At 43.2% G+C, this 102826-nt stretch overlaps 4 protein-coding genes and 1 pseudogene across 16 annotated transcripts; 2 read left to right on the top strand and 3 right to left on the bottom strand.

Annotated features, from left to right (window-relative positions):
- Positions 1 to 214: 214 nt before the first annotated feature.
- On the top strand, positions 215 to 3877 carry ATF5 (activating transcription factor 5). The gene is made up of 3 exons (XM_061588271.1): positions 215 to 376; positions 1520 to 1798; positions 2764 to 3877. Exons 2-3 carry the CDS (start codon positions 1621 to 1623, stop codon positions 3405 to 3407), a joined length of 822 nt encoding a protein of 273 aa, XP_061444255.1. The 5' UTR covers positions 215 to 376; positions 1520 to 1620; the 3' UTR covers positions 3408 to 3877.
- A 45-nt stretch (positions 3878 to 3922) lies between these two features.
- Positions 3923 to 27886, bottom strand: LIG1 (DNA ligase 1). Of its 2 annotated transcripts, none has more exons than XM_061588243.1 (27): positions 27754 to 27886; positions 25731 to 25887; positions 24723 to 24809; positions 23087 to 23243; positions 22659 to 22770; positions 21219 to 21329; positions 20379 to 20534; positions 19735 to 19852; positions 18130 to 18228; positions 17225 to 17281; positions 16958 to 17130; positions 16600 to 16766; positions 15783 to 15859; positions 15472 to 15563; positions 12678 to 12777; positions 11954 to 12039; positions 10269 to 10384; positions 10085 to 10180; positions 9843 to 9953; positions 9409 to 9480; positions 9107 to 9251; positions 8683 to 8765; positions 8154 to 8306; positions 7829 to 7882; positions 7334 to 7477; positions 4620 to 4712; positions 3923 to 4245 (listed from the first exon to the last, which is right to left on the bottom strand). In XM_061588243.1, exons 2-27 carry the CDS (start codon positions 25745 to 25747, stop codon positions 4171 to 4173), a joined length of 2751 nt encoding a protein of 916 aa, XP_061444227.1. In that variant the 5' UTR covers positions 25748 to 25887; positions 27754 to 27886; the 3' UTR covers positions 3923 to 4170. The 2 variants fall into 2 exon arrangements, with proteins under 2 accessions (XP_061444227.1, XP_061444228.1); XM_061588244.1 differs by lacking the exon at positions 27754 to 27886 and adding an exon at positions 27273 to 27639.
- A 2856-nt stretch (positions 27887 to 30742) lies between these two features.
- On the bottom strand, positions 30743 to 44045 carry ZSWIM9 (zinc finger SWIM-type containing 9). 3 transcript variants are annotated; one of them, XM_061588247.1, is made up of 5 exons: positions 43613 to 44045; positions 42433 to 42701; positions 41133 to 41330; positions 35662 to 35914; positions 30743 to 33179 (listed from the first exon to the last, which is right to left on the bottom strand). In XM_061588247.1, exons 4-5 carry the CDS (start codon positions 35907 to 35909, stop codon positions 31811 to 31813), a joined length of 1617 nt encoding a protein of 538 aa, XP_061444231.1. In that variant the 5' UTR covers positions 35910 to 35914; positions 41133 to 41330; positions 42433 to 42701; positions 43613 to 44045; the 3' UTR covers positions 30743 to 31810. The 3 variants fall into 3 exon arrangements, with proteins under 3 accessions (XP_061444231.1, XP_061444230.1, XP_061444229.1); XM_061588246.1 differs by having other exon boundaries at positions 30743 to 33182; positions 42466 to 42701; positions 43613 to 44044; XM_061588245.1 differs by having other exon boundaries at positions 30743 to 33182; positions 43613 to 44044.
- Positions 44046 to 61373: 17328 nt separating this feature from the next.
- Positions 61374 to 87672, bottom strand: LOC133365874 (zinc finger protein with KRAB and SCAN domains 4-like). Of its 10 annotated transcripts, none has more exons than XM_061588266.1 (5): positions 87470 to 87672; positions 84450 to 84565; positions 67141 to 68084; positions 65280 to 65409; positions 61374 to 63603 (listed from the first exon to the last, which is right to left on the bottom strand). In XM_061588266.1, the coding sequence occupies exons 3-5, from the start codon at positions 67969 to 67971 to the stop codon at positions 63128 to 63130; spliced, it is 1437 nt and encodes a 478-aa protein (XP_061444250.1). In that variant the 5' UTR covers positions 67972 to 68084; positions 84450 to 84565; positions 87470 to 87672; the 3' UTR covers positions 61374 to 63127. The 10 variants fall into 10 exon arrangements, with proteins under 10 accessions (XP_061444250.1, XP_061444251.1, XP_061444247.1 ...); XM_061588267.1 differs by having other exon boundaries at positions 84450 to 84568; XM_061588263.1 differs by lacking the exon at positions 87470 to 87672 and adding an exon at positions 87234 to 87462.
- Positions 87673 to 90127: 2455 nt separating this feature from the next.
- Positions 90128 to 97611, top strand: LOC133367665 (zinc finger protein 397-like; annotated as a pseudogene).
- Positions 97612 to 102826: the final 5215 nt, after the last annotated feature.

Below are 102826 nucleotides of genomic sequence, written 5' to 3' on the forward strand. Positions count from 1 at the left end.
TCTGGAAAAGTGGAGCCAAAGCACCTTTATTTTTAAGAATCAACTCAGCCTTTTCTAGTACGAGGAAGAGAAGGGGGGTTAGGGAGAAATAAGGAGACTCCAATCACGTTCCCCTCAGGAGCATGCGTAATGGAGAGGAACCAGGACTGGTGGATGGATACGCGACGTGCCTGCGCTGCGGCTTAGAAGGCTAGTTCAATATAAGGGAGACTCCACCCAACTATGACTCATTCCTTTCTCGACACAGGCGCCGGTGAACGTTTAGACAGAGGGAGGCGACGCGTGGGCGAGATCGAGGAGATGGCTTTCTAGAGCTGCGCGGATCTTGAAGCGAACGAGCGTGTGTTGCACGCTGCAACAAAACCAGCAAAATGGAGTGAGTAGATTCTTGGGGTGTTTCAGCGGGTAGCTCCCACCTTTTACCTCCCTGCCTTCTCCGATCTTGGGAAATGGGTCAGTCGACCTGCCTCTTTCTACGGCCGAGGCCTATTTCTTTTCTTTTCTTGTGGTCCGGGGCTTGAGGATACAGAGTGAAAGGCAATGAATGGGGGCGTGTTTCTTCTACATACCGAGGTTTTCCTAACGACCAATCCTCCTCTGTATTAGTCTACTGTGTAGATTGAACACCAGCAACACCCCCATCCCAAAGCACACAGAAAGCTGCCCCCCATCTCCTTTTTGGGTTGGAGATCGTTGTTCTTCTGGGTTCTCTAGAGAAGGGAGCAGGTGCGTCATGCCAAACCCCAGTGGGAGAAGCAGGTGGTGTGCGAGTGTGTCTGGGCAGTGACATCTCCCCGCCTCCTTCTCCTCCCTGCTCATAATGTAGAAGGTGGTGGTGTTGGGGGAGATTTAATCTGCCTTTGCTCACGCCAAACCTCCTGGGAGATTTTCCACTGTTTGAAGGGCATCGTGCTTGTACAGGGCTGGCCCAAGATGGTTTGCTGCCTGAGGTGGAGCGGCCAGTAGCACCCCAGAAATGCCACTGGTACCTCTTCTGTCTCTGGCAGTAAAATACAATGACAACAAAAGGGATCAACAATATGCACCCTTTCATGGGACCCAAAATCAACTATCTATGTAGGTGGCTGGCCCTGAGTTTGTACTATGGATGCAGCATAGCAAAGACTATCCACATCATGGAACACTTCTCCCAATGGCGATGCTTGCAAGGAGCATGCAACCCCATCCCCCCCAGCCCTCTGGCCATCCTGAGGGGGACAGCTGGGATGGGAAGACCTAGAAGGTCTGTGGTGTAAGGGAGACCTACCCAGGCCACCTTCTAACACCATATGAAGGCCCGGTTTGCAGGTCCTGTCATCCACAGATTGCCTGCTCCGAAATCAGCTAATTCCTCTTGCTCTAACGGAACAAAAGGTTCCAGTATCTTTGACATGGGTAAGCTACAGCTGGCTTATAGGAGAAAGGCATCTGTCCCTTGTATTAGGTTCAGCACTGGCCTTGCCGAGATGGTAAACCGCATGTATTCCTGACTTGGCTCTGTGTTTGCCTCCTGCTTCAGGTCCCCTTTTGCCACCACCGCTATCCCTGCCTGCAGGAGCCGAGCCACTCCCTGCCTGCTGCATCCCAATCCTGCATCAACCCTGAGCAATCACCACTACGATGTCCCTGCTGGCGGCACTGACCCTGGACCTGGACCTGACCATGCTCCCAGCTAGCGCCATGTCCTGCAGGCCGGAGCTGCTCAAGCACCGGCTGCCCCACGCCGGTCATTGTGAGCTGCTAGCCGGACCTGTCGGTGAGGGCTTTGCCCTCACTGTGGAGCGCCCTATGCTGACAGGTGAGTAAGTTGAATGGGAGAAGAGAATACAAACTGGAATCCTAGGGCAGGGGAGAATGGAGGAATCTTTCACTAAGGATCATTGAGAAACTAGCACTGGCATGGATGTAGTTCCTGTTAAGCGTTGCTCATTAATGAAACTGCGGCAGCAGCATTATGAACAACCAAAGTATCAGCAAATCAAATATATTTGGGAGTGGGCAAAGCAATCCTGACTCCTGATCCTCTGAGCTGGAGAGCGTTGGGATAGGCAGAGGTGTCTCCCCTGGCAGGGAAACCCCATTGGCAAAGAGTACCCCAGTGCACCTGCCCATATAGCAGATACGTGGAAGCTACCACTGGGGTGTTTCAGGGAGGGGGTGGGGCTAGACATACTCATCTTGCTCCCATTCCATGACAGTAACAGGCTCAGTCTGGGCCGCTTTGCTGCACCAGGCTTAGAACTGGCAACAGTGAACAGGCATTCTTCCCCACCCCCTTCCCACCTTTAGCAGTGGGGAGGCAACAGTAGCTACATCACTTCATGAGACATTGACCCCAAGTTTCATAACATTCTTCTTCTTGACTGTTATCCCCATGATACCCCCACAGTGTATCAAGTGATTTCTTTTTAAAAAACATGAGTCGCGTGATTCTACAGGACAACTTGAAATCTGTAGGAATAGCTTCTGTTGTTTCAAAACCAATAAGCGAGAACTGGATAAAGCTTCCATTAGAGTGTCTTTCACTTGTCTTTTATTCTCCCCCCACTCCCCCACAACATAGTTTCTGGTTACCCCACATTTTGACTTTGTTTCTGTACTTATTCTGACACATGAACTTCATCAAAATATTCCATGTGTACTATTGAAAGAGTTCTGTCTACTCTCTGTTGTAAGAGAAAGCGATGTGGTCGGCTTTCTAGTCAAGTCTTGTAGATTCTTCTTTGCCTGTCTACTGCTGACTTTCTTCCTGCTTATCTATAGGCGATGGCTTCTCAGACTGGATGACGGAGCGCACAGACCTGGCCACGCTCCTGAGTGTGTCAGGGGAGCCCTTGCCGCTCTCACTACCCTCTCCTCCTGCTCCGGACCTGGAGGCCATGGCCTCACTGCTCAAGAAAGAGCTGGAGCAGATGGAGGATTATTTCTTGGAAGAGTCACTCTCACCAGACCAGGTAGCACCCAGCACCCCTCCCTCTGATGGGAATTTCCATTTTCCCTTTGGTGATGGCTTCCAGCCTCTGAACCACCACAGTACACCTGCTCCCCTGCAGACCTTGGATTCAAGCTGCTTGGAGTTGCTGGAGCTCTATGGCAGAGAAGGGCCTGCTGAGCTGCCCTTGCAGGGCAGCGAAGTACACATCCCAGTACAACGGCCACCTGTCCTAGCACCCAAGGGGGACCGGCGCCAAAAGAAGCGAGATCAGAACAAGACAGCAGCCTTGCGGTACCGTCAGCGCAAACGGGCTGAACATGAGGCGCTGGGAGATGAATGCCAGACGCTGGAGGCACGCAACCGTGAGCTGCGTGAGAAAGCAGAATCCATCGAGAGAGAAATCCAGTATGTCAAGGACCTTCTCATTGAGGTCTACAAGGCAAGAAGTCAGCGCCTGCGCACCACCCCCTAAGATGCACCTGAACCTCCCCTCCCCCCCAAAAACCCAAGAAGCAGCCAAGGGGATACCGGAAGTAGAGAAGAACAGATTGAGCATGTAGGAATAAAGTTTGGGAAGCATTGGGAATTAGGAGCCTCCATGACACTTCAGTAGTTAGGGCCTAGTAGATCAACTACAAGACAGATTCAGAGTTGTGGGGCTACTGAACTCTGCACAGGTCAGGGGGTAGAGTGGATTCCATTTGAAGGAAATGGGGACTGCTGTGGTAGGAAAGATTAGCCAGTTTTGGCAATAGTCTCAGGTTTTGGGGGGTAGGGTGTGACAGGGTAGTACCTCTTTTCTCTTTTCCCCTCAAAAAAATCAGGAAACAGAACAGTCTCAAGGCTGTGAGATGGCTTTTTTGTATGTACACTTCATAGCACTTATTCCTTGCACTATTTTTTTCTCAACTATGCGCTAATAAACATTTGCTTTAAACACTTGCCATGGGTCATGTGCGTGGAAGTCCAAAAAAGCAGCTCAAACCATACAGGCAGTAACCCCAAAATACCAAGATTTATTAACAGAGAGTCATCAACTCAAAACTTGCCTACAACTTGACAGGCAAAGGGAAGGCAGCAGGGCATTATCAGTACAAGCCTCAGCATATTCTCTACCCAAGTTCCGTAGGTGGGGTAGATTCATAAGACAAAAGTCTGAAGAGGGCATAGAGGCTCTAGCCTCAGTTCAAGATAGGTTGAGGAAAAATATTTTCACAATAAGATGAACAGGACCGTTAGTAGAAATCATCGCTTTTTTCAACCGACTGCTGATTCTGGATCTGCTGTTGCTTCCGGTACAACTCAGCCACCTGCAGCCAGAAATATATAAAATGGGAAGTTGTCCACATCCCATTGTATGGTTACTATGGTGAGCAGCAATCTGCTGCCTAGCCCTATCTACAGGTTACAATGTTCCTAAACCTATAGATCTCTGGAGAGAGTTGGTTCCTTAATGCCCTAAATTCAAAAGAAACAAGGCCAATCTCTTGCAGTTCTCAAATCTGCCAAGATGAACTGAAAAGGATCCCTTCAGTCCCTGCACCTCCCCTTTTAGCAAGTCTGCAAACAGTAAATATTAGAGCAGTATAGGAAGTGAGAGAACTGTACAGTCTGCAAACAGACCATGAATATTAGGCTCCTCAGCCCAATAATGCTATACATATGTATCCTGCCATCTCTGTACCTGGGTACTTGCAGTGGCCTCCTCTGGTTTCTTATCGTCCCTGATGTGTAGGAATCTGGGGAAGCGGAGAGAGATGCCCTTTTCTTCATCCACCTGCAGTAGAAGGACATGCTGGTCACAAAGCTGGGGTAGGATGTTGCAGTGCCCCATTTGCACAAGGCAATTTTTCCTGCCTAATGCTCGCTCCCACATGAACCTGATATCTGGAGCTGGAGCCAATTACAGAACTTTGTGATTTGGCTAGCAAGGGAAAAGTGACAGGTATAGGATGTATCCTTCATGCTTCCCCCGTTACTTTACTTTTCAATTTATTCATTTATTTATTGCAATGCAAGACATTTTTTAATTCTGAAGAGGAGAATTTGAATACATAGATCACTATAAGCACTATATTTCCCTGCCCAGAACTAGACCATGGTCTCTTGGGGCCAATCCAGACACTACAGTTCTGCAGATGTGGGGTGCTTTCTATCCATGTCCGCACTGCAGATAAAACACCTGAGGAAGACCATGCATAAAATGCTCCAGTAATACAGAACTGAAAAAATTGCTCAGGATTTCCAATTACAAGTTCTCTCTAAAGGTCATTGTCATGACCGATCTGATACATTGAAGCAACGGTAGTGTTCCAGTAACTAGTACAGTAGGGCCGTGCTTATACAGTGGGTTCTGTTCCGGACCCCCACTGTAAAGCAGAAATTGTTGTAAAGCAGAACCACATTGACTTTAATGTGGCGCATTGCGCCAAAATGCTGCAAAATTGGCCTTAAAAGAGGGGAGGAAAGCCGCCGCATTAGCGGAATGCCAGGAAGCGGAGTGCCGGGAAGTGGGGCCCTACTGTAGATGTCTCAGACATGTTGAAAAAATGTTTGCTTTTGTTAATCCATGGGGCATAATAAAATTTGCACCTTTTACATAACAAATAATTACATATTTACATATCATTACTGTATATTATATAATATGCAGTAGTATACAAACTGCATTTATACCATCATTTTTGCAGCACATACTGATTTGTTATGAATAAAACTTGCCATAAATTAAAACAGTCGTTGCAAATAGGCCAACCTTGTAAATAACTGCCAAACTTTTTTCAACAGCAATTCTCTGTTCTAAGCAGTAGATCTCAGAGGAGTTTAGCTAAGATGAATGCCAGTCTCCTGTAGGAGACTAACAAAGACAATGAGGGGGGTTCACCAGCAGCAATCCTAACTGTAGAAAACCAGCATAATTTACACTGATATGATTTATGCTGGCATATTCCAAACTCCGTTCAGAAAGAATTTGACTTCCACCACCTTTTGCTGGCTAAGTTCCACCTGGCTATTAGGTCATATGACCAAGCTGAACGGGATTTGACATGAGTCCTTGCCCCATCCCACCCTTGCCATAACCCCACCATGCCTTTTTAGGGGGACTTACACCAGCATAAATTACAGTAGCTTAAATTCTGTCAGCTGAGATGGAGTGAACGACTTAACACGGGCATATATAAAGCTCAGCTAAGGTGAGGGACTCAACATCAGCTTAGCACTTGCTCAGTGATAAAAGGCCAAGATATGTCAAATTCAAAATCATCCTGGCAGATCTTAGGTTTGGTTTGCGCTGCAAGCATGCTCCAGAAATCAGAATTTGGGTGGGACTTGGCATTGATGGCACCGGAAACAGCACTGAAGGTCTTTCAAGGTCAGCAGAGTTAAATACATTAAGTAATATTCCAGGCAACAGTAACTACCTTTAAATTCTCAAAACCATAGGGAAAATTTAAAGTGCTGAATTTCAGCCAGATCTCACTGTAATCCTCCTCTGGATAACCTACCTTTTTTCTAACCTGCACTTCTGCTGCCACAGAAACACATTAGTTTTTCACATAAGGCGATAAATGCACAAAGTAATTAACAATACATTCTGTACCTTAAATATATAACAAGTAAAATATACAAGCTGCTAATGCTATCGCATGTGTTTATTGTTTTAAATTTTTAAATTGTGTTTTAAATTGTTTTTTTAAAAGATGTATTTTAAATTGTATTTGTTTTTAGTTACTGTAAACTGCCCAGAGAGCTTCGGCTATGGGGCAGTATACAAGTATAATAAATAAATAAATAAATATTGCCAACAATACCACAAATACATAAAATAGGTATAGGAATATTTTTAAAATACAACATTTGTTACTTATTAACAATTGGTTCAAAATCCTAAGAGGAAATTCTTGTTTATACATAATCTGTGAAACAAGAGCCTGTGATCAAAATTAGTTGGCGTTTGATCACGTCTGGACAATAATGTTGTTTTTCACTAGTACATTTTTAGTTTGATACTATGCTTTACACAACTGTTTTCTTACGATTCTTTTTCCAGTGACAAAATCTAAATACTGCCTTTATAGCATGCTAAGTTTGTGTTTTCAAAGAACCTTGTACTCAAACTATTTCCTGAACAGTTGCAACCTATTTAGAACTCAATGTGTGTCTGTAATTAAGATGATATAGTATGAACAAACAAAAAAGATTCACCATTTCATTGATTTTATTTAAGGTATTTGTGCACTGCCCTTCATACAAAAATATCCCAGGTTGGGACTGTGCTCAAACTAAAGCAGGTAAGTGAAGTACATCCACCTAAGCCTGTCCTGCAGACAGCTTTGAGAATTTTAGTGTATGGCTCTCACACATACATCCCTCACCAATGGCCCATCATTCACTCACCAAACCACTTGCTGCTTTGTGGACAGGAGAAATGGATAAGTCAGCACACTTCACCTCCCAGACGTGCTGGGCCTCTAGCCAGTGGTCAGGCTCTGCTGTCCCACCCCAGCGGTAGTATGGCCGTGGCTGTGGAATCACATGGTCCTGCAACAGAGAGACAAGGATAAGTAGTATTTGTATGACAGACTAGTCCAGAGGAGTTAGCACAATGAGTGTCGCAACATGACACAATTTACCTCTGAGCCCTATTTACCGCTAACTAGATATCTCCTGGGCCTAGGAGCCAGAACACTGGCATTTCCCCCCATACAAATCAATAAGTAGTTGTCTAGAGCAGAAATTCAGATCCAAGGAGGTTGGACCCTTCTTTGCCACTCCTTACTCCACATACACAGATATTACTTGGAAAGGTATACTGGGATAATGTGCATTCTTCTGTTCCCAAAACATCAGGAAGACACCAAGGATACAGAAAGAGCAGAAAGAAGTTCCTACCTTGAGAGAGGTGTGGAGTTTTTCTAGGTCCTCATCTGTGAATCCAGTGCCAATCTGAGAACAGAAGCGGGTATGACTGTTTGAAATCAAATAGCAGTTTGGGAAGTATTACATTGCAGGGCTGGCCAGCACCTAAGTTGGACATGGTGTGGAAAGTGCAACACCCACCCGGTTTATTCCTCAGAAGTTAACCCTTGGTGGGAAAATCCATCAAGCCTACTTTTATGGGTCCTTATCAGGCCAGGAGCACTTGATGCCACATAGGCACCAATAAGACATGAGCCAAATGTTCTTAACAGTTGGGGTAACCCTGAGGATACCCTACCTTGCAAATGCTCTGGAACTCCTCGCTTTCCTCGTCATAGCAGGCCAGGAGGAAACCACCATATATGCCTGCACGTTTGCCCTTGCCCAGATAGGCACCAATCACCACCAGGTCCAGGGTGTCCCCAACACCTTCCAGATAATCTTTTTTAAGCTGGTATGGGAAACAGTTATTAAGTTGAGCAATTTATCTCCAGGCACGTGGGCTGAACCTGTACCTAAGGAGGAAATATTTGTCTGGGACTTTAAAGTTATGCAAATACTGATCTTGGATACGAGATATATAATGCTGCTTTTATCGCTTTTTTGTTTATGTTATAATATTGTTACCATCTAATATGGATATTATTCAAATTAAGAAGCAAGGAAGAAATCAAATAAATAAAATGCCCTCCTCTCTCCAACAAGAGCACAGCCAATTTGAGAAAGGAAGGGGCAGTAACTCAAATTTTGCCTCAGGTCAGTAGAGTTAAAGCAACACTTTCTTCTGTCAGGTAGCACTGCAAGCTGGACAGGGATTCTGTTCTCACCTTCAACCAGTTGTGGGATCTTTTTGCAATTTCGTATGTGGCATCCACTTCCAGTGTTTTCACCATTAGCCCCTCGCACGAGTCTGGGGGAGACAAACTATCCTTATTATCCCATCCTCCATGGCACATTTATTCATCCAGCTCCTTCAGGTAAGGAGCTTCAGGTAATGTACACGGTTCACCCTTTCTATCCTCACAATTTTGTGAAATAGGTTAGGCTGAAAGAGTGACGTGCCTAAGGTCACCCAGAGAGCTTCATAGCAGAACATGGAATTGAGCTTGGGTCTCTCAAATCTTAGGCCAATGCTCTGCCTTTGATTACACACTGGCTTTCATTCTGGGGCTCAGCAAGAGCCTGAGGTTTATAAGAAACAATACAGAATAGAGGAGAAATACAAGTGAGCTGCCACTGTTCCTGCAATACCTTTGATGGAGTGTTCCAGGAAGTCTGCTATCTCATCAGTGTTACTAGTGTCCATGGAGGTGGCAAAGAGGAACTGTCCTTCAGCCTCATTGAAGGAATCATGCAGTAAAGCCCGGCGCTGAGATAGGGGTTTCTGGACTAGAGACTGGAAAGATACATAGCTACATGTTTAAAAAGGCAGATACAGAATAGGTACTTCAAGGGGGAGAGGAAGGTTCAAAGTACGGAAGCAAGAAAACAAGCAATGTGGGTTGACTAAAAGCACCAAAGATTCATTCGCAGGAAAGAACTGACTGACTTACCTGTCCATTAAGGTAGAGCATGTCGAATGCATACACACAAACCTGCACTCGGATCTCTGTAGCATCTACATCCTGGAGAACAACAGTGGAGTCAGAGAAAAGGGAAAGTACATATTCCCACAGCAAAATTTTGCTTTGTTTTTTGATACATTTTTGCTTATTGGTTATGATCTTCCTCACATCTTTTGCACATCCCAACTAACAGCTGCTAGAAGAGTAACGTCCTTCCACATGTCCAACAATTTATTCATAGAAGGTACTCTTATTCCCAAAGCCACAACTCCCATCATGCATATCCCCCTTCCCCAGTCCAAAAGTAATCCATCTCATTCTTATTGCAGTGTGCACTAAGTGAAAGACAAGAGCAAACAAAGGTAATCCTATTAATAGCTTTCTACTAATAGTTTTCTAACAATCCAGCAGTGGCAACTTACCTTGCGCTTGCGGGTGGTCAGTACCTGGAATGGCTGGATCTGTTTGGAATCAGGATCCCAGGCTACGGCCTCCGCATCCAAGATGCACGACTGCACAGTGCTCTTTTTTACCTGAACAAGGGAGTGTATTTAGCTTAGCTTCTCCTTGTAGCCCCATTAGCTACAGAGATGTTCTTGTGTCAGCAAGGCAACACCACTTTTTCTTCCCTCCCTTCCCTCAACAGTTCTAAATGCTGCCTCACCTTGGGGATACGACTGACAATGTCAGGGTACTTGGTTGTGTTGTTCTCTTGATTCCGGCTGTAGATGTGCACTTCTCCATTCTCCAGAATGTGGATCTGTGAGAAAAGAAAGAGTCGAGCTTGAGCTCCAAGTTGAAAAGGGAACGGGGATCCCCCTTTTTGGCCTTACATAACACATCCTTACCTGTGCTCGCTCTCCATCATACTTGTATTCACAGGTGAAAGCTGCCTCTTCAAAGCGCTTTAACACCTCCCCAATTCCCTTGGTTGGGTGAGCCAGCATGGGCTTCAGGGGAATTCCTGTGGGGAAAAGTACACAAGGCTGAGACTTGCAGCAACAGCCAAATCACCAAGTCATTGGAAGGTAAAGTGATAGAGCTCCCAGTATGGAAAACTACAGGGTTCTGAACACACATGATGTTGATGCAAAACAAATAGGCAGGGAAGTTCAACATTTCCTTTCCAATTATTATATATTCTTTCTAATTTCAGCAGTTTGAGTTTTCTTGGTACAAAAGCTATTAATATGCTAATCTATAAATATATGTAGAATTGGTCATTAAGCATAACCATGTTATATCTGCATGCTTTACCCTGAAGCATGCACTTTCCTGTTTGCACAGTTTTGGCAAGGTGATGAGAGGAAGAATAAGTTAGATAAAGAAAGGATAGCCAATGTGTACAGTTAGAGGAAAGTGATTCCAAAACACTTGGTCATGCATGGCATGGAAGATTAATCTTTTACTTTAACCTTTAATAGGCAACACCTGTGCTTTAAAATATACACCAACAACCATCAGTGCTAGAAACTGGTTCATTTGTTTTCTTTAAATGAAAGTACATTATTTTTAGAAATCCATATTCTGCACTGATGACAGTTTTCAAGAGAAAACTGAGAGGACAAAAAATTCCAGTCAGAATGAACAAAAAAGGCTGAGCTAGCCAGAGAAGTGGCTATCAGAGTTGACGCAGGCTATCAGACTGGAACTGGGAAGGGCTTTCCCCCTTGCAGTGAATCACATCTCAGCTAAACAGAATAGCCCTGCCTAGCAGAGTGAGAGGAAGGAGCAACCCATCTGAGGATCCGCTTGTGATGCGTCCTTCCCTGGCTCTCCCTGTCAGGTTCCTACCTGCGCGTGGCTACTGCCTGTCACTAGGCACCACCAGGGACTCCACCAGTCCGGACCGCTCTCTCTTATGGTTTCCCTATCTGCTCTAGCACAGATCTCAACAGATCCCCCTGCTAAGCAACCACCAGTAACGTCCCAATACTAGTATTCCCAGAGACTCTGAATACTGGTATTGTTACTCTCTTCACCGCTGCCACCATTTGTTACAGTTCCCCTTCAGCCTTGGTCATTACCTTACCCTCCCTTCTGGTCTGTGAAACCCCAGCCAAGGATCAGGCCTTTGGTAAACCAAATTAAGTATTTATTAAAGATAACAAAGCTAACAAGATTAACAAGATTTCTTCTTAAGGCACAAAAGCATATGGTTTTACTCAATACTAATCTGAACTCCACCCCCCTCCTTCTTCACTCTCTCCTGGCAAACAACTCTCTCAAACCCCACCAAGCAATCCACTCTTTCTCTTCTCCCCACCTATTCCACTCTCACTCTTCCTTTTATACATTCAGCCATTTTAAACACTCAGCCAATCATCTCGCATTCTACTGCCCATTCACTCCCCCTCTTTCACTCCACTTACCATGTATCTTCTAAAACAACAACACTTACCATATATACATTAATATAGGAACATCACACCCCTCTCCACTGAAAAGAGAATAAATTAATTCTGGAAAAGAGGCATTAACTCTGCTTAAGCAATTCATTCAGTTTCCTCCACACAGAAAAATCTCTAGATACCTGGTGTGATCTTGCAGTGCTGAGGCAGATTCTCCACACCATGCTCCAGAAGGACAGGCACAATGGTATCGTAATTTGGCAGCTCACTGAAAACAAAATAAACCAGAAAGACTTAACACCCACCTCTGCTGAGGCCTTGAACTGCGAGTGGTTGGAAGACAGAGTTCCAAGCCCAACTCTTAGAGAAGTCTGAAACTGCTTGTAGCCCTAGACTACTGATTCAGAAGCCAGCACTATTTACATAGTGCTCCCCACGGCTACATCTGTCCTCTCTGGCACATATTTGCCCTTGCAGGAAGTTCTACTAGGATCCATGTTATGGGAAAGAAAGGCTAATCTGAGAAAACCCCAACAGTGCTTACCATACAAGAAGAGCAAAACAACACCTAAGGGAGACGTTTAGGCATCAGGTGAGGTGGGCTGAGTTTGAAATATTATTGTTGTGAGTGAACAAGCGGGAGGTAATGTCCGTGTCAGTGCCCAATCTTCCTTTCTTATTACACATGGCTATCCTCCCAATCACAGAAGTAATACCTTTTTTTTTTAATCTCAGAGGTTTAATTTGTCTGGGAAGGCCCACACAGACATGGCTGAGGACAAAAAGAACTGATACCTTTTGAGGCACCCATTTGCTGTCTGGGACTTTCATTTATTGCAGCCTCTGAAGAGACAGAGCTGGGGACAGATGGGAAAAAATGACCAGATCATTAAGCAGGTTACTCACCAGAAGGCCTGCTTAACAATCAAGGCTCTCTCATCCAACCAGGCTTTGCGCACTTCTGCAGACTTGCCCTTTCCAGCATCCAGAACTTCTGGTGGAAATTCTATAGAGGGGGAAAATAAATGAATGCCTAGTGACTTACATATAAACCATTAGGGTTCCTGTGGCTGGGATATGTATATTTTGTATGTTCATTTCACTGTGAAAAATACAGACTGTGGTAATAGACTCAGTGCTCTCTTAAAAGAAAAAAGCAAGTTCCTAGTAAGTTTGCTACATAGTAAGGAAATTCCAACGAATGGGCAGTATCTGGAAAGAGATCGGGAACCAAAGGGAGGCTGAGCAGGGCTCAAAGGTCCATATCATTCTGTCATGGCTACCACCAACCATTTCCCTTGTCTTCCTCCTATTCCTTTTGTGACTCAAGGCTTCAAATTTTGCATTCTTTAAAAATCTTAACTTTAGAAATAAGATTATACATATTTATTTGTATTTAATTCTGTCTAGTTGGAGAATACACAATACTCTGTGGATGGCATCAAATTTCTCACACACCCCTACATGAAACATCTAAGCTCCTTAAGCTAGGCTGCTATCCCAGGCATTCCCAACTACTGCACAGCTTGATCCCTGAAGCCTCCTCCAGCTGCATCCTAAACTCCAGCTGCATCCTAAACATCATAAAGTTTGATGAGAATGATAGTGAGATTGAACATATCAGTGACAAGAAAAGGAAAGCCTTCCAAATATGGCAAAAAGACGTTAACTGTGCTGCTAAGAAACAAATTATGCCAGTGCAAAGGCTGAGGTCCAAAGAAGAACTAGAGAACTTAAGAACGCCTGGTGGATAAAGAAAGCTCAAGAAATCCAGCATTTTCCAGATGCTCATGATGCACGGGGCTTTTTTAATGCCACAAAGGCCATCTACGGACCAACAAATTATGGTACAAATCCCTTACGTTCAATAGATGGTATCAAACTTCTAAAGGACAAAGAGTCTATTGCACTGCGTTGGAAAGAGCATTACCACAACCTCCTTAATCGTAACTCTATTGTGGCTGATGAGGTCTTCTCGCAAATCCCGCAACAACAAATTAGAGATGAGCTTGCAGTATCCCCTAATTTGGATGAAGTCAGTAAAGCCATTAAACAAATGAAGAATAACAAAGCTAGTGGACCTGATGGGATTCCTGCTGAAGTCTTTAAAGAAGGTGGGCCTGAACTTACACAACTTCATAAGCTCATCGAAAAAATCTAGATGAGGGAGGAGATCCTGGAAGATTTTAGGGATGCCCTCTTTTCAAGAAGGGTGATAGAACAGATTGTGGGAACTACCGAGGCATCTCTTTTCTAGCTACCACAGGTAAAATCCTTGCAAGGATCCTCACAAATCGCCTCCTACCTATCTCAGAAGACATCCTCCCTGAATCCCAAAATGGTTTCTGCCCTTCCAGGGGGACAGTGGACATGATCTTCACTGCACGACAGCGCCCTAATAAATTTGTGAATATTTTGCGACTCCTCCATGACAACATGACAGCAACAATTTTGGATAACAATGGCTCTCAAAGTGATCCATTCAAAGTGGGATCAGGCGTCAAAACAGGGATGTGTCATTGCTCCAACCTTATTTGCTATTTTCATCGCCATGATTCTACACCTTGTTGAGGGGAAACTTCCCACTGGTGTGGAAATCACGTATCGAACAGATGGAAAGCTTTTTAATCTCAGCAGGCTGAAAGCAAAAAGTAAGGTAATTACAACCTGTCATAGAACTTCAATATGCCGATGATAATGTAGTCTCTGCACATTCAGAGGAAGATCTTCAAACTATCCTAAATGTCTTTCCAGAAGCATATGAAAAGCTTGGCCTCTCGCTTAACATAAAAAAACCCCAAAGTGCTTCATCAGCAAGTGCAAACCAATCCCTCTGTAGCACCATCAATCCAGCTTAATGGTGCGACGCTGGAGAATGTCGATCATTTGTCTTATCTTGGCAGCAATCTCTCTGTAAAAGCTGACATCGATGCTGAAATTCAGCATCGTCTGCGCTCTGCGAGTGCCGTATTCTCCCGAATGAAGTGTAGAGTGTTCGAGGATCGGGATATTTGCAGGGAGACCAAAATGATTATTTACAAAGCCATTGTACTACCGACCTTACTGTACGCCTGTGAAACATGGACCATCTATAAACGTTACTCCCAACTTCTTGAAAGACTCCACCAACGCTGCCTCCGGAAAATTTTGCAAATTACTTGGGAAAATAGGCGGACTAATGTTAGCGTATTGGAGGAAGCAAAGACCACCAGTGTTGAAACAATGATCCTCCAACATCAACTTCGCAGGACCAGCCATGTTGTTCAAATGCCTGATCACTGTCTTCCAAAGCAGCTACTTTACTCCCAACTTAAGGATGGAAAACGGAATATCGGTGGACAGCAAAAGAGGTTTAAAGATGTTCTCAAAGCTAATCTAAAAAAATGTAACATAAGCATCGAAAACTGGGAAGCCTTGGCCCATGAGTGTCCCAGTTGGAGGTCAGCCATTATCAAAGGTGCTATGCACTTTGAAGAAGCACAAGTACAAGAAGAAAGGGACAATCAAGCTAAGCAAAAGGCACGTCAAGCAAATCCTCATCGTGCCCATCTTCCATCTGGAAACCTATGTCCTCACTGTGGGAGGCTGTGTGGATCCCGAAGGCCTCCACAGTCACTTACGGACCCACCGTTAAAGACCTTACCCTGGAAGACAATCTTACTTGGCCATGAGTGATCGCCAATGAATGAATGAAACTCACTTTGTCCTGGAGGAGTGAGTGATGCTGACTGGGCTAATGCTGACAGGACAGACTGCTCTGCTAACCCAATCCGCAGTTTTCCTTCCAGTGACCTGCAATGCAAAAAAAAAAAAAAAAGTGTGTGGATTGGAAAACAAAAGTGTTGTGCGTCAGCAATAAACCAATGGGCAAGGTAGGAGTGGGGGAAATAACTATTAAAGTATGGTTTTAGGAAGGTTTTGGGTAATGGACTGATACAGGGATGCTGTGTGGAGATGCTGATGTAAGTGTATAGAGAGGAGCCACGCCACAGGGTGGCATATCACACTCACCGAGCAACATAGCGAGCCTCTGAGTGGCGACAAGCAACAAACAAAGCCTTGATAATGTCAATCTTCTTGTTCATGGACTGAAAGGGACAGAAATGGGAGTGGGTGCTGAGATTCACCCAGAGGGAACAGCAGCCTAGCACATGATTCAGAAACTCTTTGTAGTGCTATATAATGGAATACAGTGGAATCCCCCTCCCTCTCCAGTATTGGAAGCATCAGCTGTTACTTGCTTTAGATGTACTGTGAGGACTTATATTTTTGCCCAGGCTTTCGGTGACCTGTAAGGTTAGACCCTGTTATTTCTAAAGACTATACTTTCTTGGAAAATATCACATCAGACATGTTGACCAAGTACACACTAACACTGTCTGTCATCAGAGGATAAACTGTTTAGGCCAGGCCTAGGGAACTAGATCTGGCCAGTCAGCCAGATCGTTACTTCCCCCACCCCATGGGCCAAATTTGACAGGTTCGTGGTCAATCACCTGACATCACAATGTTGTCAGCTGAGCCTTTTTTCCCTGCACACTTTGAACTCAAACTATGTGGGGAAATGCACAGCCCACAAAGCTCCTTTCAAAGTGCACCACAAGACCTGTCAATCAGCATAGCCCACCAACATGCCATTGCAAACCTCTTTGGGCTGAGGTATGGCTTGGCCAAAATGGCCTGGCAGGCGTGATTAAACCCGTGGCCCAGAAGTTCGCAACCCCTCCTTTGGGCTTACCTGACCTCAGCCTTGCCATATCCCCAGACAGCCCAATGCCACTCTTAACTCTGTTCCCTGACCATCCATGCCCACTCACCCATTACTTACAGAGCTTCCCATCATGCGCCCAATTGCTTGAAGTTTGCCAAACACAGTAGCAGCACCAAGCTTGGGTGGGGCAAACATGGTGCCCTGTGTGGTGCGGCTACTCTCAGCAACCAAACCCAGGTCTCCTTTCTCTGCCGCTTCTACCTTGATCTGGTCCAACTGACGACCTACAGAGCAAGGAAGGATCAAGTGGTCATGAACTTAATGATTTATCTCAATCACTAATCTCCTATGAATTCCTGACAGTCTCATCTTTCAGGTAAGGCTTATTATACAAGTGTGAGCAGCTTGCTGTCCTTTTGGTGGTGAATGCCTGGTGGTATCTTAATTAGTAATAACTGTAATCAGACAAACCCACCTGTAGCCTGAGCTAGAGCTTTCATGAGGATGGTTTTGCCGATACCCAGCTCAAGGCCCTCGTATGCTGGGCCTAACCGATTGAGACAGAGGTAGACACAGGGCAGCAAATCTTCTGGAGAGAGGGCAATCACGGAGCGGAACAGATTGCTCAGGGTTTCTATAATTTTCAGTCTGGAAAAAAGAGATCAGAAGAGCGTAAGAGGAACTTGAGGTCAGATTAAATGCTATCCCCATCCATTCCATGGATTCTAGTAAGTGACCTTACCGGGCAGACTCCTCCTCAATCCGCTCAAAGGTACGGGCCACAGCCAGGTATGGTACTCTGTCAGAATAAGGACATGACAATGATTCAGAGCCATGAAGCTAAACCATAAAGATCTGCTAACAGAGCCATCTGCCACTTCCTTGTTTTTCTTACATTACCTGGTTCTGGGAAATGAGTGTGATCATAGAGTAAGGATGTTGGAAAGTTTTAAAAGGCCAACCTTTTAACTCACACACCCCAGAGCATGGAGCGCCAAAAGAAATGCTTAGGTGGCCAGTGATTCAAACAAGTGAACCAAGATGCATTGTAGAAGAAAGCCACTTCCTTCCTCCATCCAAAGCGAAGCACCTGAACATGGAGCAACTAACCAATAACACAGTGCAAAGCCTCAAGTGGTAGATTTTTTAAATATAGTTTTAGTAGTGCCTATGATAGATCATTGTGAATTCTAAACAAGAATGCAGCTTATAATAAACAAGATCAGGGTTTCAACAGGGCAGGGGGCGGGGCGAGAGATGTCCACATGCTGGAAGTAACACAGACCTGAAATGAGGAATCTTAGAGCAGGAATTGCACTCAGTAGTTAATTCAGTAATTTTCAACATAGGATTCTATGATCAAGCATAATTGAGGTTGACATGAAAACAGGCAATACAAACAGGATGATAAATCTTTGGTCCTCCAGATGTTGCTGGACTACAACTCCCATAATCTTTGACTATAGGCCATGCTGGCTGGGGTTGATGGGGGTTGGGAGACTAACAACAGCTGGATCGTCTTATCACTTCTGATCTATGCCTTTTGGTTCTTGGATGATAAAGGGTGTGTGAAGGTAGACTATAAAAGCAAGGGTTGAGTGCAACAACCTTCTGTCACAAAAAATCTTCCACCCCAGCAGCACTTACCTATGGCCAGGGCCCCAACAAGCATCGTTTAAAGGATGATAGTTATCCTTTGCAGGGTTGTAATCTGCAGGGTCAAGTGTAAGAGATGGCTTGGCAGAACTATAAAAGCGGGAAAGAGGCATGTAGTTAGACTGCAACTGTTATGTATATTATGTTTGTAAGTTCGTTTGAGTTCATTTTTGAAAAAACAGCTTTTCATATACATTCAGGCAGCCTGGCAAAAAAAAAAAATTACAAGTCTATAACTTTTTTAAAAATTAGACCACCTGCACACACATACCCACATAGGTTATTTGCAGCAAATGTACAGTTGAGGGGTGGTGATGGAAAGAATCCAGTTACCTTGTTTACAAGAACTTCCCAACTTTTCACCTGGAGCGGTAATTTTTTGTTCAACACATGCAAGTGGCTATTTATAAGCCTCTCCTAGGGACAGACTGAGAGGGTTATATCCAATGCTAGCCCTGTTCAGAACAGACCCATTGAAAATAATGGACATGACTAACTTAGGTTCATTAGTTGGATATAATCCATAGGCTACAAAAGGGTTCAAAGAAGATAACCCTTATTTAGACACATTAGTAGATAAAAAAACAATATAATCAGAACCATTCTAGATCCCGCATGTGGTTTGAAACCAGAGGGTGTGAAATCCACTAAAGCCTTGAGGAATACTGGTGATCCCAACTGCCACCAGAAAGGCAGCAAATCTATGGGACTGGGTAGCCCCCTTTGGCCTATATTAACACATACTATTGCACTCCTATTCTCTAACTGATTTCAGAAATAGAAGTAGCATGGCTCTTCTCTCTTTACTCTCTACCTAGTCTGGGTTTGGAGTTACTAGCTTTTTCTTATAGCCAGCATTGAACTAGTCACGGCTCTAGGGACAGCCTTCATAGCCGTGGAAGCGAACAAAGATGATGACTAAGGCTGCAATCCAGTACATGTCTAAGAAGTAAGCTCCACTGTGCTCAATGGGACTTACTCCTAGGTCAGTGTGTATTAGATTGCAGCCTAAGTTAATTTAGTGAGTGAATGAATGAACCAACAGTGACCACAACCAGTAATTCAGTTTCCTAGGACAAGGAGACTCTGAAGGCAGATGGCTGTGCCAATAATGCTTTGTTCATGCAGGAGAGAAGATGGCTAAACATGAAGAGTAATGGTGATAGGACTGCTTAATTGGGAATAAGCAGAACCTAGGGCAATTTGTCTACACAAACAGTAGAGAAATTGTCTACCAGCCCTAAACTTCCTATCACCAATGTTACAGCTGTTGCACTAGAAACAAGATGTGTGGTTGTGGGGCTTCCAGACAGCCCAAAGCAGCAGTATTTGAATTTATCATATCTACAGCTTCCGTCTGTGGACAAAATACTTTACAGTTCTTTCTCTCCCATTGGGCCGCTATCACTACCTTTGGTTTTCCCTTCAAACTCTCCTGATTGGGCAAAAACTAGCTTGCACCCAGAGTGATTGGCAATTGTCTGGATCCCTTGCATGCTACTTGCTTTCAAGAAAATTCTGCAGTCCTAACCTGGTGGTAACATAACAGAAACATGGAACACCCCCCACCTCCCTTAAATGGCAGCAATCATTTACCAGCCAGCTGTGGTAATAGCATGGCTATTAGCTTCTTTATGGCTCTTTGGTGCAGGCATGTTTTCTCCCATCACAGGTGCTTGTTTTTTCTCTATCTTTACAGAGGCCTTCCGAGGAGCTATAAGGGGTGAAAGAGACAAAAGTGGCACTTTCTCGATAAGGATAAAACTACAACTACTTTGGAATACTGATAAATGTATTTATTATTTGATTTATATCCTGCCCTTCCTTCCAGTAGCAGCCCAGGAATTTATGGAAATACTACAAATTCAAAGACATTGGGAGCAAATCTAAGACTCTGAAAGTATTCTGGAGTAAACCAGACTCCTAGACCCTGTTTCAGGTATCAATGGTGGGGTTTCAGGATCATCTCTTGGGCCCATAGGACTCAACCACACCGTGAACAAGCCTCCTGGCACTTGTTCTCTTGACATAGAAGGCATCCTTCCTTCCACACAGCAAAGTCATTTGCCAATCCTTTTCAAATATCCTTTTGCAACCATTCTGACTAAAAATATTTTTTAAAATTCCTTTATCAGGAATCCAAAACTCTCATAGACATGTTCCCATACAACATTTTCGGGAAGGATCTTTTGAATGCACACATTCATGCACAAATGGCAGTGCATTTATCACATGCTTACCAAAAAAATTAGAGATGGGCTTGCTGGATGGTTTAGAGGGTGCTAGTGCTATCTCTTCCCTTGCATCTCTCTTTGTTTTTTTCTCTACCAGTTTTGAATTCTCATCTTTCACTTCTTCTGCCTCCATGGGCTTCTCATCTGGCTCCCCTTCTGAGCCTACAAGAGAAGGAGAAGAAAAGGTCTAACATAATTCAAAGAAAATTCAGCCTGGATCTCTTTTACACAAGACAGTCCCAATCACACCAGTTTTGCTTTTGACTCCTCCAGACACAGCCAATAAAGAAATATGCAGGGACTCATCTGATGAAAGAAGTATATAGGGAACAATGTTTGAGCCTGCAAGGTCCAAAGAACTGGAGGCAGTCTATAAAAGGTTTGATGAAGAGGAGCAGCCTTATATATATATATGGTGTATAGACAGCTTCATACATTACATTTTTAGCAGTTATATATTACAAACCGAATCTGTGTACTTATAAAAATGGTAAGGTGTGAAATGGTACAATGAATAGTGTACAAGACAGACATATGCTTGAGACTCTTTGTATGTTTACTCAGAAGTAAGTCCCATTTAATTCAGTTGGGCTTACTCCCAAATAAATGTGCACAGGATTGAAGCTTAAAATCAATTTCTCATAGACCGATCACACACCTTATCCTGGCTCTCAGGACTGCCTTTCTAGAAAGGCAGCACACATTTACTTCAGAAGAAAGGCATTTCCACCCACCTCTACCAATTCTCTCACATTTCCAGCTCACACTCATCATGCCATTACTCTCTCACCACTGAGCACTTCAGCCTTTCTTCATCCTTACAAGAAGAAATCAGAAAGCACTCACCCTCTCCATCCTTGTCATCTCCCTTCCATTTTTTGGTACAAGGGTCCTCCTGCAAGGTATCGTGGCTGTTGTCTTCTTCCTCTGCTTTACGTTTAGGGAGCTGCTTGCGGGCTGAAGGCAGAGAGAAATCTTACTGACTGAAAAACTGGTACCATATTTTTTTAAAACATTAGGAGACTTTTGCTTGCACCAGCAGGGAATTAAAAGGTCAGGGAAACAACATCCGCTGTATTTAATAAAGTTCAGGACCTATGGATTCTTTCTATGCCACTGTCTAGTGATAATGCTACACAGTGGACTGTACGCATCAGGAGGAAATGTTTCCAAAAGGGTTAAGATGGTAGGCTGCTGCATGGGAACAAGGGAAGAGCTAGTGCAACATTTTAGAGAACACTGTGATAGAAGCCTTGCTTCTAGTTTTTCTTGGCCTGGATTCACAATCTAAAAATTATTTGCATTTCCCTACAGGCTAGCAGTGAAAACTACTTCTCCAGGTTCTGGAGCCCAACCAATCCACTATGTGTATTCTGAACTCCAAGTTGTCTTTCTGTTCACAGTCAAATCTGTCCAGTAATTCCAATTAATGGATATCTGTGTTGATGATTAAGCTATTATATTACTTTAAAGCATGTGTGGGGAATCGTTGGCCCTCCAGGTGTTGAACCAAAACTGCCATCAGCCTCAAGAAGTATAGCTGATGGGATGATGGAAGTTGTAGCTCAGCAACATCTGGAGGCCCAAAGATTCCCCACACCCACTTTAAAGCAAAGTGTGCAAGAATCTTTTCAACACATTGTGATTTTGACGTGCTCTGCTGCATCAGAAGAAACTAATGCAGGTTGTGGCCCAATTACCATTGCTGCTTTAACTTTTCAAATGTACAAGACATGGGGGAAATGAGGAAATTTAAATATGGGATGGACATGGAGGCCAATTGTCTTTTCAACACAATGAAAAGAACAAGCAATGATGTCAGTTATTAAGATAATACCCTAAATAGTGAAATCCCAAGCATGTTTATTTAGAAGCAAGTCTCTCTAACTTCAAAGGGACTTAATCCCCCATAAGTGTGTTTAGGATTGCAGCACTACCCACATACCCAGCTTAATTGCACTTAACAAGAGTGTGTTTCTTTATTGGTTTTCCTCCCTTCTGCCTGCTCTACTACCTTTCTGTAAAAAGAAAAAGGAAAAAAAGTGCACCTCCTGGCACAGAGGGATGCTTCATGGATCCTGTGTGTATGTGTGTCTCCACATTCACACCATGCACTTGTTCAAAATAGTGGAACAAAATAATTTCAAAACAAAAGCCACTACAGGTGTCTATAGCAGATATGTCAAAGACAGAAGTCAGGCCAATATTCCACTGTCAGGTGTAGGAAAAGACAAAGTTACAAATTTTTCTGGCTGCTCTTGATGACCAAGTGGTTGGGTAACTTACCAGTTCTGCGCCGGGGCATGCTGGTGGGTGAGGGCAAATTAGTTGCAGCTGGGCTGGTGCTTGAGGAGATGATCTCTGCAGGGATATTTTCCTCAGGAGTGCAATCAGATGCCTAAAAAGGCAGAGTTACAAAGTGAAAAAGGTGTAGATTCAAGGAAAAACACCAAATCAAAGTGTTGAGTTCTTGGGGCTGGACAGGACAAGAAAACTATATGAGAGTCAGCTTAATGTTGAAATGAAAGCAGCACTACAATCTTTTATGCATAGTCCCGAACCACAGCACTTAATTACAATAAGTTGCTGAGAAGCGAAATTACATCAGAGATGCAAGAAGAAAACCTGTACTGTAAATTTCAAAGATGGGTTGATGTCCACATGAACCATCTGCATGTTATTCAAAAATTTGAACATGACTGGAAAAAACCTACCTGCTTGTTATCATCTGCCTCTGTATCCTGTCCTCTTGGTTTCCCAAAATCCTTTTCATTGTTAAGGACCTGGGTGGCTTTTGGGGCTTCAGAATTCACTGGTGAATCTGCACGGAGTGGTGTACCATTTACCAGTGGTTCCGAATCTAATAGTTTCCTGAAAAGAGACAGATCGCTTAGCAACAGAGCAATTGGACCATTATCTTCCTTATTTTTATTACATTTATATTCCACCTTTTCTCCAAAGAGCTGGATGTGCCAAACATGGCTCTTCCCTGTTTTATGCTCACAACAGCCCTATAAGATAGTTTAGGCTGAGAGACAATGACTGGTCCAAGATCATCAAGTGGGTATTTGGCTGAGTGGGTATTTGAATCTGGGTCTCCCCAGTCCTACTCCCTACACCACTACACCACATTGTTTTTTCTGTGTATACACAAGACCATCACCCATCTCTAATGTAGACTTTTTGGGCTGGATTGAATCTAAAGTCTAATCTAGTCTATGTGCCATCAACAGGCAGCAGGAGCAAATGTCAAGTCCCAGCACAGAGATGTAGGTAGTAATTCCAGTTCAGGCACAGACAATTTTTTCCAAGGAATTAGTAAATAAATCAGTGAAAAAGTAAACAGTCAACAGGCATTTGATCTTATTGCTCAATAATCTCTGAAACATGTTAATAATAACAATAAATCCTTATACTATAAACAACTATAAAGCCTCTCTTTCCATATTCTCCTTTTCTCTTCCACACTACTTGGACTAACCTGTCTTACCTAACTGAGAGTGCAATCCTATGTATGTCTACTCAGAGAAGTAAGCCTTATGAGTGGCCACATGTTTACAGGAGTGAAGGTTGATTCTCCTAACTGACAGATTCTAACTGCCATGGAATGCTCCTGCCCATCTCATGATACAGTTCCTTACCAATATTCTAAACTAGGTTATTACATTTCTCCTCAGTGTCAAAATGATGTATGTCTCCACTTTTTAACATATCTGTACAACTCATGGCATATTTCAAACAATTCTTTTTCTTCTTTAACTAGATAATTGTGATTCTGGATTGCTAACCAGTACATTTAGTTTTTCCTCACGCTTCATTTTAGCTGTTAAAAGTCTGTTATCCTGAGTTCTGCTCAGTGCTTTGGATGAGTTTTTTTTGTATGTATTCAATTTCTTCTGAAATATCTTTGTGACACTGGAGATATTTTTCTTATTCCAACTGTTTCCTGATACCATCAATTGCTCTGATTGGAAAACACAATATAATGTGTTGTGTGTTCATGCTCACAACTGAACATCTGCCCACCATGTCTTTCACAGAGAAAGCTTTCTAGCATGGAGCTACCTCAATCAGTGTTGTGTCTCCAATAGCAGCTCTCTGATGCTTTTAGTAGAGAAAAAGATAAAATAAAAATTCCTTAAAAGGGGATCAGAGAGTGATTCTGACCACAGTAGGCAGAGGGCATGGGTATTCCATTCATCACATCAGCAGATGTCATTTTGCATATGCAGAATATGGTATCCTGTGAAGAGTTAGCATCCTGAGTTTCAGCCTGCATTAAAAAAAGCAAGGACAGAATAGCATTCACAGTTTTGTAAGTACACCAGTACACACTCCAAGGTCACTTACCTTTTGGGGGTAAGTTCCTCTTGCAGGTGATTCTTCTCTGTCGTCTCTTTTCCAGGCTTCATTCGTGCCAGGGGCTGGAAGAATGATCTGCCCACATACAAATAAACGTGGTTATACGTGTTCTCTTCCTTTATTCATGGCTGCAGATTTCACTGCAGTTCTAGGAAGAACAGGCCTGAAAATATCAATGCTTCTAGCAGTTCAAAAAGCTACTGGTTCCTCCAATACCCCAAAGAGTTACAAGTTATTACATCTTAGACAGAAAGAGTCAGTATGGCAATAGTACTGCAGCTTCTCCGCTCGAGAGATGAACATGCTGCAGAATTGAAAAGAACTGCTTGGAAGCATAAAATTGTTTTACAAGAACACTTTTTGTATTTATCATATCAAGTAGAAACAGTGTTCTTGTAAAACAATTTTATGCTTCCAAGCAGTTCTTTTCAATTCTGCAGCATGTTCATCTCTCAAGAGCGTTATTTAATATTGTAAATATTAACATCCTCCATGGTGCAGAGAGGTAAGCGGCGGTAACGCAGCCGAAGCTCTGCTCACGGCCAGAATTCGATTCCAATGGAAGGAGGAAGTCAAATCTCCGGTAAAAGGGGGCGAGGTCCACTCAGCCTTCCATCCATGAGTACCGGGCATATGCTGGGGGGTAAAGAAAGGCCGGGAAAGGAACTGGCAATCCCACCCCATATAAACGGTCTGCCTAGTAAATGTCGCAAGACGTCACCCTGAGAGTCGGAAACGACTCGAACTATAAGTGCGGGGACACCTTTACCTTTTACCTTTATTGTAAATATTTAATAAGGTACCTTCATTTAAAATATTTTTAGAAAATATTGTAATGGTAAAACTAAAAGCCCTTTGTTCTAAATAACTGTAACACCATTACATAAGCACACATTTTCCCAGCTTGTCAATGTCCATGTTTTGGGAATCAGAAAAAAAAAATCTTCCAAAGTTCCATACCTATTAAGACCTTCCAAATCTCATGTGGATGCTTACCTTATCGTGCTTTGCATTGTGAAGCTTTGGAAAAGGGTAGTACTTAACCTACTGTCAGTGTAACAGCTCAGCTAGCCACTTCCACAAAGCAAAGAGAGCACAAGTGGGGTTCATGGAATACAGTACCGGTTAGATCCTAGTCTCTCACAGGCCACAGCTGATGGAAAATGAAAAGGAAGCAGGTGAGCAATCAAGTCATGTAACAGTTGAGCCTGAACTACTTCCAGAAGCACTGCAAGACCTCATATGGGTTAATTTTAAAGTTCAGACAAATACAAGGTAATTTTAATCCATCAAGATACAGTACTTTATATTTCTTGAAGTGTTGATAACCATTTCAAGTCCTTGAGATATGAGTTAGAAATTGAAATAAATAAACAAGGCATGATAGTGCAGCATAGTAAGGAGAGACACAAGACAGACAGACATGGATTCACAAATATTCACAGATAATATCCTTGTGCTGAGAAGGAAATTGAAAACCTAAATATGAATAGCTAGTTTCAATACACAACTGTCTGGTTCACAAGCCAGTCTCTCCTCAGTAGCAATATCTACCTGGACCACATATCAATGCATAGGGAAAGGTGTTTATTTCTAACAAAAAATATAATTGCCACTTATACATCCACCCTTCCCAACATACACATGATCTTATAAGCGTATGCTGCATTAAATCAGGAATGACTACTGGCAGATTATTTTATATCCACAATCACTAACATGGATGAGAACCATTTCACAAAACTCTGCATGAAGCACCCACCATTTTTTTCTTTTGTGCAATCCGTCTGTAAATTCCTCATAGTTCTATATATACCATAGCACAAGATACAAGGGGATGGCACCTTACAGATATTTGTGGGTGAAATTAATAATGCTTTTAAAATGTTGAAATGTGTGCTGTAGCACTGGATAGTGGGAGAATGCAACCTTCTGAAGTCAGCCTTTTTTTCTTTTTAAAGAAAAGATATGTGAAGTGACAGGGACAGTGAGGAAGGTGGGTTAGCGGCACTACTTTTTCAGGATCTAGATAAGCATCCTTGCATGTAAGTTGCATAGCAGGGAAGTGGTCAATCTCTTAAGACTAAACAACATACAAAACAAGCTATGTATAATGTCATGTGCAAGGGGGAGGACTTAGGATGCTCATCATTACAGATGTCACCTGATAGAAAAGGGGACAGAGTTCCTGTGCCTTTAATGAATATGGAAAAGCAGGAGCAGCTTTTTCTCATCAATGCATGTCAAACTGCATCTGCCCAAATTGCCTTTTCTTCCTAACTTTTTAAGGGGCAGGAACCTCAGCTTTCTTTGCAACTCAGCACCCAAGTCATCACTACCCAAACAGTGTCCACAACACTCATGTACCCATAGTCTTACCTAGTTTCCACTGTTATCTTCTAAAAGACCAGAAAAACAGAATTCAGGATGTGGCTATGCAAGGACAGCTTTGTTTCTCACTGTCTAGGATGCCTCGAACTACCAGGAACAGGTTGGGACCTCGTCATAATAGTATCCTGGCTGCACCCCTTTACTTACCTATATGTAAACAAATGTTGCCACTCGCTCGTTTTTGGCGTGGCGTGGCGAGTAAAGCGCTGCTCTTGGAGACGCTACTGCGCTTGTAGTGGTGAACAGACAGATAACAAACCGTTTGACTATTAAAAAAACACACCATCAACTGAGAGGAGGAGGTTAAAAATAAAGGCCGTTCGTCTTATTAGCCAATTCCAACTTGGAAAGGGGAGGCGGACAGGAGAAGGCCAAAAGCAATAACATTCGAGAGCCTCTTGTTTGTGTGAGAAGAAGGGGCAGGTGAACCATCAAGAACAGGTGAGGTTGGAAGGAAGGATTGCTACGTTCCCGCCATTCACCTCTTCCTCCGCCTACTGAGAAGGGCAGAGGGTTCTTTGCCTCGCGCTCCATACTGGATGGGATTGTTCCCGCCATAATTGTTCCCCTCACCCACTCCCTCCCGCGTCGCGAAGGTTCCTTTCAGCAGTCCCTGCCCGAGAATTACCTGCACAAGCCTCAAATGTCTCTTCCCTTTTTGCAACCCTTTTCTTTTTCGCGCGAAAACCCAACCCAGGTTTCTGACAGAGCGAACGACGAGTCCTTGACGTCACACACTCGACAACTACAAGCACGCTGGGAAATGTAGTTCATCGGGGAGGGGGAAATCATTTTTTCTCCCTATCTGCACCCCTCATTCCACGCGGGCATGCTGGGAATTGAAGTCCGATTTTTAGACAGCCACGCCTCTTTGCACAAGTACTGGGTGGGCTGCGGCATCCTGAGAAATGGATTTTATTTTATATGCCAGTTTTCAACCACGGGCTTTCTGGATTACTTAGTGGAGTGCGCGTTGGGAAATGTCGTCCAACTGGTTGTGAGATAGGGCAAGGGTTGCTGTATGGAAGGCACCATTCATGATTAATCTCAATTTCCAGTATTGGTTTTATAGGTCTGAGGATGTCACTCTTCCTAGTAGGAGAAAACCGCCATTACTCATTTACATGTGTTTATATCAATATAAAGTATTGACATGCAACATTAATACAACTTTAAAACTGAACCAAACAAAACCTCTAGTGTTTCTGTGCTTTATCTTGAAAGTAAGAAGGCTTAAGGTCGTTTGACTTTGAAGTCTTTATATTCTTAATCAGACATTTTGGCACTGAGCTCTGATATTGAAAATAAAAACAAAATGGTTCAAAACTCTGGCCTAGCCACTACTGGTATGCAAACAGTCCTGCCTTGCAACATGTCATTTGACTAAATCAGGCCCCTCAAATTGTTTTAGGTCAGGAGGCATATTTGGAATGCTAAGAAACTGTTGTGGGCACCATGAAATATCCATTCCACAGTAGAAAAAATGACAATGCAGACTCACACACCCCCAGACCAAAAACTACACCACAAAAAACAGACAAAAGCCCAGCAGCCCCCTGCCTTCCGGCCAAACAGCAGGCAACTCCTTCAAAATAGCCACCTAATTAAAAAAATTGTAGAGGGGCTGGGCCTTGGTAGGCACCAAGGGGTAGTAGTGCCTGAGGATAGGTACTACACAGGGTCTAAATGGTCTCTTACAGTGCATTTCTATGCCTGTCTACTTCTCAGAAGTAATAGAGCAATTCAGCACCATATCTGAAGCCCTGTTGGCTCCTGCTGGCCAGCATGCAAAGTGTGATAGTGGTGGATTTCTTGTCTTTTTTGCTGCATCAGCTCCAGGCTGCAGAGGATCCAAAGCCTCCAGTGCTCTTCTCCATTTCAGGTGCTTGTTTTCACCGCCGCTTGTGGGAGAACTGCCAGTGGAGGCTGGTGGAAAAGTGACTATACACTACCTTAACCCCCCCCCAACCCAGTGTGGCATAGCTCTTAGTGTTGAACTATGACCTAGGAGACCAGGGTTGGAATCCCCACACAGCCATGAAGCTCACTGGGTGACCTTGGGCCAGTCACGGCCTCTCAGCCTCAGAGGAAGGCAATGGTAAGCCACCTCTGAATACCGCTTACCATGAAAACCTTATTCATAGGGTTGCCAAGTCAGGATCGACTTGAAGGCAGTCCATTTCCATTTTACCCCTCCCCCCAAACATCGAGGATGGTTAGCATTCAGATTTTAGTCCTATTGAGTTCAATGGTGCTTACTCTCAGACTGCATTCCTGTATTCACTTATCAGGGAATAAATCAGCAGGGCTTACTTCTAAGTACACAGATAGGACTGCAGTGCACTCCTATGTAGGTATACTCAGAAATAAAACCTGCTCTGTTCATTGAGATTTACTCCCTGCTGAACATATACAGAATTGCCGCTCAGTCACTTCCAAGTACTCAAAACTGTTCTGTCACGTCACCACTGGACCCCAACCAAAGACCAAAACAGAAATAATGTCTTAGTTTTGTTTCAAGGCCAGAATGACAAAATTACTTTTTTACAGTTAAGAATATTTCCAATTTATATTTGATAATATCCACACTATAGCCATGTATTTATTATGGTATTAGCACTGATTAAGGACAGGCTATACATATTTTAATAAATAATAATAAAAATGTATACAGGTTATCTTTATCTTAAAGAGCTTTCACTTTAGCCTTGAGTGTGAAAATTCCACAGCTACTTTTTTGAGTGAAACATTGAACAAAACTTGTATTCACAGTAAAGTAAGTCCAAATTAGAATTCAGGTAAGGTGGCGACACTGTGGGTTGGGAAAGGTGTTGATCTTGATGGAGGTTTGCATCTGGTTGTACAGCCCCTCTGAAGGGCCAAGTATGCAGTCTGGGAGTGCTCCTGGAAATGATGTTATCTATGGTGGTGTCAGCTACCAGGAGTTCTTTACACCAGCTTAGGCTGATTTGACAGCTGCAGTCCTGCCTAGAGAAGGCTGACCTATCCTCTTTAACACACTTTAGTTATATCTAGGCTAGAGTACTGCAGAGCTGCCCTTGAAAATGATTCAGAAACTGCAGCTGGTACAGTGGGATGCTTGTGGAAGCTAAATGTTCAGGTCATATTACACCTATTCTGTACTGGTTACATTGGCTGTCTATTTGTTTCCGTGTCCAATTCAAGGTGCTGGTTTTAGCTTTTAAAGCACTAATGGTTTGGGACCAGGTTACCTTAAGGACCGCTTGCATTCATGAGACTGCTTGAGCATTAAGTTCTTGTTCTCTCGACAGCTGATAGCAGCTGTTACATTGGCAGGTACCAGAGATAGTCTTCTCAGTCTCTGTTGGTATGAAGACGTTTTCATTCCAGTGTGGCTTTAATTAATTAACGGCCATGCTTGAAGAATTTTAGTTGCTGCTGACTTCAAATATTTTTAAAAGATTAATATTTAAATTGTAATTGCTGGTATTTTTATGTTTTAAAATTGTCCATAAACTTCTTCATGTCCCGAGAGGCAATTGATTTTGTTGTATTTTATCTTCTCAAGTTACTTTGCAACTTTTTCTTGTATAAAGTGAGTGATAAATGTAATTAATAATAATAATACATCTGAATGAATAAATAAACCAATTATTTATTGAATCAGATAATCAAACAGCATGGTATAACCTTTGTCAAGGTACATTGCTTATTCATAGGGTTCTGTGAATTTCAAAACTGGGAAAACTGATATGGGGCATAAAATCCAGTATCTGGAGTGTGGACATTTCCTGGAGGAAAACTCAGAAGCCTTGAAGCGTTGAGGATTGTCATTGGTTGGAGGCTGGGCTGTCAGTGACTTCCACAGTTCTTTGCCTCTTCCCATAACTAGCAAAATCAGAATAAGCAAGTAAATATGCTCAACACTCCGATCCAAACAGAACTAGACGCATCTTAAGTTCATTAAGGTTCTATGGTCACCTAACTCTGCACAGGATTGTGCCACATTTTGCACAATGTATATAGAGTCCAGCATCTTTTACAAAAGAATTTGAGCTACTTTGGTGATGGTGAAGAATCTTTACCTTTTTTTAAGGCAGAACGTACACCAATCTCCTATTCTGCTTGCTGAAAATTGTCAGAACTTGGCTTTCTTAGTTACAGAATTTTGTGCTTTGACTTGCAAAATATATTTGCATCATACCGAAACATACCTAGCTCAGTACTGTCATCACTGATTGGCAGTGGCTCTTCATGGTTTCAGGCAGGAGCCTTTTCCAGCTCTACCTCAACTCCACTGCAGCTACCTGGAGGCTTCTGGCTCAACTTCTACGTGGGGCTTCGAAACTGTTCTTCAAACTGCACCTGTTTTCTGTTCCTTTTTCTCTGGAATATCTGTAGAAGTTTATTTTTATTTATGACTCGATTTTATTTATTTATTAAGTTCACAGTACCCCTATCCTAGAATATGGCAGTACTCATGAGATATTTCTTAGTACCCACCAATCCTACAATGACTGATTAGCAGTCATTCTGTCTAGTGCCCCAGACTGGATCATTCACACCCAAAGATGTGTGGCAGTGATGATGAGGACAGCATCTTCCCTGTGTTAGAGTGGCAAATATTGAGGTGGTCACCAGGCCTCTGTACTGCCACTAAATGCCTATAAATGGACTGGCACTTGGCCCAATGGGTATCGTGGCTAGCATTCTTCCTGCCCTATGCTGTCTTGATGCCTGTCTGGTGAGGTGGGCAGCAGACTGGGGTCAAAGAGAAGCTCTCCAACCCAAAGGCGTGCGGCAAATATGTGTCGGCAGGGCAGCTGGTGAGCCATGTAGATGGAGCAGCTGCAACTGGCCAGGTCCTGGCTCACCAGAAAAGAGCAGGTGTTTCCCTCCAGTAGGTACCCATCGGGTGTGTCCTTGAGTTCATAGTGTGCATGGGGCACCAGATCCAGTTCCTCAGCCACCAGATCAGCACTGTCAGGCAAGCAGGTGGTGTGGTAGAGCTCGACCACAGGTGCCACATTGAGCATTGAGGTCTCCACATGCAGAGCCTGGAGATCTAGCAGGCCCTGGACACAGGCGGCCAACGCCATAGGAGGGCTGAGTGCTGTCAGAAGCTTACGGCGATGAGTGCTAAGGTGGTCAAGGAAGGAGCATTCTCTGTTCTTCTCAAAGGCCCAACACTCTACCCACATACCTTTGTGAGGATGCCAACACTCCAGGAAGTACTGCAAAAAAGAGAGTGGAGCTACATCTTCCAGGTCACTCAGGTACTGGCTGTAGACCCGTGGCGAGTTGGCATTAGCCAAGTTGAGCAACAGATTGCGAATCTGGTCCTCCTTTGGCAGAGAAAGTTCACAAGCTTTGCAGTAGAGGGCCTCCAAGACCTGCAGGCGGCAGATCTGGACACGGGCACATGGCAGAACCTCCTCCACCACATCCAACCCTGTCACCCCAGCCCCCACTGTGACCACCTTCACCTGCAATTTGATGTCTGGGGCGCTCTGCACCAGTGAAGCCACAATGAATATAAGGAGGTCAGGCAGACCCTGGCGTGCCAAGCAGTAGGCTACCTCACGTCCACGCCCATTGGCATCTTGGCATAACACTGTGTAGAGCTCAAAGTCTGCATCAAGGTAGGCGGCACGCTCCAGGAAGAGGCGGGCTGGAAAGTGTTGCACCAGTGTGCGCATGTGTGAGGTGGCCAGGAAGATGCTATTGAGGACAGCCACATCCTCCTGGAACACAAGTTTCACTTTGGCCCCTGGATCTGCCTTGAAGAGCCCATCCAGAACAGCCAGGAGGTCGCACATGCCCTTGTCTTTGGCTTTGCTGTAGTCCTCCAGGTTCCAGATAAGATCAGGTGCCAGAAAGCGCTTGGAAATACTGTTCGTGATGCGGATGGGCAGCCCCAGGCTGGCCCTCAGCTGGTGCCGTTTGAAGTGGTGGGTAAACTCCAGCTCCGACAGGCAGTGGTTATGCTCCAGGTTGGCCTCAATCACCACCAAGCGGTCCTTCTTGGGGCCTAGGCGCAATGTGATGGAGGCTGGGCAGTCAATCTTCTCACTGCTGCAAGAAGGAATATGGAAGAGATCAGTTCATTTAGTAACAGAATGAGGAAAGAAGTGATAGCAGCAGTGACACACTGCAACAAGGCAGAGATAGAAACTCTGGTTGCTGCCACTCCCTGTCTCTGGGGTGCCCTCCCATGGAAGAAATATTTCCCATGAGGGGGGAAAAATTGAAAATATCTGAAATATCTTGTAGGTCTTTCAAAAGCAAATTTCCCTGACTTTATTATTGGGGATGGAAAGATCTGTCAGTTTTGGTTCTCTCAGGTTCTCATTTTTCCAGTCCTAAACTCAGTTTTCTACATTTCTGCAGCAAACTGTGGTGTTGTTTTTTTAAAAATCCTCATGAAAATTCTCCAGCATTTTAGGGCAAATTTCTTCTAATAAACACATTTTTGTAGGCAGCTTTGAGTAATGTACACATTTTTGCAAGCCATTTCTCATCATATAACACGTTTTGTAGGCTATTTTCACTTATATTCATTTTCATGCATATTTCCCCCTAACATATACATTGTAAACACTGGTTGGTGAACTGCACCACAAAAGTCAATTAAGTGCGAATTTTGAAGGATGGCTGTGTTTCAGTTCTCATATTGTTTCAGAAAGTGTGGATTTGATAGATTCTGCTTGAAATGTGAACTGAATCAAAATTCTCACCCATCCCTCTTTATTATACTAGATGAATATGTTATAGCTTAGGATGTGCCCATGTCAAAAAAGGCAAACAGGGCCAACCAGTTCTGTAGTTTTTACTCAGAAGAGCATGCCTTAATTCTGCACTGTTCATTCAGGAGTAATTACCTATTAAATCAGCACAAGGAAGATGATCTACTATGAGACCACATGAAGAAATCCTAGGGTTTTGCTTTCTGTAGAACAGGGATGGGAAACCTGTGGTCCTCCCGATATTGCTGGCCATGCTGACTGGGGCTGATGGAGTCTACTATCATTTAGAGGGCCACAGGTTTCCCATCTCAGCTACAGAGGGAATTATCAGTGTTATCTATGAAAGTTTCAACAATGCTGCACAAAAACCAAATCTTAGCTCCTGTTCTTGAACCTTGCCCATGGAATTTTGCTACATTTTTCTTTTTCATTATATTTCCCCCTATTTCTGACCAAGTTTTGAAGGATGTTTTGCCTCCACTGAATATGCATATATTTTTCTGAGAAATAATCTATTCCTAATTCTATAAAGGCTGGTTTAGAAGCCAACAAAAGTGTTTTGGTTATTCTTCAAGAAGAAAATATACTTTTTTTTCAGAATTAAAGTATATAGAATGCCTTGCATAAATCTGCAGCGAAATGACCAAATTAAAATAGCTGATACGTTGGAAAGATCAACTAATAGAAAAGCCTTCATCCCAGGCTGAAAAGTCATAAAGGCGAGCCTCTAAAGAGAATCGTATTCCAGATAAAAGGCACCACAACTGAAAAGGCCATTTCTGCAGTTATCACCCAACTCACTACAGAGGGTAGGGGGACCTGATGTAGGACCTCTGATGATGAATGTAATGCTTTGGTCAGGTTCATGTGAAAGATGATCCTTTAGATATCTGGGTCCCAAGCTCGTTGGGCCTTTAAGCATAAGCACTGGCAGTTTGAATTGTGCCTGGAACAAGACCAGCACCCAGCAGAGTCATTTAAGCACTGTCAAGATATGGTCTCCATAGCTAGCCCCACTTAGCTATCTAGCAGCTGTATTCTGCACTAACCCAAGTTTCCAAACAGTCTCCAATGGCAGCCCCACATACAATGCATTGTGGCAATCTAATCTGAATATATGAAGCCATAGACATGACATTTATTAATCCACCTAGTTCAGTTCTGAGCTGCTCCTGCCAACTGAAGCTCTTCAAATTCTCTAATTATCTTACCCAGTCTTGTTACTTGAAATCGTTTCCACTGGAGATACCAGAGATAGAAGTAGGGACCCTTCTGCATACCTAACATGTGATTTAACCCTGGGCTGCGACCCCTTTAAAGAGCTTACAGCTGAGGTTAGATTAGATCTAGGGCAACCTGGCTCTAATTCTTTTTGCTCCATGTGAAACTTGTCAGGGTGGGGTACTTGGGTTTTCTACCTGTCCCCAAACAGAATGCTTCTGTTCCCTCAAAAGACTCCAACCTTGCTGCCCCATATGCTTGTAACTGCCTCCTAGAAGACCTATGTAACACCAACTCTCTTGCTTCCTTCAAGTCCCTCTTTAAAATCCATCTTTCTGTAAGCAATTAGCACAACCCCTTAATTCCAATGCCCTACCGTAGCTCCACCTGCAACTCAACCTAAACATATGCAAGAGAATCAAACACACATTGCTTCTCTGTTTACCCCTGCTTCCACTTCCACTATTGTTTCTCCTGTGTTGAATGTTAGATTGTAACCTTCTCGGGGCAAGGACCTACCCTCTTGTACTCTGAAAAGTGGCAAGCATGCTGATGGCGCGATATAATCAAACACACAACAAACTTACAGGCGGTTGCGCTGCACTGTGCTCTGCCCCACGTAGGTCCCACTGTGCTTGCAGATGAGACGCACAAAACGGAAACGGAGCGTCTCGGCCAGGCTGGGCTGATAGTGGGGTGGGTTCTGGCGCAGTGAGATCAGTGGCTTCAGGCTGGCAATAATGAACAGCACTTTATGCTTTTCACACCAGTCGTCGAAGAATGTGCTGAACTGGTGCCAGGTGTGGAACTCCCGGCCCAGGCCCAAGTCCCCCATGGCATCTGTGAGCAGATCAGCACATGTCGAAAGAAGAAGGAGAAGAGGATGGTAATGAGATGAGTAATTCAAGTGATAAAATTTGTAGCCAGTGAAGGGCTGTGGTCCTCTGGAAGTTCCCCACCCCTTTCCAAAGATACAAAGTTTACAAATTGCTGCAATCTGAGGGTAAATTCACCATAAAACAGGTGTGGGGAACTTTTGGCCCTGCAGATGTTGCTGAACTACAACTCCCATCAGCCCTACCAAGCATGGCCAATGGCCAGAGGTGATGGAAGTTGCAGTTCAGCAAATACTTGGAGAGCCAAAGATTCCCCACATCTGCCATCAAATGTCACCCAAAACAATGAAATGAAGGGGGAACCCTATGTCACTGCTAGGTGATATAAAACAACTGTTTATTTATAAAAAATATTTATTCCCCACTTTTTTGGCACAAAATGGGACCCTCAAGATGACCAGCAACCGTTATTTAAAACACGAATAAAACATTTTAAAAAAAATTGAACAAGTGACACCCAGATCAGCCATAGCAGGGATGGGGAACCTGTGACCCACCAGACGTTGATAGAGGGCAACTCTCATCATCTCAGGCTGTTGGCCATGCTAGCTGAGGCTGATGGGAGTTGGAGTCCAACAACACCTGGAGGGCCACATGTTCCCTATCCTTAAGTAACAATACTGTAACAGCAAAGGAGAAAAACGACAGGCTAGGAGGATTTCATGTTATTTCAAATGAGCACTGTTTTGCCTTGCAACCTAAAGGCAGACAAAGAGGTGGATAGCTAAGTCTTCTGTGGTAAGCCTGGACATTGCCACTGAGAAGACTTCACCCTACTCACTGCACTTCAGATGGTGGTGGGACCATGAGGGCCACCCTCAATGTGTGGTCTGTGTACGTGTGTGAATACAGCTGGTGGTCCTTCACTGGGTGCTCAGCAATTAGGTGCTCTAGCTACTCACTGTGGTTCTCTCTGTGTGTCCTCCTTGCTCTCCACAGGCCGTTGCCCCCCAAAGGACAGGATCCACCCCACACCTCTGTTCCGTTCATAAGGGGAAGTGCCATAGCCCAATGGATGAGCATCCGCTTTGCATGCTGAAAGCCCCACGTTCAGTTCCCAACTTCTCCAGGTAGGACTGGGAAAGACCTTTGCCGGGGACAGATTCTGGAGAGCCACAGCAAGTCGGTGTAGACAGTCCTGAGCTAGGTGGCTCAGTATAAGGCAGCTTCCTACGTGGGCTGTGAGGGAGGCCCACCCCATGATCAGCAGCGGTGACCAGGATGGCCCCAGAGTGTTCCGGGCTGCTACAAGGGTTGGCCGGCAATTCCAAATGTGCCTTTTCCATTCCATCCCAAATGTTGATAATAAAGGCTTTGATGTTGCCGCATGTATCATTTATTTGTTGCTAGGTTGTAACAGAGAACTCTATTCCTTACCCTAGTATGATCTGGATTCAGTTGGCCTCAAGATGGGATGGGGCGGGCGGGATGGGAGTTTGATGGGCTCAGAGACAGTGGCCCCTCCACTCTCTGCTCACTCAGATTCCCTAAACTGTGAGGGGTGGGCAGGCCTCTCAAGGTGCACAAGCGTGATGGATGGGTGCTGTTGTCAAGGTGTATGACACAACAGTGGTGGGGGGGGAATGATGCAGGAAGGGGCATTTAGGCCTGGTAGGATGCAACTTGGCACGGCCAGCCTATCAGGCAAAAAAATGGGGTGTGGGTGGGAAAGAGATTGAATTGGTCACATAGGTTGCCAGAGGGTGGGCCGGGCCAAAGGGGCTCATTGGCCTATGCAGTGATCAGGCTATTGGTCTATGAAGCATTCATCCTGATTAGGTTCAAGCATGCCTGGGTTAGGGATTCTCCTCTTCTTTCCTACCGTGGAGTTATACCCTGAATTTGAACCAGGAATCTCCTCTAACATGTAAAATATTCACTAATAGGAAAAAAAAAACCTTGCAGTTTAAGAACATACCTATAGCCAACAGATATTTCTATCAAACTTTAAAAAGCAGGGAAATTGGGCAGCTGTAGTGAATGTACCAGGGGAGCAGGAGACCTGACCTCTTCTCTGGGATATTGAACTGCCCTACAAATTTGTAAAAATTAAAACACCATTTGGGTTGGTCTTTTACAGTCCATCTTCCTGTGTAGCTTGGAAGAATTTGGTTAACATGTGTCTCTGGGCATATGGTGAGTGATGGCAACACCTGCCATCTCCAAAGATAGAGAATTATATTTTTGTATGTTTGTTGGTGTCCTTCTTACTTTGCTTCTTTCCTGTGTTACTACTGCTCCTACAGAGAATCTAACCTAGAAAATTATATTTCTCTCATTATTCATCCTAGAAATCTGTGTCAAATTTATTTTTATTAATTTCAAAGCCTTGTTATTGGTCAATGTCATATGATGGTGAAAACAGTCCTTTGTGTTTCAAACGGAAGGTTATGTTTCTATTTTGGGTGCATTAACAGTTGAATCTGAAACTGCAGTTTGATATAAAATCAGACTTGATTGCAATATGTTGCTACTTAAGCAATGAGTCTAGCTGTTGGAAAAAACAAATGTGGCCTGCCTAAGATGCATGTGTTCAGCCTGCTATGCTTAAATCAGTCCACTTAGGGAAAGGTAGGTTTGGTACAATCATGTTTAGGATAGGTGAAACTGACCATGGGGGAGAAGAGGGAGGGAGGAAGGGAGGGAGGGCTGAAGTGGGCAGGGGCGGAGGAAGAAGGGGAGAGGGAGAAGGAGGGAAAGGCAGGTCTGATCATTTGCATGCTTATTGAGTTCAATGGGATTTACTCCTGTGCAATCATGCTTAGGAAAGGTGAAACTGACCTGGGGGAGGGACAGGGAGGAGGGAGGTGGAAGAGAGAAGATTGGGTGGGTGGGCACTGAGCAGAGGGAAAGCCCCTTTCTTTTCCAAAAGAAAACACTGTGGATAGTATCATTGTTCTTCAGCATTTCCCCCACCTCTTTATTCTACAGCAGGCACATGTAATCTCCCACTCAAATTTAAACCAAAGCTGTACCTAGCCACATCCACACCAGACTGTTATTTCACTTTAGACTGTAATGGCTTCCCCCCCCCAAATCCTGGGAAGTGTAGTTACTGAAGGGTGCTAAGAGTTGCTAGGAGACGCCCTGTTCACCTCACAGAGCTTCAATCAGAGCAGCTGACTGTTAAACCACTCTGGCCACAGGAGCTCTGTCAGGGGAATAGGAGTCTCCTAACAACTCTCACCACCCTTCACAAACTACACTTCCAAGGATTCTTTGGGGGAAGCCATGACTGTCTAAAGTGAAAAAATGTCTGGCATGGGTATGGCCACCTGATTAGCCAAGCCAAGCAGTTGTGAGTCTGGCTTTTAGAACACTGACAGTTGGTTCTTACTACGAATGTCTGTTATCATTGACTCCAATGCTAAATTTCTTAAATTAATTAAAAATCAGCCAAGCATTTTTTTTAACTTTTAAACTGCACATGATGATGGTCAGAGTATGGGGCAAGGTCAGTAATAGGATTACAGTTACACTCTGAACATGGCTGATTTTTAATTAATTTCAACAAATTAGGGGAACTCTGACAGAACAAAAGTTTGCATTTCCCCCCTCTCTTTTTACACTTTGAACTCTCAATTCTCTCCGACTGTCCTGTGTATCATCATGAAAATTTAGAGGGTTGTTAAACAAGCATTTCTGAGTTCAGGACTATAAGTTGTGTAAGGTTTTGTTTTGAAATAAGCTTATGGGAAGCAGCAGTATGGCATGGAGGGTATTTTCAATTTAACATTGCGGAATGTGAAAAATTCATGCTGGCTATAGTATACACCCACTCTTGTGGCTGTATGATAAACTGTTCCTGAAGACCATGGCTTCGTCTGTACTCCGTATGCTCCTGGTGTCTATTAACTGTGGGATGGTGGGGAAACAAATGTCCACAACGTTTCTGATTGCTGTGTCTGGGTGGTTAGGGAACTCTTCTGTGGAGTTTGCAATGTGGAGTCCTGGGAGATTCCTCTCTTTTTTTCCCCTTCACATGACTGGTTTCACCACCCATTCCCATCCATGCAAAAGGTGAGCAGGGCCACATCCTCATCTCCATGGTGGGGCTTACATTCCCATCTCTGCAGCCCAACCCCATGCAAGGATGAAGAAGTTGTAGCCCTCCAGATGTTGCTAGACCACAACTCCCCGTCAGCATGACTAATTGTTAGAGATGATGAGAGTTGTAGCTCAACAATGTCCTCTGGAAGGCCACCGGTTCCCCCTCCCTGTCCTACGGAAGGAGCCACTGGAAATGGCTGATGACTGTGGCTGCCCTTGCTGTGTACCCTGGCCCCTCCCTGTAGCTGCTTTGTGATTCTTTTTCCCCTGGGTGAGTCTTGAGTTCTCATCCCAGAAGGGTGGTCTGTTCTTTGTACACATCCTCCCCAAGTAAGGATGGGTGCTATGTTATGGGTCTTCCTTGTTCCTCCCCTTTGCATGTCGTGCTCATAAAAGAAGGTATGCATGAGTAGCATAAGGGGATCTGAAGCCCAGATTCCTGGGGTCTGGCAGTAGCAGAGTCACTGTTGGATGAGCTACAGCTTCTGATGCAGTTGGGATCGCAGTTCCTTGGCTTCTTCCATGTGTGGGCAGAATGTTGACATTGCCTCTGATGCAATCCTTGATTGGTTGCCACTGGCAATGCCACTTTCCCACAACTTTTGTGTTTTCTAGTTGTATTTTCACCCTCAACTTGGAATGAGCATGCACTGGATACGGTGGCTGTTCCACTGGCATACAACAGGCATATCTCTCATCCCAGCATAATCTTAGCAGGATTCTTAACTCTCTCACTGAAATCCATAGGACTTATAGCACAGTCCTTTGAACACTTACTTGGGATGAAGCCCACTTGATCACAGTGGGATTTACTTCTGAGTAAAGATGCATAGCACTGCTCTGTTAAAAATGCTTGCCTGGGTTATTTCCAAAATGTAATGTGTCTGTTATGACATTTTCCTTTGATCTAGCCCTTCCTGCAAGTTGAATATCTCTGTATCAAAATGCATGTTTTTGCATTTTGTTTTGGACATTTAGATATGCTATTTAAAATACTAATTAGTATTCACACATCTGGGGCATTTTTTTAATATTGTTCGAAATCAGAATTTCAGCATGCAGGATATTCTTGCAAAGCAGCTGAGGGGAAATCCTCAACTACACACACTTACCAGGCAGTAAGTCGTGTATGGAATTGTTCTGTAAATCTGGTACTCAATTAAGGAGGTTGGTACAGTATTTGCCAAATTGATTATATCTATATTCTATGCCCCAGGATTACAGAGATTCAGTGTTCACCAACAATCACTCCATGAAGCCTTTTCTGTGAATTGTGATGCCTTATTGCTGCGCTTCGAAGTAAAAGTAACCTGAGGAAGAAAAAGAGATTTATAAAAGTACCAAATATGGGAATATTTTGATGTGTGTGTATATGTGGAGTTGGAGAAACCCAGAAAACTACCAGTAAGCACTGTGCCCTTGTGAGGCTGCTGGTGCCTCTAACTTAGGACTGTAAGTAGCGTGTGATGCAGCTTTGGGTGTGCACATTACAAAGCTGGAGCTAGGGGATGCGCTGAAATGGCCAGATCCAAGCGATGAGAGAGTATTCATGTACTACAAGTATAATCTGTCTGTATATATGTACAAGAATTGAAAAGTGAATGGCACCTGTCACTTGGGCTCCTCCAAATGGGATGCAGCTCACAGGCACCTAAAAACTTAAAATAGTTCCTCCTGGGATGGCATATATAAATGGATGGTGATGGCTTTCACAAATCTGATCCCCCTTTCTATCCTGGTTATGAACGAACACACACACATACACACCAGGGTTGCCAGGTTCATGGCCTGATCCTGATCCTATATCTTTAGGAGAAGAGAAAGTCAGCCAAGTGCAGGTGTTCTTGCAACACCGTAATGAGAAACACCACAAGGTGGAATTCTCCCTTCCCTCTGCACAACTTTTAAAGATACAGAAGACCTCTTGGAGGCCAGGCCTGGCAACCAAGAGGTCTTCTGTATCTTTAAAAGGTGTGCAGGGGGAAGGGAGAATTCCACCTTGTGGTTTTCCCCATTACAATGTTGCAATAACACCTGCACTTGGCTGAGTTTCTCTTCTCCTAAACATACAGGATGTCTCAGGCCATGAATCTGGCAACTCTAATACACACGCATGCAAACACAACAACAACATACATCTTATATGCAAGAGACATAAGTGTGTGCATTTAATTCATATTGCAGTAACTGCAAAAATATGTGTTGCTGTGTGACGAGAGGGATGGGGCCATACTGCAAGGAAAGTGCATATATTTATGCATGCGTTTAGTAGGCTTGGCCAATTCAGAGATGTGTGACCTGGGGCTCGACTCCAACCTTTCCAGCTGCAGAGATCGCCCCCCAGCTGTCTCCCTGGACCCCGATCCCTTATTCCCCTCTCTCCCCAAAAAGGACCCCGGATCGGACCCATACCTGGCCGCCTGTCTCTCTACCCCCTCCAGTCACCTTGGATCTTTGCCTGTCCGGGATGCAGCCTGCAAGCCAGGCCCGCGCCAGGCGAAACAAACCCGGGCGCTCCGTCTCCCGCTTGCTGATTCCGGCTAGGCTACAGAGGCGAGCCGCGAGCTCCACCTGCTGGAGCTTCCAGCAAGGCAATCTACTTGGTTGACAGCAGCATTGCACGACCGCGGAATAAAAATAAACAAGCGAGGGCTCTGGCGGAGCAGACGAGAAAATTTCACCTAGGGAAAGAATCGCGAGGAGAGGTTAGCCCTTGAACTTGATTAGAATGTCAGAAGTAAAATACGGGAAGCAGATGGTGCTTCTGGGCATGTACAGAGTGAGTTCCCTTCATTGCTGACCAGCACAAAATCGCGCATCTGAGATTAGCGGCTAAACTTGGCTTTCAGTTCAGAAGACAGGAAATCCCGGCACCTCAGATTAGAGACATGTTCTATTATCATAGGGAAAGTTGTGCTCGCACTCAAACATGAAGCTCACCTAGTTACTTTCTCTCACTGTCTCACAGAGTTGGTATGATGATAAAGGGGGAACCCATTGCGCCACCCTGCGCTCCCTGAGGGAAATACAGTACTGTACAAATATGTCATGGATCAGTAACACGCACCCCGGCTTCCTCCCAGAGGTGACGTTGTTAAATGACATTAATATTTTTTATTTGAAGGGAGATAGGAGGGGAGGCCGGTGATGTTACTCAGGGGTGAGGGAAATTGACTTTGCTCATGCTGAGGAGGCCCTCTTTATTCTTATTGGTTTGGGAGCTAAGCCTTGGCTTTAAGTCCATCCTTTACAACCAAACAGGAAGTGCTACACTTGTTGAACTTCTGCCTGCGATGCAGCTGCTAAAAGTACAGGAGGCGTGCCGATATGGGTGTGTTAGTGTGGCCATGCTAATTTACTGAGGACATTCCTCAATTTGAAGGCGTCCTTCGCCCACGTCCAGTTAAAAGACAAAGAATCGTAAGAAGGGAGAACAGAGGCCTTGAAGATGCCCATCAGCACCTGGACTGTAGGCTGGGCGGGTACACATATCACAATCTCCCCATCCCCACCCCTTTGAGACGCATTACATTTCCATTTCAATTTTAGAATTTCATTTCTAAATGTACATTAGACACAAAAATAAGCATACGCAATATTTATGCAGCTCTGTGGTCACTAGCGGGTGTATGTGGCTGGAGAAAGTGTCAGCTATAAGTGGACGGGGCGCTTTGCACATGTTCAGAAGCGTTATCATCTTCACATGGTAAAGGGCAGTTCAGACAGGCATCCAAGACAGACGCCGGCGCGTATCTAGTGAGCGAGGGGGAAATGTCTTAACTGAAATGGATGGAGTTGCTGCCGCTGGCGAAAAACAGACAGACACCTGACCTGCCACAGAGAGAGAAAGGGATCGAAAGGTTAGCCTCGTCTCCCTCGCTCCCCAGCTGATTGACAAGCATCTTGGCCACTCGCGAGGGTGCATGCGGGAGGAGGCGGATTAACCCCACTCTCGCCGGGGGGCAGCCCCTCTTTGTCTCGTTCCTGCCCTAGAGCTCCTGAAGGGTGGTGGTTGCGAGGTTGGGACATGCAGCCTTAGGACGTCAGGAGGGTGTGAGTGGACAAATCCGTGCATGGCTGGCAAGGGTTAAGCCGTGCAAGGGTGGGTTCAGAGAGGTTAGTTTAGGTGCTTGGGTAGAGAAGGTGCTCTTTTGTGCCGGAGACGAGGGAGTTGTGGTTCCTGGGGGATTGTAGGGTTTGTGCAGAGGGTCTGCGGGTGCGTCAGAACGGCTGTGTGTATGGGCAGAATTACAACTGTTAGATGTGGGGAGAGGAGGCCTGTAAGTAAAGCATTATTTATTGTTATAAATCACTTATACAATACTTTTTTAAATGTGCAGAGAGGAATAGGGTTTTCCTTCATGTAATGTGAGTAGGAACTCAAGTGAATTAGATCTAGTTGTATAGGGGAATCAGTTGGGAGAGGGACCAGTAGGAAAACAAAAGCAGAGCTCTTGGTTATGCTGCAACAGACTGTTCAATAAAGTTTGTTCCTTCTACACAGTGTTTGGAGTTCATTTCCACACTTGCAAATATTACATGGTGTGACACTGAATTCTGTTTGTTTGACTGTTTAAATTAATAACATATTTTGTTCAATTAAGCTTTCTTTGCATAGTCAAAGTAAAAAGGAGTATTAGGCTTGTTTTGCTGTTTTGGATTCATAGTAGAAATGTATTGAGAATCACATTGCTTATGCTATAATGCTGATAGTTAATTTACTTGTGTGTGTGTAAAGAGAAATGCTAATTTGCTGAATTGTAGAATCATTGTTTGTTTAAAGCTGTGTCTGCAAAATAGATAATTGTATTCTCACAGGCTTTTAGTTGCAAATGCACCTGTGCCCAGACTATGTTGCAAACTATGTTGCACATGTACAAGGTCAATATGAACATAACAAGTGTGGAAAAACAATCTCCTAATATGGTTACCAGGAGGAAATGGGCATGGATTAATGATGCAGTTATGATGTAGTTATGATGATATTGATGCATGAATAATTAGTAAAACAAAGCTTATAAAAAGGCCAGCACAGCAGAGTTTGTCAGAACTGGCTTGGCCCTTCTCCACGTGCACGTGTTAGAAATAAATATACTCTATCCTCCATCTTGTTTCGTTCGTTCTTGAACTCTATTGGGTGAGTATTTGGGAGCGAATCCTCAGCCACTAGGACCCTAAAAGGGACTAGGGCGTATTGTTTATAACAATGGTGTCAGAAGACTACCTAAAAACATAAGGCAGTGAAAAATGGACCAGCTGAAGCCTCCAGGAACGTTGGTGTTTGAAGGAAATGCAGCAGAGAACTGGAGAAGATGGAAGCAAGGGTTTGAATTGTACTGCATTGCAAGTGGAGCAGATAAGAAAGATGAGAGACTCCAGTCAGCATTATTTCTGCATGTGGCAGGTGAAGACACAAGAGAGGTATTTAATATTTTCCAGTTTGATGATGCAGATAAATATAAAATTCAAGTTTTGATGAATAAATTTGAAGCTTATTGTGTGCCCAGAAGAAATGTTACTTATGAAGGGCACAGGTTCTTCACTAGAATACAGAGTGAAGGAGAAAGGATAGACCAATATGTGACTGAGTTGAAGCTTTTGGCTCAGACCTGTGAATTTGGGGAGCTGTGTGATTCTCTCATTAAGGATCGCATAGTGTGTGGCATTCAGACAGACAGATTGAGAGCCAAGTTACTGAGAGAGAGTGATTTAACCCTTGAGTGTGCAGTGAATATATGCAGGGCAGAAGAAGTGGCTGCAAAACAGATGAAAGATTTTGGGGCAACAGAAAAACAAATGGATGCCTTACAGGGCAAAAGTACCTTTGAAAAGCCAAAAGTAAGCCAGCCTCAATGCAAATGGAGCCTTGGCACTACTACCAGCCCCCAAGAAAAGGAAATGCCACAGAGGCCTGTAGAAGCAGCAAAGGCCTGCTACAAGTGTGGTATAAGTCATCATGACATAAATGCTTGTCCTGCAAATGGGAAGGAATGCAGAAAATAGAGATAGAAAACGTCAGCGCAGACAAATGTTCTCAGTAGCTAAAAATGCTCATGATTTCTTCATTGGCACATTGAATTCTATAGCTCTAGAATATGAATGGTGTGTGGATCTTCTCATAAATGATCACAAGTATGTGACCTTTAAGATTGACACAGGAGCACAGCTAATACAATGACTTTAAAAACATACAAAGCCTTGCAAGCTGAACCACTTCAGCATTCAAATACCAGATTAATAACCTACTCTGGAGAAAGACTACATGTGTCTGGTAAATGTAAACTGGATTGCAAATATAAAGATCAAAGAGCTGAGTTGGAATTTCACATAGTAGACTTTGATGCACAAGCTGTACTCGGTCGCCAGGCTGTGACTAATTTAAATTTGGTGCAAAGAGTTAATTCAATGAAAAGAGCTCCAGTAGATCAGTGGGATGTTGCAGTTGAATACAAAGATGTATTTGAAGGCTTAGGTTGCTTACCAGAGAAATACGCCATCAAAATCAACCCACAGGTTCCACCTGTAATTCATGCACCTCGGAAGGTTCCAGTGGCACTAAGGGATAAAGTCCAAACAGAACTGACTCGTATGGAGCAATTAAAAGTCATAGTTAAGGTAGAAGAACCTACAGAGTGGGTGAATTCAATTGTGGTTGTAGACAAGCCTGGCCGGGACCAGATAAGAATATGTTTAGATCCAAGAGATATGAACAGAGCAATTTTAAGAGAACATTTTCAATTGCTGTAGAAGAAATTACCAGTAAGCTAGCAGAAGCAGAATTGTTTACTGTTCTTGATGCCAGTAGTGGATTCTGGCAAATTCAGCTAGATGACAACAGTTCCAGGCTATGCACATTTAATACACCTTTTGGCAGGTACCGATTTGCAAGAATGCCATTTGGTATCTCTTCAGCTCCTGAGGTCTATCAGAGGATGATCCAACAGACATTTGAGGGTATTGATGGGGTCACATGTTACATAGATGATATCCTGGTTTGGGGGAAGACCAAACAGGAACATGATGAGAGACTGAAGAGAGTTCTGGACAGGTGCCGAGAGAGGGATCTGAAACTGAACAAAGTGAAATGCAAATTTGCCATGACTGAAATAAAGTATCTAGGACACATCTTAACCAAAGAAGGACTAGAACCTGATTCATCTAAAATAGAGACCATCACTGATATGCCCAGTCCAAGTAACAAAGCTGATCTTCAAAGATTTCTAGGAATGGTGACTTACCTAGCAAAGTTTATCCCAAAGTTGTCAACAGTAACAACCCCTTTAAGACAACTGTTGGCCCAAGATGTTGAATTTTGCTGGATGTCAGTTCATGAAACAGCATTCACACAGTTGAAAGAACTATTTAAAAAAACTCCTGTTTTGAAATATAATGTGAAAGAACCTGTAACTCTGTCAGTGGACATAAGAACATAAGAAGAGCCTGCTGGATCAGGCCAGTGGCCCATCTAGTCCAGCATCCTGTTCTCACAGTGGCCAACCAGGTGCCTGGGGGAAGCCCGCAAGCAGGACCCGAGTGCAAGAACACTCTTCCCTCCTGAGGCTTCCGGCAACTGGTTTTCAGAAGCATGCTAGTTCTACAGGCTTAGGTGCTGTACTGTTGCAAAGAGGTGCACCTGTTGCATATGCTTCTAAAGCAATGACTGTGGCCCAACAGAACTATGTCCAAATAGAAAAGGAAATGTTGGCAATAGTGTTTGGATGCACAAGATTCCATCAATTTCTCTATGGCAAAAAAGTGACTGTGGAAACGGACCACAAACCATTGGAGGCAATTTTCAGAAAACCTTTGCATACTGCACCTCCAAGAATCCAAAGATGGCAGTTAACACTGCAGAAATATCAATTACAAGTGCACTATAGACCAGGCAAAGAATTAATCATTGCTGATATCCTGTCCAGGGCATATCTTGAACAGGGTGAAGGAATAAGTTCTGAAGAAGCCGAGGTTGCTGTTAACCTCATGTTATCTTATTTACCAATCTCTGAATCAAAACTGAAAGAATTTCAGGTGGCTACTGAAAATGATAGCATTTTGCAAATCCTGAAAAATGCCATTTTGCAGGGGTGGCCAGACAGAAGAGTAGAAGTTCCAGAGTGTATACGTGTTTATTGGAATTACAGAGCGGAATTAAGTGTTAATGATGGATTCAATTTTAAAAGTGACAGAATCGTAGTACCACAAGTTCTGAGGAAAGAGATATTGAATATTATACATGAGTCATCTGGGTGTTGAATTATGTAAAAAGCGGGCACGAGAAGCTGTATATTGGCCAGGTATGTGTGCCCAAATTGAAGAATTGGTACTGTCATTTACCACATGTCACACCTTCAGAAATAAAAACCAAAAAGAACCAATGTTACCTCATGAAATTCCAAGAAGACCTTGGCAGAAGCTAGGAATGGACTTGTTTGAATTTGAAAGAAAGGACTATCTACGTTTGGTTGATTATTATTCAAAATATGTGGAAATATGTTTGCTTGAAGACACTACAAGTAGATCAGTAATTTTACACTGCAAATCTATATTTGCAAGACATGGTATACCTGAAGAGGTTGTCAGTGATAATGGCCCTCAGTTTTGCTCTAGAGACTTTAACATGTTTGCCAAAGATTGGGACTTTGTTCACACAACATCCAGTCCACTATTTCCTCAATCAAATGGAATGGCAGAAAGGGCGATCCAAACAGTAAAGAGGATTCTTAAGAAATCTAGTCTGAATAACACAGATCCTTATATTAGTTATTGGATTACAGAAATACGCCTACAGTAGATACAGCCTCGCCTGCACAACTTTTAATGGGCAGATGTTTAAGAACCAGGTTGCCTACCTCAGCACCATTGTTACTACCTCAGCAGGTAAAAGGTGACATACAGACTCATCTGAAGAGAAGACAAGAAAAACAGAAGCTTTACTTTGACAAAGGTTCAAAGCCTTTACCACCTTTGCAGGTTGGTGATTCTGTTAATGTTCGGCAAGATGGAGTGTGGAAACCAGCGAGAGTGACTGGACAAAACATGACTCCAAAATCATATTTGGGTCAGACTGATGATTTAGCTGTCTACAGAAGGAACAGAAGAGATCTTCAAAACACTCCAAGTTGTGAACCAAAAATGGATGAGACTACTGAGACTGCAACTGCACCTCCATCAGAGGTAGACCTATCAGAGTCTCAAGACAACAAAAGTGGAACAGCAGAGGCAGAGTGATCAGAAAACCAATTCGATATAGACAGTAGTTCTATCTTTTTCTTTTTTTTAAAAAAAAGGGAGATGTAATGTGAGTAGGAACTCAAGTGAATTAGATCTAGTTGTATGGGGGAATCAGTTGGGAGAGGGACCAGTAGGAAAACAAAAGCAGAGCTCTTGGTTATGCTGCAACAGACTGTTCAATAAAGTTTGTTCCTTCTACACAGTGTTTGGAGTTCATTTCAACACTTGCAAATATTACACTTCATGTATCTTCTAGCTTTGAAAACGTTATTGTTATTTAATTTGAATACGATTTAGGACTTCCGGGAAGGGTGACTTAGCCTGTGCCTGCTTTTGAGACGGGCTCCTGCCTCAAAAGAAGCTTATTCAGATATATCAGTCAGATTTTTTTTTTTTGACTGATTAAACTTCTCCCGGGTAGGGAGAAACGAAGAGATTAACCTCAAAGCCTATTTTTGTTGGGACGACCAGATCTCATTAATTTATGGGACGAGGTCCAGCCGACGAAGGTGGGACGGATTTTCAACAACAAGCTCTATCTGATAAAGCGAACGTTCATCTTATCTTCTAAGAGAGAACGCACTAACAGGCAAGCACCCTTCTTTCTATATTTTTCTTTTACTTGACTTAAATTGTTGCTGTTTAAAAGAGATTTGCCAGATTGATCGGTTTTTGACATCTCACTGGGGAGCCATAACTTCTCTCTGCTACTCACTAATTAATAGCTTATCTCTGTTTTTGTTGCAAAAAGCTGTCCTGGATTTGCATTCTAAAGATATACACAGAAGAGGGATTTCTATTCCAGATTTTTATTTTGAAGAATATTATATTGTCTGAGACTACTCTCTTTTTGGTCTATTTTATTTTGACGAATCTGTTTCCTGACGACCGCCATTAATTGTTTCGATCCTGGGAACTGCATTTTGTTTACTTAAGCATGGAGAGATAAGGCTGTCTGCTCTGTTTATACTGTGATGTCACCAAGTTTGGAGTATTAACCCAATTGTTGCTGAAATAAGAAGTGGTTTTCCTATATTTTTCTTTTAAAATGGCAATTAAGAAAGTGGCTGAGAATCTGGAAATAACTATGTTTCAGAAAATAATGGATGAGATTGAGATAACGAAACAAAACCTGCGACAGGGTTGTAAGGAGCTGAAAATTGAATTGAGTAAAATGAAGCAGGAGATTAAAGATATAGGGGTCCCTGTGAGAGAGGTGACCCTGGAAGGGGTCCCTGTGAGAGAGGAGACCCCGGAGATTGGAACAAACGTGGAACAGGAAAAAGATTTGGAGTCTATGGACTTTAGAAACAAAATCTATTGTTTGGAGACACAGGAGATTAAAGACATAGGGGTCCTTGTGAGAGAGGAGACCCTGGAGACTGGAACAGGGGTCCCTGTGAGAGAGGAGACCCTGGAGACTGGAACAGGGGTCCCTGTGAGAGAGGAGATCCCGGAGATTGGAACAAACGTGGAACAGGAACAAGATTTGGAGTCTATGGACTTTAGAAATAAAATCAATTGTTTGGAACTCAATGTTATCTCTGAAGAAATTAATGAAGATTCTAGAGATAAAGTTATCAATGGCATGGATAATCTTCTGGACTGGAATGATGTGATGGAGCCCAATATAGAGAAAATCTATGGAATTAACTGCAGCCATGTGACAATGGAAAAACTTTCAAGAGATGACCCAGTGTATTTTGAAAAAAAGAACAGAGATATGATTTTACAGCAGTATTTCAGCAACCTATTCAGAATGGATGGCAAGAAAATATTTGGGATAGAGGTAATTCCCATCAGACTCTTACTATATGACTATGGCTTTGACAGCAAGATTATTATGGAATACTGATAATGGAAGATTGGATACTGAAATTACTGGACTTAACAAGACTACTGAAGATGGAAGATGGAAAATGGAACTAATAGGGATAATAGAACAATGGCTACTGAAATTACTGAACCTAACAGATTCTGATGTGATGGATTAATTGAAATGTTTATTTTGACTATGGTTATGACAATAAGATTATCATAATTAGTAATGAGATGGATTAATCGATATGCTTATCTGGAAAAAAAAAATTGATAGATATATTTCTTAAAGAATTGAAACCTCTCTTTGACTTTTTGTGGAAAGAATAAAGTAATGTTTATGAGATTTGATGATTAAGTAAGATAACTACTGGAGGAAAGTGATTTTATAATATGACTTAAGAGACAGGATTGTTATATATTATAGACTTATAACTGATTTGATCTTTGACAAATGGGAAGTCAATATTTTACTCTTTATTTTTTATTTTTGTTTTTTTTTTCTTTTTTTCTTTTTGTTTAACTATTTTTGATTTTGTTTTTTGTCTTTGAATGTTTTATGATTTCGTCTTGTATGTTTTATGAAAATCTGAATAAAAATTATTGAAAAAAAAAATTTGAATACGATTTAAAGAATAAAATTATTAACTTTTCTTGCCACAAGATCTAGTGCAATATTTGTCTCCAGTTTCTTACAGTGCATTCCTAGACCTATCTACTCAGACACAGGGCTGTTGATTTCAGTGCTGGCTTAAGCTGCAATCCAATACACACTTACCTGGGAGTATGTCCCATTGAACCCAATGGAGCTTACATCTGAGTAGACATGTATTGGATTGCAGCTTTCATATCAAGTAAGTGTGCATCCTTCTTGTTATGTGCCTTCAAGTCGACTACGACTTATGGTGACCCTATGAATCAGTGACCTCCAATAACATCTGTCGTGAACCACCCTGTTCAGATCTTGTAAGTTCAGTTCTGTGGCTTCCTTTATAGAATCAATCCATCTCTTGTTTGGCCTTCCTCTTTTTCTACTCCCTTCTGTTTTTCCCAGCATTATTGTATTTTCTAATGAATCATGTCTTATCATTATGTGTCCAAAGTAGTGATAACCTCAGTTTCATTATTTTAACTTCTTGGTTTAATTTGTTTAACACCCATTTATTTGTCTTTTTCGTAGTCCATGGTATCCGCAAAGCTCTCCTCCAACACCACATTGCAAATGAGTGACATTTTATTAGATGAATGAAAATTGCATTTTAAAAATCTTTGCCTTGTATGAGCTATTACAACTTTGTGTCGAAGCTGATTTTAAAATAGTTCTGTTTTCTTTCTAATTTAAATAAAAATGAAAGCTGCTTTAATTTTTTTAATAAAGCCTTAAGGCAGCAGTCCTATATGCACTTAGCTGGTAGTAAGCCTCAATGAACTGTGTTACTTTTGAGTATTATTTATTAAATTTCTATCCCGTCCTTCCTCCCAAAGGAGTTGTGTACCAAGAAAATAGATGTTTCATGGCTTCAAATGATATACATGAAGCAAGATCTGTTTTTGGATCATTTATTATGCTTTTGTTGTCGCAAAGAGCAGTAAGGTCCCACCCCTTAACCACAGGATTTCCTCCTTGGAATCCTCTCTGGGTTTCACAAGGCATTGTCTTTGTGTTTACAAGCCTATCCTCAAAGGCATAAGGACTAGAAACTTGCTTTAAGAAAATGGCTTCAGGGATTTTCTAGATGTGAGTGCCCAATAACAACTCCTGAGCTTCTGTATTTCCACAGTTGCTCAGCACAATACATACGTGGTCATTGGCCTAGACTCTGCTCTTTTTTAAAAAATTGTGATTGTTGATCTGTGTTTGTTTTTATGGTTGTTAGCCTCCTTGGGCATGTTTTTATGGAAAAGTAGGATATATATATATTAGTAAAAGAAATTCTTTAGTGCAAGCCCCATTGATCTGAACGGCAGCTGGGCAAGGGCGCTTTTGTTTCTTTTACCTGTTTTAGCTGTGAGTTTTGTAAGGACAATGTCTGCATTCTGATTTGATAGGAAGCTTCCTTGCATTGACATAGTGCTGTCTCCTCTGACTGGTAGCAGCCAGAGATTTTTCTCACACTGATTTTTTTCTTTTTTAAAAACTGAAGGGATTGAACTGAAGACGTTATGTATGCAAAGCCTGCACTCTTAGTACCAAGCTAGGGCTTGAAAAGCATTTTCCTCACAACATGCCTAACACACCTCTCCTTATTTATTCTTTTTGCCCTGAAACAGCATGGCGAGTTCCAGGCCTCTCCTTGGATCATCATCCTACGTCTGACAGTGGGCAACCGTGGATGCCCTATGGCTATGGCAAGAGGTCTCTGGAAAAAACCTTCCAGGAACCTATGGTGGAGACAAAGCGACGTGTGGTCCTATGAGTGGGTTCCAGAAGGGGGCCAGGCTTGGAGGAGTTAATATAGTTTCTTGGTGGCAGGAGAGGAACAGGTAAAGCGATGAGTTCTGGAGGATAGAGTTGAGAGTCTTGAATAGCTTACAGGGCTTCTTGATAAGAAGCGGAAGCAAGCCTGTGCAAAAGGGACATTTATAAGCAGAATTGTGTATACACCCCACCAAATCAAAATTCCACACCAATAATTCCAGTTCTACAGTAGAAAAAACCCACTGAATTCTGTAACTATAAATTACAAAAAGCACAATTTGCACAAATTCTCTTTACTTTGTGTAATTTATTCTTTTCAATGTTTTGCATGATTTATTTTGCTTGAACTGTGAGCAAAGGCAAGGAGCAATGCAGGGCACTGAAGAAAACCCTGCCTTCTGACCACTGGAAGCCTTATTGGATAAGTCCTCTGGCATCTAAAAGTTTCCCCAGGCATTCATGACCATTAACTGGCTAGAAACTTGTTTTAAAACAAAAAATGCTCCTTTGGCAGCTGAATTGTAGGGTCAGGACATTCTGTGGCAGAATCATACAGCCCTGATTATATGAAGAATTGTCTGTGTTAAATCACTCCTCTTGGTCCTTTTGGATTTTTCTTTGCCAACAGTTTTTTGTGTCCCGGCTACCTCTTTGTCAATCGCTCACTCTTGCTGCTTTGTAAGTCCTGTTTCAGGGCTGTATTTAAGCTGTGTCAGCTTTCTGGAGCTAATCCTTTGAGGATATTTCAGAACATTCTTGTTTTGGTCATTCAGAGACTTTTTTTGTATCAAATAATTAATTTTATTGTTAAAAAATTAAAAGATTGGTGCAGTTCATATTTCAATCTTGCACAAGCAAAGTTTCCTAGTCTGTCAGTGAATTTCTTTCCAGGGTTGTGCTATTAGCATTTGCTCTTAGCAAGAGTAGAAAGTTTCAGGACCAAGGCAGGTTGTAATATTGTTTGTTCATCAGGAGGTGCCCAGGGCCAAGGAGGGTGTACTAAATGGTATCTTGGGCAGGGCTGGCACCAGACTGTAGCAGGCCCTTGAAAGCAGTGGCTGTACCACTGCTGGGTCCTTAAACAGGCAAGCCGTGTCAGTGTATTAACATGCTGTGCATGCATGCCTGCCATCTTGGGTGATGGCATACATGAGCACTGATGCAGTAAATGGCATGGCAGCACATGCCAGCAACAGGGTGCATGTGTTGCTTGGGAGGGTGGTTCCTGCTCCATGATCCCCACCAGCTACATCCACCCAGGCCCAGGGGCCCATCTCAGGATCAGGGCTCCTTAGCCCGTGCCCAACCTGGCCACCTGGTGGTGCTGGGCCTGCCACCAAATGTTGTTGAACTCCAACTCCCATCACCCCTGACCATATAGGCTGGGGCTGATGGGAGTCCAACAACATCTAGAAGGCCATAGATTCCCCATCCTGCTTTACGTTCTTAAAGTATGTGTAGCATATTGTCCCGCACGTTATGACACAACTGCCATATACACTTAGGCTGTATTATTTACTTCAGCATGCAACCCCATAGGCTGAGAGTACGTGATAAGCCACTTAGGAAAACCCAGAAAACAAACATTTGAATCTAAAAACTACAGATGTACTGAAAAGCAATTGCCTCTGACACTCAGGTCTTCAGGATCCAGAAAGGTTTTGGCTATGAGGTGGTATATAAATGCAATAAAATAAATAAATACTATCCAGTTTGGATGCCAACACTTTACCAGAGCTCTGTGTCACTTTCTTTTTTTGCAGAGGTCCCCAAAGTGGCTATAATTGCATGTGTTTGCAATGGCAGAAGGGTCAAGCATGGATGTGAGATCTGCAGCTCACCAAGGCTTAGAGATTTTCTCCCAGCTGTCACATGTACTGTTACCAAGATGTAGTTTTGTGTCATTTGGCTGCGTGTATTTTTAAAAAAATGCAGGTACAGAAACGAAATGTCATAAGGGGGACCTCTAGAGTGATACTCTGCTGCAAAATATTTCTGCTCAGGAGTTCTTTGGGTACCGGTGACGACTTTGGTTTGAGCATAAATTGTAATAACTCCCTTCCAAGTTTAAAACAAAATTCAGCTAAGTCACAGAATATGGTGATTGGGAAACTGGGATTTAAACTCTGCATCTAAATCAGAAAGGAGTCTAGATTAGACCCCAGCTTATCTTTCTTACCTAGTGATTTGGGGAAGGAAATGGGAGCATTTAGCCATCCTTTCCCCCTTTTGGCTAAGGCCTGGTTTATACTTGGAGCAGGTTGAGATGACAGAGTGAAATGAATGTACCAGTTCAGACTGTAGGGTGGAAGATGTCTTTTTAAAAAAACTTCTCAAATTCTCTGCAAATAAAAACAGCGCACAAAGGAAGCCTAGCCCATTCCCTGTTGTGCTGGTTTTCTACCACTAGGGAAGGTTCTCAGATATCTGGTTGAAACTTTTCCCACACTCAGGGCAGGGATACAGCCGGTCCTTGTCATGTGCTTGCCTGTGGGCCATCAGCTCCTGCTTCTCCCAGCTCTCCCCACAGTCCCTGCATTTGTGGGGCTTATCCCTCACAAAAATGGAGCACCCATTCTTTCTCACGTCACCTGTCTTGGATCCCCCCTTGGGCCATCATTGCATGTTTGTGCCTGAATTTCTCTGCTTTCTGATTTCTTCCTCTTCGGCTTTCTGGATGGACCTCTCTCTCAGAGGCCCTTGTAAGCCCCTTTAAAGAATGAGGTTCTCTGGCGGCTCATTGATTGGTGACCTTGCAGTTCCAGGCACAACTCTCTCTCCTAGATAGAAAAGGTGGTTTTATGCACTGGATTTTTCTATTAGGGTAGGGATGGGGATTCTCAGGCCTGTGGGCCAAATGTGCCCCCTAGGGCTCTCTATCTGGCCCGTGGGACTCTTCCCAGGCCACACACGTATTCCCCAGACCACATCCTGCACCAGCCCTGCTTTGCACTCTCCTTGAACTCTGAAACTCTTGCGTGCCTGGATGGAGAATACAGAGAGGTGTGTGACTGTATGTAGAAACTAGCCTACTGTACAAAGGTAATGTTCACATTCAGTGGTCTGCCCACTGTTGTCAATGGTGATTGGGGCCAAAGACATTTGGCCCTCAGAGGGTTGCCCAGAAGTTTCCCCATCCCTGCCTCAGGGAGCATGATTCACTTCTGACACAGAGCGAGACTTTCCTCTGGATGAAGAATACTATAACAAGTGGGAACTGCAACAAAATGTTGCAGTGTGGAGTGCTTCAGTTCAAGATTCCAGATGCTCCATTCCATTCACCTCCCCTGATATTCCACCCTCAAGAATCAGTCAGCATTCTGTGGCCAGAGCCAGCAACATTAGGAGAGTCATAGGTTCCCCATCCCGGCCTTGGAACCCAGAACTTAGTGGGACTGATGAAACCTTTCCTGATTAGGCTGAGTGTTATGTTTTGGGGGGTGGGTTGTCCCTGTAAGCCTGCTGATGCTTCTTTCTTGTGCACAGGTGGTGCTATTTTGGCATTTGGAGAAGTAAGATCACTAGCAGTATATATGATCTTTTATGGATCTCACACTCTCAAGCAATTCAAGGTTTACAGACCAAGGCCTTCCTGTTTCTCTACAATTTGCAGGAGCCTTGCTAAAAAGCTCAGAAAAGTTATTAGGTCACAACTGTCTTTGTTTAGTTTTTTCTGGCCTAGGAAAAAAGAGCATATTTTCTTTAAAATTTCAAGGACTGGAGGCAGGCAACCTGCCTGAAGAAGAGTGTTTTGCCAAGGCCTCAGTAACTCTCTGTCATAGTCTCCTATGTCCTGTAGTATCCAGGAATTCTTTTCAGAGTTTATTGGCCTCTTGTGTTTATTCTTCTGTGGCGTGGCCTGAGACATGTGTCAAGGAGGCGGCAGTGACCCAGACAATGCTTCAATAGTCTCCATCTCTGCCAAGGTCGTATCTTCAACTTTGACACTGACTGTAACCTTCCAGGTTTACCTTCCAGGCAGCTGTCTGCTGGGTTGTATAATCATCATAACAATTTCTTTAGCACTTTCAGAGTATTAAAACTGCTTGACAAAATTATCTCAGCAATCCTTACAAGAACTCTGGAAGACAGATCAGTACAGTACTATTATTCCCATATTGCAGATAGGAGGCTTGCAGAGTGATCCTGTCTGAATCAGAAGCAAACCCTGCTCACTTCAGTGGGACTTACTCCCCAATAAGCGTGTACAACACCTGGGAATAAGTCCCACTGAACTCAGTGCAGGCCTACTTCTGAGGAGGCAGGCATAGGCTTGCAGAACAGGAGAAAACAAGGGCTTGCTTAGTGAGTTTAGTATGCCAGGATAAAGATAGGAACTGGGAGACTTCCTAGTAGGAGGGAGATTAACTTTTGGGGTCACTGCTCAGTCTCTTAACACACTACACACTAGCTCTCTATCTAACACACTGAAACCTGAAACGGAGGCATTTGGGGCTTCTTTTTAAGGCCTATAATGACCATTTGGCACTAGCAATCTCCTTTCCCATTCTGTATTTAAAGAACTTAAAATAACGTGAGCAGATATACCCATGATCATGGCAAGCCCCTTGATGTCATTTCCCACCCTACTGACATGGTCAATAGGTGGCATTACCAGCTGAAAAGGTAGCAACTCAGTTGACTCACCTATTCTCCATTGGATGCAAGGTGGTGTGGATGAAGTTAAGGGACTGAGTTGGGTAGCTGGTGTAAACTGGGAGAGCACTACCAGCAACATCTCCTGGGGGTAGACAACAAAGAAGCGTAGCCTCACGTTCTGTCCTGGAGACATAGGAACCAGCGTGCACAGGGCTAATCCCCCCTTTATGCCACTGGCATTGGCTGGAATCCTTGTCAAGTCATGAGGATGAGGGCTGCTTAACCCTTTGCAGGATTTCACCTCCAATTCTATTGGCAAAACAAATACATACCTTTATACGTTTGGTATAAAACACAAGGTGTGTTAGTGCTTTCAGCTCTCCCCCCTTCCCGTGCCTCTAACATCTGAGCAGAGTGCTAACCCCCCCTCATGGTAAAGAAGGAGGCCCTGCGTATCATGCGGCATTAAAGGCATGGTAGCTTTGTGGGGAAAGACCCTCCGTGGCACAGAGTGGTAAGCAGCGGTAACACAGCCGAAGCTCTGCTTACGGCCGGAGTTCGATTCCAACGGAAGGAGGAAGTCGAATCTCCGGTAAAAGAGGTCGAGGTCCACTCAGCCTTCCATCCATCCATGGTCGGTAAAATGAGTACCTGGCTTATGCTGGGGGGTAAAGAAAGGCCGGGGAAGGAACTGGCAATCCCACCCCATATATACAGTCTGCCTAGTATACGTCGCAAGAAGTCACCCTAAGAGTCGGAAACAACTCGCACTACAAGTGCGGGGACACCTTTACCTTTTTTTAGCTTTGCGGGGGAGGGGAGTTGGCAGCTTTATCTAGCACAGCAGTGGAATCCCTGTGCATTACTTCTAGGGCATCAGCTTAATTATGGTTGAGTTACCAGATGCCTTGGAAGGCTACTGGGTCTTTCAGATTTGCATAGACGGGAGAATGTCACCAGGTACTACTTTACCTATTGGAGGGGTATAACAGGAGAGGCTGCACACTGTGAAAGTCTCCCTCTTCTGTACCACTCATTAAAGCACAGTGGCACTCTCAGGTCAGGATCTGTCTAGCAATTTCCAATGGCTTTTCCTTTATACTTTAACCATTTAACAATACTGATGTTTATATTATACGATTACGATGATGATGATGTTACTACTACTACTATTACTACATATTAAAATAGTGCTTTAAGAGAACATTCAAAAATATTTCATATATATTATCTCAATAACCCTTAATAAAGGGAGGTTTCAATTGTTATTCTTTCTAATACAGATAAGGGGCCCATGGAGAGTTTCAGGCAGGACCATTATTCACTGTCCATTATTTTAGCCACTACACAATACATCCGTACACCAGACTAAAGAGAGAAACAAAGAGAGCACATATGGCAAAGTTCATGGTCCATTTGTAATCCAGAGAAAATTAAAAACAAAGCAAAATTTAAAGAATAAAACTGTGCTGCTTTAAAAAATCTTAAACAGCAAACTTCACAGCTTACTGTGGCATGTCACAGATATCAAAGGGTTAAATTCCCCCCCATATATATATATATATACATACACACACACACACACACTCTCTTTCTGTTTCTAGAGAGCCAGTGTGGTGTACTGGTTAAGGTGTTGAACTATGACAGGGTTCGAATCCCCACACAGCCATGGAACTCACTGGGTGACCTTGGGCCAGTCACTGCCTCTCAGCCTCAGAGGAAGGCAATGGTAAATCACCTCTGAATATCGTATACCATGAAAACCCTATTCATAGGGTTGCCATAATTTGGAATCAACTTGAAGGCAGTCCATTTCCATTTCATTTTCTCTGTTTCTATGCTGTAAGAATTGGCCAGGGCCCCGTCACTCAGACTCTAGGGTAGTGCTTCCTTAGCATAGAATGTAGTGTGCACCATGCACAGATGTCCCCTTGCAGCGGACAGCAAACAGTCTGGGCCCTTTCCTGCCAATCCCACCCCACGTCATTAAAAAAAAATGTTTTTTTTAAGCAAAAGTCGCAACACCCCTTCTTTGAATCCAGAAATGTAGCAAACACATTTTTTAAAAAATAAAACATTGTTTCTATAGTACTTCCCAATATATGAACAAAATGCTTTACAAACCTTACCCTTATATGCAGTGCAATCGTATGGATGTTTACTCAGAAAAAAAAGCCCTATTGCACACAGTGAGGTTTATTCTGGTCCATAGGATTGTGGCCTTTCTCTCCCAATATGGAAGCTCCTGTTGTTCAGTTTGGCAGAGGAACAATTTGGATCAGATCTAACTGGTGATGAACATTTACGGAATTGCAGCATTCAGGGCTGGCTCAAACATCCCAAGGCAGCACCACTCAGTTCAAGAGCCACTCCACAGGCTCCTCTACAATGTTTTACCTGGATCCTACCAGAGATATTCGAGTGCAACTTAAAGGGTGCACACATTTGCACTGGTACCTCACCAGTATTCCTAAAAGCATTGCTATCCCATATGACTTGTTTGGATTGTTTATATGATCTGTGTGGGACGGATTGCATAATGGCTTTGGCAACATCTTTGTAAGAATTTGTAGCAAGGAATGAAATCCACACCTTACAACATAAGGCAGAAAACAGCAGCAAGATTCCACTCCTGTGTGTTGGTTTTGTCACAAGAAATAATATGCAAAGTGGGCCATAGTTCCTCAGAAGCGACTCCTATCTTTACAGGCTACCTCCAAGCTTCAGACCTAGGGGGTTGTAGTTTGGTTTTTTCAATACCTGTAGTGAGTGCCAAGCCTCTGAATTGGATCCCACTTCAAAAACTGCAAGTAGAATAGGATAGGCTGCCAAATACTTCAGCATTACACATGGAGAAGGACCCTTAAGCATGACTGGAACACAGCAGCTTATCCCTTATTGGGAATAAGGTACCAAAAATCTGTTGAGACCTGTGTATTAAGACAACTGCACAGGATATTCCTTGGACTCTGAGGTCAACCCAAACACTGTTTTTACCTTTGAAACCCTAAGCAGGCTAGGTCTGGTTGACAGCAAGTACCTCTACTCCCATGAGTCTCTATTCCCTTTGGGATGAGCAGGAGAAAAGATGTTACATCTTTTTGCCCCATCAGAGCCAGCAAAGCACAACCTTCTCAGCTGTAGAGAATTTTAAGGAATTTCTTCACCAGAGAACCCACCCTTTGCTAGTAGTATTTTTGGAGGCAAATAAAAGCAAGCTTTTAGTGATCTCTCTCAATGAAGTGTAATTTCATCAAAATTATTAAAGAGTATTTTTGTACTTCTGTTTGACATGCAGGAAATCTTCGTTCGATTTTAAAAGAAAGCTTCTGTCGCAGAATTTAAAATAAAACAGACCATATTAAGGAGAATGACTTTGGAATCATCTCAGTATCTCTATTCTTAAACACTTTGGCACCTATAAAGCACATTGCTGCATGCATCTCAACTCTGCAGGAAATCCCAGTGGGTTAAGCAGAATTTAGATAAGTGCATATAGTATTGAAAACATAATTCAGCTTTGTTAGCCCTTTTCATGACCACAATTATGTAATATGAAGTGGCTGTATCCATTGTCTGTGGGCTATAAAGTAACAGTTAACAACAAACTGAAAGATGGTTGACCCTAGGTTAAGCAGAATATGAAAAATTAAAAATTGTTATTACAACATTAAATTGTTTTAATGTGCAAACTACACAAAAATAAAGCTTTAATAAAAAATTTACAAAACAATTATTTTTTTCTTTAAAAAAAAACAACCTAAAATTTACATATGCAGCTGTTGCAAGATTCCAAACATGCAATTTTGGTATATCAACAGTGTTACAGGGATTAAAAAGTGGTAGTGTTAGAAGGCCTTGGAATACTGAAATGTGTTTGACAGGCATGTACAAATAAACAGAGGCAGAGATCCAAAAAGCTTCTTTAAGCATACTCAGTGGGTTTTTTGAATTTTTACCCCTTTTGAATAGCAGACCTACCATTTCTTATCACAAACTACTTTTGAAATGCCCATGTGGCATGGAGAGCTGCTATTTGACGAACAGAAGCCCAAAGTTTCTGTGTGAAACTATCAAGAATTAAAGTTCTTAAAAAAAGAAAAGAAAAAATAAGAACATTTACTGATGGGAGGGAGGGGAGAGAACCAGTGGAAGTGGCAGGCCTCCTGCCACAACCAGCTATAAATGGAGAAGTTCAAGTGGACAACAAATATTCTTCTAAATTGTTCCACCTTATTAAGGAACTTTTAAAAAAATGGAAATAAAAGTTGAATGTCAATATAACAGACCTCCTCTGCATCACAATGCTGAACATGTCATGTTAAAGATCACCACAAAGGAAGCAGTAGTTTGAAGGCCTTTGAGGTGACATATTACCTGCAGGTTTGCCCCAAACTAGCAGAATTCTGACGACATCTTTAATAGCCAAAAAAGGATTGGACAGCATTCACCCACATGGTTTTCCAGGACATCTAATAAAGATATTTTTAGCTTGCATTCATATTTATGATATAATCCTGAAGGTGAAGCTTAAATTTTCACTGTTCAGATTTCAACAGTTGGCATTCCAATATTCCTGAAGGAAATTCGTGCTTTGCAATTCATGGCCACTGCTATTCTGTCAGTCAAGAAGTGTATGAGTAGATACCATTCAATCAGTGTGTGTTTGCCTATAGGTCCTGCACAACTGACACATCAGGGATCTTTGCCCATCTGTGTGCTCTTTCACAATGACATCTGGAGGAACAGATGTTTCATATGATATATGTAGGCCAGAACCTCCTTGTGTTCTCTCCCATTCTTCCCCATATGCTTTTACAGACAAGCAAAGGAAAAACAAACAAACAAATAACCCAGCTGAGCTGCCGAAGGCATTCTTACTTTGATCACGTTTAAGGTAACCACCTCATTATCAGAAGGCAGTTCCTACTTCTAGAAAGTTCCAGGGCGGGGAAAAAAAATTCTCTAATTTTACAGTATTTCCTAAAACTCCTTCCCTACATTCAAGTCAGCTACATTTTCCTTCCTTACACATTCAAGTCAGCTGGAGGGCTCTTCTCTCTCCTGCATGATCTGCTCTGCGCTGAACTGCAGCCCAAAACTTTCTGTGCATTCGCAACACCCAGCCTTTCTCTCTTGGCCCCCCTGGCCTGAATTCCGCTTTGCGTTTTTCCCACACAATGAACAACGGCTCGCTTCCTCTCGCACGTGGGTTCTCATGTGGTTCACCAGGTTGAATTTGTGCAAGAATCTTTTCCCGCATTCAGTACACTGGTGGGGTTTGACCCCTGTGTGCACCCTCCGGTGCCTGGTGAGGGTGGATTTGCGAGAGAAGTTCTTCCCACATTCAGGGCAGGGGAAAAGTGCTTCTTGCTTGTTCACAGGCAGCTGCCCATCAGTGTTCTGGCAGGCAAACTGGTCTGGCTGCAGAGCGGGGAGGAGACGACTTCTTTGCCTCTTTGTACTTTCCTTTATTAGAAACTCTCCGTCATTTTTGGTCTGGATCTCCTCACCTGCTGGATTGAAAGAAAAGTTCCATTTTTATGTAACCAATCACACTACTAGAGGGGCTTGATAATTTTGCTGCTGGAAAGGAGGCAAGAGAGGTACCAAGGGATGAAGGTTTGCTGGAAGGCATGCATTCTAACCCATAACCTGTCGCTTCCTCCTGCCTTCCACAGTAGGTGGGCACTGGCTGAGATTGTACAATGGCAAGGGGGCAGAGGCTTATTTATTACATTTATATCCCACCCTTCCTCCAAAGAATTCAGGGGTTGTATACACAGTCCTCCCCTATTCATTGTAACCTCACGATTAAGCACAGCAACTGAGTTTCAGGGTTTTTAAAAATATGAATATTATAGATTTGACTGCTTTATACTGTATTTAAATATTTTGGTTTTTTGCTTTGTGAGCCACCCAGAGAACTCCTGTTATGGGGTAGCTATATAAATGCAGCAAGTGAAATAATCAATAAATAATATTATACAGTATGTTAGGTTGAGAGATGATTTCATAATGACCCAATGAGCTTCATGGTCGAGTGGGGATTTGGTTCTCCCACGTCCAATACTCTAATCACTCTACCGCACCGACTCTAAACTCTACACATACTCAGGAACTATCCTCTTCCAGTTAGTTATTTACATAATTTATATCCTGTACCTTCAACATAAATTTATGTCCTTAGGATGGTTAACAAAGTAGTAAGAATCAATAAAGGTATCATGAAAAAAATAGAAAATAAAATAATGCACACAGCACACTAAAACAGTCCATTCAAACAGACAGAAATATCAAAATGGCTCAATGTTAAACATGTTAACATTAGCAGTTCTTAACAGTCTGGAAAAACAGAACTGTTTCTGCATGGTTTCTAAATTATAGTAACAAGGGGGCCCAACAGGTCTCCTTAGTTAGGGCATTCTAAAGATGAGGAGCCACCATTGAAAAGGCTCTGTCTCTAGTTGCCACCTTCTTCACTTCAAATGTTGGGGGGCATCCAGAGAAAGGCCTCATATGATGGTCTCAGTGGATAGACAGACTGATGCAGGGAGAAGGCAATACAACAGATATGCGAGTCCTCAGCTGTATAGACTTTAAAAGTTAAGACCAGGACTTTTAATTGAACAAACTATAGGGGGAACATACCCAGATCATATTAACAGAATGAATGATAATGGGTTGGATCCAGACTTGGGCTGCAATCCTATACCCCCTTTACTTGGGAATAAGCCCAATTGAATTTAATGGGACTTACTTCTGAGTAGATGTGTATAGGTGTGTGCTGAAAGTTAATTGTGCTTAGTTCCCACTGAAATCAAGGGGACTTCATGACTTCTACTAAGTACACTTAAGTCAGCCTAATACAACCCACTGGAAATAGCCCTGTTATAACCTCCCTCAAATATGTTTTGGAATTAGGACACCAATATGCCTTTTTATACATGAATAACTGAGGTTAAGCGTGACTTCCTCAAAGTGCCCCACAGCAGTGATATTTGAACCGTCTCTCTGATCCAAGCCCCTGGACAACACACTGCCCCCCTTGTGCTAATACCCCCAGAGTTGGGCATCAAGAGAGGAAGGGAGGAGAGAATTTGGGGGCAGAAGACAAAAGGTGAAAAGCAGTGTAGGAGGGTAACCCATTAACACTCTTACCCACATCAGACAGCTATTGCAAAATCCTTACCCAGTGAGGTGACATTTTCGTGAACCTCTTCCTTGGCCTCTCTGCAGAGCATCATCTGCCTGGTGTCCAATGGCACTTGCTCATTTTCTGGGAAATTCACAGCCTCCTCAAGGACAAAAGGCCCCAGCACCTAAAAGAGCAGCAGGGACCCCATTCAAACCAGAAGGGTATGTTGTGGAGAGAGGGGAAAATACTATCAGTTTAGAAAAATAAGGCAATAGGCAGAACTACAAGGTTCCTGTTTCAATCCCTACAGCAATGAGTTTTAAAAGGTGCTCAGGTGGAAAGGCAAGCAAGGAATGAGCTCTACTTGGAAAGTGACATCCAGTCAGGAGAGACTGGACTAGGTGGGTCATAGGGTCGCCTCAGAGCCGATTCAAATGTGGGTATTTGAGGGACAGGGGAGGTCAGAGAAAAGGTTTGAATTCATATTAGCATGAGCCAGCCATAAACAATTTGTGACCAACGAAGTCGAGTCCATCCCACTGGTGGCTAAATAAACCTTCAGATGATACAGCCTACTGAGGACTGGAAAAAAGTGTGCACATTTGTGTGTGGGTGCTATCAAGTACCTGGCAGGCCACAATATAAGGCTGGTGGACTACATTCAGCTTGGTAGTCAGAAGCTATGCTACTCTTACATAAATGAGCAGCACTGGCAAAACCGGCCCTACCATGAGGCAGAGTGAGGCAACTGCCTCAGGCAACAAATGCTGAGGGGTGGAGAGCAAAGCACCCTGCAACCTGCCCTGCATCTCAGACAGCTTGCTGCCCTCAAGTGCAGTCGAGGTCTCTGCCCCATTGCTATTGTTGAAGCAAGATTCAATTGCCAGTATCGGCAGTTTTTGTGTGGAATGAGGGACATACCATCTTGTTCTTCACGTCAGGTAGGAAAATGTCTTGCGACAGCCCTGAACACTGAGTCATTGCAGGAGTCATTCAAGAGTTCAAATAGCATTTCTGTAACTGTTCCCATGAATTTTAAAGGCATATAATGATGCCCACACCCTCCCAAAGGCTCCCATTCATCTAAGTCATGTGGGGTTGTATTAGAGTTGTCCTTTGCTCAGCTTTCTAGACAGGAACTATTCCTTCTAGTTAAGGTGAAGAGAGAACTGCCTTCCTCCCCATTCCTGTAATGTTTATGTGGCCAAACAGTGCAAAGTAAGGTATTACTCCTGTTGCTTCTTCATTGTGAACAATAGGAAGCTAACAAAAACCTTCAAATTTAACAAAATGATATTTTTATGGTGTTTGTAGCCATTTTTATTGCTAGAAGTGATTTTTAAAGTCACTTTTAATAAAAGTTTATAGAAAAGTAAGACAAAATAAAACACGTGCATGGTTCATGTGACATGATTCTCACAACTATCAAATAAATGGCTCCGTATGTGAAACTTGTAGTGGTATAGTCCCTCTCTGTGTGAGGACTGCACCAACTCAATTATGTACATTCGAATTGGTCCACATTCTTGGACTTCTCCTTATTTTGGTTATCCTTGTGTATATTTTCTCGGTCTATGTAGAGATAGGAAGGCCCAGAAAAAACAAAAACAAAAAATTAAAAGGAACAAACAAAAATTCCCCCAAAAAACAAAAACAAGAGAGGCTTCGGACCCCCCATTTTTCTGAACATTAGCACCAACACAGCAACCACTGGCTCCTTGACCGTATTTTAGGGTTTTATGTGTGTTCTTGTCCACAAATGGTAAGGACAGAAATTTGATCTTTTAAAAATAAAATAAAATTAAGGTTCTCCACAGCTTTGTGCAAGCTACTAGATTTTACATTAGACTTAAGTAGCATGATCACACTCATGCAGGTGCCTAACCTTCCAGTTACCATGATGAAAAGTTCTCACCTGCTGATCCCATCTCTCGCCCTCTTGCTGCTTCAGCAGGAAATGCTCTGCAAGGGTGACCGCCTGAATACAGGTCTTTGGGCGATATTCCTGAACCCAGTCCTGCATTTCCTCTGGCAGGATAGTCAGAAACTGCTCTAGGATCAGCAATTCCACAATCTGCTCCTTGGTACGGCTTTCTGGCTCTAACCAGCGATGGCAGAGACCCCGCAGCCGGGTACAAACCTCACGGGGCCCCTCGGCCTCCTGGTAGCGGAAGTGCCTGAAGTTCTGGCGCTGCCGCTCCAGGCTGACAGAATCCTCTCGTAAGATAGCAGCCTTCACTTTCCCATAATCCCCACTTTCTCTGGGATCCAAATTATTGTAGGCCTGGAGCGCGGCTCCATTGAGGGCAGGCACAAGCCGGGTCACCCATTGTTCCTTTGGCCACTTACAGGCCTCAGCCACATCCTCAAAAGTAGCCAAATAAGTCTCAACATCTTCCGTCAGTGTGAGTTCCGGTACCTGCAGGTTTCTCCATGCTGGTGACTGAACAGGCGTAAGATCTGGAGTCGGTAATTCCTGTCCCTGAATCTCCCAGCGCTGAGGTGTCTCCAGTCGTTCGTTCCTGGCCTGCTGAGGTGTTATTAGTCTTAGGCCGCCTCCAGCTGTCCCAACCTGCACAATACGATAGGTTTTTACGGAACCTTCTGATATTCCCAGCGAGTCAGAAACTGTTGGGTCTGGCTCCTTTTCCATTTTCACTGAAGGCTGTACTCTTTGCTCCAGCGGTGCCTGACACTGGAGATACTGGGCCACCATGTTCCGCTTGGCTGTCATTTTTCTCCTCATTCTTGAGTTGGGGTCTGAGTTTACGTGGCCTTTCACTAGGGTTTCCAACACCCAATTTGCCCCCAGGAGAGCCTTTCAGGTAGAAAAATTCTTTAGCTTGTCTGGATACCAACCTGGAGGGGTGGCAATCATACAAGAAACCCAGGCATGAACATGACCATTTAAATCTAAATTTCAGCTATGTTATTAATTTGGCAACAGGCATCAATCAATTAAGAGGTACTATTAATCATCAAGGGCTTTTAAAGCCTACCAATTCCTAAATGAGATTTCTTGTGCTCCAAATACCACCTCAGCTTGCATGAAGGAAAAGAGAGCTTAGGTAAAATAAATACAAATAATTTGCTTCTCTTTTGAAAAGCGGTATAATACTGGTATTTGAAAATAAGCAACTTATATTTAGACTCCTCCTGCATTGAAAAGCTGGTTTGCTTAAATTTAGGCTATTAAAGAAGACTGGCTGAATGGGAGTTGAGACCTATACCACAAACTAGATGAAGCAAGGAATTAGAGCAAAAGTAGATTGTTCCAGCTACTAATGCTACAATTCTTTGCACACTTACGCGAAGTCAATGGAATTTATTTCTAAGTTAACATGCAAACCATTATGCAGTAAACTGCAATCCAATACACACTTACCTGGGAGTAAGTCCCATTGAACTCAATGGAGCTAACTTCTGAGTAGACATGCAATGGATTCCAGATAGTGTCATACTCAGAACAGACCGATGAAATCAACGAACTTGTCCATTGATTTCAACGGATCTACTTGGAATATGACTAAAGTTGGCTATCACCCATATCCTAAAATGCTGGAAAACAGTTCTCCTGAAAATGTACATGATAGGTCTTTCCTGAATACAGCTTTTGGGGGGAAAAACCTTTGTCTTTGACAAACATGCTAAAATGGTCCAGTTCTTCACAATCCAGTCATCTCTCTTGTGATGCTATGACACACAATAGCCATCCTGCCTCCTCATTCATCATTGACCTCTCCTCACTCTTAAATGTAATAGCAACATGAAAGATGCTGCTGCAATTTGAGGTGAAAGTCTTAGAGCCCAACCAGACCCGGTATGGAAGACCTGTGAGCAACCTGACAACCTAAACAGAAATGCTATCACTGAAGAGGTAGGGATGGGAAAAGCAAACTCCAGAAGAGGGGGAAAGGGGCTGCTTAAGCATTTCACAGCAACCCATTTTTCTGGTCAAAATTGTTCTCCACAAGCTATTTTCCCCTATATGGGTGGGAAAACTGCAGCAGGGAGTTTGTGATTGGAACAAGAATGACATAGGGACAGGCAGGATTAAAACACCCTACCCTCCAACTTTGATCAAATCTGGAATCAGTGAAACACACACCAACACTGGGACACCACTCATGGGCCTCCCACACAACGTTTGACCCTTTATATTTATTTTAAAAGCGTGTGTAGTTTTATCTTAGTTACATTGACTTAGTGTTTAAATAAAGACTGAATAAATGAAGCACAATCACCTTCATTTGCCTCAGGGCCTAAGTATTCTCCTGAAGAGGATTTTCTTAGCCAAGAAATTTAAATGCAAGGGGGCATTGGGGTTCAGTGACAATGCATGCAATGTGCAGCTGGGCTCTCAAAACATGGTCAGTATTACTTATATGCCCACAGAGGCTTGACAGCCTTGCAGTGTGGAAGATATACATGTTGCTTTGGGGTGAGTAAAGACAAGTGCACCCTCTCCCCTGCTGCAGAATAAAGCAAAACAAAAAGGTTTACAAAACGACGAGATATTGCTAGTGAGCAAGGAGTGAGAAGAAAGTGGAAGCAAGGAGCCTTACTGATGTTCACTGCTTAAAAATACTATATCAGATCATTACAAGAGGATTTCTGTTCTGCAAAGGTACAGCAGAGAATGGAAAAGAAAACACACCTAAAAATATAAAACAACATTTTTAAAGGTTCACAAGCCAGAGTAGACACGGGAATCAGAGTAGAAAAGTTGTGTGGTTTCTCACTAATTATATTATGAAACATAAGCTGTACTTTACATTTAAAGTAGTATTAAACAGCATTGGCTTGCCCCACGAAGAATCCTGGGAACCGAAGTTTGTTAAGGTCGCTGAGAGTTGTTAGGAGACCCCTATTGCCCTCACAGAGTTCCATGGGAAGAGGGATTGACTATTAAACTACTTTGGGAATTGTAGCTCTGTGAGGGGGGTAAGGGATCTCCTAACAAGTCTCAGTGCCCTTAACAACTACAGTTCCCAGGATTCTTTGGAGGAAGCCATGACTGATAAAAGTGGTATAATACTGCTTTAATGTATAGTGCAGATGGGGCCATATACCCAGCAAAACACTGTGACATTGGCACCTATGAGTAAACACAGTAACTGCAACAGGACTGCATGTGGAATCTCTGGTGAGAAAATAATTGCATTTCCCCAGGGATAATGCAGTGCAGTTAAAGTGCTGGGAAATTGCAAATATCCCCACAAGAGGAATGCTACTTTGAGAGAAGTGATGTTTGCTTTATTAAAATTGCAGAGCCATTGGCCAACACAAGTGTATAAAACAGGTACAGTAAAATGTATCTAGATTTAAAACAAAATGTTAAAACAGACAACGACGTTTCCCTTACTGTTACAGGAATACAACCCATCTACTTCATATGACGTATTATAATTAGCTCGAAGTTTTTGCGCAGCAATTGCGAACAAGGATACATTATAGGTCATCTCCAAATTGGAGTCAGACAATAGGAAGATTATTTTGTCCTCTACTGAATTAAGCAGGTAGGTATCTATCCATTTCCAAAGGAATCTGGATCTAGGGTTTTTATAGATTGGGCAGTAAAGCATTACGTGAGGGAGGTCCTCCGCCATATTAGAACCACAAATACAGAACCTTTGATCCTTAGGGATTCCAGAGATCCGGCCCTCTCTATCGGCGTTAGGGAGAGAGAAATATAACCTTCCTAGAGTCTATCCAGAACAACTTTCTTAGGCGCTTATTGTCCCTTCCTCTGGGTACATCAGCAGCAATGCTACGTGCAGAGACAGGCCTCCCTCCGCTGTGTGCACATTTACATCTTACTCTCATGAAATTCTTGAGATCTACCTATGCACTCCAAGGTAGGGAAATCCTAAAACTCTGTCTCGATCACCCCTTCGACTTTAATTTATGGGGTTGTAAATTAGATGATCTGATACATAGATATCATCTCTCACCACAGGAATTTACTTTAATTCCAAATAACAATTGGCTCCGTGAGGTTGTCTTTCTCCACTCTATGAATTTAGACAGACTAGCTTTAATTAATTCTAAGGTAGCCCCTTGGTTTTGGAGGTTTAAGTTTGACTATCAATGTTCCTTATACCTCACACATCCCCTCCCTCTCGCACTTAGACAGGCTTTCACAGCTCTACGTTTTTTCTCTCTCCCTAACGCCGATAGAGAGGGCCGGATCTCTGGAATCGCTAAGGATCAAAGGTTCTGTATTTGTGGTTCTAATATGGCGGAGGACCTCCCTCACGTAATGCTTTACTGCCCAATCTTTAAAAAGAAGTGATGTGCACTACACACAGCAGCAAGAACAAAGAAATAATAGGCAGAGGTTGTGTGACTTTTAACAGCAGCAACAAGTCTGTATTTATTCCATAAAAAAGCCCTAGTGGGAATATGGGAACCAGAAGTAAACAAAGATGAGGCTCACACCCTTTTACAAATTGCGCAGAAGAGAAAACTTCACTAGGATAGCTTCAGAAAGCGACAGTCTTGCCTCTGTGATCCATGCAGGATTGGACAATTGTAATGCTCTCTGTAGGGCTGCTCTTAAGGCTGGTCTGGAAGCTGTAGCTACTGCAGAATGCAGTAGTTAGGTTGCTGAGTGAAGCCTTCTACTGTGTACATGTAACACTACTCCTAAAAACCATGAACCAGGCCAGGCTGAAGGTTCTAGTTTTGACTTATAAAGACTTAAACCATTTGGGACCAGGCTACCTGTGGGAATGCTTTCTCACTTATTTTATTATAATTTATGAATAAATAGATACAAATAAATTATAATAAAATAAGTGAGAAAGCATTCCCACAGGTAGCCTGGTTCCCCCTCTAGGATGCATACCTTAATGTGGTGAGGGAGTTTGAGAGTGTTGAAGAAGCTGAGAGCAGTGCCATCAGGAGTCTAGACCAAGAGGCTAGACTCCTAGCAGGGACACCCATGGCGGAATGGTCAAAGCTGAGATACCAGACTAAGATGCATCCAAACTCAGAGGAAGGCAATGGTAAACTGTGATGTTCCTATATTAATGCATATATGGTAAGTGTTGGTTGTTTCGAAGATACATGGTAAGTGGAGTGAAAGAGGAGGGAGAGTGAATGGGCAGTAGAATGCTAGATGATTGGCTGAGTGTTTAAAATGGCTGAACGTATAAAAGGAAGAGTGAGAGTGGAATCTGGGGGGAGAAGAGAAAGAGTGGGTTGTTTGGTGGGTTTGAGAGAGTGGTTTGCCAGGAGAGAGTGGAGAAGGAGGGGGGTGGAGTTCGGATTAGTATTGAGTAAAACCATATGCTTATGTGCCTTAAGAAGAAATCTTGTTAATCTTGTTAGCTTTGTTATCTTTAATAAATACTTAATTTGGTTTACCAAAGGCCTGATCCTTGGCTGGGGTTTCACAGACCAGAAGGGAGGGTAAGGTAATGACCAAGGCTGAAGGGGAACTGTAACAAATGGTGGCAGCAGTGAAGAGAATAACAATACCAGTATTCAGAGTCTCTGGGAATACTAGTATTAGGACGTGACTGGTGGTTGCCTAGCAGGGGGATCTGTTGAGATCTGTGCTAGAGCGGGGAGAGAAACAATAAAAAAGGACAGTCCGGACTGGTGGAGTCCCTGGTGGTGCCTAGTGACAGGCAGTAGCCACGCGCAGGTAGGAACCTGACAGGGAGAGCCAGGGAAGGGCGGCACACGTGGTGGCAGTAGCGGTGGGATACGAACAACAGGGAAGGATACGAACAAAAGAGACTACGTCACAGGTGTTGGCTGTAGCAGTGGTACGAATACTAGAGAATCCTTAACAGTGGTGTGGCAAACAGAAATAACAAAACAAGATTACTTGTGAGAGTGACTGGCAAAGAGTGTGTGGCAAAGAGTGAGTGAACTCAAACACCATGGCTGAATATATAAAAATGAAAAGAGAGGAGCTGGTGGAGAAGTGCATAACATTCAATTTACCTCACGAGGGTAAAGGGGTAGATGAATTGAGGGTAGCACTTATAGGATTTGCAACTGCCCAGCAAAAACAACCTGTCAGGGAAGAGATCCCAGAAGGATACTTAAGCAATTCCGCTTATATAGAGTATTTGAGAGAGAAGTTGAGGAGGGAGACTGATGAAAAAGATAAGCAGAGGGAGTTGGAAGCTGAGAGACTGAGGATGGAAGCTGATGGGAAAGATAAACAGCGAGAGTTAGAAATTGAGAAGTTGAAGATGGAAACTGAGAGATTGACGATGGAAGGTGCAGAGAAGGAAAAACAGAGGGAGTTGGAATTTGAGAGAATGAGAATGGGGTTTGAGGAGAGGGAGAAGCAACGAGCAGTGGATGCCGAATTACAAGTAGAAAAGTTAAAATTTGAAAGAGAGAAGTTTCATTCTGATGAAACAAGGAAGGACAGAGATGGAGCAAAAATAAAAATTACTCCAAAGGACTTTGCTGTCTATGAGCCTGGTCAAGATCCTCAAATTTACCTCAGCACCTTTGAAAAAGCAGCTCAGTTGTGGGGGCTACCTGAAGATAAATACATGCAGTATTTATCAAACCTGATTAAAGGGGAATTGGCTGAGGTATACCAATATTTCCCCTCAGACAGGCCCATCACCTATGCTGAATTCAAAGAAGCAGTGTTTAAAAGATTCAGACTGGGGCCTGATTATTTTAGAAAGCTTTTCAGAAACTGCCAGATACAGACAGGGAGGTCTTTCGTGGAGCTGGGGGCAAAACTGATGGACATATTTGGGAAATGGCTGACAAGTGCAAAAGCTCAGTCTGTGGAGGAGGTGAAAAACCTCATGATATTGGATCAATTATACCATCAGTTACCACCAGAAATAAGGCTCCTGGTCAAAGACCGTTCCCCTACATCGGTGCAGGAGGCTGCAGAGATGGCAGATCACTTCGCCTCCAACAGAACTGGCTGGGTGGGGAAAACATCAAGAGATTTTAAACCCAGACCATATAATGCTGGCAGAAGGGATGTGGTACCACAGCGAGTGAGTCCTCCAGTAAAATCTGAAGGGCACAGGACACCCCAGAGTGGATCTGTGTACCCTAAAAGTGAGGAGAAATTATGCTACAAATGTGGTAGACCGGGGCACCTACGTTTTCAATGTGAGGTTGCCAACCCCATTAGTAATCCTGCTCAGACAAGGGCAGTGAAAACAGAGCCCAAGGCTTTAGAAACAGCAAAAAAGGTTCAGTTCTGCCAGATAAACTGGACAGAAGTAACAGACCTTGATTCAAGTCTGAGAGAGGAAGTGAGAGTACAAGGGGCAAATTATTGGGCATTGCTTGATACTGGTGCCGCTCAGACATTACTGAGGCCAGATTTAATAAAATCTGAGGTAATATTACCTCAGGAAACTGTGACTATCCAAGGAGTGAGGGGTCAACCAGAAAGTTTGCCTGTGGCCCTGGTAGAAATGACTTGGAGAGGCCGAGAGGGCCGATATAAAGTAGGCATTAATGCCCAGCAACAAGAACCAGTAATACTGGGAAGAGATGTAATGGGAGCCCAAGGAAAGATATATGTAGTGACCAGACAGCAAATTGGCAGAGAAAAAGAAGCCATATTAAGGGGGGCTGAAACAAACAGGGTGGAATCTGTTAACCAGCCTCAGGTCACCATAGCAACCACTAGCAGGCCTGCTGAAGGAAACAAACTGTATCAAGTGGTCTCTGATAAGAAAGAAGCAGAGCAATTCAGGGAAGAGCTGCATAAAGATATAAGTTTGAAGCAGATAAAGGAACAAGCTCTGACCCAACAGATTCCTTTCACTGACAAACTGAAGAATCAAGTTGTGTGTGAGAATGGGATTTTATATAGACTGTGGATGCCCGCTGAGAGAAAGGATGAATGTGAACCAGTGAAGCAATTGATAGTACCTAGCAAATACAGAACCAGATTGCCAGAGGTAGCCCACGATGTCCCATGTGCAGGACATCTGGGAATAAAAAAGACCAAGAGGAGATTGGCAGCACACTATTATTGGCCAAACATCTCCAAAGATGTAAAACAACATTGTCTATCTTGTGGAATATGCCAAAAGGTGGGGAAAAGTGGAGTAAAGACTAAGGCACCCTTAAAGCCCCTTCCTATAATTGGATAACCCTTTTATAGAGTGGGAATAGATTTGGTGGGCCCTTTTTCCAAACCCACAAGGCATGGCAAGAAATATCTATTGGTGGTGGTGGATTTTGCCACCAGGTACCCAGACGCAGAAGCACTAAGATCTGTAGAAGCCCCTGTAGTGGCAGAGGCTTTATTAAAAATCTTTATGAGGCTGGGTTTCCCTCATGAAGTGCTGACGGATCAAGGCAGTGTATTCATGGGAGAAGTGATGCAACGTATGTGGAAATGTTGTGGTCTAAAACATCTAAAGACCACTACTTACCATCCTGCCACTAATGGGTTAACAGAGAGATTCAATGGCGTTTTGAAGGGCATGATAAGAAGCTATGTTCAAGATCACCCACAAGACTGGGATGAACGTTTGGGATGCTTCTTATTTGCATACAGAGAAGTCCCTCAAGAGTCAACAGGCTTCTCACCCTTTGAACTCATGTTCACTAGAAAAGTGAGGGGACCTTTGGAACTATTAAAAAATTCATGGGAAGGAACCCTGGGAGAGTACAAAACATCCGTAGTAGATTTTGTATTGGAATTCCGCAATAAATTAACATCAATGATGGAGGTGGTGAAAAAGAATTTGAGTCAAGCACAGGAGAAGCAACGTTACTGGTATGACAGAACAGCCAGGGAACGTGTGTATGATGTGGGAGATATGGTTATGGCGTTCATACCCAGGAAACATGACAAATTACAGGCTAACTGGGAAGGACCATATACCATCAGAGAAAGGCTTGACACAGTGACGTATGTAATCACCACAGACCAATTGGACAAAAGCAAAGTGGTTCATGTAAATATGTTGAAGCCTTACCATACCAGGGATGCACAAGTGTTGCAAGTTACCTTATTCCCTGAGGGAAGTGGGCCTGAACTTCCAGATTTGGTACAGGAAAGCAAAGACAAAGGAGGGGTAGATCAAGTGGAATGGTCAGAGGAGGTGAAGGAGGAAGTAAAAGAAGAGATTCTGAGAGTTTTGAAAACCTATAGGAATCTCTTTAGCAACAAACCTGGCCGAACCAGTATAGTTATACATTCCATTGACACTGGAGATCATGCCCCAATCAGATCTGTTCCGTACCGTGTGAATGGGAAAGTTTTGAATGAGATCAAAAAGGAGGTGGAAGATATGCTGGAATTAGGAATGATCAGGGAATCCATCAGTCCCTGGGCCTCAAGTATTGTCCTGGTTCTGAAAAAAGATGGAACGACCAGGTTTTGCATTGATTATTGGCTAATCAATAAAATTACTGTCCCAGATGCGTATCCTATGCCTAGGGTAGACGCAATGTTAGAGTTATTGGGGGCAGCAACCATTATCTCTACACTAGATCTCTGTAAAGGATTTTGGCAAATGGAACTAGACGAGCAATCCAGAGCCAAAACTGCCTTCAGTACACCAGATGGGTTATATGAGTTTGTGACCTTACCCATGGGACTAAGGAACTCACCAAGTTCATTTCAGAGGCTAATCAATACTGTGTTGCGAGGCATGTCAGATTTTGCAGTGGCCTATATCGATGACGTGGCCATTTTTAGCAAGTTGGTGCCTGAGCATGTCCTACACCTGACAACAGTATTGGAGGCCTTAAGAAAAGCAGGCCTCACAATAAAAGCTAAGAAATGCCAATTTGAACTAAAGGAAGTAATCTATTTAGGACATAAGGTGGGAAGTGGGAAAATCACCCCCTTATGGAGCAAGGTGGAGGCAATACAAGCGTGGCCGATCCCCTTAACCAAAAAACAAGTAAGGGCATTTCTGGGTGTGGCTGGATTTTATAGGAAGTTTGTGAGAAATTTTGGGGAAATAGCAACTCCCTTGCATGAATTAACAAAGAAGAAGTGTTCTGAGCGTGTGGTATGGACGGATGAATGTCAGAAGGCTTTTGATCTGCTGAAGCAAGCCTTGTGCCAAGGACCCATATTAATAGCACCAGACTATGAGAAACCATTCATCGTGGCTACAGATGCGTCGGACCTGGCGCTGGGAGTCGTCTTGCTACAGGAGAGAGAAGGCACCAGACATCCAGTGACGTACCTGAGTCGCAAGCTGACGCCGAGGGAGAAAAACTATTCGTCGGTCCAGAAGGAGTGCCTAGCGGTCGTGTGGGGACTGAACAAGTTGCGCCCATACGTGTGGGGACGAAGATTCATAGTAACTACGGATCATCGGGCCTTGTTATGGTTGCAGACTATGAAAAACCATAACACTATGCTGCAGAGGTGGTCCTGGGCCCTACAGGACTATCAAGTGGACTTCCAGTTCATAAAAGGCAAGGACAATGTACTGGCCGATGGACTTTCCAGGCAAGTGGCTGGGACTGCAGTGACGTGACCAGACGGAGGAACAAAGAAAGACATTTTCCCCATAGAGACTTTTATTTGTTAACGCGACGTATAAATCCTGGAACAGGAATAATACTCTGCCGTTGTTTTAAGGGGGGGGAAATGTGATGTTCCTATATTAATGTATATATGGTAAGTGTTGGTTGTTTCGAAGATACATGGTAAGTGGAGTGAAAGAGGAGGGGGAGTGAATGGGCAGTAGAATGCTAGATGATTGGCTGAGTGTTTAAAATGGCTGAACGTATAAAAGGAAGAGTGAGAGTGGAATCTGGGGGGAGAAGAGAAAGAGTGGGTTGTTTGGTGGGTTTGAGAGAGTGGTTTGCCAGGAGAGAGTGGAGAAGGAGGGGGGTGGAGTTCAGATTAGTATTGAGTAAAACCATATGCTTATGTGCCTTAAGAAGAAATCTTGTTAATCTTGTTAGCTTTGTTATCTTTAATAAATACTTAATTTGGTCTACCAAAGGCCTGATCCTTGGCTGGGGTTTCACAGACCAGAAGGGAGGGTAAGGTAATGACCAAGGCTGAAGGGGAACTGTAACAAATGGTGGCAGCGGTGAAGAGAATAACAATACCAGTATTCAGAGTCTCTGGGAATACTAGTATTAGGACGTGACTGGTGGTTGCCTAGCAGGGGGATCTGTTGAGATCTGTGCTAGAGCAGGGAGAGAAACAATAAAAAAGGACAGTCCGGACTGGTGGAGTCCCTGGTGGTGCCTAGTGACAGGCAGTAGCCACGCGCAGGTAGGAACCTGACAGGGAGAGCCAGGGAAGGGCGTCACATAAACCACCTCTGAATATCTCTTAGCACGAAAACCCTATGAACAGAGTATCCAAAATGCAACATGAGATAGTGCTGGAAGATGAGACCCCCAGGTCAGAAGGCACTCAGCGAGCTACTGGGGAAGAACAAAGGACAAGTATGAGTAGTGCTGTGACTAACGATGTAGCTGGGTCAAAGCCAAAAGGAAGCCCAGAGGCTGATGCGCACAGATGCGAAAGGAGAGTCTGGAGTTGTACAACGCACACAATGGGAAGATGGAATGTGAGAAGCATGAACCAGGGAAAGTTAGAAATTGTCAAGCAAGAAATGGAACGTATCAACATGACAATACTTGGCATAAGTGAATTAAAATGGACAGCAATGGGACATCTTCAATCAGGCAACTACAAAATATTTTATGAAGGAAATGAGAAATTAAGAAGAAATGGGGTTGCTTTAATAGTGAGAAGTGATGTAGCAAAAGCAATTAGGAGCTACAACGCAAGGTCTAAGCAAGTGATATCAGTGAGATTAAATGGGAAACCTATTAACATAACCATCATCCAAGTGTACGCTCCAACGTCAAATGCAGAAGAAGAGGAATTGATCACACACCAAAACAAGATGTGCTGATAATCAAGGGGGACTAGAATGCAAAAGTAGGGAACAGAGAAGAACTAGGAATTGTGGGGAAATGGGGCTTAGGAGACAGAAATGAAGCAGGAGAAAGGCTTGTTGAATTCTGTGAAGCCAATAATTTGTTTCTTGCAAACACATTTTTTTAGCAACCGAAAAGATGACTGTACATGTGGACATCACCAAATGGTCAATATAGGAATCAAATTGATTATATAATTGGCAACAGAAGATGGAGAAGTTCCATACTTTCTGTGAAAACAAAACCAGGAGCAGACTGCGGTACAGATCATGAACTGGTTGTATCGAAAATCAGAGTAAAGCTACAAAGCAATCATAATGCCAAAATACAATTTAAATAACATCCCAGAAGAATATAAAGATCAAATAAGGAACAGATTTGACACTTTAAACTTAGTTGACAGAGAACCAGAAGTGAAGTCAGAGACATTATCAGGGAAGAATGCAAAAAGACAACACCTCTAGTTAAAAAGAGAGGAAGACCTCAACGGATGACTGAAGAAACTCTTAAAATGGTTAGAGAGAGAAGGAAAGCAAAAGCAAAAGCAAAAGGAGATAGAAACATGGACAGAACCCTAAATACAGCGACTAGTACGTAGGGACAAAGAGAACTGTTACAATAGTTATTGTATAGACATAGAAGAGAACAACGAAAAGGGAAGAACAAGAGCCCTATTCCAAAAGATTAGAGAAATGAAAGGGAAATTTAAACCAAGAGTAGGGATGTTGAATAATCAACAGGGGAACACACTGACTGACCGAGATGAAATAAAAGGAAGATGGAAGCAATACATTGAAGAACTCTGTAAAGCAGATGCCAAGATGACAGATTCATTCATGGAGGAACAGTATGATGAAGCAGCAGAAATGTTAGAATATGAGGTGACAGCTGCTCCTAAAATACTTGGAAGAAACAAATCACCAGGAACAGATGGCATACCAATAGAGTTGCTACAAGCTACTGAGACTGAATCTGTCCAAATTTTGACAAGAATCTGTTCAAATTTTGACAAAAATCTGTCAAGAAATATGGAAAACTAAACAGTGGCCCACAGACTGGAAGCGATCAATATACTTCCCCATTCCAAAGCAAGGGGATCCCAGGGAATGCAGTAATTATAGAACTATTGCCTTAATATCCCATGCAAGGAAAGTAATGCTCAAGATTCTACAAGAAAGGCTCTTACCATATATGGAGCGAGAAATACCAGATGTCCAAGCTGGATTTAGAAAGGGAAGAGGCACCAGAGATCATATCACAAACATACATTGGATAATGGAACGGACCAAGGAATTTCGGAAGAAAATCACCCTCTACTTTATAGATTACAGCAAAGCCTTTGACTGTGTAGATCATGAAAAACTATGGAATGCTTTAAAAGAAATGAGGGTGCCACAGCATCTGATTGTTCTGATGCGCAACCTATACTCTGCACAAGAGGCTACTGTAAGGACAGAATATGGAAAAAATGATTGGTTCCCAATCGGAAAGGGTGTGAGATAGGGGTGTATTTTATCACCCTCTTTATTTAATCTACACGCAGAACATATCATAGGGAAAGCAGGATTGGACCAAGATGAAGGAGGTGTGAAAATTGGAGGGAGAAATATCAATAATTTAAGATATGCAGACGATACCATACTACTAGCAGAAACTAGTAATGATTTAAAACGAATGCTGATGAAAGTTAAAGAGGAAAGCACAGAAGCAGGACTACAGCTGAACATCAAAAAGACTAAAGTAATGACAACAGAAGATTTATGTAACTTTACAGTTGACAATGAGGACATTGAACTTGTCAAGGAATACCTTGGCACAGTCATTAACCAAAACGCAGACAACAGTCAAGGTACCAGAAGGCGGCTAGGACTGGGGAGGGCAGCTGTGAGAGAATTAGAAAAAGTCCTCAAATGCAAAGATGTATCACTGAACACTAAAGTCAGGATCATTCAGACCATCGTATTCCCAATCTCTATGTATGGATGTGAAAGTTGGACATTGCAAAAAGCAGGTAAGAAAAAATCAACTCATTTGAAATGTGGTGTTGGAGGAGAGCTTTACACATACCACGGACTGCGAAAAAGACAAATAATTGAGTGTTAGAATAAATTAAACCAGAACTATCACTAGAAGCTAAAATGATGAAACTGAGGTTATCATACTTTGGACACATAATGAGAAGACATAATTCGCTAGAAAAGACAATAATGCTGGGAAAAACAGAAGGGAGTAGAAAAAGAGGAAGACCAAACAAAAGATGAATTGATTCCATAAAGGAAGCCACAGACCTGAACGTACAATATCATGACAGATGATGTTGGAGGTCACTGATTCATAGGGTCGCCGTAAGTCGTAGCTGACTTGAAGGCACATAACAACAACATAAAAATATTTATAAACCACTAACTCATTAAAAATATCAAGGTGGTGTACAGCCTGCCCTTCTGGTTGTGCTGCAGCCTCTAGAGATCTGTTTCACTGCAACCAAGAGGATGGTCTTTTATGTTGTGGCACCCTCTCACCTCCCCTCTGGACTAAGACGAGTGTCAATATTGATATCATTTCAGCACCTGCTAAAAACTCATTTATTTTTCCAGGCCTTTGCTGCAATTAATACCAGATGGTTTGAATTCAATTTTATGTCTGCCTGGGCTTCTATACGCTGTTGTTTTATTTCGTTATTATAATCTAATGTACTGTTTATTGGATGCTGCCTTTTGATTTGAAGTGAAAGCTGATATAAAAAAATAGAAGGGTTGTCACCTTTTTTTCCCTTTTCTACTACTGCTCCCATGTCCTAACATTGACACACATAAGCCTCATTTGCATGATATGTTAAGCCAAACTATAGTTTACCACGACCATATGAACATGCAGGCTCCTGGAGAGGCGCTCACATCTGCTTTGCTCTTTCCTGGTCCTTTGTGCTCCTGCACCAAGCTGAACCAATGTTTAGCTTAATGTGTCATCTGAACTTGTAGTTAAGCTGTCTCCTCACTAAACCACCGGTTCATATAAACAGAGGAACTGCCTTAAACCCAGTCAGACGAACATTCCATCAAGGTTAGTATTGTCTGTACTGACTGCCAGTGGCTCTCAGTGTTTCAGACAGGAGTCTTTCCTAATTTTCCTGGAGACACCATGCATTAAACCTGGGACTTTTTGCATACTCCACCACTGAGCTATAGTCTCTCTCCTCTCTGTTTTTCTATAGCATATCTGCATGATACTTTCCCCTTATTTACTTAATTTAATTTATATTCTGTCCTTCCTCCCGAAGGAGCCCAGAGCAGCAAACACACACAAAAACTCTTGAGACAGAGGACAATCAAATTAAAACTGAGGAAGCTCCTCTGTTTGGTAGGCCCACAACGACAGAAGCAAAAACTGTATAAAACCTTAGACAACCTTCCCTCCAGCACCACAGATGGCATCAGATGAAATATGGAACATAAAAAGGTCCCTTCTCAAGCTAAATATATCAATTCTGCCCAGATAATCTTCTAAACCTGGTTTATATTTGAACAGATTATATCACTGGGCAACCTTTATCATCTTGAGAGAAGAAAAGTCTTGAATGAACACATCCAAGCTGAAGTTTAAACTCCTCCTTAGCTGATGCATAGTCACTTCTGACAGAAGTAGCTCTCCAAATATCCAAATTTCTCAAGTAGGAAAGTTATGCTGTAGGATGCTTAGATGTAATACCTGACAAGCCAATTCCAGTTTGCTTCACATAACAACATTTTGCTTATTGATAGTTTGGTAAACCCAAGAGTGTTAATTGATAATTAAAAGCGTGCTAGTACATTTTTATAGACCAGAGAAATTGCAGAGTCTATCTTGGGTACCCCTAGTGCGATCCTGAGACTTCGTTCTGAATATAATCTACATTTTCTAAGATCAGAAGACACTTGGATCCTGTAGTAGATCTCCCTGTCACTGTTTTATCTCCATGTCAGCAAAAATACTAATTGATACAGTCCTGGTAGGAACGGGAAATCTTTGGCTCTCCAGATGTTGCTGGACTACAACTCCCATCGTCTCTGATCACTGTCCTTTGCTATCTGGGGCTGATGGGACTTGGAGTCCATTAGCATCTGGTGCCACACAGGTTCCTGTATAGACCAACAAATGTTTTATTCAAAAATGGCACTCTGCAGTGCCCTGTTCAAAAAGCATCACAATCAAAATCACACATAGAAGCAAAGCAGGATGATGTCAGGAAAGGATACAAAAATGAAGCACAGGGTGGTTGGGGAGGGTTGTGGGGGAGGTCTTACAAGCCTGGTTCTCATATGAAATGGTGCTCCTTGCCAACCCACAAGTACAGGATCAGCTGATGGGCATCAGCTTGCACAGCTCAAGTCCACCAAAGTGCTCTCCACAGTTGTTTCAGAAGTCAGGGCCTTACTTGCCTCTTGCCTTTGCAACTCCCACTGCTTTCTGGAATTGATGGCATCACTCCTCTTCACCCCTCTCTCCCACCCGCCCCTGAGCATGCTCAGATTAAATGGGCTGTGCAACTGACTAGGCCTCATTGCACCCATGTGGTCTCAGACTATTTTGTATTTCCCACAAACAGCAGAGCACTGTTGGAATGCATGCAATTGGCGTGCATGCAAACAAAGGCCCTGGCCAAGAGAGAACACTGGCTTTACAAAAGAAGGCCATCAACTAGCCAGACTGCTTGGCTCCTTTCTTTTCCAGGCTTCTGCCTCCACCTTTGCACAATAATCACCTTCACAAATACATGCACATGATTATCTGTTCACTGTGCTTAGTTTCTAAAACCACAGGCATACTAGTGTTTACACTTTTTCAAAAATGTGTAAACCTATAGGCCAGTCTAAAGTTTTTTTTTTAATCTATGTACAGGGATTAACAAATTCTTAAGAATGCTATTAGTTAACTGCAACAATAGACTGGTTCTATGCCTTTAAACAGCCATAACAGAAGTAGAAATCAATCAATGGCATTTTCTCATTTTGGAGGTGCAGAGATGGCAAAAGCTTTACCAGTTGGCTTTTATCCATCATGCAGCTGTGAAATGCCTGGAATTTACATTTGTTTTTGTTCTAAACTGGCATTGCTACCACACACACAACATCACACCCTTCTACTCCACTTTAATTAAGCCAGTTTATTGATACCTCTGGTTCCACAGTCAAACGTAACACAGATTTTACCCCCACCCCTGCCTTTATACATAAACACACATTCAAAGGTTGGAGAAAATGCAGCCCTTTGTCCACTTATATTGGGATTTATAGGGCAGAGGTGCTCACAAGAACATAAGGATAAGAAAGCTGCAACTGTGAGTATACTTACTTGGGCGGGAGACCTGGTCTATACATGCAGCAGAATTAGATGGAAGAGTCCTGGGGTACTAGAAAAGGCTGTATAATTTCTGATTGAGAGTATGGACGACGTTTCTAAATGTGCCCCTACTTAAAAAAAAATAGCATTTTAAAAATACAACACAAACCAAGACAATTAGCACAGCAGGAAATGGCTTGAGATCAACTAGTCTGTGTTCTTTTTTTACCTGCAAGAAGCTTGGTATTGGGAGAGCAATCAAAACAGCACCCCCACCTGTGATTTGAAGTGGTATAGTCCACTCTACCACCTCATTTTGCTGCATGAGTAGACTAGGCCATAGCAGCATTCCAATTAATTCAGTGAAACACCTGAGACATCACACATTGGACTGGATCCTGAGAGTTTCTCAGTGATGAATGCTATATAAATTAAAATGCTAGACCTTCAAAGGTTCCAAGGATCTTTCCCCTATATTCGTGTGTGTGCGTGTTCGTGTGTGGTTAGTTGAAATCAGTAGTAGTGCTTTTTTTCTGGGCTCCAGTGCTCATAACAGCTACATAACAGGAAGCAATTGAACAGGTGCACCATTTCAGAGCCAGAAGAAGCACTAGTGGGGAACAGTTTCTTCTGCCAAGGTTTTGCCCATCATGCAGCTGTTAAAAACAAAGAATGCCTGCCAGATGATGGATGTCCTAGTGCTCAGGAAAAGGCACTTTGCACATGTTCAGAGATGTATTCTTTATAAACTTTAATAATATTACTAACAGCTAAATTAACTCAACATGGCATAAGTATGATTTCCAGGCTCCAATACTAAAGCCTGGTTTAAGCCCCAAATGTGACTATGAATAATGCACCAATTAGAAGTATCAAAAGGGGAGGCTTTATTGTAACTTACAATAGGCAATATATTGTTCAAAAGATAGAACTGTCTGCCTCTTAGCAGACATGACATAATCAGTCAGCCTCTGTTCCCTCTGTAAAATCGGAACAATATCTGAGTTACATTGTATTAGGGTGCCATCTGATTGAATAAATCTTAGTCAATTAACTGAATGAGTTTTAATCAATCAATCAATTTATTTTTATTTATTATTTGAATTATATCCTGCCCTTCCTTCCAGCAGGACTCCAGGTCAAAGAGAAGCCCTGGACACTTTTAAAGTGGCAGATATTAACACAATTAAATAGAGATTTGATCTGCATATGAATGAAGCAATTGTTTTGAAGGAAAAAAGCATACTTCTTTTGTTTTTAAGAGGGGCACATGCATTGGCAGCAGATGACATTACCTTCTGTGTGGGAGTGAAGGGGGCATGTTGAACATTTGCATTTATTAAAGGACTTTAAATTATATTTTGTTAAAAGTCTTGGCGGGTTTTCCAGGGATGCTTTTCTCCTTGATTAATTTAGCTACTTAATTTAATCTGTTAAAGATTGCAGCTTTACTTAATATTCCAAGAGGAAACACAACCAGAAATTCTAAAGCACTTTGTATGCAATTAATAAAAAGGCAGGCTGCAAAATCTTAACATCCTGTTTCTCCTTATCTCACCTCTTTTCATCTACCCAGCCTACAGTAAATAGCATGACTTGTTTTACCATGACCAAACACGATTTCAAAACAACAAAAATGATTGCTATAGCGTGGACCGGGAAGGAATACCTCTTCCATAGATCGTCACACAGAGTCTTACTTTAGGGAGTTCTGTAATCTGTACATTTATTTATAAACTGTAGAAAAGGACATTTTGGCGGGGGCAATTCTTCTCATCCCTTCAGTATTACAATAGGAGAATGCAATACCCTGCTGAAACTCCCCATCTAAAGCTGACCTATGAGCTTTGATTCAGAAGTAACCGCCGTTGCATTACTCCCTAGTAAGAGTGTTTAGGATCGCAGTTCTTAATTTATCTAAACTTTCTTTAACTTTAGATAAACTCCACGGCAAAGATTAAGCGCATCATGTTAACAGTACGGAACAAATAGTTCTACCTAGCTAGCCTTCTCCAAACCTATTAAGGCTTCATCCTAAACACATTTGCTTTGGAGTAAGCCCCAGTCAACCCGAGTCTGATTTACTTCTGAGTAAGCATGCGTAGGCTCAGACTGTACAACGGGATTAAGGAATCTAGAATAAAAACTGTATCCTCCTTTGGTCCAAACGGTTTAATTCCATTCATATTACTTAATATTACTCAGAAGGAGAGTCCCCCCGAGCTCAGTAAGACTTTTAGTCTCAAAGAAGTGCGCATAGGATTGCAGAGTTATTTATTTAATAACCAGACTGAAGCGCCTTTCTGCCAATGAACCTAAAAAGCACCGTTAACTCCTCCCATTGCTCACACTGGATCATAAAACAGGCTATTAAGTACCACTTCTAACCCTTCCTTTGAGTAGTCGAAATAAATCCACTTCCCTCCCCGAGATCCCAATCTAGCCGGATTTAAACCTGTCTGACAAGATTCGCCCCGCCCGTCTGCCTGCCTGCCTGATGGTCAAAGCGAAGCCGTGGACACTTTTAAAGTGGCAGATATTAACACAATTAAATAAGCAACGTCTACTTCTCCCAACCTCTCTCTCTCTCCCTCCCTACCCCCCAGTCCTTTCTCCATCGCTTGCCAGCAAGTTTCCGGGTTATACAGAACTCTTCATCTGGCAGCTGATGAACTATTTACTTCCATGATCTACTACTACACAAAGCAAACAGTGGAGAAGACCAGGTGCAACCGATTCCTCTGGTGCAGCCAAACATTTAGGACATTACAGCAGCTCAGGACCGGGCAACTATACCTTTGGTGAGCCCTGGCTGAAATTAAGTTCTGCCCAGCAGCGTACACTAACCACAAATCACGACAGGGTGGCTAAAGGGTGTAACGCTGATCTGTGTTTAGTGGGTCTGAAAATGCAACTTTAGCCAGTGCTGTTGTTGTGGGCTATCCTGTAAGCTTCTGCCGGCGGTTAATTTCCAAATGATAAAAAAAGAGGTGCCGGGGCTCAAAGCTGCCCGGAAACCACATCCCTCTGACCTGGGAAGTCCTTCCCCCTGGTGATCCCAGATGTGTGGGAAATTGGCTGTGGTTATAGAGTGGAGATGGCAAACTACTTTGCCTAAGCTCAGAGGCCCTTTCTTCTCGCTTGCACTTTCATTTGCTCTCAGTGTTGAGCTTGTTCGTGTTGAAAAAAACTCCAAAACCCTGCCGACGTTGAGATCTGAAAACGAAGCCTTCCTGTTATGTTAGATAAGAAAGGGTTAAACGGGCAGAGCCTGCTGGGTCCTAGAGCTGCCCAGATTGTTTAGGGACTAGTAGGGACTTCCTCTTCTCTCTGTAGATCCTGGTCTCGAGAGCAAGCGCTTCTCAGGGTGAGTTTGGGTTGGAGAAAGAGAGAGAGAGAGAGAGAGGGAGGGAGGAAGGGAGGGACTGAAGAACCAAAACAGAGCAGATAACCTACCGCTGATTTTTTTTTACCAGTAGGGAAGAGTAGGGAGCAAATTGCAGTAAATTGCTCCTACTGGGAGAAAGGGCGGGATATAAATATAATAAATAAAACTTTCACTCTGATTTTACGCATGTTCACTTGGAAGGAAGTTCCACTGAGCTCCGTGGATCTTACTCCCAAGTACTGTATGTGTGAATAGGAATGCAGCCTCAAGGCGATTTCCCAAAGAACTTGTGTGTGTGTGCGTGTGTGCCAAGTTCGTGCTTGATAAATAAATTTAGCAGTTAGCTAGCAAACTCCATACTTTGGTACACCATCAGTTTTACTAAGTAGGTGTCGAATTCAGAAAACCTGCAAATTCCACCGTTCGGGAGCTACCTTTCCCTTGAATCGTTTCCCTCCCCGCCCCTTTTTAAAGGAGAAGTGTCGGGTAGGATTGCCACCATTTCAAGTGGACTCTGCAGCTCTGCCTTTAATAGCAGCTTCACATATGGACATTAGCAGTGGATAATGTTTCATCTCCATGATGTGAGGGAAGATCACCTGTTTTATGGTTAGAGGCCACAAAAGCAGGCAAGACCTTGTCACACACAGCCTCACTAGTCAGTTGACTCTGGTCTGCTTAGTGCACCTGGCTTAGCTGTTCATCTAGTATATTATGAAGAGAATGATGGTTGTTCAGTGTATGAATAAGTCTTTGCATGCTCAAAGATAAAATATTTCAGAATGGGTTGAGAGGCTAACTGTGGCTCAAATTGAGCTCCACCTCCTTGTTCTTCCCCTGTCATAATGTGCTACTGTCACACAAACCCATCCCAGTTTTGTACAGTAAATTGCAAGCAGAGACTATGTAATAATAATATAAGCCACCCCCTTTTCCAAAGAGCTCATGTGAGAGCAGTATACATGGTTCCCCTCCTGACAGATAGTGTCTGAACCAAAGTCATCCATTAAACACTGAGGCTGAGTGGGGATTTGAAACCAGGAGTTCCCTGCCTAAGAGTTTGACATTGTTTCTTGTAAGTGTTGTGTCCTATACAGTGCTTAGGTGTATATATACTGAACCATTGTTCATCAGAGTATTTAAGCTTCTATGTGCTAACCTAGATGATAACATTAAGACATAAGACTACTTTCTTTTCTGGGTGGTGGTGGTTGAGATTTAATCTTTTTGCCATGTATGAAATCAGGAAGGAATTTTTGCTCCTGGGCAAACTGCTGAAAAGATCTGGTAATTTCTCTCTACTTCCATGTATATCTAGCGTACCAAATGAGTCTATGGAAGTTGTTTTTACTAAGTGGCCAACTATCTAGCATCTCCTTAGTTCAGTTATTTCCAGGCCAGCCAACCTGGTCCACAGTGATGAGATATTTTCATGGGGGTTTGGAGAGTGTTGGATTCTCACATATTTTGTGGCTTTAAGCAAGCTGCTTTATTGGCCCCAGTTCTCCATTTGTAAAACAGCGAACAATGGCCCACCCATTGCTGTTATTGTGAAGGTGAGTGATGGGATATATGGTTTTTATAATAACTGATGATAATAATAACTGGCAATAAATAATTAAAACTATTGTATAAATGATTTGAAACAGCAGCAGGGACATTTCAGCTAGCTTCAAACCTCTGCTGAACTTTGAAGCTCACTAGGCGTTCGGAGGTAATTTGTTAGGAGTCAGCCTTACCTAGTTCATAGGGCTGTTGTAAAATGAAAAAATGTTCTTAAGTGTATACAATATAAATGTAATAAATAATATACACCTAAATGGTGTTATCTACTCTCTAGGGACAAAGCAGATTAAAAACTCACACAAATAAGTTGAGTATAAGGGAGAATTTTGACAGCTGCAACTTCTCCCAGCATAGTGTAGTAACGGGGGAAAAGCTGGTCCTGGTTACATTCTTCTGTTGAAAGATGCAAAAGCCCTGTCCTGCATTCATTCTGGTAACCTTAAATTCAAAAACAATTTGCTGTGTTTTGAGTGATGATGATGGTGGGATGTGAAAGTGGACATTTCTGTATACTCTCTCACACTCTTATATTTCAGTTGCCTCCTTTGCTAGGCTGAAAAACAACCTGTTATTTTAGTGGCATGTCCCTTTAGGCCTGCTAGATCTTTGTAAGTGCAGGACTTGAAGGCTTCTGTTTGAATTCTGAGGCCAGGGGTCTCCAGCATAGCCTCACCCTGATTTGGAAAGAGACGCGTAGATCCAGCTTTGAAAAGCACATCTTAGAGCTGGGGTGATGATGGCTATAGCCTTGGGCATACAAAATGAAGCTCTGCTCAACCGGGGCCTACTGCCAATGGTGAAAATTGAGGACCTAGACGACTCTGTGCCAGAGGAGGGCCTGAAGTGTGCAAGTAATCCCTCTATTATCATCCCAGCTGGGACATCTGGGGAGCTTCTGAGGTGGGTGGCATTGCAACAGTCCAGGAGTGAAAGCCGGGAGGCATCGCAGCACCGGGAAGTCCAGTGGGAGGAGACAGTAGCTCCAGTAGTTATGCCAACCTCTTCTCCTGCTTGGGGCAACCTTCAAGTTTCTCAACTCACTTTGGACAATGATGTTGAGGTGTACCTGTCCACCTTTGAACAAGTGGCTGATGCCTGCCAATGGCCAAGAGATCAGTGGGTGGTCCGACTTGTGCCTGCCCTCAGTGGGGCAGCCCAACAGGCCTACAGCAGCCTCGACTCTAGAGACAGAGGAGATTATGAGAAGTTCAAGGCAGCCATCTTGTGCCGCTGTGACATTGGTAGTGAGACTCGGCGGCAGCACTTCAGGCATTTCTGTTTCCAGGAGGCCAAGGGGCCGCGCCAGGCTTATGGAAGCGTGCATGAACTTTGCTATCGGTGGCTGAAGCCAGAGATCCACACTAAGGAGCGAATCCTAGAGCTGCTCATCCTGGAGCAGTTCCTGAACATTTTGCCAGAGGAAATGCAGAACTGGGTTTGGGAATGTCGCCCAGAGACTCGTACCCAGGCTGTGGTCCTAGGAGAGGAATTTGCCCTGAGGCAGCAAGAGGCAGAGAGATCAGACTTGCACATAAGCATACTTTAGGCTTCGAAGGTTTGAAGAGGTTGCCATGCTTGCCATCCTCACTGGAAGCTTTACTGTTGCAATTGTATAGTATTTTAAATCTAGCTCAGATGTTAGGCTCAATTTGTAACAGGCTAGTAGTGCAAGGACTAGGTTTCGGTCTGTCCCATGGGAGATGCCCCTCTTACTATACCCCTCTTTTCTCTCATGCAGATGGATCTATGCAGTGCAATGCTGAGCATGTTTACTCGGAAGTAAGTAAAAGAAATAACAAATAAAGATTACTTGTGAGAGTGACTGGCAAAGAGTGTGTGGCAAAGTGCGAGTGAACTCCTAAAAACATGGCTGAATATATAAAGATGAAAAGAGAGGAGCTGGTGGAGAAGTGCATAACATTCAATTTACCTCACGAGGGTAAAGGGGTAGATGAATTGCGAGTAGCATTGATAGCATTCGCATCTGTTCAACAAAAACAACCTGTCAGAGAAGAGAACCCAGAAGGGTACTCAAGCAATCCCCCTTATATAGAGTATTTGAGAGAGAAGTTAAAGTTGGAAACTGAGAGATTGAGGATGGAAGGTGCAGAGAAGGAAAAACAGCAGGAGTTGGAAATTGAGAGAATGAGAATGGATACTGAAAGGATGAGAATGGGGTTTGAGGAGAGGGAGAAGCAACGAGCATTGGATGCTGAGATACAGGTGGAAAAGTTAAAATTTGAAAGAGAGAAGTTTCATTCTGATGAAACAAGAAAGGACAGAAATGAAACCAAAATAACGGTTACACCAAAAGATTTTGCGGTGTTTGAACCTGGACAAGACCCACAGATTTACCTCAACACCTTCGAAAAGGCAGCTCAGATGTGGGGGCTACCGGAGGATAAATATATGCAATATTTATCAAATCTGATCAAAGGGGAATTGGCAGAGGTATACCAATATTTCCCCCCAGACAGGCCTGTCACATATGCCGAGTTTAAAGAGGCAGTGTACAAAAGATTCAGACTGGGACCTGACTACTTTAGGAAGTTATTTCGAAACTGTCAGATCCAAGTAGGGAGGTCTTTTGTTGAACTGGGAGCAAAATTGATGGACATATTTGGAAAGTGGATGGGAAGTGCCAAAGCTCAGTCAGTGGAAGAGGTGAAAAGCCTCATGATACTGGATCAATTATACCATCAGTTACCACCAGAAATAAGGCTCCTTGTCAAAGACCGTTCCCCTACATCTGTTCAAGAGGCCGCAGAGTTGGCAGATCACTTTGCCTCCAATAGAACTGGCTGGGTGGGGAAAACATCAAGAGAGTTTAAACCCAGACCATATAATGGTGGCAGAAAGGATGTGGTACCACAGCGAGTGAGTCCTCCAATAAAGTCTGAAGGGCACAGTTCAGTGGGGCTTTACTCTTTATTATGGCTACTTGGAATTGCAGCCTTAATCTTGCATCTCTGCCATGTGAAGAGCAACAGTGCCTCTGTCACAGTTCTCTTCTTCCATGTCTCAGCTGCTCGCTTCTGTTGTCTTATGTTTAGAAGTGAGCAGCTGAACGGTATTGTCAGGAAAGGTCTCTTGCAAGGCCTTTAACACAATTGACCCCCTCTGCTTTCTGCATGCAAACACATACCCCGCAGGTATGGAGAACCTTTGGGCCTTCAGATGTTGCTGAATCTTCTATCATCCCTGGCCATTGGCCATGCTTGCTAGGGCTGATGGGGAGTTGTAGTTCAGCAATATCTGGAAGGCCAAAGGTTCCCTGCACCTTCTCTGCTACATACATGAATGGTGCAGCCTGTGCTGCTCCTTGGTGTCTGGTGCACACTACAGGGATTTGGAGCACTCTGGACGTGCATACTGCAGGGATGGGATAAGAAATACTGAAATATCATATGTAATGTTCCTAAATTACAACCACCTCAGCAGACCCTCAATATTCATTAGCAGAAGAGAAAAGTGCTTTGTGGGATGTTTCTCATTAGTGGCCTGAGGCCTATCAAACTGAAGCCACATAGAAATATCTGGGCTTCCTGATGATTTCACATCAGTCCTGTAGTTACTTGGAGAAACTCATATTTATGTTTCCAGCAGCACAAAGTTCTCTGGGGACTTTTAATGAAGGGACTTTCACCCTTGTCCTGGAGGCTGTTCCAGCTGGGAAGTGATGCATTTTGACCACCCTCAGGTCACTGTTTGCATGAAGCTGGAGGAAGTGACTTCTGAGAAGGAGATGGCATTGTCTGCTGCATTATGGGATGTTCCTAGCTCCCAGATCCATCCCAGCTGTGTCTCACGGGAGGAAGTGGGATGGAGAAAACCTCTTGGACCACAGCATGAATTGACTTGTGTCCCCAGGGAAGAAGACCAGCCACCACAGGAGATGGGTAAATGACCTTTGTGTGTTAATCCTTGTATCTTTCAACAAGCCTTTTAAGTAGAGACCTTATCCCAGTCTGCGTCTGTGTTGGAATTGCTTTTTAATATGTTTTTAAACTTGTTTTTTTAAGAAAGATGTTTTTAAAGATGTTTTGTTTTAATATATTTTAAAGTCTGTTTTTTTTTTTACTTTTAAAGTGTTTCTAGTGTTTTTGTTTGCCGCCCTGGGCTCCTACTGGGAGGAAGGGCAGGATATCAATCTAATAAATACATAATAAATAAATAAATATTAGAAACAAGGGTTAGATTCAAAGATCTAGGGGAGGGACTGGGAACCTGGGGCTGTCCAGATGTTGCTGGACTACAGCTCCTGTAACCTGACCATTCGCCAGACTGGCTGGGGTTGATGAGAGTTGGACTCCAGTAACATCTGGAGGGCCACAGGTTCCCCATCCCTGATCTAAGGCCTACTTTCTTTTTGCTTACTCTGCTGGTTCCGGAATTCAGTCTGAGCAACGATAACAGCCAAATAGTTAATGTAGCTCCTTTAGCTTTCAGTCCGTAGCTCAGATCAGCAAAAATGCTTGCAACAATTGCTTGTCATTAAAAAAAAGTCGGCTTACAATCTTTTAGGAGCTCTCACATCCGTAGGCTCTACAGAAAAGGCTCTTTGCACTTGAGTTGAACAGAAAGTAGAGGAGTGTCCACAATATAAAACCTTTTCTCAAAATAGTGTGGGGAAACCTAACTTTACATAAGTATCTAACCTGTTACTGATCATCATTCACATCTCTGCTCATGACTGTGGCCTAGTCTACACATGCAGCAGAATGAGGTGGGGGAGTTCTGAGGGGATAGAATGGACTGTACCTCACCAGTCTATAGCTGGGGATGGCACTATTGAATGATCCTCTGGGTAAAAAAATTAACTTCTTTGCAAGCAGAAATCTAAAACAGCCAGAAGAAAACTAGGCTAGGACCTTTTCTCTAAAGTGAGGCTTTGTGTACTTACAGGAAATTTACTTTTTTTAAATGTGGGGAAGTATTCAAACATTGCATTTATTGTCTGTATTCTGACATAGTAGTTTTACAATACTGTTGGATGCGCACTTTTTAGATAAAATCTTTTTTATATTTTCTTGATGTATTTGTTTTTTATAATATATCTTTACTGTATGTATACAATGCAGTTCAAAAGAGGGGAGGAATTGATAATGAAATATAAGGAAGGAGGAACCAACAGTGTCAGCAACACCAAGTACAGCTATACAACAACAATGCTTACGTAAGATGTATTTGTTTTTAAATGTTTGTAAGCTTTGTACGTTTTTCTGACTATAAGTCACTTTGAAACATTTTTTGTCGAAAGCGAGAAATAAAATGAATAAATAGTAATAATAATAATAATAAAATGCACTTTACTACTTCAGGCTTTTGCCCCCTTATTTCTAACTATGCTCTCTACCTTAGAGAGTTAGCCAAAGTGGTGCCCTCCAGATATTGCTGGATTACAACTCTCATCATTCCATTTGGCCATGCTGGCTGGGGCTGATGGGATCTGGAGTCCACAACATCTGGAGCGTGCCATGTTCCCTGTCCCTGATTTAGATGGCAAGGTCTGCTACTAGTACCACTAATACTACTTGATATTCTTATGAGTTAGCGAAGTAACGGGACTCTTCCAATAGTCTTCTGACCAATGAGACTGAAATCTTACACCCACTTACTTAGTGGTAAGCCCCGTTATATTTATAGGATTTCATGGGAAATCTTGCAGCAGAGTCCAATCTCCTATCCCCAAGACCTTGCAAAGCTGTTGATCATCAATGCCTGTGAGTTATACCCAGTTACTTACCAATTACATGATCAATGTACTTTTTAAAAATTATGCCCTGCCCCACCCCACAAACACCTGCCATGCCCATTATGGTGTTTGAATCCACACACACCCCTTTTTAATTACAGGTTTGTGGTCAGCCTGCCAAGCACATCCAATTGCTGGGAATAATTTAAATGCGACAACTTATATTTATGTTTCAAAATCTCAGCAGGTGCCAGGACTGCCAACCGAGCTACAGTTCGCCCTCCTGAAGAAAGCCCTGGAGCCCTGGAGATGCCCAGGGATACATGGGGAAGGAGGGGTGAGGCAACTCCCTCTGAGTGGGTGGAGAAGAGGAGGCCAGGTGAGCCAGATGGCTCTTCAGAAGATGAACTTGCTATCCAAAGAAAAACACCAGGAAAGGGTCCGGCGTTCCTCCCTTCAGAGCCTGCAGAAGCCAAGAAGGCATTACAGGAAGCAAAGGACTTGGAAAGCCAAGCAAGGGCATTCCTTTGGGAGGAAAAGCCCCATCAGTATCGGCAGTGTAGGGAGAATTTCAGGGCAAAGCAAGAGCTTGTCTTGCACAAAGGTGTCCCCCGTCAGGAGAGGCCCTTCCCTTGCACTGTTTGCGGGAAGAGATTCACCTGGCTGTACCACCACTCAGGATCCACTCAGGCGAGAAGCCTTACCACTGTGCTGCGTGTGGAAAGCGCTATGCGGACGCCTCCAATTTCTACAAACACCAGAGGTGCCATGTGTCCGAGAAGGCCTACCAGTGTACTGAGTGTGGCAAAACCTTTGGGGACCCGTCCAATTTTTGTAAGCGCCAGAAGAAGCACCGAGGGGACAGGCCTTACATTTGTGAGATGTGCGGGGACTGCTTCAGCAAACAAAAGGATCTTCTCACTCATCAGAAAATTCATGAAGATGGACGGGTATCTTCTCTATATTGACTGGAAGGTGGAGGTAGAAGCATTTGTTGCTCATGCAACATCTTCTTGGAGAAGTGGCCTGTGGTGGTGCATTGGGCCGGATCTTGACTGTGGCAATGCTGGAGTCCTGCTGGAATATAAATATAAAAATGAAGCAATGACTCCTAGTCATGCTGGCTATATATTATCTCCAGTATTCTTCTGAATACCAGTTGCTGGGGAACAGGAACAGTAGAGTGCTATTGAGCTTGCATGCTGGGCTTCCCTTAGGCATCTTGTTGGCTGATGTGCAAACAGAATGCCAGATAGGCCTTCGGTCTGACGCAGCAGGGTTGGACTGGGAATGTTGATATACATTTGGTACATCTGTGGGTCATTTTCTCCCAAGCATTGACAAATTGGACTTGAGAAGCAGCAGGAATGTCAGAGAGAGGTTAAGGCAGGGGTTACCAACCTTTTTTAGGCCTGTGGGCGCATTTAGAGTTTTGAGCAAATTCCATAGTGCCATACCCTCTGGTTCCTTCTCATCCCCTGGATCGGTCACCCCTCCCCAAGAGATGGGAAGAGAGTAAGAGTGAGAGAGTGCACGTGCACAGACTTAGATTTTCAAAGGGGTCTATGTCAAAGTTGGATCCAGTGGAATTCATCTGAACCTTGAAGAACACATGGAGATGAAAGAGGAAAAAAGCATCCCTCTTTCAGCCTCCTTCAGTTCTATATACTTCTCAAGGGAGGAAAGGTAATCACCCTTACCTCCTCATGACCAAGGGGGCAGTGAGTGGGCATCTCACAGTCTTTGTGGGCAGTAGGGGAAGACCTCAAAGACACTACGCTGTCCATGGGTGCCACACTGCCAACCTCTGGATTAAGGAGTCCCAGCCACTCAGCACTGCTACAAGGGTTCTCTGGAGGAAAGGAGAGGTGCACAAAAGTTTCAAGGGGTGTGATGTGCACTGAGGATATCTCCCTTTCAAAGGAAGATGGATTGCTGGAGTGCTGAAGTTGCAAATGTCGGCTTTCAACCCTTCCAGAATGGATGCCCTTTTTGCCACTGATTCCCTGGTTCTGCATTTACAAGGAGCAGAAGGAAATGCCAGCCACAAAAGACAAACAATAAGTTTTTACATCTAGTCATTTGAAAAACAATAAAAATGAAGCACAAAAGTGTCATTGGTGTCATTGTTCTGTACAGTGTTTTTATTTTATCCCTAATGCTATTTAATATCTATATGAAGCCATTGGGAGCAGTCAGGAGATTTGGGGCTAGTATGCTAATGACACTCAGCTCTTATTTGTATGTAACATCCAAATCAGGAGAGGCCATACAGGCCATGGACCAGTGCCTGGAAGTAGTGCGTGGCTGGATGAGGGCAAATGAACTGAGTTTGAATCTGGCAGGATGGAGGCTTTGTAAGCAAGTGGTTTCTATATCTGAGAAAATGGCCAGTTGCCTGTTGTGGACAGGGTTGCTCTCCCTTTGAAGAGACAAGTACGCAGGTGGCCTCTGTGGCTAGGAGCACCTTCCACCAGTTTTGACTGACATGACTGCTGCAGCCATTTCTGGACTGGGATAGCTTGACTGGAGTAGTTCAAGACTGGATCACTGCAGTGCATTTTTTGTGGGGCTTGTGCTTGGTCCAGAAACTGCAGTTAATGCAGAATGCTAGTTATGATGAACGCCAGGAGTGAGCTCCTGCCACTATATTACACCTCTGCTCATAAATTGCACTGGCTGTCAATTTGCTACCAGGGTAGGTTCTAGGTTTTACTGTTAGTTTATAAAAACCTTGAACAGCTTGAGACCAGTTTACTTGGGGGGTTGCTTTGTCCCATATGTGCCTACTCAACTGTTTCGATCTGTGTGCCATATTATGTTCACTTTGCATCTGTGAGGAGTCTTTTCGTGTGGCAGCACCTGTGCTATGGAATGCCCTGCCTGTTAACATTAGGCGGGCACTCTTGCTGTACTGTTTTAGAAGCCTCCTGAAAACTTTTTGATTTGAGCCATCCTATTCAGACATACATTTTTAGTTATGTATATTCATTTTAAAATTCTTCTGATTTTATATGTCCATTATTGAGAATTGTTTTATATTTTTATGTACACCATTTCAGAGAGATTTTTTGATGAAGTGGTTCATAAATTTTCCCAAACAAAGAAATAAAGAGGATCAAAAGTGCTTGCTCTGTTTTCAAGTTTTGGTTGCATGGGAACATATGAGGCTGCCTTATACAGAGTCAGACCATTGGTCCATCTAGTTCAGTGCCGTCCACACTGACTGGCAGCAGCTCACCAGGGTTTCGGACAGCCCTACTTGGAGGTGCCAGGGATTGAAGCTGGCACCTTCTGCATGTGAAGCAGATACTCTACCACTGAGCGATGACACTTCCCCTAGGATACTTAGCCCCAAGTATGTTGCCCGCCCTGGCCTTCAGAGAAGAGCCATCAGGTTGCAGTGTATAAAGAACTCTTGAGAAGCACCACCCCCTCTCCCACATATGTGCATTTTCATGGCATCGATTCCTTTTGTTTCCTTATCTTCAGATCATCTTGAAGTAATTTTTTCATTGCTTTTTCTAGTTTTACATTTCCATGGAAGTTTCCAGACCAGTTTATTAAACATTCATCCTGACTGGTTTGCAGGGAGATTAGACAAGGCTGGTTATTTAATGAGCATTCGTTCTGATTGATTTATGCGGAGGTTAGATAATTTGTCAAAGCAAGAATTATTCCATGCTTTCCAGCACGTTTCCCCCATGGCTTTCCTTATCACAAACAGTCTGATTTTTTGAGGAAGTGGGTTTTTTGTGTAAGAACTCCCAATCAACTATAATTGCGCAACCTGAATTTGCTGGCATGTGATTGGTGCTATTTTAGGGTGGGGTTCAGACTGGAAGCCCCCTATGTTTCCTTTCTTGCTGGATTGGTTATTAACCCAATTGTTTTTCCTTGTATGGAGCAAAAAGTAGCCATGTTAGCCCATAAAAAAAATGCCAAGATCCATATTAGGACAATACCTCTATTGAGCCGATCAAGATATCTTTCAAAATAGCTTTCAAAACCTTGCATGCTAATTTGTGACATTTCGGTTGGCTTCAAAAAGGTATTGCCCTGCTATGAGGTTTGCAGTTTTCCCTGGATGTGGTTGCTGCCTCTCTTGGCTGAGTGGCTCACTGATGATGATGATGATTTAAATGTATATCCTGCCCTTCCTCCCAAAGGGAGCCAAGGGCAGGAAACAAACTGTTTATAAACTGTTTGTTGGATCCAGACGGACAGAGTGGTCCAACCCCATGACCGGCTGTCCTTGAGAGGGTTTGGATGAGGTGCAGGTATTCTGCTTAGCTTTGCCTGGATCTGACATCTCTGCTGACAGGGGAGCCTTGGTGGTGAGGATCACCCCAATGTGCCTGCCTGAAACAACAGGCAGAAGCTACCACTGGTGGTATCCCCACTGGTGGTATCCCCGCTGGCAGTAACCAGCAGACATCCCCCCCCCCAAAAGGTGGGACTGAGGTGGCCTGGACTCTGCTGGATCCTGGGCCAGCTGCCGTCTCTGTTTAGCTGAGGTTGCTTAGAGAGTAAACGCTGTTGTTTTTAATGCCACCGATCTGTTTCCCTGCGCATCCCTTGTATCTTCATTGCTCACCTCAGTAAAGCAGGGATGGGGAAGCTGTTGGCCTGCCACATGTTTCTGGGCTTCCCCTTCCCTGCCCATTGGCTATGCTGGTTGGGGCTGATGGGAGTTACATAGGAAGCTACCTTATACCGAGTCAGACCATTGGTTCATCCAGTTCAATGTTGGTGGCAGTGGTTTACCGGGGTTTCAGGTAGGAGACTTTCCAGGCCCTATCTGAAACATTGTCTTACCCCTTATATACCCAGTCAGTCATTGCGCTCTGCAGGTGAGGGCCTCCTGCAGATACCATCTTATCAGGAGATCCGTTCTGCACAACATAGGAAATGGACCTTTAGTGTGGCGGGCTCCTACCCTGTGGAATTCCCTCCCCTTAAATATCAGACAGGCGTCATCTCTGTTATCTTTTGGGTGCCTATTGAAGACCTTCCTCTTCCAACAAGCCCTTTAAGTAGAGACCTTATCCCAGTCTGTGTCTGTGTTGGAATTGCTTTTAAAGATCTTTTTGAAGCTTTTTAAAAAAGATGTTTTTAAAGATGCTTTGTTTTAAAATGTTAACATTGTTTTAATATATTTTAAAATCTGTTTTTATGATGTTTTGGAGTGTTTTTAGTATTTTTGTTTGCCACCCTGGGCTCCTACTGGGAGGAAGGGTGGGATATAAATTCCATTAAAAAATAAATAAAATCTGGAAGCATGAGGGCTGGAACATGGGACTTTTTGCATGCAAATCATGCACCCTCTCACTGAGCCATGGAATTCTTTAGACAGAGATGCTCTCTTTCGATTGCAAGAGCCCCTTCAGATTAAGTCTAACAGCATCTGGAGCGCCACCGCCACCGGTTCCCTACCCCTGCAAAAAGAAAAAAAGTCTTCTGAATTTGGAACCCAGGGCTTTTACATCTTTTGACAACTCAAGGACCTTTCTCCTGCATGTGCGACTGCCTTTGGGGTTGGAAATTCTTATATGATTTAATTGTACTGTGTTTGATGTAACCTGCTGTGCAACCATATAGTGAAGAGTGGGCAGTTTTGCCTGTACTTCTAACATGACTGCAACGTATAACCAAACTACAAGTTCCCAGGCTAGAGAACAATTGTCTACTGAAAGCGTGTTTTGGACTGCAAGGGGCACTGGGTTAATAAGTAAATGCATTTAATAGAGACCTTATGCTGTCCCTCCCTGGAGCTGCTTCCCCTAAACGGTGTTCCAAATATGTGTTGTGACAAATGCAGTCTCAGTGTTGAAACCTTGTGGTGCTGGTGGTGGTGGTAAGATGCAATGCAGAGCAGAGAATGTGCATGCCAGGAAAGGATTAGCCACCTTTTTTACTGCACTGATCTTTTGGTCCAAATCCCTTCCCGCTTCTTATAAAAATATTCGGTATGGGTTTAGCTCCCTCTGGTGTTTAAATCCAAAAATGACAGTCTATGAAGTGTTTGCTTAACGGAAAGAAAGCGACCAAAAATATTATGTTGCGTCAAAGAAGCTTTCCATAGTAAATGTACAGAAAGCTCTCAACAACAATGTAAGTTAAAAAAAAAAACTTTTGCAGACAAAGTTGGTCATGTAGCCCCATCATTCCATAGCCATTTAGCTCCACCTCTTGCATTTTTGAGGCAGGGCCCTTCTGTAAGGACACATCTACAAAATGTCATAACAAAGTACTTCTGAGCATGGAGTGACTTTCCCTCAGAGGTGAGCAATTGCGGGTAGATCTCACACTCCCAGTGGTGCCGTTTAGGTAATTTTAGACTTTGGACTTAACAGCCTTATTGGGGGTGGGGAAGCTATTTAGACAGTGATATCGATTAGTCCACTTATTTTAAAATGTGGTAACCCATCCCTGCTGCATTTGGGGGCCCTCAAGCTCATTCTGCTGCATGAGGCCCTGACTTCTGTTCCAAAGCTCTGCCCTGACAGGGTGCTCCCTAACTCTAAATATGGTATGTGCAGGGGTGCTGCTGTCAGGGAGGACTTTGGAACAAGTCAGGGCCCCACTCAGTGGAATATGCTGCAGTGCCTCCAGCACAGCCTGTGCTAGTTCAGGAAAAGGGCGAGTCTAAATCTTGCCCTTGTTGCCTCTCTGCAGACTTTCCCACTAACAGCACACAGCCTCTTTCCCCCTACCCAGGTCTGTGTGCTGACTGACCGTTTATCCGCAAACAGTTAGACTCCTTGTGGCAACTAGTTCTCGCAGAGGCTTATTTATTTATTTCTTGGATAACATTTGTACACCACTTACACATTGAAATAAATCTGGAAGCAGTTTGCAAAATGGTTAAAAAAATGCATTTTAAAACAGTGAACCCAAATTGCAGGTAACAGGCCAGAAGGATGCAGTTCTACTAATCTGGGACAACCTGGGCACACAAATAGTTTTGACTAAACCATGGAAGCAACTTATAGTCAGTGGGTCCCGAATACCGGGGGAAGAGCATTCCAAAGAGTAGGTATCACCATAGCGAAGGCCTGCTTTTGTATTGCTGTTGGGTAACACTCAGCAGGGCTTTGCACTTTCAGCAAGCAAGGTCTTTGATGGTTTTGGTGATCTATCTGGCCTGTATAGGAGGAGGAGGTCCTTTAGGTAACCTTATCACTTTTCATAGCTTTGACTCATCAATCAGAAGTTAGGTGGATGAACACAGTAAAGTATAAGCCAAGGAGAATACAAAATTAACCCAGTTTATACAGGACCCCAAAATTCCTGAAGCACTGATTTAAGGAAGACTGGCCCTGATTGGTGGAGGCTTAGGGCTATATACCATGACATCATGGAAGGTCTTTTGCATGCATTTGTGGAATAAATGTGACACACTGGCCTAGCTCCCTCCAGATTTTTGGAACAATGGGAAAGGTTTTGTTATTTTTTTTTAAAGTTTAAAGATTTGAATACTATAGTTGGCTTCTATATGTAAAATGGGAGGGCGTCTCCATTGAATATTGCAGTTATAACGTATTGATGCAGAGCTGAAAAACCCTATTAAATCATTACCTGAATCAACAAGGCTGTCTAGGACACAAGCAAGGTGACAGGTGCCTCTCAAAAAGAGAGGGACAGATGCTCAAAGGAAGGGATGTTTATGCTAAATCTTTCCTTTGAAGAAGACAAATTTATGACGCTTTCCAAAACATTCCTAAATTGCTAACATTC

Source organism: Rhineura floridana, chromosome 11, assembly GCF_030035675.1.
Source record: "Rhineura floridana isolate rRhiFlo1 chromosome 11, rRhiFlo1.hap2, whole genome shotgun sequence".
NCBI lineage: Eukaryota > Metazoa > Chordata > Lepidosauria > Squamata > Rhineuridae > Rhineura > Rhineura floridana.

Coding starts and splice junctions, on each gene's coding strand:
- ZSWIM9 (XM_061588246.1), bottom strand. CDS start 35,909: ATGGGGGACTTGGGCCTGGGCCGGGAGTTCCACACCTGGCACCAGTTC. Junction 33,183..35,661: donor ACAGTGCAGCGCAACCGCCT/GTAAGTTTGTTG, acceptor TCCTTCTTGCAG/CAGTGAGAAGATTGACTGCC.
- LOC133365874 (XM_061588266.1), bottom strand. CDS start 67,971: ATGAGGAGAAAAATGACAGCCAAGCGGAACATGGTGGCCCAGTATCTC. Junction 65,410..67,140: donor GCGAGAGATGGGATCAGCAG/GTGAGAACTTTT, acceptor CTGCTCTTTTAG/GTGCTGGGGCCTTTTGTCCT. Junction 63,604..65,279: donor CGAAAATGTCACCTCACTGG/GTAAGGATTTTG, acceptor CTTTCAATCCAG/CAGGTGAGGAGATCCAGACC.
- LIG1 (XM_061588243.1), bottom strand. Junction 9,954..10,084: donor TTGTCAGTCGTATCCCCAAG/GTGAGGCAGCAT, acceptor TCCCTTGTTCAG/GTAAAAAAGAGCACTGTGCA. Junction 8,307..8,682: donor GATCCCACAACTGGTTGAAG/GTGAGAACAGAA, acceptor TTCCCATACCAG/CTTAAAAAAGATTATCTGGA.
- ATF5 (XM_061588271.1), top strand. CDS start 1,621: ATGTCCCTGCTGGCGGCACTGACCCTGGACCTGGACCTGACCATGCTC. Junction 1,799..2,763: donor GGAGCGCCCTATGCTGACAG/GTGAGTAAGTTG, acceptor GCTTATCTATAG/GCGATGGCTTCTCAGACTGG.